The sequence below is a fragment of the Lissotriton vulgaris genome, chromosome 5 (genome assembly GCF_964263255.1).
Source record: "Lissotriton vulgaris chromosome 5, aLisVul1.2, whole genome shotgun sequence".
Lineage (NCBI taxonomy): Eukaryota > Metazoa > Chordata > Amphibia > Caudata > Salamandridae > Lissotriton > Lissotriton vulgaris.
The window spans coordinates 12454446-12598624 of record NC_141693.1 but is presented as its reverse complement, the minus strand read 5'-3'; the positions used below and the strand labels follow the sequence as shown (position 1 = coordinate 12598624).

Genomic DNA, 144179 nt, shown 5'->3' with positions numbered 1-144179 from the left:
GGTCAGGGACATACATCTTGATACCAAAGAGCATTTCGTACGGGGTCCACCCACCCAGAGACCTTCTAGGGAGATTATTAGGAGCACGCTGCATGCCATTGAGATGGGCCAACCAGTTTCTGCCAGTGCCTATAACTCGAGCTGTCAAAGATTGCTTTAAGTCACGGTTCATTCGTTCCACTACACTATTACCCTCAGGTCTGTATGGAGAGGAAAACTTGACTTGGACCCCCAACGAAACCATAGCATCCTTATACGCCTTAGAGGCGAAAGCCGGACCCTGATCCAAATGGAAGGTACCACAGGCAAAAATCCCTACAAAGACACGCAAATCTCCTATGACAGTCCGTGAATCAGCGCTGCGATGGGGTCAGACCCACACAAAGCATGTGCATGAATCAACTGCTACTAAGATGTACTTATACGCAGTATCAGAAGAAAAAGGACCGCAGTGATCTAAATAAATGCAACCCAGTGGTTTATCAGATATGTACAACTGTGTCTGTGGCGGACGCGCAGCAGTTGAAGGCTTAATCTGCTGGCAAATGTCACATTGAAGTACATAATCGTGCGTCTGTTTGTACAGTCCCCACCACCAGAACCGTTATTGTAGCTGAGTTACAGTGGCTGAGACGCCCGCATGCGCAGACGCCACACCTTCATGCGCCGCTGTAATCAACGTAGCCCTGCGATACAAGTTGGGAATCAGCCGTTCCCCAACATCAGGAATTTTCACATAAGGAACCTTGTCGGGACTTAAGTGGTATGTGTACTTCGAAGGGAACCCCGTAGGATATTTACCTCCCTTCTCAGTGGCAGCTACTGCCGCCAAGATGTCATCATCTATTTTACTTTGGGACCGTGTAACTGCTGCAACTAAATATTTCGATACCGCAGATTTTGCTGCTTCATCGGCAAGCGAGTTACCGACAGCGTGGACTCCAACACGCTGATGGCCGAGAGTATGAATCACAAACACAAGTGGCAACTGCACTTTAAGCTCAGCCACTCGGACCCAGATCATTTTATGTTTTATAGTGCTACCTTTGGAATCACGAAAATCATTCTGAATCCAAAAGAACAAGTTCTCATTGTAAGACTGGACACAGTAGTAAGAATCACTTACGATAAGTGTTGTCACACTAGGATCTGAGTACTCCAATGCAAGCATCAGCGCACAAAGCTCTGCTAATTGTGCAGTGCAGTCCCCTAGTGTCTGCGTGTGCACGACACTGGACTTGAACTCATCGTTCACCATGGCACCGACCACAATGGCGCATGCGGAAACGTAGGCATGTTTAGAGCCATGCGCAACCTGCGCCCAACCATCAGTGTAAATGATACAGTGGAAATCCTCCAGGGGTCGCATTGCTAAAGGAGCTGGATGAACGAATTCATACTGCAAGTACTCCTGCGACCGTAATGAGGCGTCAAAAATAAACGTGACATCCTGGGATGTCAAGGACGCAGCCCATTGAATCCACTGAGGGTGCAAAGCTTTAGAATTTGGTACACTGGCTTTCGTGACCACCTCCAAGTCAGAATTGCCATCTGCACAGCCGTCAAAACCTTCTCCACAGTGGAAAAGCGCAACTCAGCCGAAGTGTACAAGTGTGACTTGTAAGCAATATGTACTGTGTCTCCTTCAATAAAAGTCAGGTACGTGAAACCTACCGTCCCAGGGATAATTCTTATCACCAGGTTGGTCTGATTATCACGAGACAGTAAGAATTTAGAAGCGAGCAGATCAGCTTGCAAAGACTGCAGAATAGCCGAATGCTTAGGCAGCCAACATGATTTGGAAAATGATGGTTGTATCAAAGCATACAAAGGCTTGATACGCTGGGCATATTCCGGAATGTAAGTCCTCCCGAAATTCAAGAAGCCCAGTAAAGATTGTCATTTTTTCAGTGTTGTCGGAGCGCGCAGTTGTGCGCATTTCTCCAGGAAGTGAGGAGCTAATCCCTTTCCCTCATTGTTGAGCTCGTAGCCCAGAAACAACACCGTGTACTCTGCAATGTGCGACTTTGCAAAGTTGAATTTGTAACCTAAGTTTGCAAAGGTACAAATTATCCCGTTGACTCGACACAGATGCTCCCAAAAGTTTGTTGTCTGTGAGATAAATGTCATCCACATACGAACAAGCATCCGGGTCGATTCTCTCCAAAAGAGAGACTATGCGAGCAGTAAAAATCCCAGGACTATTCTTATAGCCCATAGGCAAACGACGAAATTGTTCATAAACACCGCCGCAAGTAAAGGAGGTCTATTGGGAGCTTAGACCATCCAATCGATGGGCATAAAAACCATTGGAATGGCAAGCGTGGTCTTAAATCGCTTACGCACAAGACTATTCACTAGAGCAGAGCCGTGTGTATTCTGTACTGCACAGTTACGGCAATGCGAGTTTAAATGCCGGTAATCCAACACCAAACGATACGAACCATCAGGCTTGTTTACAGTAAAAAGTGACACACACGTTTCAATTACACCTTGATATTCCAATTGTTCAAGGATTGCCGCGACGGAAGCTTTGGCTTCACGTCGTATGGGATATTGAGGTTGAGGCTGCGGCTGAGACCGTAAAGGAATCTCGTGACACGGGGACAATTTATCCCAACCACATTGATTGCGGTACACAGCCGGCGCTAGAGCCAGAACCCACTCTTCTGCAAAATGCAGCGCATCCTCCTTCGAGACTGTGTACGCGAAACTGGGGATGATTACCTCCCCCCATCGCGGAGCTGCGAGAACAAAAGGTGGGGGCCAGTCAGCCTCCGAAAGCAAAATGTCATATATAGACGAAAGATTTTCCCAAAATACCCCTTTTATGGTTCGCTGTATGTCACCTTCTATTAACAGGACAATTTCAAAAAGTCGATCAGGGGGAGCAACTCTGGTATCAGCTGTTTCAATGACAACATAAGTATCAGTCGCTGTCACCTTCAGTAGTGGACGCAGGGCCTCTCTCACTATGGTAATCTCCGCCGCGCTGTCCAGCAAGGTCAGAGCCCACGTCAGATTCCGAAGCCGCGTTCTCACTATCTGTGGCATATCGATGCGCTGTTAAGGCTGCGACTTCCTTCTTAGCAAACTGCGGTCTCTTAGGCGTACAGCCTTCCTGTTTTTCAGCACCGTCCCTCGAGCGGGGCTGGTCACATCTTGTTGGCCACCCCGCCCCCTGCCGCCCCCTCCACCACCGGTTGTCGGGGCCGATGAGTCCTGAAAGGAACGAGGAGAGCGTTGGTCAGAAGCCTGAAATCGATCAGGAGTTTTAATCGTCGCGCGATCGCACAAGTCATAAACACGTTCCGACTGCGCAGGCAACGGAGACACAGGACGAGACACCTGGGTTTGTTGTTGCTGCTGTTGCTTACCCTGTTTCTGTTTTTTAGGCCAATTTTGTTTTTGGGACTTCGGCTGAACTTCTGTTTCCGAAGCTTGTCCCTGGGGCTGCTTTTTCTCCTTAACAGAAAAAGGCTTAAGTCCATTACTATTGCGACCCACGGTCTTATAAGCCGCCACAATAATTTTCGCTAACTGTCGGGGTTTCTCGGGTTCGGGAAGCGCCGCCAACGCGTTAGCAACCTGAAAGTTCACTGCATCCCCCTTGACATTAGCAAGGATCAGATCGCAAACCACATCAAAGGTGCCACACAGGCGCATGCCCAACTCAACCGCAGACTCCGGTCCGTGATCATCTTGAACACGTTTAAGAACCGAAGACAGCACGGACACAGACGGGGTGTCGTAGCACCTAGCATAGACCGCTGCAAAAGTCTTACCCCAGGTCTCACAGTCAACGAGTTCAGGGGCCAAATCTTTCGGCAAACTAAGCGTAAGAATCCGGTGTTTTTCACCAGGAGTCGTATTAGGAAATACAGCTTCCAGCTGGTCAAATTTCTCGGCAAGCCAGAAAGGAAAATCATCCTTATCCTGGGGCTTCTTGACCATCACTGCATTGACCATGACAGGACTGATTTTCAAACCACCCTGTCCGGCCGGAAGCGCTGCATCCCCCGGGGCTCCACCCGGAAGATTACGGCCCATGTAATGCACTAAGACTCTAATCTCGGCAATTGCGACTACATGTAGTCGTAGAAGTTCAGCCACGTTACAATTGCCGTGTAGAGGATGAGGAGTAAATCCAGCCAAAACAGGCGAACTAGCGCCTGGAATGGACAAAGGACCTAACCTCGGAGCGGTCAAAGTATGGGGTAGGGCGCCACCAAACCAAACTCGATGCTGCCAAACGTCAATAGGAACTTCCTCTGCCCTGTACAGAGTATACTCATTAGGTACAGCCGTGGGAGTGTAAGTGTGGAACACACCAGAGTTAGCGACCACCGCCGGAAATGTCAACCAAGAATAAAACAGTTCGTAAGGGTAAGCAGCATCCGCACTCACCACCATGATCACAGCCAAGCCTTCCAAAGGCACATTGTACATCCGCAAATGATAACGCACCGCAATGCGGCTATGTTGCGGAATGTCCACGGCAGCCATGATAGCACAGGAAATATGAAAAACAAAGTAAACTTTGTAGAACAACTGGGTAGTAATTCAAGGAAACCGTTTTAGTAAGAATCAAGCTTGAAAGGACCTATTTAAAAAATAGGTAGGTTTTCCGACACCACCGTTTTCCGGAAACGGCAGTGAAGGGGTTAAGGATTGAATGATATACTACTCGAGGCCAACAACGTATGGGCGCCATGTAGTAAGAATTCCGTTCTCCTACAGAACTGTGCATAGAGACCTGGAACCTCAGTGAATTAGGATGGCCCAAAACTCACCTCAGTACCCAAAATCCCCTTACCGAGCTAGCTACAGTGTCTCATTGGTCATAACAAACTCCCAATGTTTAGACAAACCAGAACATGAACTTGAAATACCTCAGGTATCGTGGAATCATGAACACTCTTTCGCTATATAATCATTTCAAACCAGAACGTGGAGTAAATGAGGACACGTGCATATTTGAAATATTTATTTACTAATGCAGGGTTCTCAAACGCAGTATCTTATATAACACTAGCAAACATATTATAAGAAACAAAGTCATCAGCATAGTTACCAGTCCATAGAAAGTAAACGGTGACAGCATACTAAGATGCTGTAATGAATGGGAATTTACAATACCTAATTCTCACCCTCCCTATTTAGCATAGTATTTTATATCTATGAAGGTCTCATTTGGGTTTTAGCAGGGCGGGCCCATACCTCAAAATCTCAGTGGCAGAGGATCACATCATCTTCCACCAGCTCTCTGCATGCGAAGCACCATCAAGTGTATTCGTGTGTGTTCAGCACAACAATATAAAACCCACCTAGAGCCAGATTTGGGCAGCAGCATGTGTGTTATGTCTATAGAGGTGCGAAGATCAGACTTTACAACAACACTGTGTCAAGTTATCCTTGGAGCCTTCAGCACTCACTGTGCAGACAGAGTACCAAGCAAAACTGATATCAGAGCAATAACATATTATTTCTCAAGTAAAGCACAAAGCTCTTCTGGGTTGAAAGCTAAAACAACAATTATGTGTTGTGTGCAAAAATGAAGCAGAAAGGGAAAAAAGGCGTTTAAACACTTAATAAGCTCATGCTAACTTAACACAGTATGTAGAAAAGAATTAGCTATATGACAGTTGTTGCACAACAAACACATGTTCCACATTTCCGATGGCCTTTGATCGGTGGTAAGGATAGCATAGACCTTATTGTTGCTTGTTCCTTTTGTGGGAGAGATGCATGTACCAATTGATTGGCCAAGCTTTGATTTTTTCGAAAAGCGAATAGTGGTACTTTATTTAGTGTATCATCAAGATGTTGACTAAAAGCCAGTTGTTCCGTATGACCTTTTTTAGAAGGTTTGAATTGGGACAAAATGTGGAGACACAGACTATCCTGTCTGTTTCTTTCTTGATCTTTTTTTCTAACAGACAGAATTCAGAGCTAGACATAAACAGATTTTTCTGTTTCTTCCACAGTTATGAGGTCCTGATGAGAACTCCACAACCAACTAGGAGTTCGAAACGCGTAGACCGCCAGTTTATATGCCAATAGATCTCAATTATTTTATAATTTTTGCTGAAATCACAAAATTTCAAAAAGTATTGTTTATGGCGTTTTTTGTATGCTTTATGTAAATATGCAATTTTTCTCTTAGGTTTTTGTATACTGGCAGAGTGAATGTGGAATGTATGGGTTGACTGAGATATAATGGATGTGCTATAAATGGTTTGGAATATGTAAATGTGTATTTATGGTTCATTGCATATAATGTGTTCTTGATTGAAGGGATCATAAATTGTTCAAATTGTATAAACAAATTCACAGATGTGTTCAAAGGGAAAATAAAAAACAATGATTCATTCAGACTGAATTACTAGTCTAAGAACCCACATTAGGTTTGATTCCAATGTGCTGTGAGAATTAATAGGGATTCAGTACAACAGTATTGGCGTTCGTTTTGTTCAAATCTCCCTCCTGGAGTAGCACTGCCGGACACTGGAACCCCTGGAGCTCTAGTTACAGATGCTCCAGGTTCCCTAGACACTAGGAGATCCTCCTCAAGTGGACTAACAGGACAGCCTAGGTCCCCAACCTGGTGTTCCCTCAAGAAACCACCCAGGTTCTGAGATAGGGCTTCGGGCATCTGGGGACTCCCAGCCTCCCCCTGACTCCTGCTCCACTGAGCCAGGTAGTAAGCCTCTCCACCCCTCTCACTGTACTGGGACCTAGCTGGGCTACACTGAGCCTCTTCCACCACCCTGGGCTGGAAGATACCTGAACCACTACTTTTGGAATCACTCACTATTGACTCTAAAGAACCTCGGGTACTCTCCCAGCGGTTTGCTTCATCTGCAAGCTCACAGGCCTCAGACAATCCACACCCCAACAGGTGTTGGCGCAACCCTGGTGAACAACAACTGAGCAGGTGCTCTTTGGCAATCATTCCGAAAAATACATCAAAATCATCTTCCGTGTGAACCTGTACCCAATCAAACAGCGTCCCACGACATTCCTCCTCGAAATCTTCCCAAGACTGGTGAGACAGTTTCCTACTGCCCCTGAATTTCAACCTTAACTCCTCCTCTTGGGAAACAGGTACCATAATTGGGGAACTAGGAATGGGACTGCTCGCATGGGACTCTATATAGCTGCCACCACTGGACTCAACCTGCCCTGGGGAGTCCAGAAAATTAAAACTGCGCGCAGGGGATAGTCTACCCTCCAGAGCTAACTTCTCTCTGGTGAAGGCCCTTTCAGCCTCCTCTATCCTCTCCTGCGCTAAGACCCTCTCAGTCTCTAGCTTTTGTTGCTCAAGGGCCAACGTTCTAAGACTCAACTCATGAGCCCATAATGCCATTTTCTCCTCTAAGGCTAACTTCCAATCCTCCTCTGGGGACAGGGAAGGGGATGAGGTGCGGCTTCCTACACTGGACCCAGCAAGGGACTCCCTGTCTATGGGGTCTTCTCTATCTGCTGGCATCCATGCACTGTCATCTTCTCCCTCCTCACTGCTCTCAAGATCCCATTGACCCTTTTGCCATAGGATCAGGCTGCTCCTAAGTTCGGCCGGGGTGTCTGACTCACCCACCTCTATGTCTCTCTCACCACAGAACCTTACCAGCTCTAACATACTGTACCTAAACAGATCACAGAAGTCAAAAGTAGGCTCCATTTTGGCGGACGTTCTTTGTGAAAGTTTAACACAGGGAACGTAGGGGGTCTGAGCTAACACAGGAGTACAAAATTCACAAAAATATTCAGTGAGCTCCCTATCCCAGAGAACTCACCTTCACTTGCCTAGTGCCACACACCATTCATCCACACACAACCCCCCCCCCTCGGACAGGTAAGGCAGTTTCTACCACCCCTGACTTCTCAACCTGACCACACGTGACACAGGTACCAAACTCTGGGAGCGGGGAACAAATGTACTGGACACAATTACACAATGATACCTTTAGGAGAAGAAATATGGAACTTCAAAAAAATCAATAATCCTCAAAATGTGGTCATCTAAAATGCAGAGTTTTGTAGTGTGGCCAGTTGCCACTGCGGTACAACGCAAACACAAATCCGGATCCTCACCGCCTGCCACCAATGTTAGAAATGGGATCCCTGGCTGGTCAGGGCTTGCGCCAAAGTCAGTCAGAGACCACCATTCCCACGTCAGGGCAAGGGAGTTACACGCCAAGATTACCCCTGCTCACCCTCTAGGTAACGTGACGCGAGCAGCAAGGCTAAACTTGGAGGCTATGTAGGTTTAAGTGTTTGCGCGCGCACCCAGCAACAACACCCAAGGCCCACCACAAAGAAAACTCCACACAAGGTTATATATAGAAATAGCCTTTGCATTATACCAAAACACATTAGATAAAAACACACACTTTACAATGTGCCAACAGGCACGGGCAGAATTTACAGGATATATGTACAAGACAGGGCCACTTGGACCACTGTCAGGAATATGCACTTTTAGAACTAGCACTTAGGACATGGAGTACACAACCAGTAACTACTGGTAACAGGTAAGTACCACCTACGCAACCCTAACCACTCTAGGAATATGTCGCAGGGAACCTGGACCTCACTAGCAACACCTGTACTAGGAGAAAACAACCACCTAAGTATCACCATACATTTAGGGGTATAAGCAAGAACACATAGCACATGATGCATCAAAACACATTCAGAGGTGCAGGGAAGGAAAACACATGATGCATAAAAACATTCAGAGGTATAAGAACAATTAAGCAGCACTCGCATAAGCCACCACCTGTGACTGTCCCTAGGCCAACTGGCCTTGTTGGGGCTAGGAAGCCCTGTGTCCCAAAGTCAGGGGCCTAAACGGAGCAGCTGCCCACTAAGTGCTGGGCGGCTGTAGAACAATGATGGGACCAACGTGGGAGCCTCACAGGCTCTGACCAAATGACTGTCCCCTGAGCCTCGCTGGGCTCTAGACAAAACAATATGGGCTGCCACTGAGCCTCTCGGGGCTCTAAACCAAAGTGACGCCTTGAGCCTCTCGGGGCTCTGAAAACAACTGCTGCCCACTTAGCTGGAGTCCCTCTCCTGGGGGCTCAGAAAGGCAATGATCCCTTCCTCGTGGGAGCGGCCCGCTGCCAACCGGGGACGCTCCACGCTACACAAGACTGCCTTCTCTCGTGGGCAGTCCCTCTCGGGGGACTCGCGTGGTCTTGTGCCCCGGAGCCTCTCTGGCTCCCAACCAAGTAATGCCCCCGGAGCCTTTCTTAGGCTCAAAGACACTGTAATGCCCCCGGAGCCTTTTACTAAAGGGGAGGGGCGGGCACCGGCAATGTGCCCCGCTGCCCCCCTCCCTTCATGGGCACTCACCGGGTCTCGCGGCGGATGGGGGGAGGAGAGCTCCCGCTCCTCGGGGCTCTCCGGTACTGCGGCCTTGGCTCTGCTTTCGGTACGGGGCTCTCCTCTCCTCACGGGAGCCCTGCGCTATCTCCGGCTGCACTTCTTCTCGGCAACACGGCCCAGTGCGGGGTAGGCTCCCGCCTGGGCTTCCGGCTGTCCTAGCATCCCGCCCCAGGCCTGCCTGACTTCCGGCCGGGTGGCGGCGGCAATTCACGCACGGAAAACCCGGGGTAGGCACCCGGTAATTAAATAAATAATATAACAGGGCACATAGGCGGCGTGGGCAGCCGCTGTGGACGGAAAGCGCTCCCAGCGCTAGGAGGACAAGAGGAAGTGCTCCCAAGCTCTATCAGCAAAAAAAAGCGCTCTCAGGCGCTAGCGGGACTGATTACAACGCTCCCAATTGCTATAAGGGGAAAATAAAGCGCTACCAGGCGCTAGGGACAAGGTAGAGCGCTCCCAAGCGCTATAGGGAACAAAAAGTTCTTCAGGTAGGCAGGGGGGCAAGGCTGGGCCCATAGCCAGCTCACTGGGCCTCTAGGCAGGAAGGCAGTCCAAGTGGCGGTCCTTCTGGCGCCCAACAGCAACAGCAGCCCCCCTCAGATAGGATCCTGAAAGAGAACATTTTCATGGGGTCACAGCCCCTCTTTTATACACCTTTTCCCTTGGTCTTTGCTCAGGGTGAGGAGAAAAACCAGTCGCAGCTGGTTTGTGAGCACTCTTGATGTGCTCAGCCCCTCACTCTATTCACTGTCAGGGCTAGGGTCATCAGTCGCAACACAGGGGGCGGAGCCAGCATTGTGTGGGGAAAGCCCAGCCCTATTCAGGACCCAGGTGCACTCCTCCCCAGCCATCAGCATGCTAATCTCCATACTCACCACCGGGCAGACCCATCCAGACTCCTGGAGCCAGGCTCACCAGCCAGCTCCAGCCAATCACGTGCCAGCATACTCACTGCACACGCACACCCATGTCTAGAAGTGGCTCTTCCACACTAGACACATTCACGCCGCACATATCATTGCGCAGCATTCAATCACACGAGTCCGCACATACCAAACTTGAGCCTGCACACCTCACGCATCAGGAACTGCCAGGGACACAGACATTCCCCATGCATTCCTATGGGAGGGCAGGCCAACCTTACTCCACCCACTCAGAGTGCGCACGCACTTTCCACTGAGACACAGTGAAAGTGCGCAGAAACCAAAAATCACTACCACCAATTCACATTCATAAGCAAAAAGTTTTAGGGGTGAACCTGCCGGAAGGGCCAAGTCCAACAATCCCATTGTAGATGTGTTGGTGGATGGGAAGTGTCTGCACCTGCTGGTTGGTTCGGGGGTGCGGATGACTATGATTACTGAAGAGTTGCTTGAGAGCACTTGGGGAAACAGACCCCTCAATCCTCCTGACAGAAGTCCTGTCTCTTATGAAGGGAGAAAAATGTATTTGATAGCGTTCTTTGACTTCTCTAGTTTTTAAGGACAGGCATATCCAAGGCAAGGTTTATGTGGCCAAGAAGGGTCTCAACATTCTGGGCTGGTATCACCAGGGGTTCTTCGGGATGACTCTCAGGCCTGGCACGTCTGAACAGGTTTCAGTAGTGGGTAAGCAATCCGAAGGGAGAGTTTAGTTTACTGGTCCACGAAGGTTCCCAAAATCTTTGGTGACAAACTTGGTTGTGTTAAAGGGTTCAAACACTTTATCTCCCGATCAAACACAAATTGTGCAATGTGCCTTTTAGTATCAGGGATGACCTGTCATTGGAGCTTAAGAAAATGTGTGAATCAGGAGCTATTGAACCCATTGAGTCCTCACTGTGGTTATCTCCCTTGGTGGTTGCGCGCAAAAAGAATGGAACTCTCAGGGTTTGCATTGACTTGCGCAGTCTGAATAGGGAGATTTGGGTGGATTCTCACCGTTTTCCCTGTATCGATAACATCCTTTCCAGTTTCGATGGTGCAAAGTATTTCTCAAAGATTGACATAGCATCAGCATACCATCAGGTTGAGCTGGATCCTGTTTGCAAGCACTTGACTGCTTTTGTATCACCTGTCGGTACCGTACCTTCCAGTTTAGGAGGATGCCATTCGGGCTGGCCTCCGCAGCCTCAGTTTTCCAGCATGTTATGCAGAAGATTTTGGAGCGTGTCACAGATACGGTTGTCTTCCAAGATGATGTTTTGGTAGGTGGCAAGAGCAAGGAGTCGCATAACAAGAATCTTGCTGATGTTTTGGAGACTTTGGAAGACAAGGGCATTGTTGCTAACAAGCTCAAGTGTGTTTTTAGGGATGAGTCTTTTGAATATCCGGGACACCGTGTTTCTGGGGATGGTATTGTGCCAAGGGAAGGTCTCATCAAGGCTATTTCTAATGCTCCTTGTCCTACCTCCAAAGAACAAGTCTCTTCATTCCTATCTTTGTGTGAATTTTATACGAAATTTATTTCCAATTTTGCTGCCAAGACTGTCCACATGAGGGGTCTCCTTAAGAGAAAATCTGTGTTTCTCTGGGATGACTCCTGTCATGAATGTTTGGAAATCAAAAAAGAGTTATGGTTATGCAACATTCTTACCGCTTTTGATCCTCTCTTTCAATGTACAGTGTCCGTCGACGCAAGTCTAGATGGCCTCGGTGGGATGATCTCTCAAGCCAAGCAAGGAAAAGAGGTTACTGTAGGTTTGGCCTCAGGAGCATTAAACCAGAGTGAAAGAAACTCCTTGGTCATGGAGCGAGAATTTCTTACATGTTGTTGGGCTGTTGAGTGTTTCAATTTTTTTTGGGGGGGAAGACATTTACACTCTGTACTGATTTTCCCATTCTCGACGGTAAGATTGTCAAAGACCACATTCCCAGAATCGCTAGGTTGAGTTTTAAGTTGCTGCAGTACAATTTTGGGGTGGCGCATATCCCTGGTGGGCAAAACACACGAGCTGATTTTCTCTCAAGGTCTCCTTTACCTTTAGGAATCTGATCATGAAAATGATGCAGATGAAGAATGCCTGATTGCAGCAGTTGATGCTTGTGGTGTGGGTTGTTTCACTGAACGCAATTGGTTTTGTTGAATGGAGTCCGATACCCTGCTTAAGAGGGTGAAGGGGTTTATTGTTTCGGGTTGGACCAAGGAAACGCATCTACACAGTGATTTACATGCCTTTTTTAAGGTCGCTGATGGGTTTACCTTAGAGGGTGGAGGGATAATCATGCGTGGGAATAATTTTGTCCCTCCTCAATCTCTCAGGGCAGACGAACACTAAAAAAAGGATTTGCAGAGTGTATTGGTGGCCTTCCAGTGACCGTCAAATAAATGATGTCATGGAGATGTGTCTGACTTGTTCTACCAGAGATAACGTTGTGAAAATAGTTTCCCCTCCAGAACAACAGGTTATGACACCAGATGGTCCTTGGTTGAGGTTGGCCATCGACTTTGTGGGACCTTTCAATGTGCTGAGCAATAAATATAAGTTAGTTCTGGTTGTTGCTGATTATTTCAGTTCAGCAAGTTGCGGGAGGTCCATTTTATGACAGACCCCAACTCGCAGGAAGTTATCAGGTGTCTTCAGAGTCGCTTTGCCAGAGAGGGTTTCCCCAAGGAGATTGTATCCGACAATGGGGTACATTTTACTTACAAGGAGATGTCTGTTTTTCTGTCTCAGTATGGTATTACCCACTGGCGCGTGGCTTTATATCATAAACAGGCCAATGGTTTCATTGAGCGCAACAATCGTATTCTGTTTGAGTGTGTTCAGTGGGCTGTTTCGTCCAGAGTTGACATCAAGGAAGCTGTCCAAAATATGTTGTGGGGACATTGTACTACCCCGAGTTCCATCACAGGTTCTAGTCCTTTTGCTCTACTTAGGGGTAGACAAGCTTCTTTTCACATGTGTCCTGCTTGGATGAAGAAGTCTGGTTTGGTGTTAAGGTGCTGGGAGACACAGGGAGGCAGAGACATGCAATCGCTTCCCACGGTCCCCACTCAGCCCAATGTTCCGGATGTGGCCAACTTTAAGTCCTCTGTTTCTGTGGAGATTGGGTCAGGATTAAGTCTCCTGTTAATGTTACCAAGGGTCTGTCAAAGTTAGATCCTCCTGTTAAGGTGGATGCTACCTCTAAATTTGCTGTAAGAGTCAATGGCAAAAATTGGTGGAATCTATCTAGGATTTACAAGATTCCAATGAAGGTGGTTTTGCAATTGGGTCTTGAGTCAAGGAACACTGTTCCCGTTCACGAGAGTATACTGAGGTCTTCCCAGTCCTCTCACATCAGGAAATCCTCTTTGAGATATGTTCCTCCATGGAGGAGTGGTAGGATTAGTGTCCCACCGAAACGTTTAACTCTTTATTCAGTTTTACTTCTGTAATGCATTAATATGTGGTCTATTTTACAGTTTACTTTTTAGAGTGTATTTGTGGATGACTTGTTCATTTTATCATCTATACATTTCATTATCAAAGAAGGTACTCTTTTTGCGTTCCTTGGTGTATTTTCTTCTTCTTTCCTCTTCTGTTTCTTTATTTTCCTTTACCTTTGCCTGTTCTCTCTTCCTTTGTGTTTTTATGGAAACAGAGGAGATGTTGTAGTAGTTTCCCATTAGCATGCTGTTCATCCATTCTGTTATCCTTATGATGTCATTGTCATGACAATAGAATGCTATGGTTTGAATCCCAGGGGGTTGTCAGTTCCTGGAAGCTGTGGAGATGAACAGTCAATAAAGTACGTGCTCTTGCACTTAGCTGTCTGGTGTAACCACTACACAAACTTAAAAACAGAACAGTCGCTATAGCAGACTGCTCCAAACCCACCTTAATCAAGGAAGTATCCCCCTCCAGTAGAAAGCATCACTCGACCATCCGCAACAAAAAAACAGGATGTGCTGCAGTTGGACCGGCGTTATGAGCCACATGATGTGGGAGTGGCTTGGAGGGTAGGGATGGCTCCAAGAGAGTTTTGCTTTGAATTTCTGTGGGGCAGAGCTATCACTCATGCGATAATGACTGTGATGGGGTGGTCTGATGAGGAGGTAATGAGTAGGAAGATAGGAAGGAGAGAGCAGGAAGAGAGGAGGTAAAGAGCAGGAATAGAGGAAGGACAAAGAAGGGAGAGAGCAGGAAGAGAGGAAGGAGGGAGAGAATAGGAAGAGAGGAAGGAGGGAGAGAACAGGAAGAGAGTAGGGAGAGAACAGGAAGAGAGGAAGGAGAGAGCAGAAAGAGAGGCGAGAGAGAGGAAGGAGAGGGCAGGAAGAAGGGTGGGCAAGAGCAGGAAGAGAGGAAGGAGAAAGGAGGGAGAGAGCAGGAAGAGAGGAGGGAGAGAGCAGGAAGAGAGGAGTGTAGAGAGGAGGGTAGAGAGGAGGTTGAGAGGAGGTTGAGAGCAGGGAAAAATGAGGGGGAATGGAGGGAGAGGTGAACCAGAGAGGAGGGAGAGAGGAGGAAGAGAAGGGGTGAAGGCGAGAAAGAAAAGCGAGGGGAGGGAGAGAGGAGGCAGACAGGAGGGAGAGAGTGGGAAGAGAGTCACTGGTCACCAAAGACGGCGCTCCAGGCAGTGCCTCACCTAACGTGTAGGGCCGGGGCTGAGTCATAGATATCCCCTGGGGAACAGGTGCCTGAGGAGATCCGCCCTAAGAGATGCACCTACACACTTCTGATGTCTCAGGGGCTTCACCCTAAGGGCTCTCCTGCACTTGGCTATCTCAGAAGCTCTGTCCTAAGGGGTCACCTGCACTCCAACTGTCTCGGGAGCTCCACCCCAAGGGGCCACTTGCACCCCGGCTGTCTCAGGTGCATCTGTCCTCTTGCTATCTCAGGAGCTCCTCCCTAAGAGGTCATCTGACCTTTGGATGTCTCAGGAGCTCCGCCCTAAGGGCTCACCTGCACTCCAGCTGCCTCAGTAGCTCCGTCCTATGGGCTCACCTGCACTCCAGCTGTCTCAGGAGCTCCGCCCTAAGAGGTCACCTGCACTCCAGCTGTCTCAGGGGCTCCACCCTAGGGGCTCACCTGCACTCCAGCTGTCTCAGGAGCTCCGCCCTAAGGGCTCACCTGCACTCCAGCTGTCTCAGGAGCTCCACCCTAAGGGCTCACCTGCCCTCCAGCTGTCTCAGGAGCTCCACCCTAAGTGCTCACCTACACTCAAGCTGTTTCAGGAGCTCCGCCCTAAGGGCTCACTTGCAGTCCAGCTGTCTCAGGAGCTCTGCCTTAAGAGGTCACCTGACCATCGGATATCTCAGGAGCTCCGCCCCAAGGGCTCACCGGCACTCCAGCTGTCTCACAAGCTCTGCCCCAAGAGGCTCCCCTGCACTCCAGCTGACTCAGGAGCTCCGCCCTAATGGCTCAACTGTACTCCAGCTGTCTCAAGAGCTCCACACTAAGAGGTCACCTGACCTTCGGATGTCTCAGGAGCTCCGCCCTAAGGGCTCACCTGCACTCCAGCTGTCTCAGGAGCTCCGCCATAAGGGCTCCCCTGCTCTCCAGCTGTCTCAGAGCTCCGCCCTAAGAGGTCACCTGACCTTCGGATGTCTCAGGAGGTCCGTCCTAAGAGGTCAACTGACCTTCAGATGTCTGAGGAGCTCCGCCCTAAGAAGTCACCTGCACTGCAGCTGTCTCAGGAGCTCTGCCCCAAGGGGCTCACCTGCACTCCAGTTTTATTAGGAGCTCCGCCCTAAGGGCTCACCTGCACTCCAGCTGTCTCAGGAGCTCCGCCCTAAGGGCTCACTTGCAGTCCAGCTGTCTCAGGAGCTCCGCCCTAAGAGGTCACCTGACCTTCGGATGTCTCAGGAGCTCCGCCCTAAGGGCTCACCTGCACTCCAGCTGTCTCAGGAGCTCCGCCATAAGGGCTCCCCTGCTCTCCAGCTGTCTCAGAGCTCCGCCCTAAGAGGTCACCTGACCTTCGGATGTCTCAGGAGGTCCGTCCTAAGAGGTCAACTGACCTTCAGATGTCTGAGGAGCTCCGCCCTAAGAAGTCACCTGCACTGCAGCTGTCTCAGGAGCTCTGCCCCAAGGGGCTCACCTGCACTCCAGTTTTATTAGGAGCTCCGCCCTAAGGGCTCACCTGCACTCCAGCTGTCTCAGGAGCTCCGCCCTAAGGGCTCACCTGCACTCCAGCTGTCTCAGGAGCTCTGCCTTAAGAGGTCACCTGCACTCCAGCTGTCTCACGAGCTCTGCCCCAAGAGGCTCCAGCTGTCTCAGGAGCTCCACCCTAAGGGCTCACCTGCAGTCAAGCTGTCTCAGGAGCTCCGCCCTAAGGGCTCACCTGCACTCCAGCTGTCTCAGGAGCTCCATCCTAAGAGGTCACCTACACTCCAGCTGTCTCAGGAGCTTTGCCCTAAGGGCTCACCTGCACTCCAGCTGTCTCAGGAGCTCCACCCTAAGGGCTCACCTGCAGTCAAGCTGTCTCAGGAGCTCCGCCCTAAGGGCTCACCTGCACTCCAGCTGTCTCAGGAGCTCCGCCCTAAGGTTTCACCTGCACTCCAGCTGTCTCAGGAGCTCCGAGTTAAGAGGTCACCTGCACTCCAGCTGTCTCAGGAGCTCCGCCCTAAAGGCTCACCTGCACTCAAGCTGTCTCAGGAGCTCCGATCTAAGGGCTCACCCGCACTCCAGCTGTCTCAGGAGCTGCGCCCTAAGGGTTCAGCTGCACTCCAGCTGTCTCAGGAGCTCCGCCCTAAAGGCTCACCTGCACTCCAGCTGTCTCAGGAGCTCTGCCCTAAGGTCTCACCTGCACTCCAGCTGTCTCAGGAGCTCCGCCCTAAGGGCTCTCCTGCACTCCAGCTGTCTCAGGAGCTCCACCCTAAGGGCTCTCTTGCACTCCAGCTGTCTCAGGAGCTCCACCCTAAGGGCTCTCCTGCACTCCAGCTGTCTCAGGAGCTCCGCTCTAAGAAGTCACCTGCACTCCAGCTATCTTAGGAGCTCTGCCCTGAGGGGTCACCTGCACTTCACCTATCTCAGGATCCTTGCCCTCAGAGCTCTCCTGCACTCCAGCTGTCTCAGAGCTCCGCCCTAAGATGTCACCTGACCTTCGGATGTCTCAGGAGGTCCGCCCTAAGAGGTCAACTGACCTTCGGATGTCTCAGGAGCTCCACCCTAAGAAGTCACCTGACCATCGGATGTCTCAGGAGCTCCGCCCTAAGAGGTCACCTGCACTCCAGCTGTCTCAAGAGCTCCGCCTCAAGGGGCTGACCTGCACTCCAGTTGTCTTAGGAGCTCTGCCGTAAGGGCTCACCTGCACTCAAGCGGTCTCAGGAGCTCCGCCCTAAGGGCTCACCTGCACTTCAGTTGTCTCAGGAGCTCCGCCCTAAGGGCTCACCTGCACTCCAGCTGTCTCAGGAGCTCCACCCTAAGGGGTCACCTGCACTCCAGCTGTCTCAGGAGCTCCACCCTAAGGGGTCAACTGCACTCCAGCTGTCTCAGAGCTCCGCCCTAAGAGGTCACCTAACCTTCGAATGTTTCAGGAGCTCCGCCCTAAGCGCTCACCTGCACTCCAGCTGTCTCAGGAGCTCCGCCCTAAGGGCTAACCTGCACTCCAGCTGTCTCAGGAGCTACGCCCTAAGAGGTCAACTGCACTCCAGCTGTCTCAGGTGCTCTGCCCTAAGGGCTCGCCTGCACTCCAGCTGTCTCGGGAGTTCCGCCCTAAAGGCTCTTGTAGGAGAGTAGGGTCTGCTTTCCTATGGTCACCTCATTTTTTTTGCTTTTTGCTTCACTGGTTTTCGACTTAATGTGGCTGTGGGCCTGCTAATCAGACCCACAGCCTGCTGTTCTCTCTCTAAATTCACAACCATGTACTTTAGGTACATAACCAATTGGGTATTGGATCACCTTATGAGCCCCTGTACAGTGTACTATAGGTACCCAGGGCATAGGTGCAACCAAGGCCTACCAGGGGCTGCAGCATATATTTTGCCACCCCTGGCTGGCTATCTAATCGACACAACTGGCTTATCACTCAGCTGGGGCAAGGTGGTGTAATCACCCCTTGCTTAGATATAGTATACCTATATCTAAACCTATATCTGGACACATATAGACCTATAAGTCACTCCTATGGCAGGCCTTAACAATCCTGGAGGCAGAGTGCTTGGTTTTATGTGAGATGGTGCTTTAGCATGAGCTGAGCCTGTTTGCAGCTGACAGAACCAAGTCCCTTAGCTGTTCTGGGATATTGCCATACCATATACTCTTAAGTGCATTATAATCCTCGCGGTTACTTGCTAACTTTGGTTTGGCTTTATCAAAACATGTCTTGTAAGGTGTCATACGCTTTGGAATACTACCCCCTCGCCAGTTCTGGCGACGGGGGTAGCATTCCACCCTTCTAGAGGGAGAAGACATGTTACTCTGCTTAAACGTGGTTAAATCTAACCAGAGCCTCAGCATCACAAAATGGATGCTGCTGCCACCGACACAAGTCTGGCCTCCTGCTGCTGACCGAAACTCCGGCGTGGAGGCCTGGACAAATGGTATCCTGTCACAGGGAGGTGTTACACCACCCCAGACAGGAGATAGTGGATTGGGGCAGGGAGGGCTGAATGAAACTAGACACTGCCTGGGGCACACAAGGCGTCCCATGCATAGTCCAGTTCAAACCGGTGCTGGGGCACTCCAGCCCCAGCTCTGGCGTGAAACTGGACAAAAGGAAAGGGGTGTAACCATCCCCTTCCTGGGTCCCACCCATAGCAGGGACCTAGCAGGTGATCCAGCCCCTTGATTTGGAATAAAGGTAGGAGCTGTGCCAATGCAAACTGGATCATCCTGACTGAAACTTTGAAACGAAACTCTGGACCCTTCGACATCCTACTCAACGTAGAAGACTGAAGAATCTCCCTTGTGGTCAAGGAGTGGCCACCCTGTGCAAGCAGGCACCATCAGCGCATCGAGACTTCCTTTGCCGTTGCTCCCGCCAGTGGGCAGCAATCTTGTGGCTCTCCTTTTCAGAAAAAGGGAGAGATAAGCTCCTCACTGTAAGACCTGAGGATGCTAAAAACTAATCTGTCCTGAAGAGTGCTCTTATTGAGGGGATTGGCCTAACCACTGAGCAATACAAGTTGTTGTTCAGAGATACCCAAATAGCTCAGACTCAGGACTGGACTGATTTTGTTGATTGTGCCACTAAGGCCCTTGAAGTTTGGTTGCTGGGAAGTAAAGTTACAGACTATACAGGATTGTACAATCTAACAATGAGAGAACAGATCCTTAATAATTGCCAGAACCAGTTGTTGTATCAGCTCCTGATTGACTCAGATCTGACCTCTCCCCAAGATTTGGGAAAGAAGGCAGACAAATGGGTCAGAACCAGGGTTACAAAACAATAGGTAAGAAGATGCACAGCAATAGATTTGACAGTTTGTTTGATACAAAGTTAAATAAGGTAGGTTGCTCTCGCAGGTAGCGTGTCCGTCCACAACGCTAACAAGTATAATATAAGTAGTGGATACATGCATTGGAATGCATCCCCGTGTGAGGCACTCCTTTAGGTTCAAAAAAAGACTCCCACTGAGTGTAGGTTGGTATTTCCAAAGTTTATACGTAGTAATCACTTTTGATTAATATTTTCAACATTTCAACTTGTATGATATAGTCATGATAGTCTCATTGATCGTTTGGTTGATTACATAAACTCCAACTCCAATGCATTTCGGGCGGGTTAGCCCTTTTTCAAGGAGTACTGTGAAGGATGAAGAAGATATAGTAAATCATACGGAGTATTGTTCAAAATTAATAAGTATCATGCAGGTGATGTGGTTAATTACATGCACCGGCATGGTGTATCAATGGACAAAATGTGCAAGGGACTCGTCCATACGGGTAAGTGAGGTTAACGGATGTCGGTAGAAGCGTGGTGTGCTTAAAGGTAAAGAAAACACTGTGAGGTGGGAAAGACTAACACCGGGGAAACCCACGTTGCACCGTATATTGTGGTAAGGTAACTGACAAAACCGCGTGTGTTCCTCATAAGGACAAACCCAAAAGGGCAAGCAAAAAGTACAAAGGCAGAAAGACCTATTACGGTCGTTCAAGTGAAAAAAGTCGACGTAACTGTGGGAAAAAATAATGTGGCATCAGGTTCCCTGCGAGCATGAAGAATGCTTCTAATCAAGTTACACGGTAATATAATGTAACTTACGTTTAAAGCTAATCGGTGTTTGCATGCTGGGGATCCATAGGAAGCAGCAACAGGCGTCCTACGTGAACGCGGAAGAGTAACAATGTGAAGTTTAAATGATAGGTGGAGTTAGTCACGTGAATGTGAACGAAATAGATGACGGACTGATACAGCGGCCATCTTAGGTGGGTTGAATAAGTGTGTGTGAGATCAGAACAAATCACGAAAAAAATAGGGTAGGCAGACAGTATGCCGACATGGGGAGTATAAACGAATATAAACACAATGATGTCTCCTTCAGCCACACTACGGCTCTCCTCTGGACTGACCACAGCTGCGTTCACTTTTCCTACAACAAGCCCACATCCAACAACCATCCTCAACCTACTCTGCAAAGAAAATGGAACAAAATCACCACCGACCAGATCTCCTCATCGCTTCTTCTAAACCCCCCAGCCCACTCCTCAAACCCCGACCAAGCCGCCACCAACCTCACCCTATGGCTCTCCAACAGCGCCGACATCCTAGCACCACTGAAAAAGCGACAAAACAAACTTGGCAGCAAGAAGGCATCATGGTTCAACGATGATCTTAAGAAATCCAAGAAATTATGCCGCTCCCTTGAGAAGGCCTGGAAAAAAGACCCAACCACCAGCACCAAGAACGCCTTCAAAAACGCCACCAGCATACACCACCAACTGATCCGAAAAGCCAAGAAAACCGCCTTCAAGGAACGACTAGATAACAACGCCCACAACAGCAAGGAACTTTTCAACATCGTCAAGGAATTTACCAATCCCTCAGCCAACTCTAATGACATCACCCCCTCTCAAGCACTCTGCGACTCCCTAGCCTCATTCTTCCACAACAAAATTGCAGACATCCACAACAGCTTCGACAACCAACCCGAAGACCAACCCACCCAACCTTCTACTGAACCTCCACCCCCCTCGAACATGCTTAATGACTGGAACCCAATCTCCACTGAGGACACCATCCGACTGATGAACTCCATCCACTCAGGATCCCCCACAGACCCATGCCCTCACCACATCTTCAACAAAGCAGACTCCATCATTGCACCGCACCTCCGAGACGTCATCAACTGCTCCTTCAAATCTGCCACCTTCCCGGAAAGCTAGAAACACGCTGAACTCAGCGCCCTTCTGAAAAAACCCACAGCGGACCCCACCGAACTCAAAAATTACCGCCCCATCTCGCTCCTTCCATTCCCGGCCAAAGTCATCGAGAAAGCTGTCAACAACCAGCTCGCCGCCTTCCTCGAAGCCAACAAATCCCTCGACTCCTCACAGTCCGGCTTCCGAGCAAAACACAGCACTGAAACCGCCCTCATCGCAGCAACAGACGACATTCGAACTCTACTAGACAATGGAGACACAGTCGCCCTCATCCTCCTCGACCTCTCCGCAGCCTTCGACACAGTCTGCCATAGCACCCTTCTACAGCGCCTCAGAAACGTTGGAATCCAAGGAAAAGCTCTGGAATGGATCACCTCATTCCTCACCGGAAGAACTCAGAGAGTCCGCCTTCCAACATTCAAGTCAGGGGCCACTGAAGTCATCTGCGGCGTACCACAAGGATCCTCACTCAGTCCCACCCTTTTCAACGTATACATGAGCCCCCTCGCGGCCATCGCCCGCCAACACAACCTCAACATCATCTCCTACGCGGATGACACTCAACTGATCCTATCACTCACCAATGACCCTAGCACCGCCAAAACGAACCTACACGAAGGAATGAAAGAAGTAGACGAATGGATGAAACACAGCCGTCTGAAACTGAACTCAGATAAAACAGAAGTCCTCATCTTAGGTACCTCCCCCTCCGCATGGGACGACTCTTGGTGGCCAGAAGCCCTCGGACAAGCACCCATCCCGACAGACCACGCACGGAACCTAGGCGTCATCCTGGACTCCTCACTTTCAATGAACAGACAAGTCAACGCCGTCTCCTCATCCTGCTTCAACATTCTTCGCATGCTCAAAAAAACATTTCGTTGGATCCCCACCGAAACTAGGAAAACGATCACCCACGCTCTGGTCACGAGCCGACTGGACTATGGAAACACCCTCTATGCCGGGACTACCGCCAAACTCCAGAAAAAACTCCAGCGAATCCAAAACGCCTCAGCCAGGCTCATATTAGACATCCCGTGTAAAGAACATATCTCTGGTCACCTGAAAAACCTCCACTGGCTTCCCGTCAATAAGAGGATCACTTTCCGGCTCCTTACCCACGCACACAAAGCACTATACGAAATCGGACCAGAATGCCTCAACACACGACTGTCCTTCTACGCCCCCTCCCGCCAGCTTCGACCTTCCAACCAAGCCCTTGCCACTGTACCTCGCATCAACAAGACCACCATGGGAGGTAGATCCTTCTCCTACCTAGCAGCTAAAACCTGGAACTCACTTCCCACCCACCTTCGCCTTACCCAGAACCACCTAGCATTCAGAAAGCAACTTAAAACGTGGATATTTGACAAGTGATTCCCCACCCCTCCTTGTGCGCCTTGAGACCCTCTGGGTATGTAGTGCGCTGTATAAATTCTATGACTTGACTCTATGACTTGAATGAATCAGTAAGCTACTAGGTACAAGAAATGTATACATTCAAGCAACAAGATAAAATAACAGAGTGAATGGATAACATATAAACAAGCCGCTACAAAGTGTCAGTATCAGAAGGCCACTGAACGTGGTTAGGAAGTAAAAAGGTAATGTCATTGGTTATAAGTAGCAACTAAATTCAGTTTTGTCATTTAATCCAAAGGGCTTCATAGATTGTAAGCCATAAATCCATGTCATTTCGTGTTGCAGTAGAAATTTATGATTGTCTCTGCCTTCCACTTTTCGAATGGTTTCAAGGACCATGAATTTTAATTGGGCAACTGTGTGTTTGTGCTCATTGAAGTGAACAGCAACGGCAGACTTTTCATTTTTGGTTCTTATATTGGATTTGTGCTCTTTATACGCACTTTGATTTTTTTCTCAATTTTCTCCACATAAATTTTACCACATGGACATTTTAGAGAATAGATAAGGTTCATAGAGTCACAGGTGGCATTTACATGAAGTTTAATGTTATTTCCTTTCATAGGGTGGGTGATTGAATTCCCTCTGATGATATTATTGCAATTGCTGCAGTTCATGCAAGGACGTGCGCCTTTGTTTTCTGTGTCAGTCACAGGAGGTTTATCAAGAATTTCTTTGATATAATTGCTTCTTGAGTACCCGCATATAGGTGGTTCTTTAAACATATCTTTGAAGTCGGGTTCAAGTTCCAAGATCGGCCAATGTTTAAGGATGATTTTCTTGTATATAGGGCTCATAGTTGAAAATTTTGATACAAGAACCAGTTTGTTATCTTGTGGTTTGATGGATTTCTTTAAGGCTTATTGTCTGCTAATGGATAGAACCTGTGTTTTTGCGTTTTCTAGTATGGTTTTGCGGTTTCCTCTTTCTGTAAAACGCTTGCTCATTTCATTAATGCGTTGCTCAGCAAGTTGATCATTAGATGTGATGCGTCTGACGCGCAGCATTTGTGAGAATGGTAGATGTTTTTTAAGTGATCCCTGGTGAAAACTGAAGTAATGGAGAGTGTTATTACGGTCTGTGGGTTTACCATACAAATCAGTTTAGAATCTGTTCGGTGTTCTGGTGATAGCCACATCCAGGAAATAGATGGATTCATTGCTCATTTGCCAAGTGAATTGGATTCTTTCATTTTTGGTGTTCAAATCTGTGAGTGCTCGTTGTAGGTTGGCTTCTGAGTCTTTCCATAGGATGAACAAGTCATCAATATAGCGAATGAATAACTTGATGTTGTTATTAAGATTATCGTTTCCATAAATATGTAGCTCTTCGTACTCTTTCATGTATATATTTGCGTATTTGGGAGCCGCACAGTTTCCCATGGACATTCCAGACATTTGAAGGTACCAGTTTTCGTCATGTTCAAAGTAACTGTGGTATAAGGTAAAGATCATGAGTTGCATCAAAAACTCTTGCATAGGTAAATCAATGTCACTGTTAAGAATGTTTTTTTCAATGGCTTCTATGCCGCCCCCTCAACAACAAACTGCCACTGAAGCTGCTGAAACCTCTACATCCCGAGACGATCCATCCACCTCGGTTAATTTTTTAGAATCCGGCCAGGACGAAAGAGAAGACTCAGGAGGAGCAAAAACAAAAGCAAAAGAAAAGGGCCCCCGAACACGCGAAGCACGATTCTGAAGAAGGACAACAAACCCAAAAAGAAAACCTAGTGATTAATATTTCAGACACCCAGTTGACATCATACGAAATGAAACTACTTGAAAAAGGTACATCCTTCATCCCTACTATGTCAACCAATCTACTGGAATTGGAAGTGAGTACTTTCAAATTCACACGTAAATTAAGATTACGTCATTTCTTTGACAATGTCTTAACACCGACAACACAGATAAAACCGGATCAACTCATTGGATTACGCCCCCACAGCACATATCAAGCTCCGTGCAGTCACAAATGCATCGATTTATTCGAGAACCTCGTGAAACGTGATCTCACAAAATTGAATTTCAGAAAAAAAGTTATCAAAAACATCACACAAAAAGACCATGATACCTTCAATAAGATTGCTACCAACAAGGATATAAAATTTTTGAAAGCAGATAAAGGCGGGGCCTTAGTCATTGTTAACACTGGAATGTACAACAACAAAGTATCTGAACACATCAGTGATGAGAACACGTTCATGAAATTGCCAGAAAACCCCACTAATCAATTTAAAGCAATACTTCAAACTATCGTCACCAAAGCGCATGAATCAAAAATTATTGACGATCGCACCAAAAAGTTTTTGCTTCAAGAACATCCCAAAAGCCCGTCAATACACATGACACCCAAAATTCACAAGAGCATTGAAGACCCACCCTTCAGGGCAATTGTTTCCACTAAAGGATCCCTACACGAACCTGTGGGGAAATTCTTAAACAAATACCTTCAACCTTCAGTCACCAAAATGAAAAGTTATGTGAGGGATACAACTGAATTTTTACAAAAACTATTGGAAGTCTCTGTCCTACCTGATGAACATTTAATACTATGCACTGCTGATGTCAGTGCATTATATACCTCCATCCCCCACGATGGCGGTATAGAAGCCATTGAAAAAAACATTCTCAACAGTGACATTGATTTACCTATGCAAGAGTTTTTGATGCAACTCATGATCTTTACCTTATACCACAGTTACTTTGAACATGGCGAAAACTGGTACCTTCAAATGTCTGGAATGTTTATGGGAAACTGTGCGGCTCCCACATATGCAAATATATACATGAAAGAGTACGAAGAGCTACATATTTATGGAAACAATAATCTTAATAACAACATCAAGTTATTCATTTGCTATATTGATGACTTGTTCATCCTATGGAAAGACTCAGATGCCAACCTACAACGAGCACTCACAGATTTGAACACCAAAAATGAAAGAATCCAATTCACTTGGCAAATGAGCAATGAATCCATCTATTTCCTGGATGTGGCTATCACCAGAACACCGAACGGATTCAAAACTGATTTGTATCGTAAACCCACAGACCGTAATAACACTCTCCATTACTCCAGTTTTCACCAGGGATCACTTAAAAAACATCTCCCATTCTCACAAATGCTGCGCGTCAGACGCATCACATCTAATGATCAACTTGCTGAGCAACGCATTAATGAAATGAGCAAGCGTTTTACAGAAAAAGGAAACCGCAAAACCATACTAGAAAACGCAAAAACACAGGTTCTATCCATTAGCAGACAATAAGCCTTAAAGAAATCCATCAAACCACAAGATAACAGAATGGTTCTTGTATCAAAATGTTCAACTATGAGCCCTATATACAAGAAAATCATCCTTAAACATTGGCCGATCTTGGAACTTGAACCCGACTTCAAAGATATGTTTAAAGAACCACCTATATGCGGGTACTCAAGAAGCAATTATATCAAAGAAATTCTTGATAAACCTCCTGTGACTGACACAGAAAACAAAGGCGCACGTCCTTGCATGAACTGCAGCAATTGCAATAATATCATCAGAGGGAATTCAATCACCCACCCTATGAAAGGAAATAACATTAAACTTCATGTAAATGCCACCTGTGACTCTATGAACCTTATCTATTCTCTAAAATGTCCATGTGGTAAAATGTATGTGGGGAAAACTGAGAGAAAAATCAAAGTGCGTATAAACGAGCACAAATCCAATATAAGAACCAAAAATGAAAAGTCTGCCGTTGCTGTTCACTTCAATGTGCACAAATACACAGTTGCCCAATTAAAATTCGTGGTCCTTGAAACCATTCGAAAAGTGGAAGGCAGAGACAATCATAAATTTCTACTGCAACGCGAAATGACATGGATTTATGGCTTACAATCTATGAAGCCCTTTGGATTAAATGACAAAACTGAATTTAGTTGCTACTTATAACCAATGACATTACCTTTTTACTTCCTAACCACGTTCAGTGGCCTTCTGATACTGACACTTTGTAGCGGCTTGTTTATATGTTATCCATTCACTCTGTTCTGTTATCTTGTTGCTTGAATGTATACATTTCTTGTACCTAGTAGCTTACTGATTCATTGTGTTTATATTCGTTTATACTCCCTATGTCGGCATACTGTCTGCCTTCCCTATTTTTTTCGTGATTTGTTCTGATCTCACACACACTTATTCAACCCACCTAAGATGGCCGCTGTATCAGTCCGTCATCTATTTCGTTCACATTCACGTGACTAACTCCACCTATCATTTAAACTTCACATTGTTACTATTACGCGTTCACGTAGGACGCCTGTTGCCGCTTCCTATGGATCCCCAGCATGCAAACACCGATAAGCTTTAAACGTAAGTTACATTATATTACCATGTACCTTGTTTAGAAGCATTCTTCATGCTCGCAGGGAACCTGATGCCACATTATTTTTTCCCACAGTTACGTCGACTTTCTTCACTTGAACGACCGTAAGTGGTCTTTCTGCCTTTGTACTTTTTGCTTGCCCTTTTGTGTTTGTCCTTATGAGGAACACACGCGGTTTTGTCAGTTACCTTACCACAATATACGGTGCAACGTGGGTTTCCCCGGTGTTAGTCTTTCCCACCTCACAGTGTTTTCTTTACCTTTAAGCACACCACGCTTCTACCGACATCCGTTAACCTCACTTACCCGTATGCACGAGCCCCTTGCACATTTTGTCCGTTGACACACCACGCGGTGCATGTAATTAACCACATCACCTGCATGATACTTATTAATTTTGAACAATACTCCGTATGATTTACTATATCTTCTTCATCCTTCACAGTACTCCTTGAAAAAGGGCTAACCCGCCCGAAATGCATTGGAGTTGGAGTTTATGTAATCAACCAAACGATCAATGAGACTATCATGACTATATCGTACAAGTTGAAATGTTGAAAATATTAATCAAAAGTGATCACTACGTATAAACTTTGGAAATACCAACCTACACTCAGTGGGAGTCTTTTTTTTAACCTAAAGGAGTGCCTCACACAGGGATGCATTCACATGCATGTATGCACTACTTACATCAGAACCAGGGTTAAGCAGAAATCCCAGAACCAAGGTGGTGATCAGAAGATGGCAGACCAGAAGGGTGGAGATCAGAAACAAAAAGACCAGAAGTCTTCTTCAGGCCCCCAAATAATAATAATAATGAGGGGGGGTCCCAAAATGGAAAGAAAAAGAAGAAGAATGATGGCCCAAAGAAACCTTGGTGTAATTACTATAAGTCAGTTTCTCACTGGTTTAGTGAGTGCACTAAGAAAGGTGGAGCCCCTGCCACTGCATCCCCTAAGGCAACTCCACCCCCTAGTACAGTCAGCAGTGGCAGCCCCCAAACTAAAGTTTTAGTGGGGTTAACCATGGGTACTGAGATGGAGTCTGGCCTAGTCAGAGTTCCTACTCAGGCAGTCTTGATCGGTGATGGGGACATGGATATGTCCCCTACTTTGAGTCCCAGTACTCTGGGCAAGTACAGGCAAACACCTTTGATTAATGGTAAAGTGGCTCAGGCCTACAGGGACACATGTGCCAGTTTCACAATGGTGACACCTAACTTTGTGGACCCTGGAAAACTTGTACTGGGTGATAATTACCTGGTGACCAATGCTAGCAATGTCACTACTCCCCATAGTGTGGCAGTTGTTAACTTCTCCTGGGAGGGGTAACTGGCCTCAAGAGAGTTGTGGTACGTGCAGACCTCCCAGTTGACTGTCTTTTGACTGTCTTTTTTGGCAATGATCTAGAGGATTCTATGTGGTCAGAAGTGGAGTACAGGGCTCATGCAGAGATGCTAGGTATTTCAGCACATGTCCTTGCTGTGACCAGGTCACAGGCCAAAAAGTGCTTACCTGAACCTGTGCTGGATCTTGGAATAATAGACCAGACACAACCCACAAGAAAGAGCAAGAGGGTTAGGGCAGTGACTTCCCACTTGCCCCAGGTTGAGGATCAGTCCTGACAGGAGTCTAACTATAATACCAACAGTAGACGTAGAACAACGGGGTAAGACTACAAACCAAAAAATATTCAGTCAGTCAGTCAATAAGCTTTATTCGGTTGAAACAAAGCAACCATAAAAGCACAATACAGTTATTAAAAAACATTCATATCAATACATAATAAAAAGAGATACCATGCCAAGGAGCAAATAAGTTCATACATACAATAAGTTTACCACAATATTACAAACAATTTCTGGGTGGTACGAAAAAAGTGCAGAGTGCATTAATAAGGGATTTCATTCATTTTAAAAAGGGGGGATACAACCCTCGTTCAATCAACATGTAACCAGTCTAATCATGGATTTACAAAAGGGGGTGGTGATGAACAGAGTGTCTGAATTGAGCAGACCACTCTTACCCAGTCCAAAGATCAGGGCTTGATCCATCACCGTTATTTATCTCACTGCCCCATCCCAGCTCAGAACCTGGCTATATGCAAATCAGTCTGTCCCTGGCCCAGTGCATCATGGGAACAGGGCAGACTAAACTACCAAGCCAATTCTTTACCAGAAAGGAGGCAAGCTACCGGGGACCGGTTTCTGGCATTTCAGCCGTCTTCGGCCCGGCTTGCTTGAATCCTGATGGAGCAGTGAGAAAGGGACTCATGTCTGAGTATACCCTGCCACACCTATAGTGGCCAAAATCGATTTACAAAAGGGGGTGGTGATGAACAGAGTGTCTGAATTGAGCAGACCACTCTTACCCAGTCCAAAGATCAGGGCTTGATCCATCACCGTTATTTATCTCACTGCCCCATCCCAGCTCAGAACCTGGCTATATGCAAATCAGTCTGTCCCTGGCCCAGTGCATCATGGGAACAGGGCAGACTAAACTACCAAGCCAATTCTTTACCAGAAAGGAGACAAGCTACCGGGGACCGGTTTCTGGCATTTCAGCCGTCTTCGGCCCGGCTTGCTTGAATCCTTATGGAGCAGTGAGAAAGGGACTCATGTCTGAGTATACCCTGCCACACCTATAGTGGCCAAAATCGATTTACAAAAGGGGGTGGTGATGAACAGAGTGTCTGAATTGAGCAGACCACTCTTACCCAGTCCAAAGATCAGGGCTTGATCCATCACCATTATTTATCTCACTGCCCCATCCCAGCTCAGAACCTGGCTATATGCAAATCAGTCTGTCCCTGGCCCAGTGCATCATGGGAACAGGGCAGACTAAACTACCAAGCCAATTCTTTACCAGAAAGGAGACAAGCTACCGGGGACCGGTTTCTGGCATTTCAGCCGTCTTCGGCCCGGCTTGCTTGAATCCTGATGGAGCAGTGAGAAAGGGACTCATGTCTGAGTATACCCTGCCACACCTATAGTGGCCAAAATCGATTTACAAAAGGGGGTGGTGATGAACAGAGTGTCTGAATTGAGCAGACCACTCTTACCCAGTCCAAAGATCAGGGCTTGATCCATCACCGTTATGGTGCAGTGAGCTAAAAAACGGTGTTGGATCTAGCCCTGATCTCTTGACTGGGTGAGAGCTTTCTGCTTAATTCAGAGACTCTGTCCCTCACCACCCCTTGTTGTAAATATTTTTGTCCACCCTAAGCGTGGAAGGGTATTCTCAGATGTGAGACCCTTGCTCATTGCACCATCAGGATTCAAGCAAACCGGGCCGAAGACGGCTGTAATGCCAGAAACCGGTCCCCAGGAGCTTGTTTCCTTCCCAGTGTAAGAATTGGCTTTTGTAGTTTGGTTTTCCCTGTTCCCATCATGCACTGGGACAGGAACAGACTAATTTGCATACAGCCAGGTTCTGAAACTGGGATGGTGCAGTGAGCTAAAAAACGGTGTTGGATCTAGCCCTGATCTCTTGACTGGGTGAGAGCTTTCTGCTTAATTCAGAGACTCTGTCCCTCACCACCCCTTGTTGTAAATATTTTTGTCCACCCTAAGCGTGGAAGGGTATTCTCAGATGTGAGACCCTTGCTCATTGCACCATCAGGATTCAAGCAAACCGGGCCGAAGACGGCTGTAATGCCAGAAACCGGTCCCCGGGAGCTTGTTTCCTTCCCAGTGTAAGAATTGGCTTTTATAGTTTGGTTTGCCCTGTTCCCATCATGCACTGGGACAGGAACAGACTAATTTGCATACAGCCAGGTTCTGAAACTGGGATGGTGCAGTGAGCTAAAAAACGGTGTTGGATCTAGCCCTGATCTCTTGACTGGGTGAGAGCTTTCTGCTTAATTCAGAGACTCTGTCCCTCACCACCCCTTGTTGTAAATACCAGTCTAATCATAGCAACTTTCCCACACTTAATGCCACCTCCCCTGCAATTATCCTGGAGTAGCAATGACAATGGAAATAAGCAACCCCAGGCATCAGAATTTTAATGTCAGACCATTCAGGGATCGGGTCGTCAGGTCAATACACCCAATCTGTATCTGAATGTACAGAAAGGTAATTGCGAGTGGGTAGCTTGTAGTTGCTGAGTGTATGGCCATTTTTGCCCCCACAGTGATTCCTTCCAGTCTTAAATCTTACTGGGGGCATGTATGCGGCTCTAGGGTAAAAATCTCTCAGTTCCCTTAAAACTATTGGGCCGTTGCCCCTTTGAGGCTGCCAGCCCAGTAGATAAGGGACAACACGAGGATCCCTAAAGTTTACAAGAATCAGATCACCCTCTATATCTTTAGTTAGAGGACCCAACCATTTCACCCTTCTGACATTCAACATTTTTCCGTCGATGTTTGGTGGAAGGGGCCTGTTCTTTGTTAGCCAAAAAGTTACCTTGTTTGCCAACTCAGTTTGTCCCTCAATCTTTTCAGTACTTAATTCAGGCACGCCTGATAGAATGCAAACAAATGGAGCTGCCTCCGGCGGAAGATCAATTTGATTAATTTTTCTTTGCCTGTAGCCATATTTGGAGAAAGTCCCCTCTAAGGGCGTTGGATCTTTAGATGCCCCTTCTCTTTTATCAGGGCTCTGTGGTGTTACCATTTTTGGTGTTGTCTGCCGAGTATTAGTTGGTAGTGGCTTTTTAGATTTTTTAGGTGCAGATGACTGGGTTGGGGGAGTACTGCTTTTGGGAGATCGGCAGTGACTGCGGGTTCTACTTTGTTAGCTCTTACCAGGCTTTCTAAAAGGATAGCGTTAGCCTTAATTGACTCTTCTATATAAGTAACTTTTTCCCCTATTACCATAACTTTTTTAACCAGTGGGGATATTAAAGATTTAACAATATGTTCTATCAAAGCCAATGGGTCAGTTGGTGTGCGAGATAGGGGAGAATCAGAGATTGAGCATGCCCTAAAAGATTGCGCATGATAGCTAGAGGCCAAGGAGGAACTTGCATGCCGCTTTCTTTTAGTGGGGGTAGTCTGGGGGTAAGTTGTTATAAGACTGCTATCTTTAACTGTAGTTAGAGAGTGGCTTCCCAAGTAGGGTATTTTGGGGTTGGGTGGTGTATTATACTTTGGACTTATATTTATTGGGGGACCTGATTGTTCATTACCCTCTTGGATCCAGGTGTGATTGGTTTTACAAAGCGCGTTAAGTTCTTCCAATAAGGATTGTGGTTGGCAGTAGTTAGTAGTCACCAAAGGGGATTCACGACAGAAAAGTAAATTATCCAAACTACCATTCCCATGCCCCCCACGGGAGTTAGTATTATTTATGGCCCCTTTACCGGCCATAATGTAGATAGCTTTTGTGACAGCAAACACCAGTGCTGGGCCAGTGTATAATGTCAATAATCCTTTTCTGTTGGCCAAGTGTGGATCAAGGCAGACACAGTTATAAGTCAATATAGTTTACCTCATTTGTTCAGTGGAATGTAGGAAAGAAGTAAATAGGATGGCCCTGCCCTGCTTCCTCGTGCCTCAGAGGGCCACAGAGGGCCCGCCCTTTGCCCGGGCTTAGCCCGGCGCGGTCCCGCGCGCGTCCCGCGACGCGGAGGGAGCCTCCGCTTTTTCAGCGCCTCCGGGCGCGCTGGACCAGGAAGTGACCCGCTCGGCCTGCTGGGAGCTGTAGTTCCCCGGCGGCCGTGTAGCTGGAAATCAACGGCGGCGGGGGGAACAGGCAGCGTGTGGGCCCCAGCAGCGGCGTGTGGCGTGTCCCAGGTGTGGCCGTTCAGAAAATGACCCCCGCTCCTCAGTGGGAGCCTCCGCTTTTTCAGCGCCTCCGGGCGCGCTGGACCAGGAAGTGACCCGCTCGGCCTGCTCAGCCCGCAACGCACTCTAATCAGCCTCCAACCAGCAGCGTCGTCCTTTCTATCAATGTCCGAAAAAGGCAGTGGAGATTTTTCTCGTCACCTGATTTCGCACATTTATTCGTGTAAGGTTTAGTTTTCAACAGGATGTCGCGTTCTCCGTTCCATGTTTTTAGAACTAACTCAGAGCACATCCTCTCCCCGCTCCCAAAAAATATTCATCCCTAATGTAGTACTTGAACATCGGAACCAACTCTGTTCACAAAAAAACAGTATATACCCCGACCATACAAGTAATCTAACTACGTTCAATACTATCTTCTGGAACGTGGCAGGGCTAAAAAATAAAATAGTAGATAGCAACTGGAGACTAATAGTAACTTAATTTGATGTATTTGCCTTACAGGAAACCTGGCTTTGTTCCCCCTCCCACCTCTTGGGCTATAAAACTTTCTTCTCGGAAGCAATTCCATCGACTTATGGAAGACCAAAAGGAGGTCTTATAACATACATATCAAACACTCTCTCCCTGGGTAAAGTAGAAATTCTGATGTTAGATTATAAGTACCAGATTCTAAAGATAACCGGCCCAAAAAGGTTCATCTATTTAATGATTAATTTTTATAATAACCTCGGAACAGCCGACTTAAACGAGACATTAAACAGTATCTTAGGACTACTTCAAACCCTATATACTAGATATTCCAACAAGTCAATCATGATAATATGGGGGGGCGATTTTAATCTGCACCTATGCAAAAATAGTGGCCGTGATAACTCTGGCATACAGGACGAGTTTGATAATAACCTATCTAATTTTTAACACACAGCCACAGGAAACCGAATGAATGAGATCATGGCCATTGCAGATCTGGGATACGCAAATGACTTGGTTAGTCCTCCAGTTCCCTTCAGAACTACTTTTAACGGTCGGGGAACAAACACAATAATCGATTATATTTTATTTTCAAACCATTCAGCCCGAGACTTCAAAAATTTGAAACCGCTATAAATACATTTAGCGATCACTCCCCAAACAACGTCCAAATAACCGTTCCCTCTAGCTTAACGGAGAAGGTTTATTGGAACCTTCTGGACCAACAATCCCTTAACATACATAAGGTAAACGGTTTTATGCTATAATGGGTAAACGCAGATCCAAAGGAACTTTTGGCAATCATTTTAAGGAAGGCTCTACCAGCAGTAAACGCATGCTTAGACCAGGATTCTAGCCCTGAGACAATACTTACTAATTATGAAAATATTACCAAAGTAATAAGAGACGAGTTAACCATCACTAGAAAATTGAACAGGTCCAAACCAAAGGGTTGGTTCAACACTGAATGTACGAAAGCGCTAACCAGTCTGAAGAAGGCACTAACTAAAACCACAAGGGACAGGCAAGAGATCGCTGTCTTGAGAAAGGCCTATCAGTTAGCCCAAAAGAAACGCCAAGCCCAGATTAAAGACTCGTTATGGAAACAACTTCATCAAAGCTGTGCAGTGAAGGATTCCATCACCTTCTGGAAGTTAATTAGAGCACCGTTTCTCTGCGATGATAAGGATCTCCCAAAATTAGAAATAGCTGTAGATCCTGACGCCTGGGTGGACCATTTCTCAACCATCTTTAAACAAGATGAGGATCCAATACTGGACTTATCTGAAACTTTTATACAATCAACTTTCCCCATCCAGATAAGTTTTCTACACAATGAAATTATCAGTGCTCTTAACAAGGCAAAATCCGGAAAAGCTCCTGGACCGGACGGGGCTCCAGTAGACCTATTTAAATCTGAACCGGACCTATGGTCCCCCGTCCTGACAAGAGTACTTGAAGCCACCACCCTGGTCAACATCGATTTTGGTTCCCATCTTCAAAAAAGGTGACCGTAACAACCCCGGGTGCTACCAGCCCATCTCGCTTTTGGACACACTAGGCAAAATAGCAGGGCGCAACCTTCTGGAACGACTCCAATGCTGGGCAGAGGAAAACACCATCGTCTCAGACCTGCAATACGGCTTCAGAGAAGGACTCGGGACAGTTGACCAAGTGCCAAATCTCACCCTGCTATTGGGAAAATACGTGTCAGCAAAAGGCGGGCCCCTGTATATGGTCTATGTAGACCTCAGCGCAGCATTTGACTGTGTAAGCCATTCAAAGCTTTGGGCTATAATTCTGGACATGGGAGTCGAACCCGCATTAGTCAACTATTTAAGAGAACTTTACTCTAATGCTTCAGCAAGGGTCAGATTTGGGCTGGATGGAGATCTCACCAAATCATTCAAGGTACAGAAGGGGGTCAGGCAAGGGTACGTCCTGGCCCCCTTCTTATTCACTCTGTATAACCAACAGCCTTGAGCAAGAAATGGTCCGAGATAGCAAAGACCTGCCCGCCATTCAGCGTGGTCAAATCCCGGCACTATTGTACGCCGACTACGCTGTCATCCTAGAAAGAACCCCTGTCCAACTTCAGCGTTCGGTGGACAGATATTGTGAGTATATGTCGTCTTTGAACTTAAAAGTAAATATAAAGAAAACATTTACGATGACTGCGGGGTTAAGGAAAAATAGTTTTAAAAAAAGGACATTTATATCAATAACACTGCCCTGGACACGACGACTTCCTACCCTTACCTAGGAATCTTAGTTGACAATAAACTAACATGGACAAAAGCTATTGACTCAAGGAAATTATCCTTCCTTAGGGCTACAGTAGCGTTAACCGTATTCGCTCAAAAACTTGGGAAAAGACCAGCGGAAGAAATGTTAAAAATATTCCAGGCCAAGTGTATCAGCATTGCCAGTTACGCCGCGGGCGTATGGGGATATTCAAATACAGACACCCTTCAGAAAGTGGAGAATTCTTTCTTTCGTTATCTCCTCTCAGTCCCCAGAAGCACCACGACATACGGGTCCCATCTGGAACTAGGTATGGACTACATTTCAGACATCTTAAAAATCCAACCTATAATGATGTGGAGGCGCATCTGGACGAACGACTAATGTCAACTACCAAGAGCCATTGTTGAGGACTGTATGTCATTAGACAAATCAAACAAAATAAGATGGCTGGAATACATAAAAGTGTTCTTTAATGATCTGGGTACCCAAACTTGCTTCACTGACCCTACTTCGATCTCAAAAATTTCAAAAAAAGATCTTAAAAGGACATGTTTATCACACATGAGGGATCTTAGACTGGCTCAAGAAGTCGGTAAAAATTCAGTTGAACATCTAATCTCTATTCAAACCTCCCATTCATTAGAGCCATATTTAAAATACGACCTCAATCACTTTGAAAATTTTTTACTGACTAGATTCAGATTGGATAATTTCTATCGGCTCATCTCGTTCCCAAAACAAAATGACTGGTCTACTCACCTTTTACCTTGCCCCTGTGACTCTGTGTCCACCCAAAGTAATATCCACACAGTATTCTTTTGCAAATTTTTTATGGCCCCCCCCGCACCTACTGGATAATTCCAATAGTAAAGATTATGGGTCTTCGAACATTCTTTAAAATTCTGTCTCAACCACCGCCCCAACCTTAATATTGAATGATTATCACATATTAATGAATGTAATGAATATGTAAACAATTTTAACAGGTTTTTAATGTATTTTATTGGAAAACTGCTTTTACTGTTCTTTTATGGTCTTCTTTGAAAACCGAATAAAGATGATTTTGAATTTGAATTTGAGTCTGATTCTGTGATCCAAGAGGAGACTGTCCTGGAAGAGCTTGAACCTGATCAGCTTGAGTTTCTGGGGACAGGGGGACCCTCATGGGCAGATCTGGGGCAGGCTCAATTAACTTGGCCTTCTCTTGAACCCCTCAGACAGCAGGCTGCTGCGGAGGCTGCTGGGAATGCTCAAGGTACCCATAGAGTGTATTGGGATGATGGGCTCCTTTATTCAGAGGCTAGAGACCCCAAGCCTGGTGCTACCAGGAGGTTGGTCATACCTCTGCAATTTAGGGGCTTCCTTCTAACCTTGGCACATGATATTCCTCTAGCAGGACACTTAGGCCAGAACAAGACTTGGGACAGTCTTGTCCCTCACTTTCACTGCCCTCACATGTCAGAAGATACCAAGGAGTTTTGTCGCTCCTGTGTCACCTGCCAAGCCAGTGGCAAATCAGGTGGCCCCACGAAGGCCCCCCCTTATACCACTACCTGTGGTGGGGGTAACCTTTGAGAGAGTGGGGATAGACATTGTTGGACCAATGGACCCCCAAACAGCATCTGGGCACAGATTTATACTGGTGGTAGTGGATCATGCCACCAGGTATCCAGAGGCAATTCCTCTGAGGACCACAACAGCTCCTGTTGTGGCAAGAGTCCTACTTGGAGTTTTCTCCAGAGTGGGCTTTCCAAAGGAGGTTCTTTCAGACAGAGGTACCAACTTCATGTCTGGATATCTAAAAGCAATGTGGAAAGAGTGTGGTGTTAACTACAAGTTCACTACACCCTACCATCCACAGTGCAATGGGCTTGTTGAAAGATTTAACAAGACCCTAAAAGGTATGATAAAAGGGTTACCTGAAAAGCTTAGGCGAAGATGGGACATCCTTTTACCCTGCCTTCTCTTTGCTTACAGAGAGGTCCCACAAAAGGGGGTTGGCTACAGCCCTTTTGAACTTTTGTTTGGGCATCCTGTAAGGGGTCCCTAGTGTCTTGTGAAGGAAGGATGGGAGTTACCTCTCAAAAAGCCTAAACTTGACATAGTGGACTATGTACTTGGTCTCCGCTCCAGGATGGCTGAATACATGGAGAAAGCTTCCAAAAACCTTGAGGCTAGCCAAGAACTTCAAAAAGCTTGGCATGACCAAAAGGCTGTGCTGACAGAGTACCAGCCAGGACAGAAGGTGTGGGTGTTGGAGGCAGTGGCCCCAGCAGCTCTCCAAGACAAATGGTCTGGACCCTACACCATAATTGAGAAAAAGGGAGAGGTCACCTACTTGGTGGACCTTGGCACCCCTAGGAGCCCCCAAAGGGTGCTCCATGTCAACAGATTGAAAGCATTTGTGGACAGGGCAGACATGGGCTTGCTCATGGCTACAGATGGGGAGCAGGAGGAGGAGATTGACCCTCTCCCAGACTTGTTATCACATAACCCTGATGATGGTTCAGTTGATGGTGTGGCCTTAGCTGGCAGCCTCACTGGCCAGCAGCAACAGGACTGCAGACAAGTTCTACAGTCTTTCAGACACATGTTTCCATTGACACCTAGTCAGACTAACTGGTGCACCCATGAGGTGGACACTGGTGACAGTCTGCCTGTGAAGAGTAAAATCTACAGGCAACCTGACCATGTCAGGGACTGTATAAAGACTGAGGTGCAGCAAATGCTTGAGCTTGGAGTGATTGTGCCATCAGAGAGCCCCTGGGCCAGCCCAGTAGTCCTTGTGCCAAAACCTCACACCAGAGATGGGAAGAGAGAGATGAGGTTTTGTGTGGACTATAGAGGTCTCAATGCTGTCACTAGGACAGATGCTCACTCCATTCCAAGAGCAGATGAGCTCATTGATAGATTGGCTTCTGCCAAGTTTCTGAGCACATTTGATTTGACAGCTGGTTATTGGCAAATCAGGTTAGCTCAGGAGTCCAAGGCCAAAACAGCATTCTCAACCCCTGGAGGTCATTATCAATTTGCGGTAATGCCCTTTGGATTGAAGAATGCACCTGCCACTTTCCAAAGGTTGGTGAACCAAGTCCTTTCTGGGTTGGATGACTTTTGTGCAGCTTATCTAGATGATATTGCTGTCTTCAGCTCCACCTGGGAGGATCACCTAATCCACCTGAAGAAGGTTTTGGAGGCCCTGCAAAAGGCAGGCCTAACTATCAAGGCAACCAAGTGCCAGATAGGGCAGAGCAAGGTTGTGTACCTGGGCCACCTGGTAGGTGGGGGTCAGGTTCAACCACTGGAGAGTAAGATCCAGATCATACAGGACTGGGCTCCTCCAACCACCCAGACACAGGTCAGAGCTTTCCAGGGCCTGACTGGGTATTACAGAAAATTTGTAAAGAATTATGGGTCCATTGTGACACCATTAAATGACCTGACATCCAAGAAGATGCCAAAGAAGGTTCAGTGGACAGTTAGCTGTCAAAAGGCATTTGATGACCTGAAAGAAGGCCATGTGCTCTGCACCTATCCTAAAGAGTCCTTACTACTCCAAAGAGTTCATTGTCCAAGCAGATGCTTCTGAGTAGGGGTGGGAGCTGTGCTTTCACAGCTTAATGTAGATGGTCAAGACCAGCCCATTGCTTTCATTAGCAGAAGGCTGACCCCTAGAGAGAAACGTTGGTCAGCTATTGAGAGGGAGGCCTTTGCTGTGGTTTGGGCCCTGAAGAAGTTGAGACCATACTTGTTTGGCACTTACTTCAGAATTCAGACAGACCATGAGCCCCTCCTGTGGCTAAATCAGATGAAGGGTGAAAATCCCAAACTGCTCAGGTGGTCCATTTCCCTACAGGGGATGGACTTTACAGTAGAGCACAGACCAGGGACTGACCATGGCAATGCAGATGGTCTCTTCAGGTATTTCCACTTAGAACACGAAGACTTATCTGGTCAAGGTTAAGTTTAATGTCCCTGCGTTTGGGGGGGGGGGGGGGTTATGTAGGAGAGTAGGGTCTGCTTTCCTATGGTCACCCCATGTTCTTTGCTTTTTACTTCACTGGTTTTCGACTTAATGTGGCTGTGGGCCTGCTAATCAGACCCACAGCCTGCTGTTCTCTCTCTAAATTCACAACCATATACTTTAGGTACATAACCAATTGGGTATTGGATCACCTTACCAGCCCCTGTAGAGTGTACTACAGGTACCCAGGGCATAGGTGCATCCAAGGCCTACCAGGGGCTGCAGCATATCTTTTGCCACCCCTGGCTGGCTATCCAATCTGACACAACTGGCTGATCACTCAGCTGGGGCAAGGTGGTGTAATCACCCCTTGCTTAGATATAGTATACCTATATGTAAACCTATAATTGTACACATATACACCTATAAGTCACTCCTATGGCAGGCCTTAACAATCCTGGAGGCAGAGTGCTTGGTTTTATATGAGATGGTGCTCTAGCATGAGCTGAGCCTGTCTGCAGCTGACGGAACCAAGTCCCTTAGCTGTTCTGGGATATTGCCATACCATATACTCTTAAGTGCATTATAATCCTCGCGGTTACTTACTAACTTTGGTTTGGCTTTATCAAAACATGTCGTGTAAGGTGTCATACGCTTTGGAATACTACCCCCTCGCCAGTTCTGGTGGCGGGGGTAGTATTCCACCCTTTTAGAGGGAGAAGACATGTTACTTTGCTTAAACGCGGTTAAATCTAACCAGAGCCTCAGCATCACAAAATGGATGCTGCTGCCACCGACACAAGTCTGGCATCCTGCTGCTGACCGAAACTCCAGCAGGGAAGGCCTGGACAAATGGTATCCTGTCACAGGGAGGTGTTACACCACCCCAGACAGGAGATAGTGGATTGGGGCAGGGAGGGGTGAATGAAACTAGACACTGCCTGGGGCGCACAAGGCGTCCCATGCATAGTCCAGTTCAAACCGGTGCTGGGGCACTCCAGCCCCAGCTCTGGCCTGAAACTGGACAAAGGGAAAGGGGTGTAACCACCCCCTTTCTGGGTCCCACCCATAGGAGGGACCTAGCAGGTGATCCAGCCCCTTGATTTGGAATAAAGGTAGGAGCTGTGCCAATGCAAACTAGATCATCCTGACTGAAACTTTGAAATGAAACTCTGGCCCCTTCGACATCCCACTCAACGTAGAAGACTGAAGAATCTCCCTTGTGGTCAACACTACTATTCAAGGCAACAGCATAACAACCTCTCCTTTTTCGCATATTCTATACCCTCTGCCAGCGCTATGAGACCTAATGGTGAAATGTGCGCTCTACAAAAACAAAATACATACATGCATACAAGGAGTGGCCACCCTGTGCAAGCAGGCACCATCAGCGCATCGAGACTTCCTTTGCCGTTGTTCCCACTGGAGCCCGAATGACAGAGACCAACAAGACCTGGACTCCCAGACTTCCAACAGCCCGATCCACAGTCCCAGCAAAGCTTAGACCCGTGGAGGCGACGTGAGACGTGGGACCGAACATCTTGAAAAGTCGATGAAGTGCTTCCTGTGCAGCTCCTGAGGGTCCCTTGACTCTGTGCTTTGGGGTTTGAGAAGCCCCAGCCCCGAACAGCCTGTGCTCTAAATATCACCTCTCCACACTCTCCAAGTGCTGCGTGGGGCCCTTTTGCACATTTCCTGCTCGACACATTGTCCGGTCACTTGCCCGTTGGCTAGTGGCCTCTGTGACGACAAACCTATGATTTTGAACTGCTGGTCTAGTTGCTCCAAACTGGCCCCAGCTCCCCTGAAAAGGAGCCATCGATCTGACCCTCCCGGTCCGATCAAGAAGACATCTTCGAGTCCTGCGTGGGTTGCCTTTGCCAAGGCTTGGTGACTCCGATTCGAGTACCAACACCGCCAACAGCAAGAACCTTTGTGGGACAGCTCGTGTTCACCAGCTGGTCATCCTCGATCCTTCCTGGTCCACGTGGCAGCGGAGACATACTACTCGACAGCACCTGATCGCAACCCGACATTGCCTGGTTCTGTCCTGGTTCCATCCTGGTCACTGGCTAGTGACCCAGACTCTGTCCCCTCTGCTTTCAGGTACTCTTCATCTTCGATCCACCCTTGGATCTAACCGGACTCTTCTCTCCTGGCCGCCTGCAGCATCTTTTCCTCCAGGCTCCATAGAACTTCACGACGAAACCCAACACACTTTGGCACCTATGCACCCGCTTCCTGTGGGTAAGTTAATGATATAACTCCGGTGCTCCTGTAGTGGTTTACACCTCTAGTGTCCTAGTTTTAAGTGGCTAAGTTCTAGTCCAGTCGGAACTCTCCGAAACCTAACACTTTTTACTCACCATTGACTTGTATGGTAAACGCGGTTGCCTATAGACACTGCACCCGCATCCTGTGGGCCTCCTATGTCCTAACCTTCGTTAGTCCAGTGTAGGCTCAGCGATTCCAAAGGCCCTAGGACTTACCATTGTTCGTGACGTGGTACTTATACCACTTTTTTAATATATGGTTTGAGTGGCCACCCGGCCTAACCATAATTGTGCAGCTTATTGTATGTTATACTGCGTTCTTTGTTTAACGCTTGTGCTTCTGTGCTCATAAAGAGTATAGGGGATTATACTAGAAATAAATACATATATTTTGTAATATATAACTTGTGTGGTGTCCTTTCATTTGGTATTTAAAAGGATTGCATATGGTAAAACAGCTGGCTTCACATGCCCTCTTGAGTTTAGCCTAAGACTGCTTTTGTCCATGCTACCCCTAGGATAGCTGGTCTATAAGGTTGACTTACAACCATCACCTTGAGGGATTGTTTGGACTGGTGCAAGGTGCTCACTAGATTAGTGATCATCATATACCAGACCAACTTCTCACAGCTCTCCTGCACTCAAGCGGTCTCAGGAGCTTCACCCTAAGGGCTCACCTGCACTCCAGCTGTCTCAGGAGCTCCGCCCTAAGGGCCCTCCTGCACTCCAGCTGTCTCAGGAGCTCCGCCCTAAGGGCTCTCCTGCACTCAAGCGGTCTCAGGAGCTTCACCCTAAGGGCTCACCTGCACTCCAGCTGTCTCAGGAGCTCCGCCCTAAGGGCCCTCCTGCACTCCAGCTGTCTCAGGAGCTCCGCCCTAAGGGCTCACCTGCACTCCAGCTGTCTCAGGAGCTCCGCCCTAAGAAGTCACCTGCACTCCAGCTGTCTTAGGTGCGCCGCCCTAAGGGGTCACCTGCACTCCAGCTGTCTCAGAAGCTCCAACCTAAGGGCTCGCCTGCACTCCAGCTGTCTCAGGAGCTCTGCCTTAAGAGGTCACCTGCACTCCAGCTGTCTCAGGAGCACCGCCCTAAGGGCTCACCTGCAATCCAGCTGTCTCAGGAGCTCTGCCTTAAGAGGTCACCTGCACTCCAGCTGTCTCAGGAGCACCGCCCTAAGGGCTCAACTGCACTTCAGCTGTCTCAGGAGCTCCACACTAAGAGGTCACCTGACCTTCGGATGTCTCAGGAGCTCTGCCCTAAGAGTTCATCTGACCTTCCGATGTCTGAGGAGGTCCACCAAAAGGGGTCACCTGACCTTCGGATGTCTCAGGAGCTCCGCCCTAAGAGGTCACCTGCACTCCAGCTGTCTCAGGAGTTCCGCCCTAAAAGGTCACCTGACTTTCAGATATCTCAGGAGCTCCGCCCCAAGTTGCTCATCTGCACTCCAGCTGTCTCAGGAGCTCCAACCTAAGGGGTCACCTGCACTCCAGCTGTCTCAGGAGCTCCACCCTAAGGGCTCATAAGGACTCAAGCTGTCTCAGGAACTCCGCCCAAAGGGGTCACCTGACCTTTAGATGCCTCAGGAGCTCCACCCTAAGGGCTCACCTGCACTCAAGCTGTCTCAGGAGCTCCGCCCTAAGGGCTCACCTGCACTCCAGCTGTCGCAGGAGCTTAACCTAAGAGGTCACCTGCACTCCAGCTGTCTCAGGAGCTCCGCCCTAAGGGCTCTCCTGCACTCAAGCTGTCTCAGGAGCTCCGCCCTAAGGGCTCACCTGCACTCCAGCTGTCGCAGGAGCTTAACCTAAGAGGTCACCTGCACTCCAGCTGTCTCAGGAGCTCCGCCCTAAGGGCTCTCCTGCACTCAAGCTGTCTCAGGAGCTCCGCCCTAAGGGCTCACCTGTACTCCAGCTGTCTCAGGAGCTCCACCCTAAGGGGTCACCTGCACTCCAGCTATCTCAGGAGCTCTGACCTAAGGGCTCACCTGCACTCCAGCTGTCTCAGAGCTCTGCCCTAACAGGTCAAAAGACCTTCGGATGTCTGAGGAGCTCCGCCCTAAGGGTTCACCTGACCTTCAGATGTCTCAGGAGCTCTGCCCTAAGAGGTCACCTGCACTCCAGCGGTCTCAGGAGCTTTGCCCTAAGGGCTCACCTGCACTCCAGCTGTCTCAGGAGCTCCACCCTAAGGGCTCAACTGCACTCAAGCTGTCTCAGGAGCTCCACCCTAAGGGCTCAACTGCACTCAAGCTGTCTCAGGAGCTCCGCCCTATGGGCTCACTTGCACTCCAGCTGTCTCAGGAGCTCCGCCCTAAGGGGTCACCTGCACTCCACCTGTCTCAGGAGCTCCCTCTTAAGAGGTCACCTGCACTCCAGCTGTCTCATGAGCTGCGCCCTAAGAGGTCATCTGCACTCCAGCTGTCTCAGGAGCTCCGCCCTAAGGGCCCTCCTGCACTCCAGCTGTCTCAGGAGCTCCGCCCTAAGGGCTCACCTGCACTCCAGCTGTCTCAGGAGCTCCGCCCTAAGAAGTCACCTGCACTCCAGCTGTCTTAGGAGCTCCGCCCTAAGGGGTCACCTGCACTCCAGCTCTCAGGAGCTCCGCCCTAAGGGCTCACCTGCACTCCAGCTGTCTCAGGAGCTCCGCCCTAAGAAGTCACCTGCACTCCAGCTGTCTCAGGAGCTCCACCCTAAGGGGTCACCTGCACTCAAGCTGTCTCTGGAGCTCCGCCCTAAGGGCTCACCTGCACTCCAGCTGTCTCAGGAGCTCCAACCTAAGGGCTCGCCTGCACTCCAGCTGTCTCAGGAGCTCCGCCCTAAGAGGTCACCTTCACTCCAGCTGTCTCAGGAGCTCCGTCCTAAGGGGTCACTTGCAATCCAGCTGTCTCAGGAGCTCCGCCTTAAGAGGTCACCTGTGTGAGAAGTTGGCCTGGTATATGGTGTTCACTTTTCTAGTGAGCACCTTGCACCAGTCCAAATGACCCTCATGGTGATTGGTTTTAAGTCAACCTTATAGACCAGCTATCCTAATGGTAGCGTGGACAAAGCAGTCTTAGGCTAAACTCAAGAGGGCATGTGAAGCCAGCTGTTTCACCATACGCAATTCCTTTTAATACCAAATGAAAGGACACCAGACAAGTTATATATCACAAAATAAATGTATTTATTACTAGAATAATCCCCTTAACTCTTTATGAGCACAGGAGCACAAGCGTTAAACAAAGAACACAGTATAACATACAATAAGCTGCACAATTATGGATAGGCCGGGTGGCCACTCAAACCATATATTAAGAAAGTGGTATAAGTACCACGTCACGAACAATGAACAGGCCTAGGGCCTTGGGAATCGCTGGGCCTACACTGGACTAACGAAGGTTAGGTCGGGAGAGGCCCACAGGATACGGGTGCAGAGTCTATAGGCAACCGCGTTTACCATACAAGTCAATGGTGCGTAAAAATCAGAAAGTTATAGGTTTCGGGGACTTCCGACTGGACTAGAACTTAGCCACTTAAAACAATGACACTAGAGGTGTAATCCTCTATGGGAGCACCGGAGTTAACTCGTTACCTCACCCACAGGAAGCGGGTGCATAGGTGCCAAAGTGTGTCGGGTTTCGTCGTGAAGTTCTGTGGAACCTGGAGATGAAGATGCTGCAGGCGGTCAGGAGAGAAGAATACGGTTGGATCCAAGGGTGGATTGAAGATGTAGAGTACCTGAAAGCAGAGGGGACAGAGTTTAGGTCACTAGCCAGTGACCAGCGAGGAACTAGGCGATGTCGGGTTGCAATCAGGTGATGAGGTGTTTGTCTCCACTGCCACGTGGACCAGGAAGGATCGAGGATGACCAGCTGGTGAACACGAGCTGTCTAACGAAGGTTCTTGCTATCGGCGGTGTCGGTACTCGATTCGGAGTCACGAAGCCTTGGCAAAGGCAACCCACGCAGGACTCGAAGAAGTCTTTTGATCGGACCGGGAAGGTCAGATCGATGGCTCCTTTTCAGGGGAGCTAGGGCCAGTCTGGAGCAACCAGACCAGCAGTGTTGTTTCGAGGTTTCGTTGTCACAGAGGCCACTAACCAATGGGCAAGCGACCGGACAACGCGTTGAGCAGGAAAAGTGCAAAAGGGCCTCACGCAGCACTCGGAGAGTGTGGAGAGGTGATCTTTGGAGCACCGGCTGCTCGGGGATGGAGCTTCTCAAACCCCAAAGCACAGCATCGAGGGAACCTCGGGGGCTGCACAGGAAGCATTTCATTGACTTTTCAAGATGGCTGGTCCCACGTCTCTCGTCGCCTCCACAGGTCTAAGCTTTGCTAGGACTGTGGATCCGGCTGTTGGAAGTCTGGGAGTCCAGGTCTTGTCGGTCTCTGTCGTTCGAGCTCCGGCGTGAGCAACGGCAAACAAAGTCTTGTCGCGCTGATGGTACCTGCTTGCACAGGGTGGCCACACCTTGACCACAAGGGAGATTCTTCAGTCTTCTTCGTTGAGTAGGATGTCGAAGGGTCCAGAGTTTCATTTCAAAGTTTCAGTCAGGTTGATCTAAATTGCATTGGCACAGCTCCTACCTTTATTCCAAATCAAGGGGCTGGATCACCTGCTAGGTCCCTCCTATGGGTGGGACCCAGGAAGGGGGTGTTTACACCCCTTTCCCTTTGTCTAGTTTCGTGCCAGAGCTGGGGCTGGAGTGCCCCAGCACTGGTTTGAACTGGGCTATGCATGGGACGCCTTGTGCGCCCCAGGCAGTGTCTAGTTTCATTCAACCCTCCCTGCTACAATCCACTATCTCCTGTCTGGGGTGGTGTAACACCTCCCTGTGACAAGATACCATTTGTCCAGGCCTCCCCTGCTGGAGTTTCGGTCAGCAGCAGGAGGCCAGACTTGTGTCTGTGGCAGCAGCATCCATTTTGTGATGCTGGGGCTCTGGTTAGATTTAACCGCGTTTAAGCAAAGTAACATGTCTTCTCCCTCTAGATGGGTGGAATCCTACCCCCGTCGCCAGAACTGGCGAGGGGGTAGTATTCCAAAGTGTATGACACCTTACACAACATGTTTTGATAAAGTCAAACCAAAGTTAGCAAGTAACCACAAGGATTATAATGCACTTAAGAGTATATGGTATGGCAATATCCCAGAACAGCTAAGGGAGTTGGTCCCGAAAGCTGCAGACAGGCTCAGCTCATGCTAGAGCACCATCTTGCATAAAGCCAAGCACTCTGCCTCCAGGATTGATAAGGACTTATAGGTGCATAGGTGTCCAGATATAGGTTTAGATATAGGTATACTATATCTAAGCAAGGGGTGATTACACCACCTTGCCCCAGCTGAGTGATCAGCCAGTTGTGTCATTTTGGATGGCCAGCCAGGGGTGGCAAAAGATATGCTGCAGCCCCTGGTAGGCCTTGGATGCACCTATGCCCTGGGTACCTATAGTACACTGTACAGGGGCTGATAAGGTGACCCAATATTCAATTGGAGATGTACCTAGGGTACATGGAGTCCATTTTACAGAAAGAGCAGATAGCCTGGGATCCTGATTAGCAGGGTTTCAGGCCAACTAAGTCGAAAACCAGGTAAACACTAGGCAAAAAATATCTGGGGTAACCATAGTCAGGTATCCACCTTCTTACACAACCCCCCCTGCCCCCCCCCCAAAACGAAAGGAGATAAGGCTATCTTTGACCAGGTAAGCCTATATTGCCTAAGTAGCCATATAAGGAAGTACCTGCACTAGCATGTTTACCCCCTGTCTCATGGTCCACTAAGCAATCCCTCACCCTAGGGGTATCAGAGGGTCTCCACCATAGGGAATCACTACCTGTGGTGTGTTTTGGCAAAGTGAAAGGCTGGTGTGGGAATGGAGTATTGAAGTGAGGCTCCACTAATGTAGGGCTCAGCTTCCTCCAATCACTATCCACCATGGATGCCTTTCTTTCCATGACTGAGTTGCACTGTGCTCTCAGGGTCAACCTCTGGCTACCTAAAGCTGGAGACTGAGTCCCTTTTGTTGGCTTACTGGAGGGACAGTTCAGGTTTTTGGGCCTTTGGGTCCCAGGTTTGGCTGTGCCCAACAGAATCCATCTAGGGGGAGGCTCCTAACTAAGTTTAAGGGAGGTCCCTCAGGAGTTTTGAACTTTTTCACCTTGCTAGGGCTGCAAGCTTGGGTGCCCCTAATCTGCTGATGGGGTGGTTCTTTTGGACAGGGGGCCCTTCGGGGTCCACCACTGGCCTCCCTGACCTCTACAGCCCTGGGCTGACGAAGGCAGGGTAGAGAGGGGCAGGTTACCTGCTACAGACTGGGTCCCACCTGGGAAGGGTCCACTGACATCAGGGGCTCTGTCAGGCTAGGCCCAACCACCTCTGGGGCAGTTCTTTCACCAGGGGTAAAATCAGTTCCCTGAGGAGGCTGATCCTTTCCTAAAGTCTGGTGGGAGGGAGATTTCTCCTCCTCCTCAATGCTCTCTGTTTGTGTGGAGTGATCCATAGTTTCAGGCTTCACAACACATTGAGTTTGGGCTGTGGCCATCACAGCCCCACCAACCTTTTCAGGAAGGGACTCCGTTTGGGTATGGGCTGTTACCATCACAGCCCTGTCAACCTGTTCAGGGAAGGAATCTGCTTGAGATTGGGCTGAGACTGGCACAGCCCTCCTGGCCTGTTCAGGGAGGACATCTTGGATTGGGGCTGTGGCCATCACAGCCCCACTATCCTTTCCATGGAGATTTACCATTTTAGAATGGGTTTCTTGTTTCACCTCAGCCCAGGCTGAGATTTCCAGATCATTCCCTAGTAGACAATCTACAGGCAAGTTTGATGACACTGCCACTCTCTTGGGGCAGTGACACCTCCCCAGCTGAGATTTACCACTGCCATGGGATGGTCTTTCTGCACTCCATCAATGTTGATCACCTGGTATGTGGCTCTAGGTAAAAGTTGCCTTGAGGGGACTCGGCTCTCAGTCACCATAGTGATGCTAGCCCCTGTGTCTCTATAGGCCTCAACTTTCAGACCATTGATGAGGGGCTCCTGTCTGTACTTGTCCAAAGTGTTGGGACAAGCAGTGAAGTTGGCAAACCCCATGCCATTTTCACAGACAAGAGTAGCTGTGGTAGGGGACCTGGTTAGGCCAGAGTCCACCTCCGTTCCCTGAATAAACCCAGACAAATTTTTGGGGGCACTCCCACCACCTGGGGGATTACTACTATTAGTAACAGGAGGTGTTGGAGTATTACCTGGAGGAATATTCTCCTTGTTGTTGGCCTTAGGGCAACTGCTGTCAGTCTTCCAATGGCCAGGCTTTTTACAAGCATGACAATAAGGCTTTTTCTGGGTAAAGGAAGTGTCTTGGGACCCACCCCCATCCTTGGAGTTTTGGGGCCCTGGGGAAGTCTTGTCTTTATATTTATCCCCACCTTTTTCTTGAGGCTTGGTAGACTCCTTCTTCTGGTCATTACCCTGATTTCTAGGCCTAATCCTGGTTCTGACCCATTTGTCTGCCCTCTTACCAAATTCTTGTGGAGAGGTCAGATCTTAGTCCACCAGGTGCTGCTGTAATTATACAATCCTGTATAGTCATGTACTTTGCTGCCATGCAAACAACCTTCCAGAGCCTTAGTAAAACAATCTACAAAATCAGTCCAGTCCTGTGTCTGTGTCTTCTGGGTGTCTCTGAACAACAACCTGTATTGCTCAGTGGTTAGGCCAAACCCTTCAATCAGAGCACTCTTGAGGACAGAGTAGTTTTAGCATCCTCAGGTCTAACAGTGAGGAGCTTATCTCTCCCTTTCTCTGAAAAGGAGAGCCACAAGATTGCTGCCCACTGATCCTGAGGAACCTGCTGTACCATGCAGGCTCTCTCAGGAGCAGTTATCCATTTGTGGATGTCATCCCCATCTCTGTAGGGGGCCACAATCTTACTCAGGTTTCTATGATCATAGTACCTGTCTTTATCCTTGGGGATAATTCTGCCACCAGTGGAATCTAATCCACTTAATTTTTGCTCCCTTGCTAAAGTAAGTTTAGCTTGGGCCAGGGCTACCTCTACCTTTTCAATCTGGAGTTGGACAGCTCCCATCCTAGCCTCATGTTCTTTTCTCTGGGGGGAAGGCATTCCCCTTTTAGATCCCCTAGAGGCATTAGACTGGTTAGATTCCCTGGAAGGAGATCTAACCCTGCTATTGCCAGGGTTAAGTCTACTATTGGGCCTGGAAAGGTGGACACCTTCTCCATTCCCATGTGGGCTTAAGTTGGCCTGGTTCAATATTCTAACTTGAACCTGGTCATCCTCCCCCTGATCCTCTGACTCATTTCCATCCTCATCCTCGTCTACCTCTTCAGGGTCAACTTCTGGGGCATCAGTATTATCATGTGGGTTTCCCTCTCCTATCTTACTTGAAGGACCTGAAGTAGATTCCTTCTCAAGATCAGCTTTCTCTAGGATTGCTATGAGGATAGGGATGGTGGGGTTGAGACCCCTTTTCAGCCCCCTTGACGTGCATAGGGCACTCAAGTCCTTGTGGCTGAGTTTTTCATAACTGGATGGTGCTTTGTGAGAGTCACCCTGTGGGAAGCTGGCCTGATGTATGATGTCCACAGTTCTGTGGGCACCCTGTTTCAGTCAAAACAATCCCTTATGGTGGTGGTTGTAAAGTCAATCTTATAGACAAGCTATCCTAGGGGTAGCATGGACTAAGCAGTCTTAGGCTAAAATCAAGAGGGCATGTGAAGCCAGCTGTTTTACCATATGCAATCCTGTAATATCAAATGAAAGGACACCACACAAGTTATATATTATAAAAATATATGTATTTATTACTAGAATAATCCTCTGTACTCTTTATGAGTGCAGAGGCACAAGCAATTAAACAAAAGCACAGTTAAACATTCAAAAGTTGCACAATTTTGGATAGGCCCGGTGGCCACTCAAACCATATACTAAAATAGTGGTATAAGTACCACCTCTCGAACAATGGTAAGGCCTAGGGTGTTGTGAATCGCTGGGACTACTCGGGACTAGCAGTGATGAAGTCGGGAGAGGCCCGTGGGACATGGGTGCAGTGCCTAAAGCACAAGCATATGCGAATGAAAAGTCAATGGCGCGTAAAAGTTAAAGAGTTACTGTTTTGGAAGTCCTCCGACTGGAATAGAATTATCACACTTTAAACTAGGACACTAGAGGTGTAAACCACTCCTGAACACCGGTGTTAGTTCGTTACCTCACCCACAGGAAGCGGGTGCATAGGTGCCAAAGTGTGTCGGGTTTCGTCGTGGAGATCTATGGAGCCTGGAGATGAAGATGCTGCAGGCGGCCAGGAGAGAAGAGTCCGGTTGGATCCAAAGGTGGATCAAAGATGTAGAGTACCTGAAAGCAGAAGGGACAGAGTCTCGGTCACTAGCCAGTGACCAGGATGGAACCAGGAAGGAACCAGTCGATGTCGGGCGCAATCAGGTGGTTGTCATGAAGCTTAACTCCGCTGCCACGTGGACTCTGGGGCATCGACGATGACCAGGAGTGGAGCACGAACTGTCCCACAAAGGCTCTCGCTGCCGGCGGTGTCGGCTTCCGGATCAGAGCTAACAGACCTTGGCAAATGCAACCCATGCAGGATTCAAAGATCGCTTCTTACTCGGACCAGCAAGATCAGAGCGGTGGCTCCTTTTTAGGGGAGCGAGGGCCAATCTGGAGCAACCAGACTAGTGGAGTAAATTGTAAGGTTTGTCAGTTCTGGGGCCACTAGTCAACGGGCAAGCGACCGGACCAACGCGTCGAGCAGAAAAATGCAAAAGGGCCCCATGCAGCACTCGATGAGTGTGGAGGGGAGATCTTCGGTGCACAAGCTGCTCGGGGCTGGGGTTTCTCAAACCCCAATGCACAGCTTCGAGGGTGCCTCGGGAGCTGCACGGTCAGCACTTCGCAGTCTTTTCTAGATGGCCGGCTCCACACTTCACGTCGCCTCCACGGGTCTCAGATTCGCTGGGACTGTGGATCAGGCTGTTTGAAGTCAGGGAATCTGGGCCTTGTTGATATCTGTCGCTCGAGTTCCGGTGGGAACTGCAACAAAGCAAACCGTTGGGTGCTGGATGGTGCCTGTTTGCACAGGGTGGTCACTCCTTGGCCACAAGGGAGATTCTTCAGTCTTCCACGTCGAGTGGGATGTAAAAGGGTCCAGAGTTCTTTTTTTTTTTTTTTTTGTCCTCATTAGCCATAAGGTCGATCCAACTATGCTCTTAGCCTCTCAGACACGAGGGCCGTCCCCCCCATAGCACCAAGGAGCCCAATGCTGAGCCCCAGGTGCCCAGAGAGCCGGCCCCCATGCTTCCAGCAGAGCTTGAATAGACGTACTCCCTTCAGACCAGTTCGGCCAGATGTCCAGTTGCTGTACGATACCACCCTTTTGGACAGAGAGATTTTAGGCCTAATCATCGGACCCGGGGAGAAAAAAAAAAAAAAAAAAAAAAACCCCGGGTAGGCTAACTATCCCTCCTCCAATCGATCAAAAGGTGCCAAAATGTAAGATATCGAGGGCTGCATGTTCTCATTAAGTCCAGCTTTAAGGTTGCGTATAATGAAGACAGCCACTCTGCATGCATTGGGGGATTTATGTTAATCCAGTTTTTACAGATCTCTCTTCTAGCCAGTAAGATGGCATAAAACAGAAAATCTCTCTCTGATCCCTTGATGTTATGATTTAATCCGAAGATGACCAAAGACCATGACCACGGGATAGTGACACTAAGAATAGATTCGAGTGTTGTTCTAACTTCATGCCAAAAGGTGGCAATACTCGGACAGTCACAGAACATATGCAGGTCTGACGCTGCCGGTAAGGAACATTTACTACAGCACTTCCCTGTTTGGAATTTCGACAACCGTTTAGGAGAGTAATATGCTCTATGAAGTGTGAAGAAATGATTGCGCCTCAGCCATGCTGGCTTGACGATTTTATAGAGGAGGATAAAAGATTCCTCCCAAATATCTCCCCTATCTGGTTCTCCATCAGCACCCCAAAGTTTTTCCGGGAGGTTAAAGTCTCGCTCTCCATCCTCTATAATATGCCAATAGAAGAGCGCAACTTCTTTTTTCCCCGCCGGTCTTTCCACTAGGATATTCTCGAGAGGGCTCTCCTGTCCCATCATTCCTTTCTTCTTAATTTGAGTTCGAATCCAACTTCCTATTTGTAGATATACTATCCAGGAGAGTGGTGATGTTACTTTAAGCTTGAAGATATCCCAGCCCAAGATTGTTCCTTCCATCAGCAGATCCCCCCACTTTGTGATCCCTGCGTCCAGCAGGATTCTTTTGACTGTGTTGGCTTCCTGTGGTGCTAGTCCAGGTAGGTCCCAAATTGGGGCGTGTTCGGATAAGTGTCCCATCCCGATCTTAGATTTTTTTTGGAACCATTCTTTTAAGCTACTCAATAGTGTCTTTAGTCTAATTTTTTTTAAAAACTTCTGGTGGCCGAACTTGAAGAGAAAACCATTCACTGGAAGGTCCGAACCCAATAACATTGCCTTGTACATAAGCCCATTTGCATTTTCCCAGGGGAGCTTAAGTAACATCCTAGAGTGGGTCAGATGAAATGCCCAGGCATAATATTCTAGGTCTGGCAAAGCGAGCCCCCCTTTTTCTCTTCTCCTTCTCAGCTTTTTCCAAGCTAATCTGCTGGATTTATATCCCCAAATGAATGAGTTAATGTTTTGCTGGCATTTTGCAAGCTGCTTGGTGTCAAAAATTAATGGAATGGAATTAAAAATAAAAGTGAATTTCGGGAGAATACTCATTTTTATCAGGCTAGTTCTCCCATAAATGTTGAGCTGGAGAAAAGACCAGGCTTTCATAAGAATTTGGGATTCTCGGGAAATACGGGCTAAGTTGTTTTGAGCCAAGTGATCCAGATCTTTAGTTATTGTGATGCCAAGGTACCTCATTGAGGATTTTGTCGGAAGTTGAGGATTGTGAATGTTCCAGACCATAATTTCGGTTTTTCCTGCGTTGATTTCGTAACCAGAGAATTTCCCAAAATTTTCCGCTTTCTTTATAATGATGGGAAATGCCAATGTAGGATCAGTTGTGTATATGAGAATGTCATCGGCATAGAGGCCAATCTTCTTTTCCCAGCCCGAAAAATTAAAATGTGGGATGTTGGTATCCTCCCTAATGGATTGTGCAAACGGTTCTACATATAAATTAAAGAGAAGGGGGGACAGGGGGCAACCCTGTCTTGTTCCTCGGCTGATTTTAAAAGGAACTGTTCGTGTACCGTTTATTAGTAGAGATGCTCTGGGGTTGCTATATAGTAAGCCTATAGTCCTACAAAATTTGGGTCCCAAGTGAAATTTGGTCATTATTAAATTTAAGTATGCCCAATTTACCCTATCGAACGCTTTAGTGGCGTCGAGGGTCATAATAGCCAGGGGTAGGCCGAAAGTTGAGGCAATATCCGAGGCTCCCACCAAGTCATAGGTTAAATCAGCCAATTGCCGACCTCTGATAAACCCCTTTTGATCAGGGTGGATGATCGAACCAATCTCGCTTCCCAATCTCGCAGCCAAAATTGAAGTAAAAATCTTGTAATCATTATTGAGAAGCGAGATTGGGCGGTATGATCCACATTCGGCTGGGTCCTTGCCAGTTTTTAATATTAGAGCTATATTGGCTTCCCCCCAGGAGCTTGGTGGTGTCTGCCCTCTGATCATTATGTCATTAAAAAGATTCGTAAGGACAGGGGTAAGGGTGGAATTGAGTGTCCTATATAATTCCCCAGGGAGGCCATCTGGTCCCGCGGCTTTGCCCTGTGATAATTGCTTAATGGTGTTATAAACTTCTAATTCAGTGATCTCCTTATCTATATTCTCTGTTTGGGAACTTTCCAGTTCCGGGAGGATTATATTATTCAGCCATTCGTTCCTTTCATCTTCATTGATATTCAAATCCTCTGTGTATATGTTCTGGAAGAACTCCCTAAAAGCTTCTCCTATGGCTGTGGTTGTTGACCTACTATTAGCTTCCCCAGTGACCCTCACTTCTTTAATACAATTTCTTGATTGGTCCGCTTTAATTTTCCAGGCCAACAGTTTTCCTGCAGATTCCCCATATTCAAAGTGGGCAAGTTTACTTGCCTGCCATCTTTTATTAATTCTCTCCTGCAATAGTGTGTCTAGCTTGGCTTTTAATTCGGCTTTCTCCTCTTGATTATCTGAGGGGAGCTGTTCTAGTGATTCTAAAAGAATTAATTCTTGCTCTATATTTCTTATTCCTTCTTCATATTTCTTTCTCCTGTATGAGGCCCTCCCTGTAATGCACCCCCTGATGAAGGCCTTCCAAGCCTCCCATACTATAACCACGGAGGTAGAACCTAAATTTTGGTCTAGGAAGGAGACTGTTTCCTGCGTCAGATACTCTTTCTCCTCCTCCTCCAGTAGAATTGTACGGTCGAAAGACCAAGAATGGTGGGTAGGTTTCTGATCTAATTTTACAGAGAAAAAGATGGCAGAGTGGTCTGACAAGTGTAGAGGGAGGTATGTTATACTTTTAACCAGGTCTTTGATAGATCGACTAAATAGAGCATAATCAATTCGTGATTTATGTCTGTATTTATAGTTGTGGTAAGAGACTCCCAAAACCTTGCCGGACCTTTGTCTCCATAGATCTATTAGGCCAAGGTTCGACATACATCTGAGCAATGTATCCCTCATATTACTATGAACGACCGCTCTAGAAGTGGGAGATTTGTCTAGCTTTGGATCTAGGACAAGATTAAAGTCTCCCACCCATATTATGGGATCGGAACAAGTAATCAAGTGGTTCTGCAGGATGTTTAAGTAGGAAGGGTCGTCCTGGTTAGGTCCGTAATAGCTGACGATGGTAACATCCTTCGAATGTAATTGAGCCTTAACTATCAGCCACCTGCTGCTTAAATCTGTTTCCCAGCTCGTGATCTGGGCCCTTGCTGCTTTTTTAAAAATTATGGCTATACCACGAATGCTAGTGTTGTGATCTGTAGTTATAAATATGTCAACCCATTTGAGCTTCTTAAGTATGTCTGTGATCTCTTGTTTGTTCAAGTGCGTTTCCTGGATCGCAATGATCTGCGCGGGTGAGTCCCGTAGGTACTGTAAAATTCTATTTCTTCTAGCCCTGACACGCAGACCATTTACGTTCCAGGATAAAAATTTGATGTCCGACATTAATATATAAGGGAGTTGCCCTCCCCTCTCCTCTGATACTTTTTTTTGCAAAAATGCCTGATGTTAATTGTAACTCTTACTATTTTGACCAAGCAGCCGCTTTGAAATACTGATGGATCTATATCCTTTATGATTTTAAAATTCGGTTTATGAGGACTTTTATATTTTGCCTTCCCACCCCACCCTCCCCTGGAAACCCCCCCCCAACTTACTCTGGCTTGATGTGTTGCCAGCTTGTCGTCTCTGGCGTTTTCCTGCTCCATGCCCTATTATCTATATTATTGGTCACTATGTTTAAGATGAAGGCAGTAATGACTCATAAAGCCCTATTTTAGATCTTTTGTAAGGTGATTATACTATTAAAGATGCTTAGGTGGCCAAGGGTGATTTAGAGCTGTAGTGTGGGAGCTAGAAGTAAGACCCAGTACGCTTTTACCCCCAGACTATTGAGGATAAGTATGCTAGGAGTATAAGTTCTGTGTGAGATTCCATGTTTAATAAACTTATACTTAATTGTCTCGTCCTACTGTTTAGTTTTCTTATGTTTTTAATAACGAAACTATATAACGTCCCATAAGTATACACATACTTTTGTGTATTCCGTCTTTTTAAAAAAAAAAAAAAAAAAAAAATCCTTTTTTCTTTTTTTTTTCCTTTTTTCTCTGTATCTTCTTCCCTCTTTCCTTTCTCTTTTCTCTCACTTTCTTTTTTCCTTACTTTTCCCCTTCTTCCCTTTTTTTCTCTTTTTTCCTCCTTTTTTCCTTTCCTTTCCCCTTTCTTTATCCCTTTCCTCATTTTTCCTTATCTCTTTTTTTTTTTTTTTTCCTTCCTTTCCCTTCTTTTTCCTTCCCCTTTTCCTTTTTCCCTTCCACATCCCCATCTTTTTTATCCCTTTTTTTTTTTTTTTTTTCTTTCCTTTTTCCCCTTCCCCTTTTTTTTTCCTTTTTCTTTCCTCCTTCCATTCTATCATTTTTTTCTTTTTTTTTCCCCATTTATCCTTCACCTTTTTATTTCCCTTCTTCCCACCCTTTTTTTTTTCTCCTTTTTCCTTCCTTTTCCTTCCCTATTTCCCCTTCATGAGTTTTTATTCATTTTCCTATTATTTCCTATTCTTAATCTATTTTTATTTTTTCATTTTTTTCCCCTTTTTACTCTTTTTTTCCTTTTCCTTTACCCCCCTTTCTTAACTCATTGAACAGATTGCTCTATTATTTATTTAATTATTTATTATTCACCCCTGTTCCGGAGGATTCGCGTGTTCGCTGATAGTCACAAGTAACTCATCAGCTTCAAAGGGAGACTTGACATTGTACATTTTATTATTGTACATTACCCTTAGAAAGGCGGGGAATCTCATTTGGACAGTAGCTCCTAAACTTCTGAATTTATCCATCCGTTGACCTAGTTCCCACTGTCTATCCAGTGTAGTTTTGGACAAATCCGATCTCACCTCAAAAGAGAAATCTAGGGTTTTCAAGGTCTTAGCTTTCAAGGCTAAAGTCAAAATCCTTTCTTTCAGGGAGTATGTTAAGAAATTTACCAGTATCTTCCTTGGTTTATCTCTACCTTGTTTAAGGCGGAACGGATCTCGGTGTACCCTTTGAATGTCTGTTTCTATCTCAGACAAAGGTTCATCCATATTTAGAGAGTCCTTTAATATAGTTGCGACAAAGTTCTTTAGGTCTCCTCCTTCTTTTCCCTCCGGTATTTTTAGAAGCCTTAAGTTGTTTCTAAGGGTCCAGAGTTCTGTATCAAAGTTTCGTTCAGGATAATCTAATGCTCCTGGGCACAGCGCCTACCTTTATTCCAAATCAAGGGGCTGGATTACCTGCTAGGTCCCTCCTATGGGTGGAACCCAGGAAGGGGGTGGTTACACCCCTTTCCCTTTGTCCAGTTTCACACCAGAGCTGGGACTGGAGTGTCCCAGCACCTGTCTGAACTGGACTATGCATGGAAAGCCTTGTGCTCCCCAGGCAGTGTCTAGTTTCATTTAACCCTCCCTGTTACAATCCAATATCTCCTGTCTGGGGTGGTGTAACACCTCCCTGTGACAGGATATCTATTGTCCAGGCCTCCCCTGCCGGAGTTTTAGTCAGCAGCAGGAGGCCAGACTCGTGTCTGTGGCAGCAGCATCCATTTTGTGATGCTGGGGCTTTGGTTAGATTTAACCGCGTTTAAGCAAAGTAACATGTCTTCTCCCTCTAGAAGGGTGGAATGCTACCCCTGTCGCCAGGACTGGCGAGGGGGTAGTATTCCAAAGCGTATGACACCTTACACGACATTTTTTGATAAAGCCAAACCAAAGTTAGCAAATAACTGTGAGGATTATAATACACCTTAGAGTATATGGTATGGCAATATCCTGGAACAGCTAAGGGAGTTGGTCTCGACAGCTGCAGAAAGGCTCAGCTCATGCTAGAACACCATCTCACGTAAAACCAAGCACTCTGCCTCCAGGATTGTTAAGGCCTGCCATAGGAGTGACTTATAGGTATATATGTCCAGATATAGGTTTAGATATAGGTATACTATATCTAAGCAAGGGGTGATTACACAACCTTGCCCCAGCTGAGTGATCAGCCAGTTGTGTCAGTTTGGATAGCCAGCCAAGGGTGGCAAAAGATATGCTGCAGCCCCTGGTAGGCCTTGGATACACCTATGCCCTGGGTACCTATAGTACACTGTACAGGGGCTGATAAGGTGAACCCATGTCCAATTGGGTTTGTACCTACAGTACATGGAGTCCATTTTACAGAGAGAGCAGATAGCGCAAATCCACGGGAAAATCACCAACGTATGCACAAATAATAGTCAATTGCTTGACTCACCTCAAAACATAACTACTCAAAAGGAGCAGTTACCTGCGCAAAGCTTCGAGCATATTTCATTCTCATCACCAGGAGCTATTATGATATCACCTCAAAAACAGCCAAAATCTCCTGACCCAAGCGAGCAGCTTTTAGAGCACTTATCCATCTTATTTAAAAACACCCAAAACTCTCTCAATTCAACGCCTAATTCAACGCTTAATAAAAAACTTCATAAAGAAGAGCATACAGCAAGTAGCGTCTTGCCACAACTTCTTCAGACTTTTGAACATAGAGTCACTGCTTTAAATTACCACTCGAAAAAGCTGGAGGTCCAGGTTGACCTTTTAAACACTTTAGCGCTATTTACGTCAGGGATTGACAGCAAACTCGATAAATTGAATAACTTAATATTAGGGGCGCAAGCGTCCACAAACTTCGTACAATCGGTTTGCTGTTGCTCCCCAATTATTGACTCTCTTTCTTCGCTCCCGGAGCTTCTATCTAGCATCATAAAGGAAGTTAAGTGTATGAAGGGAGGCAATCCACCAACAAAATCCAGCTTGCAATATCAAAACCAGTCTGCCTTGTCCCAACACCCCGCCAATTCCTGGCCAATCATATTCATAAATGAAGAAACGGAGTCATCCGATGGAACAGCTCTCTGCACAATTCAACACAATGGGCAGGTGAATAGCGGGCAATCACAAACCTTGCTGATAAGCGCTGCTCAAACTAAACCGACGATCGAAAACGGCAGGGCTCCGTGCGGACGCATAGTCAGCCCGGACCACTCAGTCACAGGGCTGAAGGCCAGTTCAGTGTCTCTGAATGGGTCCATACTGGAAGAACCATCAGTCCCCCCTCCACCGCGCAGTAAGAGAGAACGTAAACGCCAGCGAAAATACAGAAACAAAACAAAGGCACCCGTCTACACGGCACACCGGAAGTTCTTTCCCTTCTTTGAAAAAACAGCAAATAACAGGTCCCTAAGTGAGATGTGTGCCCCCTCACCCGCGACGAATCCTCAAGAAGAAACATCAGGGTCCGCCATCCAACAGGGTGTGACGAGTGTCCCCGACTTAAGCAAACCAATCATGGAAATAGTAACAGATGACCCCAGCACAGCTATAGAAATCCCAAGGTTGAAAACCAACGAAACCAATGAGGCGAAGCCAATGAGGCCGATGATGAATCAAGGAAAAATTAATCTAGCGTCGCCCCTAACCCCGCCTGGAGCGGTCAGCGCTACACCAAGAATGACCTATAAAAAAACAATTTACAATAAACATGTAAATCTGCCCAGTCTTACACAACAACCGCTGAAGACCTCTTATCGGCAGACCCATCAGAAGCACGAACCGGATGCAGGCCAGCTACCCAATGAAATAAATAAGTCTGAGCATGCGAATAAAAACGATATGCTACATCATCAGCTTCTACTGGTCCCGGAATACAAATCAAAGGGCCGCCAAGACACCCTGAATAGATCAAACATACTAAAATTAGTGGTAGGTATTCCGGGACTGGAAGGGTTGGCTTCGGAGGACATTGAATCTATTGAGTTTCTCCCTCCGAGAGGCACCCAACCGTCTGAGGTAACCTTGGTGTCATTTAAGTCAGCCAGTTGGGTGGGAGCTTTCCTGGACCACAAGACCACCCTGCGAAACTGGGGTATCAGAGTTTATCCATACTCCATCCCTGGCTACCCTATTTCCTTGTTAACTCAATCACCACGACTCCAACAAGCCGCGAGTACAAGACTGGCTGCAAATGTCAGACCATATTCGATCTTAAAAAATGCATCAGGGCCATCAGATCAAAGTAAAACTCCACAAACAGAGGTTCCTGATGCCGACCTTAGTCAAGGCTGGGGGTGGCTCCCAGCGATTCTGTCAACTAAATGTACAGAATGAATCCCAGTGGCAGGGCCTCTGTTCACGATAAACAAACCTTTGGGCGTGCCAACCCGATCAGTAGTTTTTCCCATTATCGCTGAACATCAAGGGCATGCTACATTCTCAATGTGCTCCTGGAACATCAGTGGGCTTCACCAAAAAATTGAGAACCAAGAAACTTTTTCTTTCCTATGTGAGCACACAGCAATTGCTCTGCAGGAAACCTGGGCAACTGACGGCCACCCTATTATTGGGTTTATTGAGTTTTGGAATCCAGCCCTTAGGGATAGTCCCCATGGACATGCTAAAGGTGGCCTGTCAACTTATATATCCACCAATTTAAAAGGCACAATTAAACATCTACCCATCAAAGAAGACTGGATATTAGGGGTTAAAATCAATCGGTGGCGAAATCTGCGTTCACTATTTCTTTTAAATGTGTATATTAACCCAAACCCTCGCACCAAAAAAGACCATCTGGCCCGCCTAATAGAAATCATGAGCAACATAGCGGCTGAGCACCCAAATTCAGATTGGATCGCTACGGGAGACTTCAACATCAATCTATTCCAGGGAAAAACAGCCGATACTGATGATCCTTTTCTGTTCAACATCATTGAGGCTGTAACCCAAACTAGACCGCTAAATCAAGTCCGTAGCCAACTGGGAGAACTCTGCGTGTCGAGACTCTATAGTGCGGGCTACCTGGTAATGAATGGTAGGTCTGCAGGTGATACTCCGCCAAATTGGTCCTGGTCAAATGGCAGCAAATATTCCCATTTGGACTATACCATCTGCAATGCTGATCTGCTTTATTATCTAGACACCTTAATATCCTCCCACGTACCGAAAGCGACCACAGGCCCCAGGTTATCCCTCTCAAAACAAGGCCAGGGACTCATAAATCAGCACCCCCAACCTGTCAGGGAATATACACTGAAAATCTTAAGCGCCTGAAGTTGACCGACGACACCGGCCCTAAAATTCTACAAGTGTGCATGGATTTCATAAAAGGCGGTAACAATCTAGGTGCCTCACCGTCTGCTACAAGGACGACGCTTTGCTCCCACCTGACCAGCAGTTTTCCAGCTAAAACGCAAGCTCATAGCTGAACCCAGCCCCGTAAGTTTACAGCATCCTTAAAAACAAAAACGCTTAAAAAGGCAAGAAACAACGTGCTACGGCAACTCGTCAAATTCCCTGGGAACAGTGAAATCTTAAATACATATCACAGAACCCAAAAAGCTTTCAGGCTGGCGATCACCAAGGACAAGCGGACATACGAAAAAAAATTCTGGTGCAAACTGGTGTGGGAGAGTAAGAGTAAAAACTCAAGGAAATTCTGGGCCCTAATCAATCATTCAAACCCGAGTTTTTCAAGTTTTGGATCTGCAAATATTCAAGAAGCAGAATGGGTAAAATACCTTACGGACCACTATAAGTCACAAGTCCACCCAGATCCTGCAGGACATGGATCGACAGGAGAAAAGGGCACCGGCCTCGGAATTAAAGGGTGTACCCCCATTGAACCAACAAACCTGTCTGACAAGGCTTATCAGGTGCTGGAAGACAGTGACAAAGGCTAGACAAGATGGAGCACCCGGTCCCAACGGCCTTCCACAAAACCTGTTTAAATCGGACATAACCTTCTGGTCTGGACTGTTAACAAATCTTTTTAACTATGCACTGAGAACTGCAACAATCCCAGACTCGTGGCGGGGCGCAATAATTCACCCAATTTTTAAATCAGGTTCGCGTGCTGTCCCCAATAACTACAGACTCATAGGCGAATAACTATGCAGGGCTCCTTTTGGAGGACCGGAGGCATTGGGCAAACGATCACAATCGGGTGCCAGTTAACCAAACCGGGTTCAGTGCCAACTCAGGGACAATGACCAACTTATTAGTGGTGTCATCCATTGTCGACAAAGCCCTTTTTACATCCAGGTTTGTGTTCTGTTGCTTTGTCGACTTCAAAGCCGCTTTCGATAGGGTCCCTAGGGAGGCCCTATGGGATAAGCTGAGGAAGTGGGGACTCCCTGATAAACTATTGAATGCAATAATCCAACTGCACTCACGCACCTGGGTTCAAGTGAAGTTAGGGTGCGGCACGCATCTCTCGCGAAAAATTTCAACAACAAGAGGTGTTAAGCAGGGATGCGTGCTGGCCCCTCTCCTTTTCAACTTGTTCATAGCTGACTTATCTAGCACCCTGGATGATGTAAATAGCCACCCGCCAAAGGTAGGAGGTATGGCATTAAGCAATCTTCTATATGCCGACGATCTGGTTCTGTTTAGCCTCACCAGGGTGGGGTTGCAAAGGCTTCTTGACACACTGCTGCAATATACGATTAAGAACCAATTAGAAGTCAATATGAATAAAACCCAGGTTGTCCCGTTTGGGAAGAAGCGATATGCCGGCGGCGGATGGTCATTCAACAACATTGGCCTCGCCACAGGCAAGTCGTATAAATATCTCTAGGTCCACCTTGACTCCAGGGGCAACCTTATAAAGCAGCGTGACGAGATTGCGGTCAAAGCAACGACGCTTGCGGTGTCATTGACTAAGCTTTCGAAAAACCTTTCAGGTCCCACTTTGTCACCCCTTCTGGAAGTCCTGAAAGCGAAAACTGGCCCTACCCTGTTCTATGCTATAGGGATATTAAAGGGCAAACTGAACACTGCTTTAAATCAGCATACGATTAAAATTTATAAAAAGGTTCTTCAGTTGCCGTATTCTGCGTCCGCTCCACAGATTAGTTTAGAGATGGGGTTACTGAATTATGATGTTTCCAGTATTGGGGTTTTTCTTAATCTCTGCCACAAATTAAGACAATCCAACCCAGGCACACTAGAGTCCCTAGTCTGGCAAGAAATAACTGAGAAAAACCCAGGAGGAACATTTGGCCGTCTTTTTAAGGATTATATCCGACAAATCTCAGCAGAAGGCCTCTGGGCCCTCAATCCCAGTCAGCCTGCATTTAAGCTCGCAATCAAAAAATGTGTAAGAATGCGATCATTCATTATTGACAAAGCACTGTTTTCAAAACGAAGTCACTCATGGGCAGTAATTAACTCCTACAATCGGCTAATCCCTGCCACTTACCTCTCCAGCCCTTATTCACTGTACTTAAAACGCAGTTTCATAACTATCAGAATGGGCGACTGGCGATTTTTGCAAAATATACCCCTCTGGCGTCGTACGGAGGAGGACACAACTTGCAGAGGGTGCGGCGAAGTAGCAGAAACGCTACTGCATGTGGTTTGCATTTGCCCCGCCTTCGACCTCCAACATAGGCTTAAGCTGAGGGGGGAATGGAATCGGCTGGGTGTCGGACCTGTAGGCAAGCCATTATTGCGGCATTGAACCCAGATAACACAGATCTAAATATATGACTGACAAACTTGATCCAGTATGCATATCGCAATCTTAAACAAAAGCGGTCTATCACAGCCCCCCCCCCACCTGTTTTAAATTAATTAACGTATTTTAAAAATCTCAAACCACTAGGCAATTAGTGATAAGAATAGTTTAAATAGCGCCTCGCGATCATGTTTTTTTTTAATGTAATCACAGTTCAGGGGAGCAGTTTTAATATTTTTGTAACAATGAGACTGAGGAGATGATTATTTATATTCTTGCTTTGCATTTGACTGTTTGTACTGTTTTTAGTATTTGCAAATAATATGAGCCAGAAATTCTCTTTTAAAGATATTTGTTTTATATCTAAATAAAGACTTCTTGATTGGTATGTACCTACAGTACATGGAGTACATTTTACAGAGAGAGCAGATAGCCTGGGGCCCTGATTAGCAGGATCCCAGGCCAACTAAGTCGAAAACCAGCTAAACACTAGGCAAAAAATCTGGGGTAACCATAGTCAGGTATCCACCTTCCTACATAACCCCTCCCACTCAAACGAAAGGAGATAAGGCTATCCTTGACCAGGTAAGCCTATATTGCCTAAGTGGCCATATAAGGAAGTACCTGCACTAGCATGGTTACCCCCTGTCTCATGGTCCACTAAGCAATCCCTCACCCTAGAGGGTCTCCACCATAGAAAATCACTACCTGTGGTGTGTTTTGGCAAAGTGAAAGGCTGGTGTGGGAATGGAGTATTGAAGTGAGGCTCCAATAATGTAGGGCTCAGCTTCCTCCAAACGCCATCTACCATGGATGCCTTTCTTTCCATGACTGAGTTGCACTGTGCTCTCAGTGTGGAATTTTAGTTTACGAGCTGAACATCATCTGCGCCAGCTTGTCACCCACGTACAACGTGCACGACCGCCATTTTAGGTATCATGGTCTCCCTGTCCACGATCGACCGCCAGCGCGCTCCTCTGACCCTGCAAGCATCCTCCGCGCACCCTGGCTCCCCCTCCCTCCCTCACATAAGCATAACCCTTCACCTCCTGCATGACCCTGTCCTTGGGAGTAACACCCGCGCCTGACCAGCACCTCCTCTCCTTCCATGAATACCCCTCTGTTGATAAACCATCCCTCCACGCTTGATTGTCCCCGCGGCATGAATACCACTCCTTTGATGACCCCTTCCCCGAGTCCGACTGTCCACACAGGTCCGAGGCCATCGCCTAAGCCGGGAGATACCATTTACTGCCCCTTATTGTATGAAGTCACTCCTCTTCAAAGGACCCACTATTGATCAGGGCCTCCCCACCCCCTGGGATATGATCAGGCGCACACATCCTAAAAATCAGCGGAACACTCAGCTGCGTGATGACCCCCTCCTCTTATCAGCAAGTTGAGGACCTCTATTGTGGAGGTATGTGGGGGTGGGATTGACACGAGGATTACGGGAATGTCTTTTTCCTTACTTCACAATGTCTTGATTGTAATAAAGAAAGGTCACATGCCATAAACCAGTGTATAAGAGGCCAGGCCTCAGAGAGGCTGTTAGAGCACCTCGAGACGATACCTTGTTGTCTGATCTGATGTGTTCTGCTCCGTCGGAATAAAACTTCTGTTTCCTGCCTTCCAGTCTCCGGCGCCTGCCTCATTGCTTGATAACTTGAATGGTATAGAGGCGGTTAGCGCCGGGCAAATCTTGAAAAAGGTCATCGCCGTACCCTTATTCCACAATTGGCGTCCCAAAGCGTGGGGCCCATCAGCGACACGTGGATCCAGTGGGAGAGGTCCCGACGACAGAGTTAACGACTGCAACGATCGGGAGAGCTCATGTCCGATAGACCCTCGTCTGACAGCCGATCATCCGACCTTCACTAGTTCCGAACAGACCTCTCTTTGAGTGATCTACGGTCCTGACTGGGAACCATCAGGAGTGCCACGAACATCACGAAGAATAGAGGACGATCGGGCGCTGGATTCGGAAGACAGGAAACCGTCCATGCGGTCCGGGTAAGGTCGTGTAAACACGACAAATTAAGAAATGATTGTTTGATTTGGATAATACTAGTATTACGATTTTGTTGAGTCTTCTGGAGATTCACCGTCTGCAAACGGAGAAACAACAGGCTCTCTCTTTGCAAACAGTGAAGGATAGGTAACGCAGACTTTTGTCCCCATTGTAATCCGTCGTGCCTATCTTCCTCCCCCACTGTTTTCCCGAACTGCCGTTCGTGGATTGTTGTCTGGAGATTCTCTGTCTGCAAACAGGGAAGAACAAGGTCTCTCTTTGCAGGTAGAGAAAGAGTGGGTAACGCAAACCTTTAACACGTCGTACCCACTTATTCTCCCCACTGATTGTTTGATTGACCGAACACTGATTGTTCGGTATTGGTTCTTTTGAGGTATTCACCGCCGGCAAACAACGGAGAATAGAAATATTCTGTCTAGTCTTTGCCCGCCGTGATAAGATAGGTAGTGCAGACCTTTGTCCCCGTTGTAACCCGTCATGCCTATCTTCTCCCCACTGATTGGTAGCCTGTTCAGCCCGGACCGCTTATTAGAGATGAACCATCCAGCTCCACTGGAGGGCACCCCTAATAAGGACACGTTCACTAAGCATGGACTAGTCGCTATAGCTTATACTAAGCTATGGCATAAATATACGAAGAAGAACCCTGAAAGTCAGTGGCCACTGATAGGTTCCTTTGATGAGCATAAAATAAAAACATTAGAAATAGCGCTCCAGAAAAATAAGACTACGCCCACCATGCTCGATAGTATCGGCATGTGGCGCAAAGAAACGGAACAACGAAAGAAAAGAGAAGAAGCAAAAATAGGGAAAGAATTACGAAAGGCAGCCCACCTAGCCGCTAAGCAACTAGAAGAAGAAATAAAAGAAAGAAAGGAAGCTACACAAAACCAAGAATCAGGGTCGACAGGTCAATGTCCCGTTAGGACCCCCTCTGCGCTTTACCCTGACTTGCCCTCCAAACAGCGGGCGAACGATGAGTTACTGCTAGGTCCCCCAATCATCTACATGCCCCCTCCATATGCCCCCTGCCAACAGCACCTGCAAGCCCTGAGTGCGAGCGAGAGCGACCTTAGCGCTAGTGCACCAGCCCTCGCGGCCTCCGCACCAGCCACATTAGCAGCACCGGTAAATGACCCCGAGGCTAGCAAGCACCCACCAGGCAGACCAAATAGTTTGAGCAAGGATGAGCGGGATGGGATTGACAAAATAGCAAAGACACTAGTAGAACGAAGGGAGAGCGAAGAATACACAATGAACATGTATAACTCGCATGCCGACAGCCACAGACGGCATTTCATTTTGCGATTCAGCTACCACACCCTGAACGCATATGAGGATAGGTATCAAAGCAAGGGCCCCGCTAACCTGACAACGCTATATAGGAAGGTTGATGTTGGAGATGGGACTGAATGTGAGGCGACGGAGCTCTTCATGCAGATGCTTGAGGTCTTCCGCCACCTCACGGAACAAAAACCAGAAGCCAAGGTTACGGTCCCTGAAACGACCTCAGTAGAAGTAGCCAATACTATGATGCCCATCAGAGAAGCGGCCCCTTACTGGATTCCGCCACGTGGCCAGGGAACAAGCGATGATATTAATTACACAGATGCAAAAGGAAGGGTTGTGTACAATTGGGTTTACCAACCATGGGACCGACAAGATATCCTAACCTTTAAACAAACCCTGCCCGATTTAAGAAAGAACCCGACAGCATTCTATACCGAATTAGGCACAGCCTTGGGTTCGACGATAATGACGTTAGCGGACATTGACTTGTTTTTCGGGTTATGCCTGCCAGCTGACGTGTGGAAGCAAATCCGGAAGGCTGACCACACGGATCTGTTTGGACATACCTGGGACCAACTCAGTGAACTAGATAGACAGCGAGAGCCTGGAAGGAAACCAGTAAAGGACATATTAGAACTCCCAGACAAATTAGTTCAGAAGTTAAAGACACTGGTCCCAGAGAAAAAAGTAGATTGGTCGATAGTCACGGCCTGTCGTCAGAAACCCCAGGAAGATGTGTCGGAATACTTCTCCCGATTCGAGACAGTGTTCTCCGACTACAGTGGCCAAGACATGACCACCGCAACCGGACAACACCTGTTTGTACAAAATTATGTAAAGGGCCTATCACAAGAGGTCTCCCAAAAACTGCAGACGAGTGAGAGTAGTTGGGGGGCCTCCAAACCTGCAGCTATCCTTCAGATGGCTCAGTATTACGAGCACCAGAAGAATGAGAATTATAGGGCGTCCGAGAAAAAAAAGAAAGATTTGAAAGAAAGGGTGATGATAGCTCAGATACAAGGTATAACGGTCGGACGGGAACCCCACAGGGGGAACTACCAATCGACCATCCCCAGAAATCCACCTCCTAAAGATCACACCCCAACACCCCACACTGGACGTAGAGACATTAGCAATGACCAATGTGCCTTCTGCAAAGGATTCGGCCATTGGAAATCCCAGTGTCCGGTTCTGCTAGAGATGAACAGAAATAGGGACCCCAAGGATGTAGCGGGTGGACCGAGAAATAGGGGGCAGGGACGAGGGCACACAAATGACACCAACAATGACAGATCAGGGAGATCGAACACATTTGACCGCCCCCGACAGAACCAGTATCAACTATCCGACGGTGAGAATGCCCCTGATTTTGCATAGGACTGCCAGGGGCAAGGGAGGGATCCAGTCGAGCTCTGTGTTGACCAGCAAGGTCCTTATGTCACTGCTAAGGTCCTGGGTACAGAGTCTCCATTTTTGATAGACACTGGGGCGACACGTAGTGTGTTATCGAAACGACTGATTCCAAGGGCACCCTTGTCTGGCTCACACATTACATCGATAGGTTTCGATGGGACGCCCTCCACTAACCCCCTGTCCGTGCCTATCACCTTTGACCTAGAAAGCAACACCACTGACACAACGTTTCTGCTCTCCTCCAACTCCCCTGACCCCATTATGGGCATTGACTTACTGAAACATTTTCGAGCTACCATTAGGTGTTCCTCAGATGGAATCCGAGTCATCCTGTACGACAACCCAGACATACCCAAATCCTGCCCCGCACGACACATGTGCTCCATAACTGATGCTGACCTGTCCTTGCTTGATACCCTGCCTCCGTACCTATGGGCCAAAAATGACTCTGATGTGGGACGAATGATGATTGACCCTATTCATATAACTGTAAGACAGGACGCTATGCTCCCGAAACTCCCGCAGTATCGGATATCGCCCGAGGGCGAGAAGGCACTGGTAGCGATCATTCAATCTCTGGTAGATGCAGGAGTGGTTGAAGAAGTGGTTAGCAATGTCTGCAACAGCCCAATCCTACCTATTGTTAAGAAGCAAGCGAAGGAGATGAGAAAGCGTACCGCTTCATCATCGACCTGCGAGAGATTAACAAAGTGGTTGTACCCCAATACCCCGTAGTCTCAGATATCACCACCATTCTGACCCTCATCCCGTCCACTGCCACCACCTTCACTGTTATCGACCTCAAGAATGCGTTTTTCTCTATCCCCATCCATCCAGACAGCCGTTATCTCTTCGGCTTCACCTTAAAATCCCGCTCATACCGATTTTGTAGAGCTCCCCAGGGGTACACTGAAAGTCCCAGTATTTATAGCCAGGCCCTCAAAAGACAGCTGGACGCCGTCCAGCTGCCGGATGGAGTGGTGTTGATCCAATATGTCGATGATATCCTTTTGGCGGCCGTCACCACCCCACTTGCGATCACAGCCACTGTTCAACTCCTACACTTTCTCGCAGAAAATGGCCATAAAGTCTCCAAAAAGAAATTGCAGTTCTGCCAGCCACAAGTGACATACCTAGGCCATCTCCTGTCCAAAGACGGGAGGAAACTCACACCCGACCGAATCCAAACCATCCTAGACACCCCCGTCCCAAAAACACAAAAGCAAGTCCGCTCTTTGGTTGGCCTTACCTCTTTTTGCAGACAGTGGTTACCTAATTTCAGCCTCATTGTAAAACCCCTACTTGCCTTGTTGACCAAAGATGCCCCCTTCCCGCTCCCTTGGACCCCTGAGTGTCAAGCATCCTTTAAGGAATTACGGGATGCCCTCTGTTCAGCACCCGTCCTAGGAACCCCGGATTACTCCAAACCCTTCTCCCTCTTCACCCACGAAAGGGAGGGGTGTGCATTGTCTGTCCTGACTCAGTCTATTGGTCCTAAGCAGCGCCCTTGTGCCTACTTCTCCGCCACTCTTGATCCTGTAGCCAGAGCTTTACCTGCCTGCCTTCGAGCAGTAGCTGCCGCTGCTGTCTCTATCCGTCAGAGTGAGGGAATCGTACTTTCAAACTCCCTCACCGTGTTAGTACCCCATGCTGTCGACACCCTTCTGAACCAAACCAAGACTCAACATTTGACTAGCGCACGACTGACTGGGTACGAATTGACGCTACTTGCACCCCACATCACACTAAAGAGATGCACAACTTTGAATCCTGCCACATTGTTGCCCCTGCCTGAAAATGACCCCGACGTTCCTCCCATACATGACTGTGTGACCCTCACTGACGAACAGACTAGGAGTAGAGTTGACCTCCGAGACACTGCTTTCACAAACCCCGATGGAGAACTATGGGTAGACGGCTCATGCATCAAGCTCCCAGATGGCACCACTTCAGCTGCCTATGCAGTAACGACAGCCCGAACAGTAGTTGAGACAGCCCGCATCACGCAACGGTCTGCCCAGGCAGCAGAGCTGATAGCCCTCACACGAGCATGCATCATAGCCACAGGAACCACCGCGAACGTATACACAGACAGCCAGTATGCCTTCGGGGTGGTTCATCATTTTGGGCTCCTGTGGAGGGAGAGGGGATTCCTGACGTCCCACGGCACCCCCATCCTTCATGGAGATCTGGTTTCTGCCCTGATTGAAGCGGTTCTCCTCCCCAAACGACTAGCAGTGATCAAATGCCAGGCACACAAGAAGGTGACAGACTTAGTCGGACAAGGGAATGCACTGGCCGACATCACTGCACGAACCACAGCTGAGAATAGGACGGTGACACGCATATATGTGACCAGGTCGCAAGCAGAGAAATGGACTGACGCAAGGGAAATGATTAGAGACATCCAGTCGGCCAGCACCCCTCACGAACTGACTAAGTGGGCAGGGGTGGGTTTGAAGGATGATGAGGGCTGCTGGCGAACAAAAGATGCAAACAAATGGTTGCTGCCTGACTCATACCTGATCCCCATACTGACGATGGCTCATTCCTCCGCACACATAGGATCTGCACCCATGATCGAACTCATTTCCAAAGTCTGGCACAACGACAAAATCCCCGACTCAGCCAGACGCCTAGTCCAGCAGTGCCTTATCTGTCTGCAACACAACCCCGGGAAAGGAACTGTGGTACCCCGGGGAGGGTTCGGGACCCCCAATCACCCCTTTGAGGTCCTCCAGATGGATTACATCCAGCTGGAGAGATGTCAAGGCTTGAAATATGTACTAGTCATTGTATGTGCCTTCAGCAAATGGGTAGAGGCCTATCCAACCCGTGACAACACTGCCATGACTACTGACAAAGTACTACTGAAAGAATTTTTTCCTCGCTATGGCCTTTGTCGAATTTTATGGAGCGACAATGGCCCCCACTTCATAGCTGAGGTTATCCAACTAATCTTAAAAGGGTTGGGGGTGAAGCAAAGGTTTCATGCAGTCTTCCACCCCCAATCCGCCGGTTTGGTGGAGCGACATAATGCCACATTGAAACTGAAACTGTCAAAAATAGTGGCCACCACTGGACTTAAATGGCCAGATGCCCTCCCACTGGCCTTGCTATCGATGCGCTCCACTCCCACCAAACACCATTTGACCCCCTATGAGGTTGTATTCGGGCGACCGATGAACCTCTGGACTGCTCCCAAACCAACCTCCATTCATGACGTCCCGGACGTCCTACTATCTGATTATTTGTGCAAATTAACTAAAACATTGTCTGTCATTCATCAACAGGTGCAGCAGGCCATCCCCGATGCCTCCAGGGGCCCCGGCCACGACATCCAACCGGGAGATTTCGTTCTAATACGAAACTTCCAACGGACCAAGAGTCTGGAACGCCGGTGGACGGGCCCCTGGCAAGTGCTGATCACCACACGGACGGCGCTTCGAGTGGAGGGGAAGAGGCACTGGCTGCACGCACACCACTGTCGGAAGGTTTCCGCGACCCTGGCCACGACAGAAAACGTTAACACCCAAGAAGAGCTCCTGAACAAAGACCGACCGACGTTGGACTGTTATCCCGATACTGAGGCACTCGAACTTGCAAAATTCTCTGATCCCACTGTGCCATCCAGAGAAGGGTATTTCCTGCGTCGAAAGGAGGGAGCTTCGGCTAAGTAGGCCACGGACTAAGTTAAATCTCAGAACGGTGACCTAAGCACAACTAAGGGTTACCCGGAGAGAAGCTAAATGAAGTCTGTGGTTCTGCCCACTACCGAGCACCTTGAAGATGATGGAAGCGCCAGATAAGAAGATGATGGAAGTGCCAGATAAGAAGATGATGGAAGCAACAGGAAATACCCGCTACAGGAACTCAAAGACTGACAATCTGCACAAATCAAAGACAATCGCCTTCTTTATTGTCTTTCTCTTTTGCCTCCTCCTCATGACCTCCTTCTGGATCCTGGAGGAAAGCGCACCGGCTCATCAAGCATTGCTGCCCACTGTGCAACCGAGCCCCACGAAGGAGCATCACCTGATCTCCCTGTCGCCACAGCTCCGAGAAAGGCGTAGGGAGTTCTGGAACAATTCCTTCGTGCAACTGTTGCACCAACACAACCTTGCTGCAAATGCCACGAACTGTTGGATCTGCGGGTTGCTCCCGCACGCCACTGGACACTCCATCCCTTTCATCCCTTCTCCTTTCTCCGTTCACGGCTCCTGCCTCGCCTGGTTGATCCTCATGCAAGAGAGCCACAAGGATAATGCCACTTCCAGCCAGACAGTGTCGCACTTCTACTCTGGTTTTTGGCTGAACAAAACCGGAAAGACCTCTGCTCCCTTGTGTCCTGCGCTCACAGGCGCCACCTTCCTTAAAGACATTCCAGCCAAAGAACGTGTCGAGGTACAGGTGCTCCACAATCCAGCTAGATCCACCTTCTCTCATCTGCGAAAACAAACTACCGCCACTCTGACTGTGGCTCTGTCTGTTATCAATGTCACAGGTCTCGTGTGTCTCGAAGGCCAGGGAACACAGCTGGTGGGTCACAGTTCCTGCCGAGTCACCAGAACATTGGACTCAGTTGACCCCCCTTCCTTTGTTGCTTCTCCAAATATGTACTTTGTTTGTGGCACAAAAGCTTACACCTGGCTCCCGAGAGGCTGGAAGGGCGCCTGCTACATCGCCTTCGTTCTCCCTCCCACATATGTCGCCCCTGCTAACCATCACCGGCAGAGGCGCGCAAATGACATTGAACAAGCCAACTCCACTGGAGCACAATTCCTGGATGCCGCAAAGGGACTTGTTCCTCTGTGGGGCCCAATGGCAAACAGCCGCACTATCCGACACCTGACCCAGGCAGTAGAAACAACGGTCAACATCACGGCTGGCATCCTCGCTAACAACACGGCGGAACTCCAGGCGGTCCGCCTAGTGGCCCTTCAAAACCGCCTTGTTCTAGATGTTGTTCTAGCCGATCGAGGAGGAGCATGCCGCATCATCGGATCTAGCTGCTGCACCTACGTGCCAGATAACTCGCCTTCAGTCTACAAAGCAATTGAGCACCTCCACAGACTTTCCTCGGAGGTTCACCAAGAACAAGAAGGATGGTCGTTTGGGAGCTGGTTTTGGGACACTTTGAAGGACTGGGGTTGGAGGTTGTTTTCCTTCGTGCTGATACCTGTTGTGATATTATGTGGGTGTTGTTTAGGTATTCAATGTCTGCCATCCTTGTGCAGCTTCGTTTCTAACTGTATGTGCCCAAAGACTTTGGACTTCCGAACTGAGCACATGAGTCCCCTCTACGAAGTAGAAATACGTGGCCTTATGGGGATAAATCCGAACTGACAAGTTGGCGAGACATGTTAAAAGGGAGGACTGTGGAATTTTAGTTTACGAGCTGAACATCATCTGCGCCAGCTTGTCACCCACGTACAACGTGCACGACCGCCATTTTAGGTATCATGGTCTCCCTGTCCACGATCGACCGCCAGCGCGCTCCTCTGACCCTGCAAGCATCCTCCGCGCACCCTGGCTCCCCCTCCCTCCCTCACATAAGCATAACCCTTCACCTCCTGCATGACCCTGTCCTTGGGAGTAACACCCGCGCCTGACCAGCACCTCCTCTCCTTCCATGAATACCCCTCTGTTGATAAACCATCCCTCCACGCTTGATTGTCCCCGCGGCATGAATACCACTCCTTTGATGACCCCTTCCCCGAGTCCGACTGTCCACACAGGTCCGAGGCCATCGCCTAAGCCGGGAGATACCATTTACTGCCCCTTATTGTATGAAGTCACTCCTCTTCAAAGGACCCACTATTGATCAGGGCCTCCCCACCCCCTGGGATATGATCAGGCGCACACATCCTAAAAATCAGCGGAACACTCAGCTGCGTGATGACCCCCTCCTCTTATCAGCAAGTTGAGGACCTCTATTGTGGAGGTATGTGGGGGTGGGATTGACACGAGGATTACGGGAATGTCTTTTTCCTTACTTCACAATGTCTTGATTGTAATAAAGAAAGGTCACATGCCATAAACCAGTGTATAAGAGGCCAGGCCTCAGAGAGGCTGTTAGAGCACCTCGAGACGATACCTTGTTGTCTGATCTGATGTGTTCTGCTCCGTCGGAATAAAACTTCTGTTTCCTGCCTTCCAGTCTCCGGCGCCTGCCTCATTGCTTGATAACTTGAATGGTATAGAGGCGGTTAGCGCCGGGCAAATCTTGAAAAAGGTCATCGCCGTACCCTTATTCCACATCAGGGTCAACCTCTGGCTACATAAAGCTGGAGGCTGGGTCCCTTTTATTGGCTTACTGGAGGGACAGGTCAGGTTTGGGGCTTTGGGTCCCAGGTTTGGCTGTGCCCAACAGAATCCATCTGGGGGAGGCTCCTAACTAAGTTTAAGGGAGTTCCCTCAGGAGTTTTTAACTTTTTCACCTTGCTAGGGCTGCTAGCTTTGGTGCCCCAAATCTGCTGATGGGGTGGTTCCTTTGGACAGGGGGCCCTTCGGGGTACACCACTGGCCTCCCTGACCTCTACAGCCCTGGGCTGACTGAGGCAGGGTAGAGAGGGGCAGGTTACCTGCTCCAGACTGTGTCCCACCTGGGAAGGGTCCACTGACATCAGGGGCTCTGTCAGGCTAGGCCTAACCACCTCTGGGGCAGTTCCTTCACCAGGGGTAAGATAAGTTCCCTGAGGAGGCTGATCCTTTCCTAAAGTCTGGTGGGAGAGAGATTTCTCTTCCTCCTCAATGCTCTCTGTTTGTGTGGAGTGATCCATAGTTTCAGGCTTCACAACACATGAATCTGTTTGAGTTTGGGCAGTGGCCATCACAGCCCCACCAACCTTTTCAGGAAGGGACTCAGTTTGGGTATGGGCTGTTACCATCACAGCCCTGCTAACCTGTTCAGGGAAGGAATCTGCTTGAGATTGGGCTGAGACTGGCACAGCCCTCCTGACCTGTTCAGGGTGGACATCTTGGATAGGGGCTGTGGCCATCACAGCCCCACTAACCTTTCCATGGAGATTTACCATTTTGGAATGGGTTTCTTTCTCTACCTCAGCCCAGGCTGAGATCTCTAAATCATTCCCCAGTAGACAATTTACAGGCAAGTTTGATGACACTGCCACTCTCTTGGGGCCAGTGACACCTCCCCAGCTGAGATTTACCACTGCCATGGGATGATCTTTCTGCACTCCATCAATGTTGATCACCTGGTATGTGGCTCCAGGTAAACGTTGCCTTGAGGGGACTAGACTCTTAGTCACCATGGTGATGCTAGCCCCTGTGTCTCTGAAGGCCTCAACTTTCAGACCATTGATGAGGGGCTCCTGTCTGTACTTGTCCAAAGTGTTGGGAACAGCGGCCCTCATCCTCCTGGACCTCTCCGCGGCATTCGACACGGTCTGCCACCGCACCCTAGTACGGCGCCTCAGCAACGTCGGAATCCAGGACAAGGCGCTGGAATGGATCATCTCCTTCCTCGACGGGAGAACACAGAGAGTCCGCCTACCACCGTACAAGTCAGAGGCCACCGAAGTCATCTGCGGCGTCCCCCAAGGATCATCTCTGAGCCCCACCCTCTTCAACGTCTACATGAGCCCCCTCGCGGCCATCGTACGCAAACACAACCTCAGCATAATCTCCTACGCCGACGACACCCAGCTGATCCTCTCCCTGACCAACGACCCCGCCGCCGCCAGAGCCAACCTGCACGAAGGGATGAAAGAGGTAGCCGAGTGGATGACGACCAGCCGCCTGAAACTGAACTCGGACAAGACGGAGGTCCTCATCCTGGGCTCCTCTCCCTCCGCCTGGGACGACTCCTGGTGGCCTCCCGCCCTGGGCACCGCACCCAAACCGACAGACCATGCACGCAACCTGGGCTTCATCCTGGACTCCTCCCTCTCCATGACCAGGCAAGTCAACAACGTCTCCTCGGCATGCTTCAACATCCTACGCATGCTACGGAAGATCTTCTGGTGGATCCCCACCGAGACCAGGAAGACCGTCACCCAGGCCCTCGTCACCAGCCGACTGGACTACGGCAACGCCCTCTACGCCGGTACCACCGCCAAGCTCCAGAAGAGACTCCAGCGGATCCAGAACGCCTCAGCCAGACTCATCCTCGACATCCCACGAACCAGCCACATCTCCGGACATCTGAGAGACCTTCACTGGCTCCCCGTCAACAAAAGAATCACCTTCCGCCTCCTCACCCACGCACACAAAGCCCTACACGACCAAGGCCCGAGCTACCTCAACAGCCGAGTCAACTTCTACGCTCCCAAACGCCACCTCCGATCAGCCAACCACGCCCTCGCCGCCGTCCCCCGCATCCGAAGAGCGACTACAGGAGGAAGGTCCTTCTCCTACCTGGCCGCCAAGACCTGGAACTCCCTCCCGACCGACCTGCGCCTGACCCAAGACCACCTCTCCTTCAGGAAGAAGCTGAAGACCTGGCTGTTCGAGCAGTAGCGGCTCCCCCCCCCCAGCGCCTTGAGACCCTACGGGTATGTAGCGCGCTTTATAAGTGTCACTGATTGATTGATTGATTGAAGCAGTGAAGTTGGCAAACCCCATGCTATTTTCACAGACCAGAGTAGCTGTGGTAGGGGACCTGGTTAGACCAGCGTCCCCCTGTGTTCCCCAAGTATACCCAACCAAATTCTTGGGGGCACTCCTACCACCTGGGGGATTACTACTAGTAGTAACAGGAGGTGTTGGAGTATTACCTGGAGGAATATTCTCCTTATTGTTGGCCTTAGGGCAACTGCTGTCAATCTTCCAATGGCCAGGCTTTTTACAAGCATGACAATAGGGCTTTTTCTGGGTAGAGGAAGAGTCTTGGGATCCACCCCCATCCTTGGAGTTTAGGGGCCCTGGGGAAGTTTTGTCTTTAGATTCATCCCCACCTTTTTCTTGAGGCTTGGTAGACTCCTTCTTCTGGTCATTACCCTGATTTCTAGGCCTAATCCTGGTTCTGACCCATTTGTCTGCCCTCTTACCCAATTCTTGTGGAGAGGTCAGATCTGAGTCCACCAGGTGCTGGTGTAAAAGCTGGTTTTGACAATTACTAAGGATCGGCTCCATCATAATCAAATTATACAATCCTGTATAGTCATGTACTTTGCTGCCATGCAACCAACCTTCCAGAGCCTTAGTAGCACAATCTACAAAATCAGTCCAGTCCTGTGTCTGTGTCTTCTGGGTATCTCTGAACATTAACCTGTACTGTTCAGTGGTTAAGCCAAACCCATCAATTAGAGCACTCTTCAGGACAGTGCAGTTCTTTGCATCCTCCTGTCTAACAGTGAGGAGCTTATCTCTCCCTGTCTCAGAAAAGGAGAGCCATAAGATTGCAGCCCACTGGTCTTGAGGAGCTGCTGTACCATGCAGGCTCTCTCAAAAGCAGTTATCTATTTGTGGATGTCATCCCCATCTCTGAAGGGGGGCACAATCTTGCTCAGGTTTCTACTATCATAGGACCTGTCTTTATCCTTAGGGATAATGTTGCTGCCAACAGTGGAATCTAATCCACACAATTTTTGCTCCCTTGCCAAAGCAAGTTTAGCTTGGGCCAGGGCTACCTCTTCCTTCTCTATCTGGAGTTGGACAGCTCTCATCCTAGCCTCATGTTCTCTTCTCTGGGGGGAAGTCATTCCCCTTTGAGATCCTCTTGAGGCATTAGAATGACTAGAGCCCCTGGAGGGAGATCTAATCCTTCTATTGCCATGGTTAAGTCTACTATTGGGCCTGGACAGGTGGACACCTTCTCCATTCCCATGTAGGCTTAAGTTGGCCTGGTTCAATATTCTAACTTGAACCTGGTCATCCCCCCTTTGGTCATCTGACTCATCTCCATCCCCATCCTCGTCTACCTCTGCAGGTTCAACTTCTGGGACATAAATGTTATCAGGGGGGTTTCTCTCTCCTACCTTACTTGAAGGACCTGAAACAGATTCCTTCTCTAGATCAGCCTTCTCTAGGATTGCTATAAGGATAGGGATGGTGGGGTTGTGACCCCTTTTCAGCCCCCTTGAAGTGCATAGGGCACTCAAGTCCTTGTGGCTGAGTTTTTCATAACTGGGTGGTGCCTTTGGCTGGTCACCCATAGGTAGAGAGCTTGATGCTTCACCTGTGCCAGGCATGACTAGTGAGGTGTAAGTGGTGCCCTTACCTATACTAAGTGTTTTCCTACTGGAACCTTGCTAGTGAGTTGTAGTCAGGGTGTGCTACTCCCTTTAGTCTACAACTACTAAGTTCAGTAGAACTTAATTATGCTAAGCTTTTGTTTTATATGTACCTATAGTACTTAATGTGATCTTTCAAATGATATAAAGATTGCAATGGTAGAACAACAGCAAGCTCAAATCCCCACCGCTGCACACCAATGTGAGAAGTTGGCCTGATGTATGATGCCCACAGTTCTGTGGGCACCCTGTATCAGTCCAAACAATCCCTTATGGTGGTGGTTGTAAAGCCAACCTTATAGACAAGCTATCCTAGGGGTAGCATGGACTAAGCAGTCTTAGGCTAAACTCAAGAGGGCATGTGAAGCCAGCTGTTTTACCATATACAATCCTGTAGTATCAAATGAAAGGACACCACACAAGTTATATATTATAAAAATATATGTATTTATTACTACAATAATCCTCTGTACTCTTTATGAGTGCAGAGGCACAAGCGTTTAAACAAAAGCACAGTTTAACATTCAAAAGTTGCACAATTTTGTATAGGCCCGGTGGCCACTCAAACCATATACTAAAATAGTGGTATAAGTACCACCTCTCGAAAAATGGTAAGTCCTGGGGCGTTGTGAATCGCTTGGACTACTCGGGACTAGCACTGATGAAGTCAGGAGAGGCCCGTGGGAGACGGGTGCAGTGCCTAAAGCACAAGCATATGCCAATGCAAAGTCAATGGCGCATAAAAGTTAAAGAGTTACTGTTTTGGAAGTCTTCCGACTGGAATAGAATGATCACACTTTAAACTAGGACACTAGAGGTGTAAACCACTACAGGAGCACCGGTGTTAGTTCATTACCTCACCCACAGGAAGCGGGTGCATAGGTGCCAAAGTGTGTCGGGTTTCGTCGTGGAGATCTATGGAGCCTGGAGATGAAGATGCTGCAGGCGGCCAGGAGAGGAGAGTCCGGTTGGATCCAAGGGTGGATCAAAGATGTAGAGTACCTGAAAGCAGAGGGGCAGAGTCTGGGTCACTAGCCAGTGACCAGGATGGAACCAGGAAGGAACCAGGCGATGTCGGACGCAATCAGGTGGTTGTTGTGAAGCTTGACTCCGCTGCCACGTGGACTCTGGAGCATCGGCGATGACCAGGTGTGGAGCACAAGCTGTCCGACAAAGGCTCTCGCTGTCGGCGGTGTCGGCTTCCGGATCAGAGCTAACAGACCTTGGCAAATGCAACCCACGCAGGATTCGAAGATCGCTTCTTACTCGGACCAGCAAGGTCAGAGCGGTGGCTCCTTTTTAGGGAAGTGAGGGCCAGTCTGGAGCAACCAGACTAGTAGTGTAAATTTTAAGGTTCGTCAGTTCTGGGGCCACTAACCAATGGGCAAGTGACCGGACCAACGCGTCGAGCAGAAAAATGCAAAAGGGCCCCACGCAGCACTCGATGAGTGTGGAGGGGAGATCTTCGGTGCACAAGCTGCTCGGGGCTGAGGCTTCTCAAACCCCAATGCACAGCTTTGAGGGTTCCTCGGGAGCTGCACGGTCAGCACTTCGCAGTCTTTTCAAGATGGCCGGCTCCACACTTCACGTCGCCTCCACGGGTCTCAGATTCGCTGGGTCTGTGGATCAGACTGTTTGAAGTCAGGGAAGCTGGGTCTTGTTGATCTCTGTTGCTCGAGTTCCAGCGGGAACTGCAACAAAGCAAACCGTTTGCCGCTGGATGGTGCCTGTTTGCACAGGGTGGTCACTCCTTGACCACAAGGGAGATTCTTCAGTCTTCCACGTCGAGTGGGATGTCGAAGGGTCCAGAGTTCTGTATCAAAGTTTCGTTCAGGATAATCTAATGCTCCTGGGCACAGCTCCTACCTTTATTCCAAATCAAGGGGCTGGATTACCTGCTTGGTCCCTCCTACGGGTGGAACCCAGGAAGGGGGTGGTTACACCCCTTTCCCTTTGTCCAGTTTCACGCCAGAGCTGGGACTGGAGTGTCCCAGCACCGGTTTGAACTGGACTATGCATGGGAAGCCTTGTGCTCCCCAGGCAGTGTCTAGTTTCATTCAACCCTCCCTGCTACAATCCACTATCTCCTGTATGGGGTGGTGTAACACCTCCCTGTGACAGGATATCTATTGTCCAGGCCTCTTCTGCCGGAGTTTCGGTCAGCATCAGGAGGCCAGACTTGTGTCTGTGGCAGCAGCATCCATTTTGTGATGCTGGGGCTTTGGTTAGATTTAACCGCGTTTAAGCAAAGTAACATGTCTTCTCCATCTAGAAGGGTGGAATGCTACCCCTGTCGCCAGGACTGATGAGGGGGTAGTATTCCAAAGCATATGACACCTTACACGACATGTTTTGATAAAGCCAAACCAAAGTTAGCAAATAACCGCGAGGATTATAATGCACTTAAGAGTATATGGTATGGCAATATCCTGGACAGCTAAGGGAGTTGGTCCTGACAGCTGCAGACAGGCTCAGCTCATGCTAGAGCACCATCTCACATAAAACCAATCACTCTGCCTCCAGGATTGTTAAGGCCTGCCATAGGAGTGACTTATAGGTATATATGTGTCCAGATATAGGTTTAGATATAGGTATACTATATCTAAGCAAGGGGTGATTACACGACCTTGCCCCAGCTGAGTGATCAGCCAGTTGGGTCAGTTTTGATAGCCAGCCAGGGGTGGCAAAAGATATGCTGCAGCCCCTGGTAGGCCTTGGATACACCTATGCCCTGGGTACCTATAGTACACTGTACAGGGGCTGATAAGGTGAACCAATGTCCAATTGGGTATGTACCTACAGTACATGGAGTCCATTTTACAGAGACAGCAGATAGCCTGGGGCCCTGATTAGCAGGATCCCAGGCCAACTAAGTCGAAAACCAGCTAAACATTAGGCAAAAAATCTGGGGTAACCATGGTCAGGTATCCACCTTCCTACACACCCACAGGTAGAGAACTGGAGGGTTCACCTGTGCCAGGCATGACTAGTGAGGTGCAAGTGGGGCACTTACCTACATTATTTGTTTTCCTACTGGAACCTCTCTAGAGGTTGTAATCAGGGTGTGCCAAGTCCTTTGGTCTACAACCACTAAGTTCAGTAGAACTTAAGTATGCTAAGCTTTGTTTATATGTACCTAGGTACTCGATGTGATCTTTCAAATGATATTGTCAAAGATTACAATTGGTAAAACAACAGCAAGCTCAAATCACAACCGCTGCACACCAATGTGAGAAGTTGGCTTGGTATATGGTGTTCACTATTCTAGTGAGCACCTTGCACCAGCCCAAACGACCCTTATGGTGATTGGTTGTAAGTCAACCTTATAGACCATCTATCCTAATGGTAGCGTGGACAAAGCAGTCTTAGGCTAAACTCAAGGGGGCATGTGAAGCCAGCTGTTTTACCATATGCAATCCCTTTTATTAACAAATGAAAGGACACCACACAAGTTATACATTACAAAATATATGTATGTATTTCTAGAATAATCCCCTTAACTCTTTATGAGCACAGGAGCACAAGCGTTAAACAAAGAACACAGTATAACATACAATAAGCTGCACAATTATGGATAGGCCGGGTGGCCACTCAAACCATATATTAAGAAAGTGGTATAAGTACCACGTCACAAACAATGAACAGGCCTAGGGCCTTGGGAATCGCTGGGCCTACACTGGACTAACGAAGGTTAGGTCGGGAGAGGCCCACAGGATACGGGTGCAGAGTCTATAGGCAACCGCGTTTACCATACAAGTCAATGGTGCGTAAAAATCAAAAAGTTTTAGGTTTCGGGGACTTCTGACTGGACTATAACTTAGCCACTTAAAACTAGGACACTAGAGGTGTAATCCCCTATGGGAGCACCGGAGTTAACTTGTTACCTCACCCACAGGAAGCGGGTGCATAGGTGCCAAAGTGTGTCGGGTTTCGTCGTGAAGTTCTATGGAGCCTGGAGATGAAGATTCTGCAGGCGGCCAGGAGAGAAGAGTCAGGTTGGATCGAAGATGTAGAGTACCGGAAAGCAGAGGGGACAGAGTCTGGGTCACTAGCCAGTGACCAAGATGGAACCAGGACGGGACCAGGCAATGTCGGGTTGCGATTAGGTGCTGTCGAGTAGTTTGTCTCCGCTGCCACGTAGACCAGGAAGGATCGAGGATGACCAGCTGGTGAACATGAGCTGTCCCACAAAGTCTCTTGCTGTCGGCGATGTCGGTACTCGAATCGGAGTCACCAAGCCTTGGCAAAGGCAACCCACGCAGGACTCGAAGATGTCTTCTTGATCGGACTGGGGTGGTCAGATCGATGGCTCCTTTTCAGGGGAGCTGGGGCCAGTCTGGAGCAACCAGACCAGCAGTGTTGTTTTGATGTTTCGTCGTCACAGAGGCCACTAGCCAATGGGCAAGTGTAGGAGAGTAGGATCTGCTATCCTATGGTCACCCCAATTTTTGCTTTTTGCTTCACTAGTTTTCGACTTACTGAGGCTGTGGGCCTGCTAATCAGACCCCCAGCCTGCTGTTCTCTCTCTAAATTCATAATACATGTGCTATAGGTACATACCACAATTGGGAATGGACTCCTTGTCAGCCCCTGTACCATGCACTATAGGTGCTCAGGGCATAGGTGCCACCAAGGCCTACCAGGGGCTGAAGCATAGCTTTTGCCACCCCTGGCTGGTTCTTAAATTGACACAACTGGCTGATCACTCAGCTGGGGCAAGTGGGTGTAATAACCCCCTTGCTTAGATATAGTATACCTATATCTAAACCTATATCTGGACACATATAAACCTGTGAGTCACTCCTATGGAAGGCCTTATCAATCCTGGAGGCAGAGTGCGTGGTTTAATGTGAGATGGAGCTCTGGTATGAGCTGAGCCTGTCTGCAGCTGTTGGGAACAACTCCCTAAGCTGACCCGGGATAATGCCATACCATATACTAGTAGGTGCATTATAATCCTCGCGGTTATATGTCATCTTTGGTTTGGCTTTATCAAAACATGTCGTGTAAGGTGTCATACGAATTGGAATACTACCCCCTCGCCAGTTCTGGTGACGGGGGTAGCATTCCACCCCTCTAGAGGGAGAAGACATGTTACTTTACTAAAACACGGTTGATTTAAAATGAGCCTCAGATCCACAAAATGGATGCCTCTGCCACAGACACGGGTCTGGCCTCCTGCTGCTGACCGAAACTCAGCAAATGGTGGCCTGGACAAAGGGTTTCCTGTCGCAGGGGGGTATTAAACCACCCCGGACAGGAGATAGTGGATTGTAGCAGGGAGGTTTCAAAGAAACCAGACACTGCCTGGGGAGCACAAGGCTGCCCCTTGCATAATCCGGCCAAACTGGTTCTGGGGCATCCCAGCCCCAGTCCCAGCGCGGCCTGGATCAAAGGAAAGGGGTGTAACCACCCCCTTCCTGTGTCCCACCCATAGGAGGGGACCTAGCAGGATGTCCAGCCCACCAGATTCGAATAAGAGTGGGAGCAGTGCCAATGCAAATCAGATATTCCTGAAGAAACATAAGAAACAAACTCTGGACCCTTCGACCTACTACTCAACGTAGAAGACTGAAGAATCTCCCTTGTGGTCAAGGAGTGACCACCCTGTGCAAACAGGCACCATCCAGCACCTCGACCCTTGCTTTGTTGCAGTTCCCGCCAGAACTCGAGCAACAGAGATCAACGAGATCAAGCTTGCCTGCCTTCCTCCAGCCCGATCCACAGTCCCTGCAGAGCTGAGACTCGTGGAGGCGACCGGAAGCGTGGGGCATGCCATCTTGAAAAGGCCACAAGACGCTGACCGTGCAGCCCACGAGTGACCCTCGAAGCTGTACACCGGGGTTTGAGAAGCCTCAACCCTGAGCTACACTTGCACCAAAGCTACCCCCTCCACACTCGACGAGTGCTGCGTTGGGCCCTTCTGCTTGTGTTGGCTTGACGCGTTGGCCCGGTCACTTGCCAGCTGGCTTGTGGCCCCTGTGCCAACGAAAACCCAAAATCGACTTGCTTTTCTGGTTGCTCCCGATCTGCACCAGCTCCTGTGAAAAGGAGCCCCCACTCTGACCCTCCTGGCCTGAGTGAGAAGCAATCTCCCGGTTCCGCGTAGATTGCTTTTGCCAAGTGCTGTTTGCTGCAATCTTGAAGCCGACGGTGCTGACGGCGAGAACCTGTGTGGGACAGATCGTGACCTGCTCTTGGACGTCGCAGATGCCCCAGAGCCCACGTGACAGCAGAGAGAAGCCGCTTGACAACCATCTGATTGCGCCCAACATTGCCTGGTTCCGTCCTGGTTCCACCCTGGTCACTGCTGAGTGACCCAGACTCTGTCCCCTCGGCTTTCAGATTCATCTCGATTTCGATCCACCCTTGGATCACACCGGACACTTCTGCTTCCCATCGCCTGCAGCTTCTTCAGCTCCAAGCACCAAGAACCTGCGTGTCAAAACCCGACGCCACTTCGACCCTGTGCACCCACTTCCTGTGGGTGAGGTAACATTGCAACGCCGGTGTGCCCACGTTGGTACACACCTCTAGGGTCTGTGTCTTAAGTTTTGTTCCTCTAGGTTCAGCGGAAGTATCTTTAAACTAACTTTGTGTAACTTTTACGCACCATTGACATTGCATTGGTGCAAGCCGCACTTTACGTGCTGCACCCGAATCCCGCGGGCTTTTCCCGACTTCAGCAATGCTAGTCTAGACTGCTCCCAGCGATTCCCTAGGCCCTAGGCCTAACCACTGTTCGATTGGTATCTCTTATACCACTTTTTTAATATATGGTTTGAGTGGCCACCCGCCCTCATCCATAATTGTGCAACTTTATATGTTATACTGTGCTTTTGATTTAACGCTTGTGCCCCTTTGCTCATAAAGAGTACTGGGGATTATTTTAGAAATAAACACATATATTTTTATAATATATACTTGTGTGGTGTCCTTTCATTTGATATTACAGGATTGTTTGTGGTAAAACAGCTCGCTTAACACGACCTCTTAAGTTAAGCCTTTAAGGCTGCTTAGTCCATGCTACCCCTAGGATAGCTTGTCTACAAGGTTGACTTACAACCTGACACCATAAGGGATTGTTTGGACTGATACAAGGTGGTTCCAGAATTGGAAACATCATATATCAGGCCAACTTCTCACATTGGTGCGCAGCGGTGCGGATTTGAGCTTGCTGTTGTTTTACCATTGCAATCTTTTATCAAATTGAAAGATCACATCAAGTACCTTAGGTACATATAAATCAAAAGCTTAGCATATTAAGTTCTACTGAACTTAGTAGTTGTAGATTAAAGGGATTAGCACACCCTGACTACAACTCACTAGCAAGGTACAGTAGGAAAACACTTAGTGTAAGTAAGTGCATCACTTACACCTCACTAGCAGCCATGTCTGACACAGGAGGAGCCTCAGGTTCTACCCCTGTGATAGTTGACCCCATCAAGGCAACTTCCAGATATGACAACCTTAGCCACAAAGACTTGGGTGCCTTGTGCTCAGCAAGGGGGCTAAAAAAGGGTAGAAACCCTATCATTCCTTCCCTGATAGCCATCCTGAGAAAGGATGACTTAGATAAGGTGAGTCAGGCTCCCTTAGAGTCAGGAGAGGGACAGAATTCCCCTGTGAATGAGATTCCTCCAGAAGAAGAAGAAGAGGAAGAGGAAGAGGAGGAAGAAGGCTCAGAGGTAGAAGAGCCTGAGAATCAGGATCAGAGGGTGACCCAGGAACAGGTTGGCAGGCTTAACCAGGCCAACTTGGACCTACATGGGAGTGGAGAGGGCCAGCACCTCCCCAGATCCCATAACATAATTCTCCCAGGCAATAGAAGGAGGAGATCTTCATCAGGAGACTCTCATGTTTCTAGTGTCTCAAGAGAATCTCAAAGGGGAATGACTTCCCCCCAGAGGAAAGAGCATAGGGCCAGGATGAGGGCTGTCTAACTCCAAATAGAGAGGGAAGAGATAGCCTTGGCTCAAGCTAAACTTGCTTTAGCAAGAGAAAGAAAGTTGTGTGGCTTAGATGCCACTGGTGGCAGCAAAATTCCTAAAGATAAAGACAGGAGCTATGATAATAGAAACCTGACAAAAATTGTGCCCCCCTACAAGGAAGGGGATGACATCCACAAATGGATGACTGCTCTTGAGAGAGCCTGCATGGTACAGCAGGTTCCTGAGGATCAGTGGGCAGCAATTTTATGGTACTCCTTTTCTGAGAAAGGGAGGGATAGGCTCCTCACAGTTAGACCTGAGGATGCCAAAAACTACTCTGTCCTGAAGAGTGCTCTTATTGAAGGGTTTGGCCTAACCACTGAGCAATACAGGTTGTTGTTCAGAGACACCCAAAAAGCACAGACTCAGGACTGGACTGATTTTGTTGATTGTGCCACTAAGGCTCTGGAGGGTTGGCTGCAGGGAAGTAAAGTCTCAGACTATACAGGATTGTACAATCTTATAATGAGAGAGCAGATCCTTAATAACTGTCAGAACCAGCTGTTGCATCAATACCTTATTGACTCCGATCTGACCTCTCCCCAAGAATTGGGAAAGAAGGCGGACAAATGGGTCAGAACAAGGATTAAGCAGAAACCCCAGAACCATGGTGACCAGAAGAAAACAGACCAGAAGGGTGGGAATCAGAAAGATAAAGAAAAGGACCAGAAGTCTTCAGGCCCCCAAACTAGTAATAAGGAGGGTGGTTCCCAAAATGACAAAAAGAAAAAGAAGAATGATGGCCCAAAGAAACCTTGGTGTAATACCTGCAAATCAGTTTCACACTGGGGCAGTGAATGCACCAAGAAAAATCCAGTCCCCACCACTGCAGCTCCTAAAGCACCTGCACCCCCTAGTACAGTTAGCAGTGGTGGTACACAGCCAAAGGGTTTAGTAGGGTTGACCCTGGGTACTGAGGTGGAATCTGGCCAATTCAGAGTCCCCACACAGGCAGTTCTCCTATATGATGTGGACTTATCTTTGACCACTGCAGTGAGCCCCAGTAACCTGGGGAAATATAGGCAGACTCCCTTAATCAATGAGAAACTGGCTCAGGCCTACAGGGACACTTGTGCCAGTGTCACTATGGTGACGCCTGACTTTGTGGACCCTGGTCAAATTGTACTAGGTGAAAGTTACCTAGTGACCAATGCAAGCAACTCCACTACTTCACATAGTGTGGCTGTTGTGAACTTCTCCTGGGGAGGGGTAAATGGCCTAAAGAAAGTTGTTGTGAGTGCAGACCTCCCAGTAGACTGTCTGTTAGGCAATGATCTTGAAAGCTCAGTTTGGTCAGAAGTGGAGTACAGGACTCATGCAGAAATGCTAGGGATTTCAGCTTATGTCCTTGCAGTGACAAGGTCTCAGGCTAAGAAGTGCCTTCCTGAACCTGTGGTGGATCTTGAGACATTAGACCAACCACAACCCAAGAGAAGGAGCAAGAGGGTTAAGGCTGTGCCTTCCCACTTGCCCCAGGTTGAGGATCAGCCTTCACAGGAAGCTGATTCTGCAGTCCAAGAGGAGACTGTCTCTGAGGAGCTTGAACCTGATCAGGTTGAGTTTCTGGGGACAGGGGGATCCTCAAGGGCAGACCTGGGGCAGGCCCAATTAGATTGCCCTTCACTTGAACCCCTCAGACAGCTAGCTGCTGCTGAGGCTGCAGGGAATGCTCAAGGTGCCCATAAAGTTTATTGGGATGATGGACTCCTTTACTCAGAGGCTAGAGACCCCAAGCCTGGCACAACCAGGTTGGTTATACCTTTGAAGTTTAGATGCTTCCTTCTCACCTTGGCCCATGATATTCCCCTTGCAGGACACTTAGGCCAGAACAAGACTTGGGACAGGCTTGTTCCTCACTTTCACTGGCCTCATATGTCAGAAAATGTCAAGGAGTTTTGTCGCTCCTGTGTCACTTGCCAAGCCAGTGGTAAGTCAGGTGGCACCACAAAGGCCCCCCTGATACCACAACCTGTGGTGGGGGTATCCTTTGAGAGAGTTGGCATAGATATTGTGGGTCCCATGGATCCTCAAACAGCATCTGGGCACAGATTTATACTGGTGGTAGTGGATCATGCCACCAGGTACCCAGAGGCAATTCCCCTGAGGACCACCACAGCACCTGTGGTGGCAAAAGCCCTCATTGCAGTTTTCTCAAGAGTGGGCTTTCCAAAGGAGGTTCTTTCAGACAGAGGTACCAACTTTATGTCTGGATACTTAAAAGCAATGTGGAAAGAGTGTGGAGTAAACTATAAGTTTACCACACCCTACCATCCACAGTGCAATGGGCTTGTTGAAAGGTTCAACAAGACCCTAAAGGGAATGATAAAAGGTCTACCAGAGAAGCTTAGGCGGAAATGGGACATCCTTTTACCCTGCTTGCTCTTTGCTTACAGAGAGGTCCCACAGAAGGGGGTTGGCTACAGCCCTTTTGAACTTTTGTTTGGCCACCCTGTGAGAGGTCCACTGAGTTTGGTGAAGGAAGGATGGGAGTTACCTCTCAAAAAGCCTAAGCTAGACATTGTGGACTATGTACTTGGTCTCCGCTCCAGGATGGCTGAGTATATGGAGAGAGCATCCAAAAACGTGGAGGCCAGCCAAGAATTACAGAAAGCTTGGCATGACCAAATGGCTGTTCTGGTTGAGTACAAGCCAGGGCAGAAGGTTTGGGTGTTGGACCCAGTGGGGCCAGCAGCACTCCAGGACAAATGGACTGGACCCTACCCTATCATTGAAAAGAAGGGAGAAGTCACCTATGTGGTTGACTTTGGAACCCCTAGGAGCCCCCACAGGGTGCTCCATGTAAATCGTTTGAAAGCATTTGTTGACAGGGAGGACATGAGTCTCCTCATGGCCACAGATGGGGAGCAGGAGGAAGAGAGTGACCCTCTCCCAGACCTGCTTTCCCAGAACCCTGATGATGGTTCAGTTGATGGAGTAGCCTTGGCAGGCAGCCTCACTGAGCAGCAACAGGTGGACTGCAGACAGGTGTTGCAGGCCCACAGGCATATGTTTTCACTCACACCCAGTCAAACTAACTGGTGCACCCATGAGGTGGACACTGTTGACAGTCTGCCTGTCAAGAATAAAATCTACAGGCAACCTGACCATGTCAGGGATTGTATAAAGGCTGAGGTGCAAAAGATGTTGGAGCTTGAAGTGATTGAGCCATCAGAGAGCCCATGGGCTAGCCCAGTGGTCCTTGTGCCAAAACCTCATACCAAAGAAGGAAAGAGAGAAATGAGGTTTTGTGTGGACTACAGAGGTCTCAATGCTGTCACTAGGACAGATGCACATCCCATTCCAAGAGCAGATGAGCTCATTGATAAATTGGCTTCTGCCAAGTTTCTGAGCACATTTGATTTGACAGCTGGCTACTGGCAGATCAGACTAGCTGAAGAGTCAAAAGCCAAAACAGCATTCTCTACCCCTAGTGGACATTATCAGTTTGTGGTAATGCCCTTTGGTTTGAAGAATGCACCTGCCACCTTCCAAAGGTTGGTGAATCAAGTCCTTGCTGGGTTGGATGACTTTTGTGCAGCATATCTAGATGATATTGCTGTCTTTAGCTCCACCTGGGAGGATCACCTGATCCACCTGAAGAAGGTTCTGGAGGCCCTGCAAAAGGCAGGCCTGACTATCAAGGCTACTACGTGCCAGATAGGGCAGAGCAAGGTTGTGTACCTGGGCCACCTAGTAGGTGGGGGTCAGGTTCAACCATTGGAGAGCAAGATCCAGACCATACAGGACTGGGCTCCTCCAACTACCCAGACACAAGTCAGAGCCTTCTTGGGCCTGACTGGGTATTACAGAAAATTTGTAAAGAACTATGGGTCCATTGTGACACCATTGAATGACTTGACATCCAAGAAGATGCCCAAAAAGGTTCAGTGGACAGTTAGCTGTCAAAAGGTATTTGATGACCTGAAGAAGGCCATGTGCTCTGCACCTATCCTGAAGAGTCCTGACTACTCCAAACAGTTCATTGTACAGACAGATGCTTCTGAGTTGGGGGTGGGAGCCGTGCTTTCACAACTTAATCAAGATGGTCAAGACCAGCCCATTGCTTTTATTAGCAGAAGGCTGACCCCCAGGGAGAAACGTTGGTCAGCTATTGAGAGGGAGGCCTTTGCTGTGGTTTGGGCCCTGAAGAAGTTGAGGCCATACTTGTTTGGTACTCACTTCCTAATTCAGACAGACCACAAGCCCCTCTTGTGGCTAAATCAGATGAAGGGTGAAAATCCCAAACTGCTCAGGTGGTCCATTTCCCTACAGGGGATGGACTTTACAGTGGAGCACCGCCCAGGGACTGACCATGGTAATGCAGATGGTCTCTCCAGGTACTTCCACTTAGAACATGAAGACTTATCTGGTCAAGGTTAAGTTTAATGTCCCTGCGTTTGGGGGGGGTTGTGTAGGAGAGTAGGGTCTGCTATCTTATGGTCACCCCAATTTTTGCTTTTTGCTTCACTGGTTTTCGACTTACTGAGGCTGTGGGCCTGCTAATCAGACCCCCAGCCTGCTGTTCTCTCTCTAAATTCATAATACATGTGCTATAGGTACATACCACAATTGGAAATGGACTCCTTGTCAGCCCCTGTACCATGCACTATAGCTGCTCAGGGCATAGGTGCCACCAAGGCCTACCAGGGGCTGAAGCATAGCTTTTGCCACCCCTGGCTGGTTATTAAATTGACACAACTGGCTGATCACTCAGCTGGGGCAAGTGGGTGTAATCACCCCCTTGCTTAGATATAGTATACCTATATCTAAACCTATATCTGGACACATATAAACCTGTGAGTCACTCCTATGGAAGGCCTTCTCAATCCTGGAGGCAGAGTGCGTGGTTTAATGTGAGATGGAGCTCTGGCATGAGCTGAGCCTATCTGCAGCTGTTGGGAACAACTCCCTAAGCTGATCCGGGATAATGCCATACCATATACTAGTAGGTGCATTATAATCCTCGCGGTTATATGTCATCTTTGGTTTGGCTTTATCAAAACATGTCGTGTAAGGTGTCATACGAATTGGAATACTACCCCCTCGCCAGTTCTGGCGACGGGGGTAGCATTCCACCCCTCTAGAGGGAGAAGACATGTTACTTTACTAAAACGCGGTTGATTTAAAATGAGCCTCAGATCCACAAAATGGATGCCTCTGCCACAGACACGGGTCTGGCCTCCTGCTGCTGACCGAAACTCAGCAAATGGTGGCCGGGACAAAGGGTTTCCTGTCGCAGGGCGGTGATAAACCACCCCAGACAGGAGATAGTGGATTGTAGCAGGGAGGTTTCAAAGAAGCCAGACACTGCCTGGGGAGCACAAGGCTGCCCCTTGCATAATCCGGCCAAACCGGTTCTGGGGCATCCCAGCCCCAGTCCCAGCGCAGCCTGGATCAAAGGAAAGGGGTGTAACCACCCCCTTCCTGGGTCCCACCCATAGGAGGGGACCTAGCAGGATGTCCAGCCCACCAGATTCGAATAAGAGTGGGAGCAGTGCCAATGCAACTCAGATATTCCTGAAGAAACATAAGAAACGAACTCTGGACCCTTCGACCTACTACTCAACGTAGAAGACTGAAGAATCTCCCTTGTGGTCAAGGAGTGACCACCCTGTGCAAACAGGCACCATCCAGCACCTCGACCCTTGCTTTGTTGCAGTTCCCGCCGGAACTCGAGCGACAGAGATCGGCGAGATCAAGCTTGCCTGCCTTCCTCCAGCCCGATCCACAGTCCCTGCAGAGCTGAGACCCGTGGAGGCGACCGGAAGCGTGGGGCACGCCATCTTGAAAAGGCCACGAGACGCTGACCGTGCAACCCACGAGTGACCCTCGAAGCTGTACACCAGGGTTTGAGAAGCCCCAACCCTGAGCTACACTTGCACCAAAGCTACCCCCTCCACACTCGACGAGTGCTGCGTGGGGCCCTTCTGCTTGTGTTGGCTTGACGCGTTGGCCCGGTCACTTGCCAGCTGGCTTGTGGCCCCTGTGCCAACGAAAACCCAAAATTGACTTGCTTTTCTCGTTGCTCCAGATCTGCACCAGCTCCTGTGAAAAGGAGCCCCCACTCTGACCCTCCTGGCCTGAGTGAGAAGCAATCTCCCGGTTCCGCGTGGATTGCTTTTGCCAAGTGCTGTTTGCTGCAATCTTGAAGCCGACTGTGCTGACGGCGAGAGCCTGTGTGGGACAGATCGTGACCTGCCCCTGGACGTCGCAGATGCCCCAGAGCCCACGTGACAGCAGAGAGAAGCCTCTCGACAACCATCTGATTGCGCCCGACATTGCCTGGTTCCGTCCTGGTTCCACCCGGGTCACTGCTGAGTGACCCAGACAATGTCCCCTCTGCTTTCAGATTCATCTCGACTTCGATCCACCCTTGGATCACACCAGACACTTCTGCTTCCCATCGCCTGCAGCTTCTTCAGCTCCAAGCACCAAGAACCTGCGTGTCAAAACCCGACGCCACTTCGACCCTGTGCACCCACTTCCTGTGGGTGAGGTAACATTGCAACGCCGGTGTGCCCACGTTGGTACACACCTCTAGGGTCTGTGTCTTAAGTTTTGTTCCTCTAGGTTCAGCGGAAGTATCTTTAAACTAACTTTGTGTAACTTTTACGCACCATTGACATTGCATTGGTGCAAGCCGCACTTTACGTGCTGCACCCGAATCCCGCGGGCTTTTCCCGACTTCAGCATTGCTAGTCTAGACTGCTCCCAGTGATTCCCTAGGCCCTAGGACTAACCACTGTTCGATTGGTATCTCTTATACCACTTTTTTAATATATGGTTTGAGTGGCCATCCGCCCTCATCCATAATTTTGCAACTTTATATGTTATACTGTGCTTTTGATTTAACGCTTGTGCCCCTTTGCTCATAAAGAGTACTGGGGATTATTTTTGAAATAAACACATATATTTTTATAATATATACTTGTGTGGTGTCCTTTCATTTGATATTACAGGATTGTATGTGGTAAAACAGCTCGCTTAACACGACCTCTTAAGTTAAGCCTTTAAGGCTGCTTAGTCCATGCTACCCCTAGGATAGCTTGTCTACAAGGTTGACTTACAACCTGACACCATAAGGGATTGTTTGGACTGATACAAGGTGGTTCCTGAATTGGAAACATCATATATCAGGCCAACTTCTCACAGCAAGTGACCGGACAACGTGTCGAGCAGGAAATGTGCAAAAGGGCCCCACGCAGCACTGGGAGAGTGTGGAGAGGTGATCTTTGGAGCACAGGCTGCTCTGGGCTGGGGCTTCTCAAACCCCAAAGTACAGCATCAAGGGAGCCTCGGGAGCTGCACAGGAAGCACTTCGTCGACTTTTCAAGATGGCCGGTCCCACGTCTCACGTCGCGTTCACGGGTCTAAGCTTTGCTAGGACTGTGGATCGGGCTGTTGGAAGTCTGGGAGTCCAGGTCTTGTTGGTCTCTGTCATTCGAGCTCCGGCGGGAGCAACGGCAAAGGAAGTCTTGATGCGCTGATGGTGCCTGCTTGCACAGGGTGGCCACTCCTTGACCACAAGGGAGATTCTTCAGTCTTCTACGTTGAGTAGGATGTCGAAGGGGCCAGAGTTTCATTTCAAAGTTTGAGTCAGGATGATCTAGTTTGCATTGGCACAGCTCCAACCTTTATTCCAAATCAAGGGGCTAGATCACCTGCTAGGTCCCTCCTATGGGTGGGACCCAGGAAGGGGGTGGTTACACCCCTTTCCCTTTGTCCAGATTCACGCCAGAGCTGGGGCTGACTGGACTATGCATGGGACGCCTTGTGCGCCCCAAGCAGTGCCTAGTTTCATTCAGCCCTCCCTGCCCCAATCCACTATCTCCTGTCTGGGGTGGTGTAACACCTTCCTGTGACAGGATACTATTTGTCCAGGCCTCCCCTGCCGGAGTTTCAGTCAGCAGCAGGAGGCCAGACTTGTGTCGGTGGCAGCAGCATCCATTTTGTGATGCTGAGGCTCTGGTTAGATTTAACCGCGTTTAAGCAAAGTAACATGTCTTCTCCCTCTAGAAGGGTGGAATGCTACCCACGTCGCTAGAACTGGCGAGGGGGTAGTATTCCAAAGCGTATGACACCTTACACGACATGTTTTGATAAAGCCAAACCAAAGTTAGCAAGTAATCGTGAGGATTATTATGCACTTAAGAGTATATGGCATGGCTATATCCCAGAACAGCTAAGGGAGTTGGTCCCGAAAGCTGCAGACAGGCTCAGCTCATGCTAGAGCACCATCTCACATAAAACCACGCACTCTGCCTCCAGGATTGATAAGCCCTGCCATAGGAGTGACTTATAGGTGCATATGTGTCCAGATATAGGGTTAGATATAGGTATACTATATCTAAGCAAGGGGTGATTACACCACCTTGCCCCAGCTGAGTGATCCGCCAGTTGTGTCGATTGGATGGCCAGCCAGGGGTGGCAAAATATATGCTGCAGCCCCTGGAAGGCCTTGGATGCACCTATGCCCTGGGTACCTATAGTACACTGTACAGGGGCTGATAATGTGACCCCATATCCAATTGGAGATGTACCTAGGGTACATGGAGTCCATTTTACAGAAAGAGCGACGACCAATTCGGAAAAGAAGAGAGACATTGTAAAACACCCCGGGAAGAGAGCAACGAGCTGGGCCGAAGTTTGTCAGCAGCGCGCACGACCGAGTAAATGGAATAACTAAGAAGCGCTTGAAGCGCCAGCGAAATGCTGTAGATTGGAGATACAAATCACCGGCCACGCAATAGTTCCATTAATTGGATTGACAGCGAGCACAGTATATAAAAAAGAGCCCATCTAAGAATTTGAGAAGCATTTCCGACTCTAGAACCCGATGGATTGTGAATAGCCCTAGTCCTGAAGAGGCCAGAATTGATTGGCTGAAACGCGTCGACTATAAAGAGACAGCAGATATATATAAATATTTTGGATTAATTTAAATAATGTGTTGAGGGATCTTTAAGACATTGGGTATAAATAATTTCCACCTATTTGTTTTTCTCACATTAGTCTGCTTGATCTCGATAGGAATGTCTGTTTTAATTTTTCAGTGAGACATCCTAACTTGGAGACTATAAAGAGACAGCAGATATATATAAATATTTTGGATTAATTTAAATAATGTGTTGAGGGATCTTTAAGACATTGGGTATAAATAATTTCCACCTATTTGTTTTTCTCACATTAGTCTGCTTGATCTCGATAGGAATGTCTGTTTTAATTTTTCAGTGAGACATCCTAACTTGGAAACGAAGGGCTTCTATTCTATTGTATATATGTAATAATTACTTGTATATACAAACGTGTTTTGAAATTGGAAACGAGAGATATATAAACTTTCTTATTTGATAAAATAAAAATCAGTGAGTAATAACCTTTGACGTGTCTGTTGGTCATGATGAGACAGGAGACTATAAAAGATAAAAATAGACTAAGTGTGGTCACAGTGATATAAACACTAAATAGGGAGTACTTTTTCTTTATTCCTTATTATTTTAATTTAGAACACATACCGTATAACCAAGGTACCAATTTCTTATTTTGAGACATTTTACAGAAAGAGCAGATATCCTGGGGTCCTGATTAGCAGGGTTTCAGGCCAACTAAGTCAAAAACCAGCAAAACACAAGGCAAAAAAAATCTGGGGTAACCATAGTCAGGTATCCACCTTCCTACACATTGCACTCCAGCTGTCTCAGGAGCTCCGCGCTAAGAGGTCACCTGACCTTCGGATATCTCTGGAGCTCGGCCCTAAGTGGTCACCTGACCTTCGGATATCTCTGGAGCTCCGCCCCAAGTTGCTCACCTGCACTCCAGCTGCCTCAGGAGCTCCACCCTAAGGGCTCACCTGCACTCCAGCTGTCTCAAGAGCTCCGCCCTAAGGGCTCACCTGCACTCCAGCTGTCTCAGGAGCTCCGCCCTAAGAGGTCACCTGCACTCCAGCTGTCTCAAGAGCTCCGCCCTAAGAGGTCACCTGCACTCCAGCTGTCTCAAGAGCTCAGCCCTAAGGGCTCACCTGCACTCCAGCTGTGTCAGGAGCTCCGCCCAAAGAAGTCGCCTGCACTCCAGCTGTCTCAGGAGCTCCGCCCAAAGAAGTCGCCTGCACTCCAGCTGTCTCAGGAGCTCCGTCCTAAGGGGTCACCTGCACTCCAGCTGTCTCAGGAGCTCCGTCCTAAGGGGTCACCTGCACTCCAGCTGTCTCAGAGCTCTGCCCTAAGAGGTCACCTGCACTCCAGCTGTCTCAAGAGCTCCGCCCTAAGGGCTCACCTGCACTCCAGCTGTCTCAGGAGCTCCACCCTAAGGGCTCACCTGCACTCCAGCTGTCTCAAGAGCTCCGCCCTAAGGGCTCACCTGCACCCCAGCTGTCTCAAGAGCTCCGCCCTAAGAGGTCACCTGCACTCCAGCTGTCTCAAGAGCTCCGCCCTAAGGGCTCACCTGCACTCCAGCTGTCTCAGGAGCTCCGCCCAAAGAAGTCGCCTGCACTCCAGCTGTCTCAGGAGCTCCGCCCAAAGAAGTCGCCTGCACTCCAGCTGTCTCAGGAGCTCCGTCCTAAGGGGTCACCTGCACTCCAGTTGTCTCAGGAGCTCTGCCCTAAGGTCTCACCTGCACTCCAGCTGTCTCAGGAGCTCTGCCCTAAGGTCTCACCTGCACTCCAGCTGTCTCAGGAGCTCCACCCTAAGGGGTCACCTGCACTCCAGCTGTCTCAAGAGCTCCGCCCTAAGGGCTCACCTGCACTCCACTTGTCTCAGGAGCTCCACCCTAAGGGCTCGCCTGCACTCCAGCTGTCTCAGGAGCTCCACCCTAAGAGGTCACCTGCACTCCAGCTGTCTCAGGAGCTCCGCCCTAAGGTTTCACCTGCACTCCAGCTGTCGCAGGAGCTCCAACCTTAAGAGGTCACCTGCACTCCAGCTGTCTCAGGAGCTCCGCCCGAAGGGCTCACCTGCACTCCAGCTGTCTCAGGAGCTCTGCCCTAAGGGGTCACCTGCACTCCAGCTATCTCAGGAGCTCCGCCCTAAGAGGTCACCTGCACTCCAGCTGTCTCAGGAGCTCCGCCCTAAGGGCTCACTTGCACTCCAGCTGTCTCAGGAGCTCCGCCCTAAGAAGTCACCTGCACCCCAGCTGTCTCAGGAGCTCGCCGTAAGGGCTCACCTGCACTCCAGCTGTCTCAGGAGCTCTGCCCCAAGGGGCTCACCTGCACTCCAGTTGTCTTAGGAGCTCTGCCCTAAGGGCTCAACTGCACTCCAGCTGTCTCAGGAGCTCCACCCTAAGGGGTCACCTGCACTCCAGCTGTCTCAGGAGCTCCGCCCTAAGAGGTCACCTGCACTCCAGCTGTCTCAGGAGCTCCACCCTAAGGGCTCACCTGCACTCCAGCTGTCTCAGGAGCTCCGCCCGAAGGGCTCACCTGCACTCCAGCTGTTGCCGGAGCTCTGCCCTAAGGGCTCACCTGCACTCCAGCTATCTCAGGAGCTCCGCCCTAAGAGGTCACCTGCACTCCAGCTGTCTCAGGAGCTCTGCCCTAAGGGGTCACCTGCACTCCAGCTATCTCAGGAGCTCCGCCCTAAGGGCTCACCTACACTCCAGCTGTCTCAGGAGCTCCGCCCAAAGAAGTCACCTGCACTCCAGCTGTCTCAGGAGCTCCGCCCTAAGGGCTCACCTGCACTCCAGCTGTCTCAGAGCTCCGCCCTAAGAGGTCAACTGACCTTCGGATGTCTGAGGAGCTCTGCCCTAAGGGGTCACCTGACCTTCAGATGTCTCAGGAGCTCCGCCTTAAGAGGTCACCTGCACTCCAGCTGTCTCAAGAGCTCCGCCCTAAGGGCTCGCCTGCACTCCAGCTGTCTCAGGAGCTCCGCCCTAAGGGGTCACCTGACCTTCAGATGTCTCAGGAGCTCTGCCCTAAGGGCTCACCTGCACTCCAGCTGTCTCAGGAGCTCTGCCCTAAGGGCTCACCTGCACTCCAGCTGTCTCAGAAGCTCTGCCCCAAGGGACTCGCCTGCACTCCAGTTGTCTTAGGAGCTCCGCCCTAAGGGCTCACCTGCACTCCTGCTGTCTCGAAGCTCTGCCCTAAGGGCTCACCTGCACTCAAGCTGTCTCAGGAGCTTCACCCTAAGGGCTCACCTGCACTCCAGCTGTCTCAGGAGCTCCGCCCTAAGGGCTCGCCTGCACTTCAGCTGTCTCAGGAGCTTCACCCTAAGGGCTCACCTGCACTCAAGCTGTCTCAGGATCTCCACCCTAAGGGCTCGCCTGCACTCCAGCTGTCTCAGGAGCTTCGCCATAAGAGGTCACCTGCACTTCAGCTGTCTCAGGAGTTCCGTCCTAAGGGGTCACCTGCACTCCAGCTGTCTCAGGATCTCCGTCTTAAGAGGTCACCTGCACTCCAGCTGTCTCAGGAGCTCCGCCCTAAGGGCTCACATGCACTCCAACTGTCTCAGGAGCTCCGTCCTAAGGGGTCACCTGCACTCCAGCTGTCTCAGGATCTCCGTCTTAAGAGGTCACCTGCACTCCAGCTGTCTCAGGAGCTCCGCCCTAAGGGCTCACATGCACTCCAGCTGTCTCAGGAGCTCCGCCCTAAGAGGTCACCTGACCTTCAGATGTCTCAGGAGCTCTGCCCTAAGAGTTCATCTGACCTTTGGATGTCTGAGGAGCTGCACCCTAAGGGGACACCTGACCTTCGGATGTCTCAGGAGCTCCACCCTAAGAGGTCGCCTTCACTCCAGCTGTCTCAGGACCTCCACCCTAAGAGGTCACCTGCACTCTAGCTGTCTCAGGAGCTCTGCCCTAAGGGCTCACTTGCACTTCAGCTGTCTCAGGAGCTCCGCCCTAAGGGCTCACCTGCACTCCAGCTGTCTCAGAGCTCTGCCCTAAGAGGTCAACTGACCTTCGGATGTCTGAGGAGCTCCGCCCTAAGGGGTCACCTGACCTTCAGATGTCTCAGGAGCTCCGCCCTTAGAGGTCTCCTGCACTCCAGCTGTCTCAAGAGCTCCGCCCTAAGGGCTCACCTGCTCTCCAGCTGTCTCAGGAGCTCCGCCCTAAGGGCTCACCCACTCTCCAGCTGTCTCAAGAGCTCCGCCCTAAGAGGTCACCTGACCTTCCGATGTCTCAGGAGCTCAGCCCTAAGGGCTCACCTGCACTCCAGCTGTCTCAGGAGCTCCGCCCTAAGGGGTCGCCTGCACTCCAGCTGTCTCAGGACCTCCGCTCTAAGAGGTCACCTGCACTCTAGCTGTCTCAGGAGCTCCGCCCTAAGGGCTCATCTGCACTCCTGCTGTCTCAGGAGCTCCACCCTAAGGGCTCACCTGCACTCCAGCTGTCTCAGGAGCTCCACCCTAAGAGGTAAACTGACTTTAAGATGTCTCAGGAGCTCTGCCCTAAGAGGTCACCTGCACTCCAGCTGTCTCAAGAGCTCCGTCCTAAGGGGTCACCTGCACTCCAGCTGTCTCAGGCACTCCACCCTAAGGGCTCACCTGCACTCCAGCTGTCTTAGGAGCTCTGCCCTAAGGGGTCACCTGCACTCCAGCTATCTTAGGAGCTCCGCCCTAAGGGCTCGCCTGCACTCCAGCTGTCTCAGGAGCTCCGCCCTAAGGGCTCGCCTGCACTCCAGCTGTCTCAGGAGCTCCACCCTAAGGGCTCGCCTGCACTCCAGCTGTCTCAGGAGCTCCGCCCTAAGGGCTCGCCTGCACTCCAGCTGTCTCAGGAGCTACGCCCTAAGAGGTCAACTGCACTCCAGCTGTCTCAGGACCTCCGCCCTAAGAGGTCACCTGCACTCTAGCTGTCTCAGGAGCTCCGCCCTAAGGGCTCGCCTGCACTCCAGCTGTCTCAGGACCTCCGCCCTAAGAGGTCACCTGCACTCTAGCTGTCTCAGGAGCTCCAACCTGAGGGCTCGCCTGCACTCCAGCTGTCTCAGGAGCTCTGCCCCAAGGGGCTCACCTGCACTCCAGCTGTCTCAGGAGCTCCGTCCTAGGGGCTCACCTGCACTCCAGCTGTCTCAGGAGCTCCACCCTAAGAGGTAAACTGACCTTCGGATGTCTGAGGAGCTCCGCCCTAAGGGGTCACCTGCACTCCAGCTGTCTCAAGAGCTCCGTCCTAAGAGGTCACCTGCACTCCAGCTGTCTCAAGAGCTCCGTCCTAAGAGGTCACCTGCACTCCAGCTGTCTCAGGAGCTCCGCCCTAAGGGCTCACCTGCAGTCAAGCTGTCTCAGGAGCTCCGCCCTAAGAAGTCACCTGCACTCCAGCTGTCTTAGGAGCTCCGCCCTAAGGGCTCACCTGCACTCCAGCTGTCTTAGGAGCTCCGCCCTAAGGGCTCACCTGCACTCCAGCTGTCTCAGGAGCTCCATCCTAAGAGGTCACCTACACTCCAGCTGTCTCAGGAGCTTTGCCCTAAGGGCTCACCTGCACTCCAGCTGTCTCAGGAGCTCCGCCCGAAGGGCTCACCTGCACTCCAGCTGTCTCAGGAGCTCCGCTCTAAGAGGTCACCTGCACTCCAGCTGTCTCAGGAGCTCCGCCCTAAGGGCTCGCCTGCTCTCCAGCTGTCTCAGGAGCTCCACCCTAAGGGCTCATCCAGAGTCCAGCTGTCTCAGGAGCTCCGCCCTAAGGGCTCATCCGGACTCCAGCTGTCTCAGGAGCTCCGCCCTAAGGGCTCGCCTGCACTCCAGCTGTCTCAGGAGCTCTGTCCTGTAGTGAGAGAAAGGAGGGATAGAGAGGAGGAAGAGAAGAGGGAGAGGTGAGGAGAGGGGGTGGAGGGATATAGGAGGGTAAAGGGGATGGCTAGAGGTGGGGGCAGGGCTTAAAGTGGGCCGGGTCTCCCGGTGCTGAACACCAGCAGTTTTTTATGGGGCGGGGGGGGGGGCTGGAAACGGGTCTCTATTGGGCTCTGTTGTGTGCCGTTGCAAATGCGACTGCAGTGACAGCAGGCACGTCGATGTGCGCTGCTCACACTGCTCACTTCTCACCGGTGAAGAAGTTACGGCATGACGTCATGCAGTGGTCGAAGTGGGGAAAAAAAGTAGGGGAACCGTGGATGGAGAATCAGGGGGCGGGAATAACCGAAGATTGGATCAGTGGGCGGAGTCAGGGGTGTGGCTAGAAGTAGCAAAACATACCAATTTTTTTTACGTTTAGCATTTTACTGACCAGTTACAGCTTATAACGTTATTTAATTCAAACAATGGATAAACATGTGTATTTGAGGTTTAATTAAGGCAAAATCAAACACTCATAGGGAATGCAGGTTTATGTAAAGCGTGCAAAATATAAGCAGAAACAACATTTTGCCTTAATGCCTTTGCTCTCATTGTTCAGAAATCCATGAGTATTTTTTGTTTCAAACATTGAGGCCATGAATACAGGGCTCCTCCTGTACACATGTGTTAAGCAGGGCTCAGAAAAGAAAGGGACTCTTCAGGAGAATCTAGACTCGAGGAAACCCACAACGGCTCCTTCATATTCATGTCAGCCAGCCAGCTGCTCAATCATAATATAGCAAAAAGAACAACTGGTGGATAGAATGCAGAATAATGTCATACATTTGCCCCAGTACAGAGATCTGGGCTTAAATCCATCGTTTTTTGCCCACCATGCCATTCCAGTTTGGACCCAGCCATATGCAAATCAGTCTTGATGCTGCGCCCAATGGGAACAGTCAAGGCCGAACTGCCAGGGCAGGTCCTCCCTGGACTGGAGCCAAGCATCCTAGGACCAGTTTTGGGCTTTCAGCCCTCATCAGCCATGATAGCTTGATTCCAGTGACATGGAGAGCACAGGACCCGCGTCTCGGCATACCCGTCCCACTCGGGGGTGACAAAAGCAAAAAGAACAACTGATGGGCAGAATGTAGAATAATGTCATACATTCACCCCAGTACAGAGAACTGGGCCTAAATCCATCGTTTTTTGGCTCACCATGCCATTCCAGTTTCCTCTTCTGCCCCGTCCATTCCCCTGCCCCGTCCATTCTCCTGCCCCGTCCCTTCTCCTGCCCCGTCCCTTCTCCTGCCCCGTCCCTTCTCCTGCCCCGTCACCTCTCCTGCCTAGTCACCTCTCCTGCCCGGTCACCTCTCCTGCCCGGTCACCTCTCCTGCCCGGTCACCTCTCCTTGCCTGTTGCCTCTCCTTGCCTGTTGCCTCTCCTGGCCCGTCACTTCTCCTGCCCCGTTCACTGCTCCAATCCGTTCACTGCCCCTATCCGTTCACTGCTTCTGCCTGGTTACCGCTCCTGCTCATGACTAATCACTGCTCCTGCCCCGTCACTTCTCCTGTGCCGTCACTTCTCCTGTGCCGTAACCTCTCCTTTCCTGTCGCCTCTCCTGTCCCGTCACTGCTCTTGCCCAGTCACCACTCCTGCACAGGCAATTCTCCTGCCCCTTTACTTCTCCTGCCCCGTCACTTCTCCTGTCCTGTCACTTCTCCTGCCCGTTACTTCTCCTGCCCGGTCACCTCTCTTGCCCCATCACCTCTCCTTTCCTGTCGCCTCTTCTGTCCCGTCACTGCTCCTGCCCAATTCACTCTGTGTAAAACATTGACAAATTACACAAGGGGGTAAGTTCCCCACAGTACTTCGTTTGGGGAAAGCTCCTCTGTTATGCCCTCCTCTTTCTTGAGCTCGCCCATGTGCTTCTCCCCATTACTTCCCCACAAGCTGCCTCCCTGTTGCTTTCCACCAATCCTTGAACTGCTTCTTCTCCTTCCTTTCCACTCTTGCTTTTGTGTCCCCTTCAGCTCTCTCCATCTGTTGCTCCTGTGTCACTGCTGTCTTGCTGTGGTGCCCCCAACCTCCCGTTCACTTACAAAAAAAACACACCTTTGCACATTCATTTTTTTAGTTACCTGGTACAACTTGGATCAGTAATGAAAAGGTTTTTAAAGCAACACGTAATTTTGTAGGGGCTCACATGTATGGTGCGTGCGCCTATAAATATACACAGGTGGCCATGTCGAAGGCTTTCGTATTATTATTTTTTTTACTTTAGCCACCCTGCATTGAATCACTGATGCTGTGAAGCGTTGCTGAAAACCATTGCCCTTTATAATGTCTCACACAGGCGAGACCTAACCTTTGTCTGCACATGATATGCTAAAGGAAGGCAGCGGGCGCGCGCATTGTCATTCCAAAGGGGATAATCAGCCTCAATCGGAATGACTATGGGCCCGCCCTTGGTCTGTGAGAAGCTGGATGAAAAAGTTATCGTTTTAATAAAGTACAACTATTCTTGCCGTCCGGGATGCTTCTTTGAAAGAAAGAAGTAGGGGAACGGACTGAATTTTTTTTTTAAGTAGGTGCACGCCGTGCCCTTCCGTCCCGGCCCACTTCTACCACTGACGTCATGCCAGGTGAGCGTTGTGGGAGAAGGGAAATCCTTTCGAGAGTCATTTTCTCTCTGGATTTCCCTTCTCTTTTTGAATCTCAGGAGCAGCAACATTGTTGTGGTGTCACCAGGGCTTCAAGTCGAAGCTTTTTCAATAATATATGTAACAAGTCATAGTTGCTGCTTATTTATCTTATGCAAGTAACAACCATTGACAAAGCCAATAGTACTGACTTGTTCTAGGTATGATGTTACTTGTATCATATATCTGGATGCAAGGACAGAAACAGCCAAATAAAAGTCGGACGGCACACTCTGCTATTTTAGAAAACAATGGCCCTTAGTGTGAGAGTATATAGAGGAAAAAGATGATATAGACCAGGATGGGTTCTATATGAGTCCAATGTCCAGCCAGACATGGATTTTTAATGTTTCAATTTGTACTTCAAGTAAGGATATAATAGAAGAACGGCAATAAAACGGGACACAATCCTGCATCCGGTACAAAAACATGAAACTGACACAAATGTCACAAATAAATCAACACACACAAAACTACAAAAATACAGGCAAGAACTGGAGCTGCGGTCGCTTTTATTAATCATACAGTGTGACAAGCTGAACCAAATAGTAACCACAATTTATGCACAATAGAACAAGTGGTACCATATTTAAATTGTCGCTAGGGGTCGCGTAACTTAAAAATGGTACCACATGTTTTTGTACCGGATGCAGGATTGTGTCCCGTTTTATTGCCGTTCTTCTATTATATCCTTACTTGAAGTACAAATTGAAACATTAAAAATCCATGTCTGGCTGGAAATTGGACTCATATAGAACCCATCCTGATCTATATCATCTTTTTCCTCTATATACTCTCACACTAAGGACCATTGTTTTCTAAAATAATTGATACCCAGTGTCCTTAGAGACCCCTCGGGTCCCCTTGTTTCTGAAAAGGCACACTCTGCTAAGCATGGATTTTTAGTTAGGGTGTTTTTAAGCCACGCACTTAATTACATTTGCCACGCTCCTTTGAGAGACCCCACAGTTGTTTCATCCCACTTAAAGCCCTGGGTGGGGCCTCTACCTGGTCCGTCCTGGTCCCGTCGCTCCTCGCTCTCCTCCCTATCTGGTTCCTCGGTGTCTGCACCCCAGGGGGCTGTCGCGGAGGACGGAGCTCCAGGCGCTACCTCACCTGACGGGTAGGTCCTGTGCTGGCTTATATATACACCAGTGATCAGGTGTCCTCGAGCACCGCCCTAACGGCTCACCTGCACTTCAGGTATTCTTGGAAGCTCACTGCGCGGCCTCACCTCTCACGGGTAGGGCCGGGGCTGAGTCACATATACACTAGTGGACAGATGTCCCACGAACAGGGAGCGAGAGGGGAGGAGAGGGGGGCCTCTACCTGGTCCGTCCTGCCCCTGTCCCTCCTCCCTCTCTGGTTCCTCAGAGTGTGCTTCACTCTAGGGTGCCACTGACAGCCGAGGACGGCGCTCCAGGCGCTATCTGAGGTCACGGTTAGGGCCGGTGTTGTATCACATCCCCTGGTGTCCCAGGAGCTCCTTCCTAAGCGCTCTCATGCTCTCCTCCTGTCTCCACAGCTCACCGGCTTCCGGCTGCACCGCCTGCTCAAGTGCTTCCCCAGCTCCCTAGGCGCTTCACAGCGCAGTGCGCGGCAAACTTCACACCAATGAATGCGCGCTCCAGTGAGCGGTGATATTCAGTGTCCCCTGACCGGCGGCACTCTCAGGAGAAAGGAACTGAAAGTACCGGCTTTTGGGCGCTATCACCATTAACGGCCTTCAATTATTTACAGCTCCTTCATTTCAGTCAGTAAATCTTTATTTCGATGATTAAAAACCTTCATAAAAAATACATTTTACAGATAAAAATACATTACATTTACATAACTGAACTGTATTTAAAAACAACGTTTATACAATTATAAAAACATATTCTTATATACATCACTGCTTAACCATCTTGTGTTTCTTAATCTCACTGCTACTTTTAAAAAGTTCAAAACAGAGCATAAAGTGCGCATATCATTTGCTCTTTGTAAAAACAGTAGCGCGGTTTTGGCATGGCGAAATTTTGCCTCTTTAAGGATATCCACCAAAAATCTACGTCGGGGAATTTGATAAAATGAACACAAAAGTACAAAATGAAGGGTGTCCTGCGGAGACCTGTTGTCGCAGCCGCAGGCACCCTTCTGCTCAATTGTTAGAGTAAAACCAGATGGGTAAGATAAAATATTGGGTAACAGATTGAGCCTAAAACGACACATTAAAAACCTGTCCTGCTGGTTGTACATCAAGAACAGATAGGGTTCCATGCTCTCTCCATTACTTACTAGACAATGTGCCGTTACTGATCTCTTTATTAGTTCAGAGCCTGATCTAGAAAATGCTAATTTTTCTAGCAACAGTTTTTTAATTCGGAATTTACAGGGGGTGGAAATTGCAGTCGGGTTGCTAAAGAGGTTATGCTGGTCTATATCTTCTAACATGACCTTAACATAGTTTTGCCAAAGGATTAGGAACCCCTTATCCCTTTGTAGACAGTCACCTGCAATTAGTCTACTTAATTCTGCCTCAGGGTTTACCCATATTCTGAGCCATGCCATAATGGGCCTCACCTTTACCTGGTCTGAAATGTATGGGGTCCCAAGTTCAAGATGTGCAATTTCGGCTGGGCTACTCTGTGGAATCTTTAAGATCCTACGGAGGAATTTGTCTTCCTCCAGCTGTAAGTGTTTTGCATCCGTGAAACCCCATACCTCTGCTCCGTACAATGCTTTTGCAGTGCTTATGGAGCCATAAAGACACATTACTTGTTCTGGTGACCAGCGGCCCAACCTTCGGGTAAAATTTAATATCGCACCGTTTGAGGAGACCAGTTTTGTGCAGCGTTCCTCAACCAGAGAGTTAAACTTTAGCCCTCCATCAAACAGAAGTCCCAAATAGGGAAAAGTGCTTACAGTTTCTAATATGTGAGTCCCTATCTTAAATATGAATTTCCTGGTGGGCCTTTTACCAGCCACCATCACAAAGGACTTGCTTAGGTTCACGGATAGGTCTAAGTTTCCCATGAACTTTACAAATCCATCAATAAGATATTGTAAGCTCCGTGACGTGCGTGCAAGCAGGACCGCATCATCCACGTACAGCAGTACCGGAATTTGGCGCACTCCTGCTTTAGGGCAATCTACATTCAGGGCAGTCAGTGTTCTCTCTAGGTCGTTAATGTACAGTGAGAACAAGAAGGGAGCAAGGATACACCCTTGTCTCACACCACTGGTGCCCGGAAAGGGATCCGTGCTCCCCCCTCCGTGCTAAAGCGAACCCTGGCAGTGGTGTTCCAATGTAGTTCTCTAAGGATATTAATAAGTCCGGGATCTATTCCCAGGTTATTCATCATGGCCCCCAGTTTGTTCCTATTTACATTATCGAAGGCTGCAACCAGATCCATAAATCCCATATAAATAGTTTCATTACTTGCTTTTGTGTATTTAGCGGTTAGTAAATATAGATTAAGACACTGATCGCTTGTTGATTTACCCGATCTAAAGCCATACTGAGTGTCTACTATGGTATGATGCTCTTCTGTCCAATCCATCAGACGATACAGTACCACACAACCCAATATTTTGGCAGAGACATCAATCAGCGATATTGGTCTATAGCATTGGGGATTGTCCCTACTCCCCTTCTTGAAAATAGGGACAATTAATGCAGTAGACCAAGATCGCGGGAGCCCAGATTTAATGGCAGCGTTTTGAACCCTTGTCATGATTGGAGCCCATAGATCCACATTACTTAAATATAGATCTGGCGGGGTACCATCGGGCCCTGAGCTTTATTTCGAGTCAGGCCTTGGATAGCCTTGATTGTTTCCGTGAGTGAGAATTCTAGTTCCAGACTCCGTATTCCATCCCATCCCCCTTCTGGAGCTGCATCATGGATGTGATTGTAGAGACCCTTAATATGTGTCACCCATTGTTCAGGAAGTATATTGGTGCTAATCACCGGGGCACCGCTATCCTGAAAGCATGGGATGATATTGATGATTCTCCAGAATTTTGTGAGATCTCTGTTCTCCCCTGCCTCCCTCAGGTCGGCCGAGACTTCCGCTTGAAGCGCGGACTTCCTCTGTTTTACCACAGTTTTATATGTCTGTCTACAGAGGGCCACTTTTAATTTGTCCCTGGGTTTGGTTTTGAGGGTCGATTTTAGGTCTCTTAATGCTCGGGAGCAATTTGTGTCAAACCATCTTGCTTGAGTTATATTCCTCCTAGGGCCTTTTGTTTTCAGTAAATCATCGACCAAGTTAGTTCGTGACCCAAACACCTTAACCAGTGCGCATCCCTCTATTGAAGGTTCTAGGCATTCTTCAATATGTTTTTTCCCTTTTTCTATTAAAGATTTATAGAATGCCTGGGCATCAATTTTCGACCACCTGAGTCGTCTCCCCTGATCAGTTGGCCTCAACTCAGTGTCTGCCTGTTTTCTCCTTTTGGGCCGACCACAACTATATATTAATTTCATGACTAAGGGGTTATTGTCACTAAAAATGCTCCAGTCCGTTCTGACCGCGGTTATCCAGTGTTTTGCGAAAGTGGATATCACCATGTAATCTATAATGGAAGAGCATCCTCTTCCTTTAAATGTTGGAGTAAGAATACCCTATTTTCCTGGAGCAGCCAGATCGATCGTGTGTGTTAGAGCGTGGGTGTCTAATAATTTAGTTAGTGTTTTTCCCTCCCTGTTGTGTTCAAAATGTGGCCCGTTCTCTATCGAACAGGAAGACCAATCTTTAGTTACTGGGAACAGATTTGGGCATAAATGACAATTTAGGTCACCCATTACTAAGACAATTGGTTCTGCCCCCCCTTTCCTTTGTTCAGCCTCTTGGCTGAGTCTGCAGTCTAGTTCCTGAAGTACACTATTATTTCCATTTACCGGCCCTGAGTTATAGATATTGAATAACAGTAGCCTCAGCCCTTGCCCTAAAAATGTCGCTGCCTGGAGAGTGTGTGATGTCCAGGAAGGTAATGTCCATACTCTATCTAATTTAAGGTCAACATACAGTGCTAACCCTCCCTTAGCCCTTCCAGAACTACCTTCTTGAGCTGGGACAAAAAAACATTTGTAGCCCTCTATTTGGTAAGGGGAGCTATCGACCGCCCAAGTCTCCTGGAAAGCTATTATTTGGAACCCACCTAAGTGATTCCGCCAGTCTGTATTTCCAAATTTCCCGGCTAGACCTGCTATATTCCAGAACATTATATTCAGCCCTCCCCCAGATGTTTTTCCGACCTGCGTTCCCTGAATATTTGGTGCAGGTCCATCCCTTCTCACTAGCATGACCCCTTGTTCATCCCCATTTTGCTCTCCTGGGAATTCTATAGACCCATTCGCCTGATGATCTCTTAAGTCTCCCTGAGCAATAAGTTTGTCACCCACTTTTTTGGCCATCCTCTCTTGAGAGTTCCATGCTTCAGATAGTCATTCATTTTCGTCGAGGGACGATAGGGGACTAAATCTATTTGTCCACTGTGGGAAGCCCTGACTTTGTGAGGACTGGCCTACCTGATCGTAATACCTTTCCCAAGGCATGTCCGGTGCCCTACCCATTCCGCCAAGAGCGTGTCTTGGGAAGTGTGTGATACGTTTTCTTGGATAGAAACACCCTAGTGGCAAGGATCGTATGGTAATAGTCTGGTTTCGATTAACATTACCCAGTATATATTCCACTAAGTTGGTATTCCTAAAAGTTGCAATAATGCAATTACCAGCGATATCTTTCCTCCTGCTACCTACCCAGTTTGCCCTTCTGACATGTAAAATTTCACTGCATTCCTCACCATGTAGGGGTCTATGTATATTTAACCAGATGATTACCTTGTTTTTTAGTTCCATGTGTGACTCTTTCTGCCCTGCCATTAGTTCCGGTACCCCGGCAAAAACAACCACATAAGGGCACGCTTCAGGGGGTAAATTTATTTTTGGTAATGGATAATTTGTTCTATCATTTAGCTCTTGGCCTATCTGATGTGTTTCTGCCTTCTATGATTTGAGGGGTTCCCTTTTTGTGTTTGCGACATAGTTGTCTGCTGTTGGGCCTTATCTGTATCCATGTTCCCAGTCTTCTGCTTGTATCCCACCCCCACCTGGGTTGGAAGTTTGGGAGATGCATGGACTTGTACGATGGTACATTGCTCATTGCTGACACAGCTATTATTAAGAGGGGTTTGTTGGCCTGAAATGATGGCTGATGGAGTGGGCTTTGCAGTTGGGCAGTTATTTATGGGACCCTTGATCTTCCCCTGCTTGCTCAACTCATTTGTAATTTTATCTAGTCTACTGACTAGTGGTTTTATTTGATTTACAATAAAGACTTCCAAATGTTTTTGGAGGTCTGTTATTACTTCAGCCATCCATCCTGGTGGACCTGAGTGGCATATCGATTTTACTACCGTGACCTCGTCCTCTATGTCTTTGGGCCTGTGCACAGCTGTACTTGGTGTCGCTTTCCTGGGTTGACCCCTCCTAGTGCACCCTCTTTTGGATCTGTTACCTCGAACTCCGTTTTCAACCCTAAGTGTAACCACCTCTACATCTACATCTACTACCGGCTGAGCGCATGAAACGCCATCAGTCGAAATATCCGAGATGTCGGTTTGGGCAATCCCCGATATATTGGTATCCGTGACCTGTGTAGGTGTGAGTGAAGTAGTTATTGGTGTAATGGATAAGCGTCTCTCTGTGCGCTCAATCTCCCCGGAGACAGCCCCAATTACTTTCCTCAACATTAGATCAATCGCAGTGGGTGGCGCTTTATGAAATAATGAGCCATTAGGCTCAGGCACTGTTATACTAGGTGTGAGGGGGGTATGTGCTTTGCCTTTGGTAGAGCGTGTTTTTGCCTTACTGGCCATTATGCTGGAGACTCTCGACAGGGTCTCACTATCCTCTAACAGCCACTAAGCTTGCTCCAAGGTTAATAGAGCCTCCTCCCACCTCTATAATAGAAAACGAATGAAAATAAAGGATTTACACAAGTTTTCACCCCTTCTCGCCTTTCCACACTAATTTGCATCCCCTCAGCACAGTCCAATGTCCTTTATCTGCCGTACTATCATGCTGGGTAGAATCAATTTGACGGCAAAATACCTGTTCAAAATCCCAAGGGGGGTGGCCCAACCCGGCCTCCACTGGCCACTGATGGTCACAGATGGTCCCGCCCTTGTCCCGGGCTTCTCCCGGCGCTGCCCACGCGCGTCGCCCGTCGCGCATCGCGCGTCGCGGACAGTGTTGGGAGTTTATTAGTAGTAGGAGGAGGGGCTAACTGGCCACAGGTGCTCCTGTCTCACCGATTAGCGCTGGGCTGCTGGGAGTGGTAGTCCGTGTTCTTCCAGGTACACGGAGGGTGGCAGGGAACAGGTTGGCTTTTCTTCCCGTTTTCGACCCCCAGGAGTATGCCCTCAGTCCATGGGCAGCACAGTTTCCTTAATGCAGGCAGGACAGGAAAGGAAAAGCGCCGGCAAGAAAGCTTCACGCAGCGGCACCTTCGCTTAATATATTTATTTCAATTATTTATTTTGTATTCATGTAGTTCTTCTTTTTCATAAGGTGGATGGGGGAGGGGGCGCGCGGAGACCACAAAAGAGGCCCCGCCCCAACTGCTGGCCCCTAATAATACCCCTGTGCTTTCACAATATTCCTGATGCTGTGAGTCTCTGTACCTACAGTAGCCCTACTGGGACCTATCGCCCATCCAATCCTAGCAAGGGACCAGCACTAAGATTGGGGCCACTCCTGAGGGCCCCATCAGAGGCTTTGGGTCCAGTCCTGAGGGCCCCATGAGAGGCTTTGGGTCCAGTCGTGAGGGCCCCATCAGAGGCTTTGGGTCCAGTCCTGAGGGCCCCATGAGCAGCTTTGGGTCCAGTCGTGAGGGCCCCATGAGAGGCTTTGTCTCCAGTCCTGAGGGCCCCACGAGCAGCTTTGGGTCCAGTCCTGAGGGCCCCATGAGAGGCTTTGTTTCCAGTCCTGAGGGCCCCATGAGCAATTTTGGGTCCAGTCCTGAGGGCCCCATGAGCGGCTTTGTTTCCAGTCCTGAGGGCTCCATGAGCAGCTTTGGGTCCAGTCCTGAGGGCCCCATGAGCGGCTTTGGGTCCAGTCCTGAGGGCCCCATGAGAGGCTTTGTTTCCAGTCCTGAGGGCCCCATGAGCAGCTTTGGGTCCAGGCCTGAGGGCCCAAGAGCAGCTTTGGGTCCAGTCCTGAGGGCCCCATGAGCGGCTTTGGGTCCAGTCCTGAGGGCCCCATGAGAGGCTTTGGGTCCAGTCCTGAGGGCCCCATGAGAGGTTTTGTTTCCAGTCCTGAGGGCTCCATGAGCGGCTTTGTTTTCAGTCTTGAGGGCCCCATGAGCGGCTTTGGGTCCAGTCCTGAGGCCCCATGAGCAGCTTTGGGTCCAATCCTGAGGGCCCCATGAGAGGCTTTGGGTCCAGTCCTGAGGGCCCCATGAGCAGCTTTGGGTCCAGTCCTAAGGGCCCCATGAGAGGCTTTGTTTCCAGTCCTGAGGGCTCCATGAGCAGCTTTGGGTCCAGTCCTGAGGGCCCCATGAGCGGCTTTGGGTCCAGTCCTGAGGGCCCCATGAGAGGCTTTGTTTCCAGCCCTGAGGGCCCCATGAGCGGCTTTGGGTCCAGTCCTGAGGCCCCATGAGAGGCTTTAGGTCCAGTCCTGAGGGCCCCATGAGCAGCTTTGGGTCCAGTCCTGAGGGCCCCATGAGAGGCTTTAGGTCCAGTCCTGAGGCCACATGAGTGGCTTTGGGTCCAGACATGAGGGCCCCATGAGAGGCTTTGGGTCCAGACATGAGGGACCCATGAGAGGCTTTGGGTCCAGTCCTGAGGGCCCCATGAGCGGCTTTGGATCCAGTCCTGAGGGACCCATGAGCGGCTTTGGGTCCAGTCCTGAGGGCCCCATGAGAGGCTTTGGGTCCACTCCTGAGGGCCCCATGAGCGGCTTTGGGTCCACTCCTGAGGGCCCCATGAGAGGCTTTGGGTCCACTCCTGAGGGCCCCATGAGGGGCTTTGGGTCCAGTCCTGAGGGCCCCATGATAGGCTTTGGGTCCAGTCCTGAGGGCCCCATGAGAGGCGTTGGGTTCACTCCTGAGGGTCCCAGAAGAGGCTTTGGGTCCAGTCCTGAGGGCCCCATGAGAGGCTTTGTGTCCAGTCCTGAGGGCCCCATGAGCTGCTTTGGGTCCAGTCCTGAGGGCCCCATGAGCTGCTTTGGGTCAAGTCCTGAGGGCCCCATGAGAGGCTTTGGGTCCAGTCCTGAGGGTCCCATAAGCAGCTTTGGGTTCAGTCCTGACGGCCCCATGAGCGGCTTTGGGTCCAGTCCTGAGGGCCCCATGAGAGGCTTTGGGTCCAGTCCTGAGGGCCCCATGAGTGGCTTTGGGTCCAGTCCTGAGGGCCCCATGAGAGGCTTTGCGTCCACGCCTGAGGGCCCCATGAGAGGCTTTGGGTCCAGTCCTGAGGGCCCCATGAGAGGCTTTGGGTCCAGTCCCGACGGCCCTATGAGCGGCTTTGGGTCCAGTCCTGAGGGCCCCATGAGCGGCTTTGGGTCCAGTCCTGAGGACCCCATGAGCGGCTTTGGGTCCAGTCCTGAGGGCCCCATGAGAGGCTTTGGGTCCAGACATGAGGGCCCCATGAGCAGCTTTGGGTCCAGACATGAGGGCCCCATGAGCGGCTTTGGGTCCAGACATGAGGGCCCCATGAGAGGCTTTGGGCTCAGTCCTGAGGGCCACATGAGAGGCTTTGGGTCCAGACATGAGGGCCCAATGAGAGGCTTTGGGTCCAGTCCTGAGGGCCCCATTTTCGGCTTTGGGTCCAGTCCTGAGGGCCCCATGAGAGGCTTTGGGTCCAGACATGAGGGCCCCATGAGAGGCTTTGGGTCCAGTCCTGAGGGCCCCATTTTCGGCTTTGGGTCCAGTCCTGAGGGCCCCATGAGAGGCTTTGGGTCCACTCCTGAGGGCCCCATGAGACGCTGTGGGTCCAGTACTGAGGGCCCCATGAGAGGCTTTGGGTCCAGTCCTGAGGGCCCCATGAGAGGCTTTGGGTCCAGTCCTGAGGGCCCCATGAGAGGCTTTGTTTCCAGTCCTGAGGGCTCCATGAGCAGCTTTAGGTCCAGTCCTGAGGGCCCCATGAGCGGCTTTGGGTCCAGTCCTGAGGGCCCCATGAGAGGCTTTGTTTCCAGTCCTGAGGGCCCCATGAGCGGCTTTGGGTCCAGTCCTGAGGGCCCCATGAGCAGCTTTGGGTCCAGTCCTGAGGGCCCCATGAGCGGCTTTGGGTCCAGTCCTGAGGGCCCCATGAGAGGCATTGTTTCCAGTCCTGAGGGCTCCATGAGCAGCTTTGGGTCCAGTCCTGAAGGCCCCATGAGAGGCTTTGGGTCCAGTCCTGAGGGCCACATGAGTGGCTTTGGGTCCAGACATGAGGGCCCCATGAGAGGCTTTGGGTCCAGACATGAGGGCCCCATGAGAGGCTTTGGGTCCAGTCCTGAGGGCCCCATGAGCGGCTTTGGATCCAGTCCTGAGGGCCCCATGAGCGGCTTTGGGTCCAGTCCTGAGGGCCCCATGAGAGGCTTTGTTTCCAGTCCTGAGGGCTCCATGAGCAGCTTTGGGTCCAGTCCTGAGGGCCCCATGAGCGGCTTTGGGTCCAGTCCTGAGGGACCCATGAGAGGCTTTGTTTCCAGTCCTGAGGGCCCCATGAGCAGCTTTGGGTCCAGTCTTGAGGGCCCCATGAGAGGCTTTGGGTCCAGTCCTGAGGGCCCCATGAGCAGCTTTGGGTCCAGTCCTGAGGGCCCCATGAGCGGCTTTGGGTCCAGTCCTGGGGGCCCCATGAGAGGCATTGTTTCCAGTCCTGAGGGCTCCATGAGAGGCTTTGGGTCCAGTCCTGAGGGCCCCATGAGAGGCTTTGTTTCCAGTCCTGAGGGCTCCATGAGCAGCTAAAGGTCCAGTCCTGAGGGCCCCATGAGCGGCTTTGGGTCCAGTCCTGAGGGCCCCATGAGCAGCTTTGGGTCCAGTCCGGAGGGCCCCATGAGAGGCTTTGGGTCCAGTCCTGAGGGCCCCATTAGCAGCTTTGGGTCTAGTCCTGAGGGCCCCATGAGAGGCTTTGTTTCCAGTCCTGAGGGCTCCATGAGCAGCTTTGGGTCTAGTCCTGAGGGCCCCATGAGCGGCTTTGGGTCCAGTCCTGAGGGCCCCATGAGAGGCTTTGTTTCCAGTCCTGAGGGCCCCATGAGCGGCTTTGGGTCCAGTCCTGAGGGCCCCATGAGAGGCTTTGGGTCCAGTCCTGAGGGCCACATGAGTGGCTTTGGGTCCAGACATGAGGGCCCCATGAGAGGCTTTGGGTCCAGACATGAGGGCCCCATGAGAGGCTTTGGGTCCAGTCCTGAGGGCCCCATGAGCGGCTTTGGATCCAGTCCTGAGGGCCCCATGAGCGGCATTGGGTCCAGTCCTGAGGTCCCCATGAGAGGCTTTGGGTCCACTCCTGAGGGCCCCATGAGAGGCTTTGGGTCCAGTCCTGAGGGCCCCATGAGAGGTGTTGGGTCCACTCCTGAGGGTCCCAGAAGAGGCTTTGGGTTCAGTCCTGAGGGCCCAATGAGAGGCTTTGTGTCCAGTCCTGAGGGCCCCATGAGCTGCTTTGGGTCCAGTCCTGAGGGCCCAATGAGCTGCTTTGGGTCAAGTCCTGAGGGCCCCATGAGAGGCTTTGGGTCCAGTCCTGAGGGCCCCATGAGAGGCTTTGGGTCCAGTCCTGAGGGCCCCATGAGCGGCTTTGGGTCCAGTCCTGAGGGCCCCATGAGAGGCTTTGCGTCCATTCCTGAGGGCCCCATGAGAGGCTTTGGGTCCAGTACTGAGGGCCCCACGAGAGGCTTTGGGTCCAGTCCTGAGTGCCCTATGAGCGGCTTTGGGTCCAGTCCTGAGGGCCCCATGAGGGGCTTTGTGTCCACTCCTGAGGGCCCCATGAGAGGCTTTGGGTCCAGTGCTGAGGGCCCTATGAGCGGCTTTGGGTCCAGTCCTGAGGGCCCCATGAGCGGCTTTGGGTCCAGTCCTGAGGGCCCTTTGAGCGGCTATGGGTCCAGTCCTGAGGGCCCCATGAGCGGCTTTGGGTCCAGTCCTGAGGGCCCCATGAGAGGCTTTGGGTCCAGACATGAGGGCCCCATGAGCAGCTTTGGGTCAAGACATGAGGGCCCCATGTGCGGCTTTGGGTCCAGACATGAGGGCCCCATGAGAGGCTTTGGGCTCAGTCCTGAGGGCCACATGAGAGGCTTTTGGACTAGACATGAGGGCCCCATGAGAGGCTTTGGGTCCAGTCCTGAGGGCCCCATTTTCGGCTTTGGGTCCAGTCCTGACGGCCCCATGAGAGGCTTAGGGTCCAGTCCTGAGGGCCCCATGAGAGGCGTTGGGTCCACTCCTGAGGGCCCCATAAAAGGCTTTGGAACCAGTCCTGAGGGCCCCATGAGAGGCTTTGGGTCCAGTCCTCAGGGCCCCATGAGAGGCTTTGGGTCCACTCCTGAGGGCCCCATGAAAGGCTTTGCGTCCACTCCTGAGTGCCCGATGAGAGGCTTTGGGTCCAGTCATGAGGGCCCCATGAGAGGCTTTGGGTCCAGTCCTGAGTGCCCTATGAGCGGCTTTGGGTCCAGTCCTGAGGGCCCCATGAGAGGCTTTGGGTCCAGACATGAGGGCCCCATGAGAGGCTCTGGGTCCTGTCCTGAGGGCCCATGAGAGGCTTTGGGTCCAGACATGAGGGCCCCTTGAGAGGCTTTGTGTCAAGACATGAGGGCCCCATGAGCGGCTGTGGGTCCACTCCTGAGGGACCCATGAGCGGCTTTGGGTCCAGTCCTGAGGGCCCTATGAGCGGCTTTGGGTCTAGTCCTGAGGGCCCCATGAGAGGCTTTGGGTCCAGTCCTGAGGCCCCATGAGCCGCTTTGGGTCCAGTCCTGAGGGCCCCATGAGAGGCTTTGGGTCCAGACATGAGGGCCCCATGAGAGGCTTTGGGTCCACTCCTGAGGGCCTCATGAGAGGCTTTGTTTCCAGTCTTGAGGGCTCCATGAGCAGCTTTGGGTCCAGTCCTGAGGGCCCCATGAGCGGCTTTGGGTCCAGTCCTGAGGGCCCCATGAGAGGTTTTGTTTCCAGTCCTGAGGGCTCCATGAGAGGCTTTGGGTCCAGTCCCGAGGGCCCCATGAGAGGCTTTGTTTCCAGTCCTGAGGGCTCCATGAGCAGCTTTGGGTCCAGTCCTGAGGGCCCCATGAGCGGCCTTGGGTCCAGTCCTGAGGGCCCAATGAGAGGCTTTGTTTCCAGTCCTGAGGGCCCCATGAGCGGCTTTGGGTCCAGTCCTGAGGGACCCATGAGCAGCTTTGGGTCCAGTCCTGAGGGCCCCATGAGAAGCTTTGGGTCCAGTCCTGAGGGCCCCATGAGCAGCTTTGGGTCCAGTCCTGAGGGCCCCATGAGCGGCTTTGGGTCCAGTCCTGAGGGCCCCATGAGAGGCTTTGTTTCCAGTCCTGAGGGCTCCATGAGAGGCTTTGGGTCCAGTCCTGAGGGCCCCATGAGAGGCTTTGTTTCTAGTCCTGAGGGCTCCATGAGCAGCTTTGGGTCCAGTCCTGAGGGCCCCATGAGCGGCTTTGGGTCCAGTCCTGAGGCTTTGTTTCCAGTCCTGAGGGCCCCATGAGCGGCTTTGGGTCCAGTCCTGAGGGTCCCATGAGCAGCTTTGGGTCCAGTCCTGAGGGCCCCATGAGAGGCTTTGGGTCCAGTCCTGAGGGCCCCATGAGCAGCTTTGGGTCCAGTCCTGAGGGCCCCATGAGCGGCTTTGGGTCCAGTCCTGAGGGCCCCATGAGAGGCTTTGTTTCCAGTCCTGAGGGCTCCATGAGAGGCTTTGGGTCCAGTCCTGAGGGCCCCATGAGAGGCTTTGTTTCCAGTCCTGAGGGCTCCATGAGCAGCTTTGGGTCCAGTCCTGAAGGCCCCATGAGCGGCTTTGGGTCCAGTCCTGAGGGCCCCATGAGAGGCTTTGTTTCCAGTCCTGAGGGCCCCATGAGCGGCTTTGGGTCAAGTCCTGAGGGCCCCATGAGCAGCTTTGGGTCCAGTCCTGAGGGCCCCATGAGCGGCTTTGGGTCCAGTCCTGAGGGACCCATGAGCGGCTTTGGGTCCAGTCCCGAGGGCCCCATGAGAGGCTTTGTTTCCAGTCCTGGGGGCTCCATGAGCAGCTTTGGGTCTAGTCCTGAGGGCCCCATGAGAGGCTTTGGGTCCAGTCCTGAGGGCCACATGAGTGGCTTTGGGTCCAGACATGAGGGCCCCAAGAGAGGCTTTGGGTCCAGACATGAGGGCCCCATGAGAGGCTTTGGGTCCAGTCCTGAGGGCCCCATGAGCGGCTTTGGATCCAGGCCTGAGGGCCCCATGAGCGGCTTTGGGTCCAGTCCTGAGGGCCCCATGAGAGGCTTTGGGTCCACTCCTGAGGGCCCCATGAGAGGCTTTGGGTCCAGTCCTGAGGGCCCCATGATAGGCTTTGGGTCCAGTCCTGAGGGCTCCATGAGAGGCGTTGGGTCCACTCCTGAGGGTCCCAGAAGAGGCTTTGGGTCCAGTCCTGAGGGCCCCATGATAGGCTTTGTGCCCAGTCCTGAGGGCCCCATGAGCTGCTTTGGGTCCAGTCCTGAGGGCCCCATGAGAGGCTTTGTGCCCAGTCCTGAGGGCCCCATGAGCTGCTTTGGGTCAAGTCCTGAGGGCCCCATGAGAGGCTTTGTGCCCAGTCCTGAGGGTCCCATAAGCAGCTTTGGGTTCAGTCCTGAGGGCCCCATGAGCGGCTTTGGGTCCAGTCCTGAGGGCCCCATGAGCGGCTTTGGGTCCAGTCTTGAGGGCCCCATGAAAGGTTTTGCGTCCACTCCTGAGTGCCCCATGAGAGGCTTTGGGTCCAGTCCTGAGGGCCCCATGAGAGGCTTTGGGCCCAGTCCTGAGTGCCCTATGAGCGGCTTTGGGTCCAGTCCTGAGGGCCCCATGAGAGGCTTTGGGTCCAGACATGAGGGCCCCATGAGAGGCTCTGGGTCCAGTCCTGAGGGCCCCATGAGAGGCTTTGGGTCCAGACATGAGGGCCCCATGAGAGGCTTTGTGTCAAGACATGAGGGCCCCATGAGCGGCTGTGGGTCCACTCCTGAGCGACCCATGAGCGGCTTTGGGTCCAGTCCTGAGGGCCCTATGAGCAGCTTTGGGTCTAGTCCTGAGGGCCCCATGAGAGGCTTTGGGTCCAGTCCTGAGGCCCCATGAGCCGCTTTGGGTCCAGTCCTGAGGGCCCCATGAGAGGCTTTGGGTCCAGACATGAGGGCCCCATGTGAGGCTTTGGGTCCACTCCTGAGGGCCTCATAAGAGGCTTTGTTTCCAGTCTTGAGGGCTCCATGAGCAGCTTTGGGTCCAGTCCTGAGGGCCCCATGAGCGGCTTTGGGTCCAGTCCTGAGGGCCCCATGAGAGGTTTGGTTTCCAGTCCTGAGGGCTCCATGAGAGGCTTTGAGTCCAGTCCCGAGGGCCCCATGAGAGGCTTTGTTTCCAGTCCTGAGGGCTCCATGAGCAGCATTGGGTCCAGTCCTGAGGGCCCCATGAGCGGCTTTGGGTCCAGTCCTGAGGGCCCCATGAGAGGCTTTGTTTCCAGTCCTGAGGGCCCCATGAGCGGCTTTGGGTCCAGTCCTGAGGGCCCCATGAGCAGCGTTGGGTCCATCCTGAGGGCCCCATGAGAGGCTTTGGGTCCAGTCCTGAGGGCCCCATGAGCAGCTTTGGTTCCAGTCCTGAGGGCCCCATGAGCGGCTTTGGGTCCAGTCCTGAGGGCCCCATGAGAGGCTTTGTTTCCAGTCCTGAGGGCTCCATGAGAGGCTTTGGGTCCAGTCCTGAGGGCCCCATGAGAGGCTTTGTTTCCAGTCCTGAGGGCTCCATGAGCAGCTTTGGGTCCAGTCCTGAGGGCCCCATGAGCGGCTTTGGGTCCAGTCCTGAGGGCCCCATGAGAGGCTTTGTTTCCAGTCCTGAGGGCCCCATGAGCGGCTTTGGGTCCAGTCCTGAGGGTCCCATGAGCAGCTTTGGGTCCAGTCCTGAGGGCCCCATGAGAGGCTTTGGGTCCAGTCCTGAGGGCCCCATGAGCAGCTTTGGGTCCAGTCCTGAGGGCCCCATGAGCGGCTTTGGGTCCAGTCCTGAGGGCCCCATGAGAGGCTTTGTTTCCAGTCCTGAGGGCCCCATGAGAGGCTTTGTTTCCAGTCCTGAGGGCTCCATGAGCAGCTTTGGGTCTAGTCCTGAGGGCCCCATGAGAGGCTTTGGGTCCAGTCCTGAGGGCCACATGAGTGGCTTTGGGTCCAGACATGAGGGCCCCAAGAGAGGCTTTGGGTCCAGACATGAGGGCCCCATGAGAGGCTTTGGGTCCAGTCCTGAGGGCCCCATGAGCGGCTTTGGATCCAGTCCTGAGGGCCCCATGAGCGGCTTTGGGTCCATTTCTGAGGGCCCCATGAGAGGCTTTGGGTCCACTCCTGAGGGCCCCATGAGAGGCTTTGGGTCCAGTCCTGAGGGCCCCATGATAGGCTTTGGGTCCAGTCCTCAGGGCCCCATAAGCTGCTTTGGGTCCAGTCCTGAGGGTCACAGAAGAGGCTTTGGGTCCAGTCCTGAGGGCCCCATGAGAGGCTTTGGGTCCAGTCCTGAGGGCCCCATGATAGGCTTTGGGTCCAGTCCTGAGGGCCCCATAAGCTGCTTTGGGTCCACTCCTGAGGGTCACAGAAGAGGCTTTGGGTCCAGTCCTGAGGGCCCCATGATAGGCTTTGTGCCCAGTCCTGAGGGCCCCATAAGCTGCTTTGGGTCCAGTCCTGAGGGCCCCATGAGAGGCTTTGTGCCCAGTCCTGAGGGCCCCATGAGCTGCTTTGGGTCTAGTCCTGAGGGCCCCATGAGAGGCTTTGGGTCCAGTCCTGAGGGCCCCATGAGAGGCTTTAGGTCAAGTCCTGAGGGTCCCATAAGCAGCTTTGGGTTCAGTCCTGAGGGCCCCATGAGCGGCTTTGGGTCCAGTCCTGAGGGCCCCATGAGCGGCTTTGGGTCCAGTCCTGAGGGCCCCATGAGAGGCTTTGGGTCCAGTCCTGAGGGCCCTATGAGCGGCTTTGGGTCCAGTCCTGAGGCCCCCATGAGAGGCTTTGTGTCGACTCCTGATGGCCCCATGAGCGGCTTTGGGTCCAGTCCTGAGGGCCCCATGAGAGGCTTTGTTTCCAGTCCTGAGGGCTCCATGAGCAGCTTTGGGTCCAGTCCTGAGGGCCCCATGAGCGGCTTTGGGTCCAGTCCTGAGGGCCCCATGAGAGGCTTTGTTTCCAGTCCTGAGGGCCCCATGAGCGGCTTTGGGTCCAGTCCTGAGGGTCCCATGAGCAGCTTTGGGTCCAGTCCTGAGGGCCCCATGAGAGGCTTTGGGTCCAGTCCTGAGGGCCCCATGAGCAGCTTTGGGTCCAGTCCTGAGGGCCCCATGAGCGGCTTTGGGTCCAGTCCTGAGGGCCCCATGAGAGGCTTTGTTTCCAGTCCTGAGGGCCCCATGAGAGGCTTTGTTTCCAGTCCTGAGGGCTCCATGAGCAGCTTTGGGTCTAGTCCTGAGGGCCCCATGAGAGGCTTTGGGTCCAGTCCTGAGGGCCACATGAGTGGCTTTGGGTCCAGACATGAGGGCCCCAAGAGAGGCTTTGGGTCCAGACATGAGGGCCCCATGAGAGGCTTTGGGTCCAGTCCTGAGGGCCCCATGAGCGGCTTTGGATCCAGTCCTGAGGGCCCCATGAGCGGCTTTGGGTCCATTTCTGAGGGCCCCATGAGAGGCTTTGGGTCCACTCCTGAGGGCCCCATGAGAGGCTTTGGGTCCAGTCCTGAGGGCCCCATGATAGGCTTTGGGTCCAGTCCTCAGGGCCCCATAAGCTGCTTTGGGTCCAGTCCTGAGGGTCACAGAAGAGGCTTTGGGTCCAGTCCTGAGGGCCCCATGAGAGGCTTTGGGTCCAGTCCTGAGGGCCCCATGATAGGCTTTGGGTCCAGTCCTGAGGGCCCCATAAGCTGCTTTGGGTCCACTCCTGAGGGTCACAGAAGAGGCTTTGGGTCCAGTCCTGAGGGCCCCATGATAGGCTTTGTGCCCAGTCCTGAGGGCCCCATAAGCTGCTTTGGGTCCAGTCCTGAGGGCCCCATGAGAGGCTTTGTGCCCAGTCCTGAGGGCCCCATGAGCTGCTTTGGGTCTAGTCCTGAGGGCCCCATGAGAGGCTTTGGGTCCAGTCCTGAGGGCCCCATGAGAGGCTTTAGGTCAAGTCCTGAGGGTCCCATAAGCAGCTTTGGGTTCAGTCCTGAGGGCCCCATGAGCGGCTTTGGGTCCAGTCCTGAGGGCCCCATGAGCGGCTTTGGGTCCAGTCCTGAGGGCCCCATGAGAGGCTTTGGGTCCAGTCCTGAGGGCCCTATGAGCGGCTTTGGGTCCAGTCCTGAGGCCCCCATGAGAGGCTTTGTGTCGACTCCTGATGGCCCCATGAGCGGCTTTGGGTCCACTCCTGAGGGCCCCATGAGAGGCTTTGGGTACAGTCATGAGGCCCCATGAGTGGCTTTGGGTCCAGTCCTGAGGGCCCCATGAGCGGATTTGGGTCCAGTCCTGAGGGCCCCATGAGCGGCTTTGGGTCCAGTCCTGAGGGCCCCATGAGAGGCTTTGTGTCCAGACATGAGGGCCCCATGAGCAGCTTTGGGTCCAGACATGAGGGCCCCATGAGCGGCTTTGGGTCCACTCCTGAGGGCCCCATGAGAGGCTTTGGGTCCAGGTCTGAGGGCCCCATGAGAGGCTTTGGGTCCAGACATGAGGGCCCCATGAGAGGCTTTGGGTCAAGACATGAGGGCCCCATGAGCGGCTCTGGGTCCACTCCTGAGGGCCCCATGAGAGGCTTTGGGTCCAGTCCTGAGGCCCCATGAGCGGCTTTGGGTCCAGTCCTGAGGGCCCCATGAGCGGCTTTGGGTCCAGTCCTGAAGGCCCCATGAGAGGCTTTGTGTCCAGACATGAGGGCCCAATGAGCAGCTTTGGGTCCAGACATGAGGGCCCCATGAGCGGCTTTGGGTCCACTCCTGAGGGCCCCTTGAGAGGCTTTGGGTCCAGTCCTGAGGGCCCCATGAGAGGCTTTGGGTCCACTCCTGAGGGCCCCATGAGAGGCTTTGGGTCCAGTCCTGAGGCCCCATGAGCGGCTTTGGGTCCAGTCCTGAGGGCCCCATGAGCGGCTTTGGGTCCAGTCCTGAAGGCCCCATGAGAGGCTTTGTGTCCAGACATGAGGGCCCCATGAGCAGCTTTGGGTCCAGACATGAGGGCCCCATGAGCGGCTTTGGGTCCACTCCTGAGGGCCCCATGAGAGGCTTTGGGTCCAGTCCTGAGGGCCCCATGAGAGGCTTTGGGTCCAGACATGAGGGCCCCATGAGAGGCTTTGGGTCAAGACATGAGGGCCCCATGAGCGGCTCCGGGTCCACTCCTGAGGGCCCCATGAGCGGCTTTGGGTCCGGTCCTGAGGGCCCCAATGAGGGCCCCAAGAGCGGCTTTGGGTCCAGACAAGAGGGCCCCATGAGCGGCTTTGGGTCCAGACATGAGGGCCCCATGAGCGGCTTTGGGTCCTGTCCTGAGGGCCCCATGAGCGGCTTTGGGTCCAGTCCTGAGGGCCACATGAGAGGCTTTGGGTCCAGTCCTGTAGGCCCCATGAGAGGCTTTAGGTCCAGTCCTGAGGGCTCCAATGAGGGCCCCATGAGAGGGTTTGGGTCCACTCCTAAGGGCCCCATGAGAGGCTTGGGTCCAGACATGAGGGCCCCATGAGCAGCTTTGGGTCCAGACATGAGGGCCCCATGAGAGGCTTTGGGTCCAGACATGAGTGCCCCATGAGAGGCTTTGGGTCAAGACATGAGGGCCCCATGAGCGGCTTTGGGTCCACTGCTGAGGGCCCCATGAGCGGCTTTGGGTCCAGTCCTGAGGGCCCCATGAGCGGCTTTGGGTCCAGTCCTGAGGGCCCCATGAGAGGCTTTGGGTCCAGTCCTGAGGCCCCATGAGCGGCTTTGGGTCCAGTCCTGAGGGCCCCATGAGCGGCTTTGGGTCCAGTCCTGAAGGCCCCATGAGAGGCTTTGTGTCCAGTCCTGAGGCCCCATGAGCGGCTTTGGGTCCAGTCTTGAGGGCCCCATGAGCGGCCTTGGGTCCAGACATGAGGGCCCCATGAGAGGCTTTGGGCTCAGTCCTGAGGGCCACATGAGAGGCTTTGGGTCCAGACATGAGGGCCCCATGAGAGGCTTTGGGTCCAGACATGAGGGCCCCATGAGAGGCTTTGGGTCCAGTCCTGAGGGCCCCATTTTCGGCTTTGGGTCCAGTCCTGAGGGCCCCATGAGAGGCTTTGGGTCCACTCCTGAGGGCCCCATGAGAGGCTCTGGGTCCAGTCCTGAGGGCCCCATGAGAGGCTTTGGGTCCAGTCCTGAGGGCCCCATGAGAGGCTTTGGGTCCAGTCCTGAGGGTCCCATGAGAGGCTTTGGGTCCAGTCCTGAGGGCCTCATGAGAGGCTTTGGGTCCACTCCTTAGGGCCCCATGAGAGGCTTTGCGTCCACTCCTGAGGGCCCCATAAGAGGCTTTGGGTCCAGTCCGGAGGGCCCCATGAGAGGCTTTGGGTCCAGTCCTGAGTGCCCTATGAGCGGCTTTGGGTCCAGTCCTGAGGGCCCCATGAGAGGCTTTGGGTCCAGACATGAGGGCCCCATGAAAGGCTTTGGGTCCAGTCCTGAGGGCCCATGAGAAGCTGTGGGTCCAGTCCTGAGGGCCCCATGAGAGGCTTTGGGTCCAGTCCTGAGGGCCCATGAGAAGCTGTGGGTCCAGTCCTGAGGGCCCCATGAGAGGCTTTGGGTCCAGTCCTGAGGACCCCATGAGAGGCTTTGGGTCCAGACATGAGTGCCCCATGAGAGGCTTTGGGTCAAGACATGAGGGCCCCATGAGCGGCTTTGGGTCCACTCCTGAGGGTCCCATGAGCGGCTTTGGGTCCAGTCCTGAGTGCCCCATGAGCGGCTTTGGGTCCAGTCCTGAGGGCCCCATGAGAGGCTTTGGGTCTAGTCCTGAAGCCCCATGAGCGGCTTTGGGTCCAGTCCTGAGGGCCCCATGAGCGGCTTTGGGCCCAGTCCTGAAGGCCCCATGAGAGGCTTTGGGTCCAGACATGAGGGCCCCATAAGCAGCTTTGGGTCCAGACATGAGGGCCCCATGAGCGGCTTTGGATCCACTCCTGAGGGCCTCATGAGAGGCTTTGGGTCCAGTCCTGAGGGCCCCATGAGATGCTTTGGGTCCAGACATGAGGGCCCCATGAGAGTCTTTGGGTCAAGACATGAGGGCCCCATGAGCGGCTCTGGGTCCACTCCTGAGGGCCCCATGAGCGGCTTTGGGTCCAGTCCTGAGGGCCCCAATGAGAGCCCCAAGAGCGGCTTTGGGTCCAGACAAGAGGGCCCGATGAGCGGCTTTGGGTCCAGACATGAGGGCCCCATGAGCGGCTTTGGGTCCAGTCCTGAGGGCCCCATGAGCGGCTTTGGGTCCAGTCCTGAGGGCCACATGAGAGGCTTTGGGTCCAGTCCTGAGGGCCCCATGAAAGGCTTTAGGTCCAGTCCTGAGGGCTCCAATGAGGGCCCCATGAGAGGGTTTGGGTCCACTCCTAAGGGCCCCATGAGAGGCTTTGGGTCCAGTCCTGAGGGCCCCATGAGAGACTTTGGGTCCAGACATGAGGGTCCGATGAGAGGCTTTGGGTCCAGACATGAGGGCCCCATGAGCGACTTTGGGTCCACTCCTGAGAGCCCCATGAGCGGCTTTTGGTCCAGTCCTGAGGCCCCAATGAGGGCCCCATGAGCGGCTTTAGGTCCAGACATGAGGGCCCCTTGAGTGGCTTTGGGTCCAGACATGAGGGCCCCATGACCGGCTTTGGGTCCAGACATGAGGGCCCCATGAGCGGCTTTTGGTCCACTCCAGAGGGCCCCATGAGAGGCTTTGGGTCCAGTCCTGAGGGCCCCATGAGAGGCTTTGGGTCCAGACATGAGGGCCTGATGAGAGGTTTTGGGTCCAGACATGAGGGCCCCATGAGCGGCTTTGGGTCCACTCCTGAGGGCCCCATGAGCGGCTTTGGGTCCACTCCTGAGGGCCCCATGAGAGGCTTTCGGTCCAGTCCTGAGGGCCCCATGAGCGGCTTTGGGTCTAGTCCTGAGGGCCCCATGAGAGGCTTTGTGTCCAGTCCTGAGGGCCCCAATGGGGCCCCATGAGCGGCTTTGGGTCCAGACAAGAGGGCCCCATGAGCGGCTTTGGGTCCAGACATAAGGGCCCCATGAGCAGCTTTGGGTCCAGTCCTGAGGGCCACATGAGAGGCTTTGGGTCCAGTCCTGAGGGCCCCATGAGAGGCTTTGGGTCCAGTCCTGAGGGCCCCAATGAGGGCCCCATGAGAGGCTTTGGGTCCACTCCTGAGGGCCCCATGAGAGGCTTTGGCTCCAGTCCTGAGGGCCCCATGAGAGACTTTGGGTCCAGACATGAGGGCCCGATGAGAGGCTTTGGGTCCAGACATGAGGGCCCCATGAGCGGCTTTGGGTCCACTCCTGAGAGCCCCATGAGCGGCTTTGGGTCCAGTCCTCAGGGCCCCAATGAGGGCCCCAGGAGCAGCTTTGGGTCCAAACATGAGGGCCCCTTGAGCGGCTTTGGGTCCAGACATGAGGGCCCCATGAGCGGCTTTGGGTCCAGACATGAGGGCCCCATGAGCGGCTTTGGGTCCACTCCTCAGGGCCCCATGAGAGGATTTGGGTCCAGATCTGAGGGCCCCATGAGAGGCTTTGGGTCCAGACATGAGGGCCCCATGAGGGGCTTTGGGTCCACTCCTGAGGGCCCCATGAGAGGCTTTGGGTCCAGTTCTGAGGGCCCCATGAGCGGCTTTGGGTCCACTCCTAAGGGCCCCATGAGCGGCTTTGGGTCCAGTCCTGAGGGCCCCAATGAGGGCCCCATGAGCGGCTTTGGGTCCAGACATGAGGGCCCTAAGAGCGGCTTTGTGTCCAGACATGAGGGCCCCATGAGCGGCTTTGGGTCCAGTCCTGAGGGCCCCATGAGCGGCTTTGGGTCCAGTCCTGAGGGCCACATGAGAGGCTTTGGGTCTAGTCCTGAGGGCCCCATGAGAGGTGTAGGGTCCAGTCCTGAGGGCCCCAATGAGGGCCCCATGAAAGGCTTTGGGTCCAGACATGAGGGCCCCATGGGCGGCTTTGGGTCCAGTCATGAATGCCCCATGAGAGGCTTTGGGTCCAGACATGAGGGCCCATGAGAGGCTTTGGGTGCAGACATGAGGGCCCCATGAGCGGCTTTGGGTCCAGTCCTAAGGGCCTCATGAGAGGCTTTGGGTTCAGGCATGAGGGCCCCATGAGAGGCTTTGGGTCCAGACATGAGAGCCCCATGAGCGGCTTTGGGTACAGAGATGAGGGCCCCATGAGCGGCTTTGGGTACAGACATGAGGGCCCCGGGCCCCATGAGAGGTGTTTGGTCCCGACATGAGAGCCCCATGAGCAGCTTTAGGTCCAGACATTAGGGCCCCATGAGCGGCTTTGGGTCCACTCCTGAGGGCCCCATGAGAGGCTTTGGGTCCAGTCCTGAGGGCCCCATGAGAGACTTTGGGTCCAGACATGAGGGCCTGATGAGAGGTTTTGGGTCCAGACATGAGGGCCCCATGAGCGGCTTTGGGTCCACTCCTGAGGGCCCCATGAGCGGCTTTGGGTCCAGTCCTGAGGGCCCCAAAGAGGGCCCCATGAGCCGCTTTGGGTCCAGACATGAGGGCCCCTTGAGCGGCTTTGGGTCCAGACATGAGGGCCCCATGAGCGGCTTTGGGTCGAGTCCTGAGGGCCCCATAAGCAGCTTTGGGTCGAGTCCTGAGGGCCACATGAGAGGCTTTGGGTCCAGTCCTGAGGGCCCCATGAGCAGCTTTGGGTCCAGTCCTGAGGGCCCCATGAGCGGCTTTGGGTCCAGTCCTGAGGGCCCCATGAGAGGCTTTGTTTCCAGTCCTGAGGGCCCCATGAGAGGCTTTGTTTCCAGTCCTGAGGGCTCCATGAGCAGCTTTGGGTCTAGTCCTGAGGGCCCCATGAGAGGCTTTGGGTCCAGTCCTGAGGGCCACATGAGTGGCTTTGGGTCCAGACATGAGGGCCCCAGGAGAGGCTTTGGGTCCAGACATGAGGGCCCCATGAGAGGCTTTGGGTCCAGTCCTGAGGGCCCCATGAGCGGCTTTGGATCCAGTCCTGAGGGCCCCATGAGCGGCTTTGGGTCCATTTCTGAGGGCCCCATGAGAGGCTTTGGGTCCACTCCTGAGGGCCCCATGAGAGGCTTTGGGTCCAGTCCTGAGGGCCCCATGATAGGCTTTGGGTCCAGTCCTCAGGGCCCCATTAGCTGCTTTGGGTCCAGTCCTGAGGGTCACAGAAGAGGCTTTGGGTCCAGTCCTGAGGGCCCCATGAGAGGCTTTGGGTCCAGTCCTGAGGGCCCCATGATAGGCTTTGGGTCCAGTCCTGAGGGCCCCATAAGCTGCTTTGGGTCCACTCCTGAGGGTCACAGAAGAGGCTTTGGGTCCAGTCCTGAGGGCCCCATGATAGGCTTTGTGCCCAGTCCTGAGGGCCCCATAAGCTGCTTTGGGTCCAGTCCTGAGGGCCCCATGAGAGGCTTTGTGCCCAGTCCTGAGGGCCCCATGAGCTGCTTTGGGTCTAGTCCTGAGGGCCCCATGAGAGGCTTTGGGTCCAGTCCTGAGGGCCCCATGAGAGGCTTTAGGTCAAGTCCTGAGGGTCCCATAAGCAGCTTTGGGTTCAGTCCTGAGGGCCCCATGAGCGGCTTTGGGTCCAGTCCTGAGGGCCCCATGAGCGGCTTTGGGTCCAGTCCTGAGGGCCCCATGAGAGGCTTTGGGTCCAGTCCTGAGGGCCCTATGAGCGGCTTTGGGTCCAGTCCTGAGGCCCCCATGAGAGGCTTTGTGTCGACTCCTGATGGCCCCATGAGCGGCTTTGGGTCCACTCCTGAGGGCCCCATGAGAGGCTTTGGGTACAGTCATGAGGCCCCATGAGTGGCTTTGGGTCCAGTCCTGAGGGCCCCATGAGCGGATTTGGGTCCAGTCCTGAGGGCCCCATGAGCGGCTTTGGGTCCAGTCCAGAGGGCCCCATGGGAGGCTTTGGGTCCAGACATGAGGGCCCCATGAGCAGCTTTGGGTCCAGACATGAGGGCCCCATGAGCGGCTTTGGGTCCAGACATGAGGGCCCCATGAGAGGCTTTGGGCTCAGTCCTGAGGGCCACATGAGAGGCTTTGGGTCCAGACATGAGGGCCCAATGAGAGGCTTTGGGTCCAGTCCTGAGGGCCCCATTGTCGGCTTTGGGTCCAGTCCTGAGGGCCCATTGAGAGGCTTTGGGTCCACTCCTGAGGGCCCCATGAGAGGCTGTGGGTCCAGTCCTGAGGGCCCCATGAGAGGCTTTGGGTCCAGTCCTGAGGGCCCCATGAGAGGCGTTGGGTCCACTCCTGAGGGCCCCATGAGAGGCTTTGGGTCCAGTCCTGAGGGCCCCATGAGAGGCTTTGGGTCCACTCCTGAGGGCCCCATGAGAGGCTTTGCGTCCACTCCTGAGGGCCCCATGAGAGGCTTTGGGTCCAGTCCTGAGGGCCCCATGAGAGGCTTTGGGTCCAGTCCTGAGTGTCGTATGAGCGGCTTTGGGTCCAGTCCTGAGGGCCCCATGAGAGGCTTTGGGTCCAGACATGAGGGCCCCATGAGAGGCTTTGGGTCCAGTCCTGAGGGCCCCATGAGAGGCTTTGGGTCCAGTACTGAGGGCCCCATGAGAGGCTTTGGGTCCAGACATGAGTGCCCCATGAGAGGCTTTGGGTCAAGACATGAGGGCCCCATGAGCGGCTTTGGGTCCACTCCTGAGGGCCCCATGAGAGGCTTTGGGTACAGTCATGAGGCCCCATGAGCGGCTTTGGGTCCAGTCCTGAGGGCCCCATGAGCGGCTTTGGGTCCAGTCCTGAGGGCCCCATGAGAGGCTTTGTGTCCAGACATGAGGGCCCCATGAGCAGCTTTGGGTCCAGACATGAGGGCCCCATGAGCGGCTTTGGGTCCACTCCTGAGGGCCCCATGAGAGGCTTTGGGTCCAGGTCTGAGGGCCCCATGAGAGGCTTTGGGTCCAGACATGAGGGCCCCATGAGAGGCTTTGGGTCAAGACATGAGGGCCCCATGAGCGGCTCTGGGTCCACTCCTGAGGGCCCCATGAGAGGCTTTGGGTCCAGTCCTGAGGCCCCATGAGCGGCTTTGGGTCCAGTCCTGAGGGCCCCATGAGCGGCTTTGGGTCCAGTCCTGAAGGCCCCATGAGAGGCTTTGTGTCCAGACATGAGGGCCCAATGAGCAGCTTTGGGTCCAGACATGAGGGCCCCATGAGCGGCTTTGGGTCCACTCCTGAGGGCCCCTTGAGAGGCTTTGGGTCCAGTCCTGAGGGCCCCATGAGAGGCTTTGGGTCCACTCCTGAGGGCCCCATGAGAGGCTTTGGGTCCAGTCCTGAGGCCCCATGAGCGGCTTTGGGTCCAGTCCTGAGGGCCCCATGAGCGGCTTTGGGTCCAGTCCTGAAGGCCCCATGAGAGGCTTTGTGTCCAGACATGAGGGCCCCATGAGCAGCTTTGGGTCCAGACATGAGGGCCCCATGAGCGGCTTTGGGTCCACTCCTGAGGGCCCCATGAGAGGCTTTGGGTCCAGTCCTGAGGGCCCCATGAGAGGCTTTGGGTCCAGACATGAGGGCCCCATGAGAAGCTTTGGGTCAAGACATGAGGGCCCCATGAGCGGCTCCGGGTCCACTCCTGAGGGCCCCATGAGCGGCTTTGGGTCCGGTCCTGAGGGCCCCAATGAGGGCCCCAAGAGCGGCTTTGGGTCCAGACAAGAGGGCCCCATGAGCGGCTTTGGGTCCAGACATGAGGGCCCCATGAGCGGCTTTGGGTCCTGTCCTGAGGGCCCCATGAGCGGCTTTGGGTCCAGTCCTGAGGGCCACATGAGAGGCTTTGGGTCCAGTCCTGTAGGCCCCATGAGAGGCTTTAGGTCCAGTCCTGAGGGCTCCAATGAGGGCCCCATGAGAGGGTTTGGGTCCACTCCTAAGGGCCCCATGAGAGGCTTGGGTCCAGACATGAGGGCCCCATGAGCAGCTTTGGGTCCAGACATGAGGGCCCCATGAGAGGCTTTGGGTCCAGACATGAGTGCCCCATGAGAGGCTTTGGGTCAAGACATGAGGGCCCCATGAGCGGCTTTGGGTCCACTGCTGAGGGCCCCATGAGCGGCTTTGGGTCCAGTCCTGAGGGCCCCATGAGCGGCTTTGGGTCCAGTCCTGAGGGCCCCATGAGAGGCTTTGGGTCCAGTCCTGAGGCCCCATGAGCGGCTTTGGGTCCAGTCCTGAGGGCCCCATGAGCGGCTTTGGGTCCAGTCCTGAAGGCCCCATGAGAGGCTTTGTGTCCAGTCCTGAGGCCCCATGAGCGGCTTTGGGTCCAGTCCTGAGGGCCCCATGAGCGGCCTTGGGTCCAGACATGAGGGCCCCATGAGAGGCCTTGGGCTCAGTCCTGAGGGCCACATGAGAGGCTTTGGGTCCAGACATGAGGGCCCCATGAGAGGCTTTGGGTCCAGACATGAGGGCCCCATGAGAGGCTTTGGGTCCAGTCCTGAGGGCCCCATTTTCGGCTTTGGGTCCAGTCCTGAGGGCCCCATGAGAGGCTTTGGGTCCACTCCTGAGGGCCCCATGAGAGGCTCTGGGTCCAGTCCTGAGGGCCCCATGAGAGGCTTTGGGTCCAGTCCTGAGGGCCCCATGAGAGGCTTTGGGTCCAGTCCTGAGGGTCCCATGAGAGGCTTTGGGTCCAGTCCTGAGGGCCTCATGAGAGGCTTTGGGTCCACTCCTTAGGGCCCCATGAGAGGCTTTGCGTCCACTCCTGAGGGCCCCATAAGAGGCTTTGGGTCCAGTCCTGAGGGCCCCATGAGAGGCTTTGGGTCCAGTCCTGAGTGCCCTATGAGCGGCTTTGGGTCCAGTCCTGAGGGCCCCATGAGAGGCTTTGGGTCCAGACATGAGGGCCCCATGAAAGGCTTTGGGTCCAGTCCTGAGGGCCCATGAGAAGCTGTGGGTCCAGTCCTGAGGGCCCCATGAGAGGCTTTGGGTCCAGTCCTGAGGGCCCATGAGAAGCTGTGGGTCCAGTCCTGAGGGCCCCATGAGAGGCTTTGGGTCCAGTCCTGAGGACCCCATGAGAGGCTTTGGGTCCAGACATGAGTGCCCCATGAGAGGCTTTGGGTCAAGACATGAGGGCCCCATGAGCGGCTTTGGGTCCACTCCTGAGGGTCCCATGAGCGGCTTTGGGTCCAGTCCTGAGTGCCCCATGAGCGGCTTTGGGTCCAGTCCTGAGGGCCCCATGAGAGGCTTTGGGTCTAGTCCTGAAGCCCCATGAGCGGCTTTGGGTCCAGTCCTGAGGGCCCCATGAGCGGCTTTGGGCCCAGTCCTGAAGGCCCCATGAGAGGCTTTGGGTCCAGACATGAGGGCCCCATAAGCAGCTTTGGGTCCAGACATGAGGGCCCCATGAGCGGCTTTGGATCCACTCCTGAGGGCCTCATGAGAGGCTTTGGGTCCAGTCCTGAGGGCCCCATGAGATGCTTTGGGTCCAGACATGAGGGCCCCATGAGAGTCTTTGGGTCAAGACATGAGGGCCCCATGAGCGGCTCTGGGTCCACTCCTGAGGGCCCCATGAGCGGCTTTGGGTCCAGTCCTGAGGGCCCCAATGAGAGCCCCAAGAGCGGCTTTGGGTCCAGACAAGAGGGCCCGATGAGCGGCTTTGGGTCCAGACATGAGGGCCCCATGAGCGGCTTTGGGTCCAGTCCTGAGGGCCCCATGAGCGGCTTTGGGTCCAGTCCTGAGGGCCACATGAGAGGCTTTGGGTCCAGTCCTGAGGGCCCCATGAAAGGCTTTAGGTCCAGTCCTGAGGGCTCCAATGAGGGCCCCATGAGAGGGTTTGGGTCCACTCCTAAGGGCCCCATGAGAGGCTTTGGGTCCAGTCCTGAGGGCCCCATGAGAGACTTTGGGTCCAGACATGAGGGTCCGATGAGAGGCTTTGGGTCCAGACATGAGGGCCCCATGAGCGACTTTGGGTCCACTCCTGAGAGCCCCATGAGCGGCTTTTGGTCCAGTCCTGAGGCCCCAATGAGGGCCCCATGAGCGGCTTTAGGTCCAGACATGAGGGCCCCTTGAGTGGCTTTGGGTCCAGACATGAGGGCCCCATGACCGGCTTTGGGTCCAGACATGAGGGCCCCATGAGCGGCTTTTGGTCCACTCCAGAGGGCCCCATGAGAGGCTTTGGGTCCAGTCCTGAGGGCCCCATGAGAGGCTTTGGGTCCAGACATGAGGGCCTGATGAGAGGTTTTGGGTCCACTCCTGAGGGCCCCATGAGCGGCTTTGGGTCCACTCCTGAGGGCCCCATGAGAGGCTTTCGGTCCAGTCCTGAGGGCCCCATGAGCGGCTTTGGGTCTAGTCCTGAGGGCCCCATGAGAGGCTTTGTGTCCAGTCCTGAGGGCCCCAATGGGGCCCCATGAGCGGCTTTGGGTCCAGACAGGAGGGCCCCATGAGCGGCTTTGGGTCCAGACATAAGGGCCCCATGAGCAGCTTTGGGTCCAGTCCTGAGGGCCACATGAGAGGCTTTGGGTCCAGTCCTGAGGGCCCCATGAGAGGCTTTGGGTCCAGTCCTGAGGGCCCCAATGAGGGCCCCATGAGAGGCTTTGGGTCCACTCCTGAGGGCCCCATGAGAGGCTTTGGCTCCAGTCCTGAGGGCCCCATGAGAGACTTTGGGTCCAGACATGAGGGCCCGATGAGAGGCTTTGGGTCCAGACATGAGGGCCCCATGAGCGGCTTTGGGTCCACTCCTGAGAGCCCCATGAGCGGCTTTGGGTCCAGTCCTCAGGGCCCCAATGAGGGCCCCAGGAGCAGCTTTGGGTCCAAACATGAGGGCCCCTTGAGCGGCTTTGGGTCCAGACATGAGGGCCCCATGAGCGGCTTTGGGTCCAGACATGAGGGCCCCATGAGCGGCTTTGGGTCCACTCCTCAGGGCCCCATGAGAGGATTTGGGTCCAGATCTGAGGGCCCCATGAGAGGCTTTGGGTCCAGACATGAGGGCCCCATGAGGGGCTTTGGGTCCACTCCTGAGGGCCCCATGAGAGGCTTTGGGTCCAGTTCTGAGGGCCCCATGAGCGGCTTTGGGTCCACTCCTAAGGGCCCCATGAGCGGCTTTGGGTCCAGTCCTGAGGGCCCCAATGAGGGCCCCATGAGCGGCTTTGGGTCCAGACATGAGGGCCCTAAGAGCGGCTTTGTGTCCAGACATGAGGGCCCCATGAGCGGCTTTGGGTCCAGTCCTGAGGGCCCCTTGAGCGGCTTTGGGTCCAGTCCTGAGGGCCACATGAGAGGCTTTGGGTCTAGTCCTGAGGGCCCCATGAGAGGTGTAGGGTCCAGTCCTGAGGGCCCCAATGAGGGCCCCATGAAAGGCTTTGGGTCCAGACATGAGGGCCCCATGGGCGGCTTTGGGTCCAGTCATGAATGCCCCATGAGAGGCTTTGGGTCCAGACATGAGGGCCCATGAGAGGCTTTGGGTGCAGACATGATGGCCCCATGAGCGGCTTTGGGTCCAGTCCTAAGGGCCTCATGAGAGGCTTTGGGTTCAGGCATGAGGGCCCCATGAGAGGCTTTGGGTCCAGACATGAGAGCCCCATGAGCGGCTTTGGGTACAGAGATGAGGGCCCCATGAGCGGCTTTGGGTACAGACATGAGGGCCCCGGGCCCCATGAGAGGTGTTTGGTCCCGACATGAGAGCCCCATGAGCAGCTTTAGGTCCAGACATTAGGGCCCCATGAGCGGCTTTGGGTCCACTCCTGAGGGCCCCATGAGAGGCTTTGGGTCCAGTCCTGAGGGCCCCATGAGAGACTTTGGGTCCAGACATGAGGGCCTGATGAGAGGTTTTGGGTCCAGACATGAGGGCCCCATGAGCGGCTTTGGGTCCACTCCTGAGGGCCCCATGAGCGGCTTTGGGTCCAGTCCTGAGGGCCCCAAAGAGGGCCCCATGAGCCGCTTTGGGTCCAGACATGAGGGCCCCTTGAGCGGCTTTGGGTCCAGACATGAGGGCCCCATGAGCGGCTTTGGGTCGAGTCCTGAGGGCCCCATAAGCAGCTTTGGGTCGAGTCCTGAGGGCCACATGAGAGACTTTGGGTCCAGTCCTGAGGGCCCCATGAGAGGCTTTGGGTCCAGTCCTGAGGGCCCCAATGAGGGCCCCATGAGAGGCTTTGTGTCCAGACATGAAGGCCCCATGAGCGGCTTTGGGTCCAGTCCTGAGGGCCCCATGAGAGGCTTTGGGTCCAGCCATGAGGGCCCCATGAGAGGCTTGGGGTCCAGACATGAGGGCCCCATGAGCGGCTTTGGGTCCAGACATGAGGGCCCCATGAGAGGCTTTGGGTCCAGACATGAGGGCCCCATGGAAGGATTTGGGTTCAGACACGTGGGCCCCATGAGAGGCTTTGGGTCCTGTCCTGAGGGCTCCATGAGGGTGTGGTAAATAAAATTACCGGGACTATTTTTCTATATATTAAATAACAATACTGATAGCTCAATAAATGAGAGGCAGAGTCCGTGGTATCTGAGTCATACGGGCTTTAATTAAGAGGCTTGAGCCAATGGACATCAGGTTCCATCACCACTGAGGTTCAGGAAGGGATATTCAACATTTCATTAACATCATACAATATATATAGTAAAACTGTACAGTTGCATTGCATACAGTAGGCGTAACAAGTGGAAAAGAAGAGATAAGAACATATGGGCGTAAAAGAAGGCGTGCACAGGGCGTGCACGGAGGTGTGTGATGTAGACGTCACAAGAAGTGTCATAAGTGGGTGGACACATGGAGGGGGGTTACATGGCAGCTGGAACCTTTAACCTGCTTGTGCGCGCAAAACTGATCATGACGTGTGACTGGGGAGAGCTGGGGGGCGCTGACTTCTAGCACGAGTAGAGGAGACTGAAGTCTGGGATGTCAGAACGACCTGTACCTATAGCATATCTGATATCTTGTGTTTTGAGTACATGTTGCTTGATTCTAAAGGCCATCAGGACAAAGGCTACTTGTCACTAAAGACTAGGGTATGCATATATTTCTTTATGTATTGCGTGGAACTGTGGATCTTCTATGGAAACTAATTCAGTAAATCACTTGCATGGAGACAGAAAGACTGGACTATATCTTTTGCAGGCAGGATATGTTTATCCTGTTCGTTAGCTAGGAATGTGGATCCGGGGAGCTGAACAGATAACTGTAGGCAAAATACCATCTTGGCAGGCAGGCCAGGCCGAGCCGGGCATCGCGTTGCTTGGCAGGAAGTAAGGGAAGGGTCAGGGATGCAGGCGGGGCTGCAGCTTACGGAGTGTTTCAGGAGGCTTGAGGCCTGGATTTGCGTCCGGGCCCTGTGGAGCCTTAGAAACGGGTGCAACTTGACAATTTAACATGCACCATGTAGAGGCGTTGGCAACATAGGCCTAAAGACCTATTTCACGTTGCTTTCATAGAGGACTGGATAACTGACATACTAACGTTGGACTCAAATGCAAATGCGTCTTTATATTGAGCCATGGAGGGAAAATTCATGGAAGTCATGTACATATACTACACAATGGGATACACGTAGGGGACACATAGCAGGGCAAAATTCAATTTTCCTCATTCCCTCCTTGTTCCCTACGTTTCCTTCAGGTAACATTAATATTCATAAGACCATCTATCTGTTCATATAGCATCATTTGCTCGTCTTTTTTCATTCGGGTACGGGGTCGTGGACGTGGACTGGGAATACAAGCTGTGGCGCACAAGCCGCAAATCGCTGGGCCACATTGTAAACAGAGGCAACAACTGAATATGATCAATAGTACTACTCCTAGGAATGACAGTACTGTCCATCCCCATGCAGAGATTACACTCCAGAGCCAACCGGACCAAGTCCAGGTGCCTGGATTCTGGTGTAGCTGATGAGCTATTTTATGAAGCCTGGTTTTTGTTGAATACACTGACGGTGCGTTATTAGGAATGAAAACGCAACAACTGGATCCGATGACTCTACAAGCTCCGCCCCTATCGGCCAGAATGACGTCAAGGACAAGGCGGTTCTGAAGAACTACAAGTCTCATAGCAGACTGCTCTTCTGTTAAGTTACCTAGAGCAGAAGTAGTCTCATTCACTACTGCTTCAAGGGTTCTGGTTGACCTACATATTAATTTACTATTCTGGATGGGACCTATGAAGAAAAAGAAACCTTTATTGAAATCAGTATACTGTTCCAATGTAGTTTCAGTCTGATCGACAATTGGGGACTCAATCTCCCTCCTATGTCTGACGTGTACTAGATGGGTATTTCGGTAATAATCGGAAGGGGCTAGAAAAACTGGTGGCAGTAGGAATGCGATATAACATGTTCCATCCCAATCTAAGGGTAAATGTACATAAGCTGTCTGACCACAAATAAAATAGGAATGACGAGAAGCTTTGAAAGTAGACTTCCCTTTATCACTGAATTCGACCACAGTAGTACAATCACTGTGTCCTAAGTGCACTGAACCATTCTTTCTGACACATAATTCACCTTTCACTGGTAGAACTGTTATGAAAGGCAAGTCTGAATTAGTCTCGGACTGAACATTCAAAATCATGAGGTTAAGGGAAAAATTACCTAAATCATATACTTCATTTTCTAGATCGGTCCCTGTCCTTTGGGGATGACCGTCCTTGTCTGGGTAACAGGCTTTATTCATAACCGTATTCAGAAGGGAAACTGTGGACTTACTGCCTAATGGTGACATCAATGCAAACCATGCTCCACACGAGCCATTGTGTGAAAACGGATAAGGAAAAAGGGGCAGAGCTCCCTTCATTTTCTGGTAAGGTGGGAGTCGGCCACATACCCAGCAATTGGTGGCATTGCTGGTCTGGTGCGAATGGTGTAACATACGAATAAAAGTATTGTTGCGCAATGCAAGTCGATAGGATAACTCGTGAGGAGGTAGTTCACTAAATGTGTGCTCTACAGTGTCATTAGAGGAAGAATGTTCATGCGAACCAAACGGAGGAAAAAATACATGTAACGTCCAACTTATGCATATAATCATAAGACTCAGAATAAACATAAAAAGTAATGTAACGATGCATCTGCTTCGGAGATTTTTACAATATTTCATTTGCTTGAATTTCTGTCTATCTCTCTCACTGTGTGGGTCTATCTCATACATGTCAGAAACCTGTCTAACTGATCCACCCGAGGGGGACTTAAACAATTAAACTGTCTGACTTACTAGACCTCAGTTTGACTTTGTACTCCTGTTGCGGAGTTTTCTCTAGCAGGGGAAGTTTAGAGTCAATGTCTGGGCAGTCCTTGAAAAAAGTTTTTGGACACGGTCCATGAAAGCGCTTGATATGACTGGAATGAAGCCAGCCTTTTCTTCCTTCCAGCTTTACGGCGGTCCTTGTTGTCATCAGAACGAGTTTCGGTTCCTTCCAGCGGGGTTCCAGAGGGCTTGAGCGATCAAAATTGCGAACCAAGACGAGATCGCCAGGAACAACTTCATGCGGTTTCACCTGGGTATTATCCGGGAAGGCAGCCGCGACCTGTGAACGACAAGAGAGTAGTGCAGACATCAAGGAAGCCAAGTAATCTGTCAGCATGTTACTATCAACATCAGTTAATTTGCGAGGCATAGGTGTACCCCACATGTTTGGGGGATGACCGAAAATAATTTCATAAGGTGATAAACCAGTTCTGAAGTGGGCTACCATACGCATATAGAAGAGGGCAACCGGCAGGGCTACCATCCAATCTACACCTTTTTCTGCACAGACTTTTGCTAATCGTGTTTTCAGAGTTTGATTGTGTCGCTCGACGAGGCCAGCTGCCTCGGGGTGTCGTACGCAGTGGAACTTCCACTGGTATCCTAACAGGAGTGATACCTGTTTCATGAGTTCGGACGAGAATGGCTGTCCATTATCTGAGTACACGACACGGGGCAAACCATATCGTGGGAAAAATTCACGAACCAGCTGCTTGGCAGTGGTCACGGCAGTGTAATCTGGGACTGGATATGCTTCGGTCCATCTGGATAGGGCACATACAACTACGAGGACGTACTTGAATCCTCGACAACGATCCATCTGGATATAATCCATATGGAGGACTTCAAAAGGGTGGTCAGGAGGATGAAATCCACCTTGTTCCACGGGAATACCTTTGCCTGGATTGAACTGACAACAGATCATGCAGGTACGCACTTTCTGTTTCGCTGCTGCTCGTAAATGCTTGTTAAACCAGAGGTTCTGGATGCTGTCTAACATGGCTTTTTCTCCTAAGTGGGCTGGACTATGTGCTGTATTAATGATAACTTGAACCATAGAGTCGGGGAGAAACCATGTGGCTTTTCCCTTCGTCATCCATCCTTGATCTGTCTGGACCCCTCCTTGCTCAGTCCATTTCTTGATTTCGTCTGGAGTAGCATGTGTCTGGATGTCAAGAACATCTTGTGTGGGATCCCTAACTGTCATGCAAGTTGTCGGTAATGAAACGTCTGTCCTTGTCGTGTCATCTGGAATGTCGGGAGTCTGTGCTGTGAGCTTGGCTGTTCGATCTGCCAGGTCGTTACCCTGGGAAATGGTATCAGTAATTTTCGTGTGTGCTTTGCACTTCATGATGGCTATGGCTGTAGGCAAATGTATTGCTTCTAACAGTGCTTGAATGAGGGGACCATGCTGAATCTTGGCTCCATGAGAGGTCATAAAACCTCTTTCTTGCCAGAGGACTCCAAAGTCGTGAACGACTCCGAATGCATAACGTGAATCTGTGTATATGTTTACTTTCAGGTTCTTGGCTCGTATGCAGGCTTGGGTCAGAGCGATAAGCTCTGCTGCTTGAGCAGACAGGGTGTCAATACGATGTGTTTCTATAACTTCAGTTTCAGTAGTCACTGCATATGCGGCCACTAACTCTCCTGTACTTGTTCTCATACATGAACCATCCACATAAAGTGTCAGGTCTGGGTCTGGTAATGCAATGTCTGTCAAGTCTTGTCTTGGCTTCGTCATGGTGTTAATAACTTCCACACAGTCATGTGTCGCAGAGTCTGCTGTAATTGAAGGTAACAGTGTAGCAGGGTTCAATATGTTGCAGCGTCTGATTTCTATGTGTGGCTGAAACAGTGTCAGTTCATATCCTGTCAATCGTGCTATGGTCAAGTGCTGAGTCTGTGTTCTGTTTAAAAGAACTTCCACGGAGTGTGGAACCTGTACTGTCAAAGGATGTCCTAATACTATGGAATCGCTTTGTCTGATAGCTAAAGCTGTGGCTGCAACTGATTTGAGGCACGCAGGCAAAGCCTGGGCTACTGGATCCAATGTACTAGAAAAATAAGCACAAGGCTTGTGTTGTCCTGCTTGATCTTGTGTCAGAACAGATAATGCTGTACCATCGCGTTCAGTAACAAACAATGTAAAAGGCTTGCTGTAACATGGTGTCGCTAAAACAGGTGCTTGACATAGGGCTTTCTTCAATTCGTCAAAAGCAAGTGTATGTTCCTGAGTCCAAGGGAGGACAGTCGATGTCGCTGCCTCCTGTGTTATCAACTGTATCAGTGGCTTGGCTAGATATGCGTACTGAGGAATCCATTGTCTGCAGTAAGATGTGAGGCCAATAAAAGCTCGTACCTCCTTCTGTGTCTTGGGCTGTGGAAGATGTGCAATTAACTGGATACGGTCAGGTGTCAGCTGTCTACCCCACTTGGACAGCAAGTGACCAAGGTACACAACTTGCTGGACACAGAATTGTAGCTTTGAAGGGGATACTTTGTGCCCCTTTTCTGCCAGGAAATACAAAACTGTCAGTGATGCACGCTCGCAATCACGTTCCGTGTGGGCTGTGATCAATAGATCATCAACATACTGGAGCAGGGCAGTGTCAGTAGGCATGTGAATACTGTCTAGTTGTCGTTTCAGTGCTTGGCTGTAAATACTAGGACTTTCTGTGAACCCTTGAGGTGCACGTGTAAATTTAAAACTTCGGCCATTTAAACAGAATCCGAACAGATACTGGCTGTCCGGATGGATGGGGACACTAAAGAAGGCGTTCTTGAGGTCGATGACAGTGAAGAACGCAGCTTCGGAATCAATGGCAGTCAATAGGGAAGAAATATCTGGGACCACTGGATACTGGGGTATGATGCATTTGTTAAGTTCTCGAAGGTCGATCACCAGTCTGTAGACTGGAGGTGCATTAGGGTCAGTTCGTTTAAGAATCGGAATGATAGGAGAATTACATACATTGGAGTCAGTTTCCACAACCACTCCTTGAGCAATGAGCTCGTCGATAATTTTCAATAAGGCTGCTACAGCCTCAGGTGGCAACTTGTATTGTCGGATTCGGGGTGGTACAATTCCTTGTTTCAGGGTAACACGGTATGGTGTAATGTGCATGCAACCTACATCAGTTGGACCTTGCGCCCATAAATGCTGTGGTACATTCTGCAATCTCGGATCAAAATCTCTTAACACATAATGTCCCTTGAAATCACGCAAAAATAATCTCACTCCTTCTGGAGAACAACAAATCACTGCTCCTAGTTCTTTCAAAGTTTTAATACCAAGTAAGTTTTCTGGACATGATTTCGTAAGTATCAAGTCTGTAGTACGGGACAATGGACCAACTTCTAGAGAAACTGGTTTCGATACTTCATTAACAATAGGCTTTCCTGAAAATCCCAGGGAAACATTTCTTGAGCCTGAGAGGGGAGCCCCTGGAACCTCGTCATGACTAATGGTAGTTCTACTTGCCCCTGTGTCAATCAGAAATTTTCTGTCTTTCCCTAATACCTGACTGTGTACATAGGGACCCTCTTGATCTACAGGAACCTCGATAAGAGGCAAGCCAACCTCCCTCTCTAGGCTGTTTCATGTAGGCAAATGTATTGCTTCTAACAGTGCTTGAATGAGGGGACCATGCTGAATCTTGGCTCCATGAGAGGTCATAAAACCTCTTTCTTGCCAGAGGACTCCAAAGTCGTGAACGACTCCGAATGCATAACGTGAATCTGTGTATATGTTTACTTTCAGGTTCTTGGCTCGTATGCAGGCTTGGGTCAGAGCGATAAGCTCTGCTGCTTGAGCAGACAGGGTGTCAATACGATGTGTTTCTATAACTTCAGTTTCAGTAGTCACTGCATATGCGGCCACTAACTCTCCTGTACTTGTTCTCATACATGAACCATCCACATAAAGTGTCAGGTCTGGGTCTGGTAATGCAATGTCTGTCAAGTCTTGTCTTGGCTTCGTCATGGTGTTAATGACTTCCACACAGTCATGTGTCGCAGAGTCTGCTGTAATTGAAGGTAACAGTGTAGCAGGGTTCAATATGTTGCAGCGTCTGATTTCTATGTGTGGCTGAAACAGTGTCAGTTCATATCCTGTCAATCGTGCTATGGTCAAGTGCTGAGTCTGTGTTCTGTTTAAAAGAACTTCCACGGAGTGTGGAACCTGTACTGTCAAAGGATGTCCTAATACTATGGAATCGCTTTGTCTGATAGCTAAAGCTGTGGCTGCAACTGATTTGAGGCACGCAGGCAAAGCCTGGGCTACTGGATCCAATGTACTAGAAAAATAAGCACAAGGCTTATGTTGTCCTGCTTGATCTTGTGTCAGAACAGATAATGCTGTACCATCGCGTTCAGTAACAAACAATGTAAAAGGCTTGCTGTAACATGGTGTCGCTAAAACAGGTGCTTGACATAGGGCTTTCTTCAATTCGTCAAAAGCAAGTGTATGTTCCTGAGTCCAAGGGAGGACAGTCGATGTCGCTGCCTCCTGTGTTGTCAACTGTATCAGTGGCTTGGCTAGATATGCGTACTGAGGAATCCATTGTCTGCAGTAAGAAGTGAGGCCAATAAAAGCTCGTACCTCCTTCTGTGTCTTGGGCTGTGGAAGATGTGCAATTAACTGGATACGGTCAGGTGTCAGCTGTCTACCCCACTTGGACAGCAAGTGACCAAGGTACACAACTTGCTGGACACACAATTGTAGCTTTGAAGGGGATACTTTGTGCCCCTTTTCTGCCAGGAAATACAAAACTGTCAGTGATGCACGCTCGCAATCACGTTCCGTGTGGGCTGTGATCAATAGATCATCAACATACTGGAGCAGGGCAGTGTCAGTAGGCATGTGAATACTGTCTAGCTGTCGTTTCAGTGCTTGGCTGTAAATACTAGGACTTTCTGTGAACCCTTGAGGTGCACGTGTAAATTTAAAACTTCGGCCATTTAAACAGAATCCGAACAGATACTGGCTGTCCGGATGGATGGGGACACTAAAGAAGGCGTTCTTGAGGTCGATGACAGTGAAGAACGCAGCTTCAGAATCAATGGCAGTCAATAGGGAAGAAATATCTGGGACCACTGGATACTGGGGTATGATGCATTTGTTAAGTTCTCGAAGGTCGATCACCAGTCTGTAGACTGGAGGTGCATTTGGGTCAGTTCGTT

The 144179-nt window shown here is 50.7% G+C and overlaps 1 protein-coding gene across 1 annotated transcript; it reads left to right on the top strand.

Annotated features, from left to right (window-relative positions):
- The first annotated feature begins 72864 nt into the window (after positions 1-72864).
- On the top strand, positions 72865-74421 carry LOC147709990 (uncharacterized). Its single transcript, XM_086919916.1, has one exon. The coding sequence runs from the start codon at positions 72865-72867 to the stop codon at positions 74419-74421; it is 1557 nt and encodes a 518-aa protein (XP_086776042.1).
- The last annotated feature ends 69758 nt before the right edge of the window (positions 74422-144179 follow it).

Excerpts from the sequence above, each read along its gene's own strand:
- LOC147709990 (XM_086919916.1), top strand. The coding sequence starts at position 72,865 with ATGATGGAAGCGCCAGATAAGAAGATGATGGAAGTGCCAGATAAGAAG.